This window comes from Somniosus microcephalus, chromosome 17 (assembly GCF_052327205.1).
Source record: "Somniosus microcephalus isolate GS21.2 chromosome 17, FLI_Smic_1.0, whole genome shotgun sequence".
Taxonomy (NCBI): Eukaryota; Metazoa; Chordata; class Chondrichthyes; order Squaliformes; family Somniosidae; genus Somniosus; species Somniosus microcephalus.
The window spans coordinates 40390981-40535159 of NC_141003.1; the positions used below are offsets into that span (position 1 = coordinate 40390981).

The 144179-nt window shown below is 45.0% G+C and overlaps 1 protein-coding gene and 1 long non-coding RNA gene across 2 annotated transcripts; one reads left to right on the forward strand and one right to left on the reverse strand.

Moving 5' to 3' along the window:
• Nucleotides 1-16853: 16853 nt before the first annotated feature.
• Nucleotides 16854-19646, reverse strand: LOC147105674 (uncharacterized). The gene is made up of 4 exons (XR_015081552.1): nucleotides 18813-19646; nucleotides 17518-17586; nucleotides 17264-17304; nucleotides 16854-17150 (listed from the first exon to the last, which is right to left on the reverse strand). It is a non-coding gene; the product is annotated as an uncharacterized LOC147105674 (long non-coding RNA).
• A 136-nt stretch (nucleotides 19647-19782) lies between these two features.
• On the forward strand, nucleotides 19783-81772 carry slc26a4 (solute carrier family 26 member 4). Its single transcript, XM_086010238.1, has 21 exons — nucleotides 19783-19933; nucleotides 20320-20500; nucleotides 26631-26770; nucleotides 39475-39585; nucleotides 40328-40509; nucleotides 40618-40782; nucleotides 46264-46416; nucleotides 51661-51743; nucleotides 51909-52056; nucleotides 53830-53943; nucleotides 55545-55622; nucleotides 59471-59566; nucleotides 60146-60252; nucleotides 60353-60422; nucleotides 60517-60609; nucleotides 60706-60801; nucleotides 62502-62732; nucleotides 69236-69290; nucleotides 71877-72022; nucleotides 73944-74027; nucleotides 77741-81772. Exons 1-21 carry the CDS (start codon nucleotides 19921-19923, stop codon nucleotides 77762-77764), a joined length of 2370 nt encoding a protein of 789 aa, XP_085866364.1. The 5' UTR covers nucleotides 19783-19920; the 3' UTR covers nucleotides 77765-81772.
• The last annotated feature ends 62407 nt before the right edge of the window (nucleotides 81773-144179 follow it).

The following is a 144179-nucleotide window of genomic DNA, read 5'->3' on the forward strand; positions in this document are numbered from 1 at the left end:
TTAATTCCTACCCCTCCATTCCACCGTTGGTGTTATAACCTTCAAAAAATCCATCTCTTTACCAAGCTTTTCACCCCATTTCCTAACCTTTCAATCTTTCTATCTTCCACCCTCCAATTCCCAATCACTATCTGTGACGTGCCTTGGGATCTTGTATATGTTAAAGTTTCTATGTAATTTTTCTGTTCATTCTTTTCTTCTGTCTTTTTTACTTTGAGATAATCTAACAGAAGCTTCCAAAGTTATTGAGGATAAAATTGATAATTACACCAATGAAAAGTTCAAAATCAAGGAGACATAATTAAGAGTAAATAGGGAATTCAGGTGCATTTAGAATGTTAACAGGAAGGGGCAATGAAGCAATTAGTATTAATTGGTTTAGGAGACAGCAGTTGGACTCTTGAGTATATTTAAGCTGTTTGACTAGTTCATGGGTAGCTCGCCCAACTTGGACACTAGTCCTCAGTGAGGAGAACGTTGATTAGGCTTGGATTACCTGAGTCTTGGCTTGATCAGAGGCCTGGATTATTGCCAGTAGGTCTGTCTGATATTTCTTTGATTGTGTTCTGTAGTGATTGTTTACAACGGAGTGACTTGCTGGACCATTTCAGAGATCATTAAGAGTCAATCACGTATTGTAGGACTGGAGTCACATTTAGACCTGACGTCGTAGTGGTGGCAGCTCCCCTTCCGTGAAGGGCATTAGAGAACCTGTTGCGTTTCTATGACGATCTGGAAGCTTTAATATACTTTTTTCTGGTGCTAGCTCAAATTACAAACTTACTGAATTCAATTATCACAACATGCCATGGTGGGATTTGAACTCACGATCTCTGGGTATCTAGCCCAGCACTATAACCACTACTACAATTACTGGAACCATTCTTAAATTTGCTACTTACATGAAAATATGCAAAGATGAGTAATTCAGACCAAATCAATGGGTTGCAGCCCAGTTTAGACAAGATAGGGGGTAAGGCCCATGTGTGGAAGATGACCTTTTCATGTGGATAATCACAGTGCTATGTTAAAATACAGACCTGGGGGTAAAAGCTGATCACACATTAAAGGTGCATAGTGCGAGGTGGCTGTGGGGAAAGCAAATATAGAGTAATATTCAAGATGGTTCCTGGACAGGCAGCTCCCTTGGGAGCTCCTTGCTGTGCACCTTTGCCATCTGTTGCCAAACCTTGCCCTTTCTCCCCCAATCTCCTCCCTTCCACTGTTTAAGTTTCCCTGGCTCTAATCGTGTAGGGTGACCATATTAGCAAAGTGGCCAGGACGCATTTCAAGAAAACTAGCATGACTACTTTGTTGCTTTTGTTAATGGAATATGCCTAAAGACAATACCATTTTCACTTTACATCGAATTTTGCTTGTGTTCTGGCAGTAGTGCTGTAACATCTATACTCGTTCCCGAATACCCTAAATTTTAATTTCTCAATTATAAATCTGTTCCCAACAGATTGAGATTTTCCAGAGAAGGAGTGAAACACGCTCTGTCTCAGAAGGTTTGAAAAATCTCTTCCCAGTGAGAATTTAGAGATTGCCTTATTTTAAAAACACGATGCACCATACTGATCTCTGAGGTAAAGTAAATCCACTCACCCACCAGCGCTCAATGCGCCCTCTGCTTCTCCCATGCATTTTAAACGTTCCGCCCTCCGGCTAGTCACTATTGGCCGAAACACAGGGTCAGGTGACTCAATCGCCCAGAATGCAGTGCAGCTCGAGCTATCAATGGAGCCTTTCCTTTGCCACGCTGCATTGTGGGAAGCCGTCAGCTCCATTCAACCTGGAATCCATTCCTGAGTTTAATCGGGGCGCGAACGGGACATGAAGCTTCCCCCGGGTTTTCTGTACGTTTGTGTTTAAAAACACAAAGATTGAACTTTTCTAGTTTCTCCAAAAATAAAGTTAAAATCCAACTCCTGCCGACCAGCAGACCAATGAATAAGGCTCTATTCGGGGACGAGTTTCCTGAGCAGTACCTAATCTGGGGACTGTCCCCAGAAAACGGGGATGTATGGTCAGCCTATAATAGTGGGTGCATTTTAGCCCTCCCTACAAGTTAACTGCTAGTTTAAAGTGCCCACTGCCCATCCCCCGACTGTGCCTGCTCTTTGTTTTCTTCCGTGAGCACTGGATCTTTTCTCAAATTTGATTTCCAAATTGCTGGACTTCTCTGGACATCAAGACTACGTTTCTACACTGTAAAACTCAGCTGCTGTATCTCTGATCTGCTGCTCAGTTGTTTAAATTTTAAAGTAACTTTGTCTAGCCTACAGCCCATCCCCCACCGTGGCTGTTACCTACTGAGCCTGTGACTGTCCTACTATTTTCAGCCTCGGCTACAGTCTGTTCCGGGCCAGAATTTCATTCTCCTGGGCTGAAGTCCATTTCTTTGCTGCCTCTGCAGCTTGGGTGACCTCCAACTTCGCCACCGTCTTTCTGCCCCGTGATCGATCCTGCATACCACCTGGCTCTTCATTCCCATGTAAATATCTCCAGCAGTGTGTCCTCTGATACTCTCCCCTTCAAATAGCTTCTGCATCACTCACTCTCCACACCTGTCTCCGATCCTGGACATCCATTCGTCGATGCTCCAAGCTGACTCCACCCTACCTATGTCAACTTTATCCCACCACAGTACCTCTGACTTTAACTCTGGACTCCTTCCGATTGTCTACCTGCTATTCCCCATTTTCTACCAAGATATATGTATCCTAATCTTGCTACGTAACCAGGCCTATGTAACTTATGTTTTCCCTGTGCCCATTCACATGCGCTTAGGCTCAGGTCTGGAGCAGCAGCTAATCACTTCTATTTCCACTTTTTTTCTTTTCTATTTACCCCTCCTAGACCCCTCTCTCCTGTTGTCATGCCTCCTTTCATTTCTCCCGCCTCGGCTACACTGCCTTCCCAAATCCACTGCCTACCCCCAACCCTTCAGCACTCCTGAACCTTCCTACTCTACTGCCGCCATCCCAGGCTTGACTCCCTCTTAGATAAGCCTATAGCTTCCCTCTGTGCCTCTCTTGGCATCCTCCGAAGGGCCCATCAAGGCACTAGTCATTGCCTCCTTGCGAGCAGCAACCTCAATTGCCCCATCCTACTCTCCTGCCGACCTTCCTGCCCAGTGCGCCTGCTGGGGGCTAATCTTTCCTACCTCTTTCCTGTTCCACTTATCCCTCTCAATGCTGACCCTCACCTCATTTAAAATCCTCTTCTTTCCTGCCCACCCTAATACCATGCCAATCTTCTCACTGCTTTCCTCCCTCAACCTCTGCACCGCGCGACTTATCATCCTCAATGATTTCAACTTCCAACTCAACTCATCATGCTCTCTTCTGAGTTCACTGCCCTCCTCTCCTCCCTTAATCTCTCCCTCCATCTAGACTCCCCAACCTTTATTCACGGCCACCCCCTTGACCTTGCCATCTCACATGGCCTTTCTAATCCCATCGTGTCAATCCCAGATAAGTCCATCTCTGATTATTTCCTTTTATTGCTGTCCACCCACATCCCCCTTCCCCCTCCCAACCCTACTTCCTTCTGTGTCCACCCCTGGGAAAAAGTCTCCCAATTCACTTACAACTGCACTTATGAAATCCCAACTGTCTAGCCTTTGGTCCATTCACCATGACATTTCTGCAGCTACCGATCTGCTCAAGCACACCCTCACCGCCACCTTTGATGCCCTAGTCCCCATTAAAACAATTACTCTCACCCTGGTCGTTCCCCCATATACAACCCTCATCTCCGCTCCCTTAAGTCCAAGGGACGCAGACTTGAACGTATATGGTGGACAACTTGTTTAGCCATTCATCGTCAGATCTGGCTGGACCACATAAAGTACTATCGGATCCTGCTATCCTCTGCCAAAACAATTCACTAATCCAGGGTCATTCTGGAATCTAAAGATAACCCCCAGCTTCTTTACTACAACCCCACTTCATAAACCCCTATCTCCTCCACCCTCGCCTCTTTATCTACCCTGCTAGTTACATCCTCAAAAAACTCTAATAAATTTGTCAAACACGATTTCCCTTTCATTAAAACCATGTTGACTCTGCCTAATCATGTTATGATTTTCTAAGTGCCCTGTTACCACTTCCTTAACAATGGATTGTCGCATTCTCCTGACGACTGATGTCAGGCTAACTGGCCTGTAGTTCCCTGTTTTCTCTCTCCCTCCTTTCTTGAATAGCGGTGTTACATTTGCGACCTTCCAATCCGCTGGGACGGTGCTAGAATCTAGGGAATTTTGGAAAACCAAAACCAATGCATCCACTATCTCTTCAGCCACCTCTTTTAGAACCGTAGGGTGTAGGCCATCAGGTCCAGGGGATTTGTCGGCTTTTAGTCCCATTAGTTTCTCTAGTACTTTTTCTCTACTTGTATTAATTACGTTAAGTGCCTCCCCCTCAGTAGATCCTTGGTTCCCCACCATTTTTGGTATGCTTTTTGTGTCTTCTACTGTGAAGACAGATACAAAATATTTGTTTAACATTTCTGCCATTTCCTTATTCCCCATAATCATTTCTCCTGTCTCAGCTTCTAAGGGACCAACGTTTACTTTTGCTACTCTCTTCCTTTTTATATACTTGTAGAAGCTCTTACAATCTGCTTTTATATTTCTTGCTAGTTTTTTCTCATTCTATTTTTCCCCTTTTTATCAATTTTTTGGTCATCCTTTGCTGGTTCCTGAAACTCTCCCAATCCTTAGGCTTACTATTATTTTTTGCGACATTATAAGCTTCTTTCAATCTAATGCTATCCTTAACTTCTTTAGTTAGCCATGGTTGGATCACGGTTGGAGTTTTTGTTTCTCAATGGAATGAATTTTTGTTGAGTATTTCTTTAAATGCTAGCCACTGCTTATCTACTGCCAAGCCTTTTAATCTATTTTTCCAATCTACCTTAGCCAACTCGCCCCTCATTCCTACGTAATTGGCTTTATTTAAGTTTAAGACTCTAGTTTCGGACTTAGAATTTCACATTAAGTTTGAGAGTGACTTGTCTATCATATTATGATCACTCTGCCCCAGAGGATCATTTACTATGAGATTGTTAATTAACCCTGTCTCATTACACAATACAAGATCTGAAATACTCTGTTCCCTGGTTGGTTCCATGATGTATTGTTCTAGGAAACTGTCCCAAATGCATTCCATGAACTCATCCTCCAGACTACCTTTTGCCAATTTGATTTGTCCAGTCTGTATGAAGATTAAAGTCCCCCACAATTATTCCATTACCTTTGTTACAAGCTCCTACTATTTCTTGATTTATATTCTGTCCAATGTTAGGGAGCCTATATACTGCCCCTTGTTATTCCTTATCTCTACCCATACTGATTCTACTTCCTGATCTTCCAAGCTGAGATCCTTTCTCTCTACTGTCTTATGACATCCTTTATTATCAGGACTACTCCCCCTCCTTTTCCATTCTGCCTGTCTTTTCGAAATATCAAGTACCCCAGAACACTTAGTTCCCAACCTTGGCCACCTTGCAACCACGTCTCTGTAATGGTTATTAGATCAAACCCATTTATCTCTATTTGTGCCGCTAGTTTGTCTATCTTGTTACGAATGCTTCGTGCATTCAGATAAAGAGCCTTTATATGAAATTTTTTACCATTATTCCCTGCTTTGACCTTATTCTCTGCTGCACTGCTACCGTTAAACTCTCTGGGGGAAAAATTGGCTCGCACCCCCTTGGGTGCTAACTTCACTGGGGCGCTACTCTTAGCACCCCGTGCCAGAAATTCAATGGTAGCGCCCCAAACAGGAGGTGGGGCGCTACTGGAAGCGCCATGAGCGTGGCACGTAGCACCGCAGTACTGCAGGCCTCCCTCCCCTGATTAAAGGGGAGGAGCTTAGCGCAACACACACCGGGGCCCTGCTGGACCACCGGGGAGCGGGGTGCCAGCAAAAGAGCCCGGCACTCGAGGAGTGCCGGGCTGACCGATCGCGGCCGGCACCCCGCAGGAGGAGGCGAGAGCAGGCTGGTGCTAGCAGGCGGCCCAAAAAAAATGGCTGCCCGGCACCTGCCCTTTAATTTGCGCCAACCTGGCCATAAAAATGCCACTCTGACCCTGTCAGACATATCGTCCAGTGGTTGGCCAGGGGGCGTAAGCCAAGTTTGCGAGCGGGGCGCTGCGCATGACAATGACATCATCGCCGGAGGCACAGTGACGCGGGGCGCTACCGCCGCCACTAACCTCCCGCTGAATTTCGCGGGAGGCGTTAGCGGCACCGCGCATGAGCGCTAGGTGCTTTGCACCTACATCCGCAACTCTTCCGACGCCCTCTGCCACTTTAACAGTTTCCTGGCCCCAACCGTCTCCTTTTCACTATGGACGTCCAATCCTTCTACACCTCCATCCCCCACCAGGATGGCCTGAGGGTGCTCCGCTTCTTCCTTGTACATAGGCCCAACCAGTCCCCTTCCACCACCACCCCCCTCCTTCGCCTGGTGGAAATTGTTCTCACATTGAACAACTTCTCCTTTGACTCCACTCACTTCCTCCAAATTAAAGGTGTTGCTATGGGAACCTGCATGGGCCCTAGCTATGCCTGCCTTTTCGTGGGATATGTGGAACATTTTTTGTTCCAGACCTACTCAGGTCCCCCTCCCTCACCTCTTTTTCCGGTACATTGATGACTGTATTGGTGCCGTTTCCTGCTCTCGCCCTGAACTAGAACATTTCATTCACTTTGCTTCCAATTTCCACCCTTCCCTCACCTTCACATGGTCCACCTCCGACTCTTCCGTTCCCTTCCTCGAATTCTCTGTCTCCATCTCTGGGGATAGGCTATTGACAAACATTCACTATAAGCCCACTGACTCCCACAGCTACCTGGACTACACTTCCTCCCACCCCGCTTCCTGTAAGGACTCTATTCCATTCTCCCAGTTTCTCCATCTCCGACGCATCTGCTCTGACGATGCCACCTTCCATACTAGTGCTTCCGACATGTCTTCCTCTTTCCTCAACCGAGGATTCCCCTCTACTGTGGTTGACACGACCCTTGACTGTATCCGTTCTATTTCCCACACTTCTGCTCTCACCCCTTCCCCTCACTCCCAGAACCAGGATAGGGTTCCCCTTGTCCTCACTTTTCACTCCACCAGCCTCCACATTCAACGGATCATCCGCCGCCATTTCCGCCACCTCCAGCGTGATCCCACCACCAAAGACATCTTCCCCTCACCTCCACTTTCAGAATTCCGAAGGGACCGCTCCGTCTGCGACACCCTGGTCCACTCCTCTATCACCCCTTCCCCTTCGCCCGGCACCTTCCCGTGCAAGCACAGGAGATGCAACACATGCCCTTTTACCTCACCCCTTCCCACTGTCCAGGGCCCCAAACACTCCTTCCAGGTGAAACAGCGATTTACTTGCAATTTAGTATACTGTATTCGCTGCTCCCGATGTGGTCTCCTCTACATTGGGGAGACCAAACACAGATTGGGTAACCGCTTTGCGGAACACCTCCGTTCAGTCCGTAAGGGTGACCCTGAGCTTCTGGTCGCCTGTCACTTTAATTCTCCGCTCCACTCCCACTCTGACCTCTCCGTCCTCAGCCTCGTACACTGTTCCAATGAAGCTCAATGTAAGCTCGAGGAACAGCACCTCATCTTTCGATTAGGCACTTTACAGCCTCTGGACTCAACATCGAGTTCAACAATTTCAGACCATAACCTCTGCCCCTATCTTTTTTTTTTCTCTCTCTCACATGGCAGTTGTCGATCATCCTGCCATTGCCACTTACACTTCATCTAGAGTCATCTTTTGTTTCTTAACTTGTCCCATTACCATCTCCTTTTGCCTTGCACTATCATCCCTTTTGTCTCTTAATCTCTCCTGCCTTCCACCCTATCACAGACCTTCCCTTTTGTTCTTTCCTCCCCTCCCCCCTTTCCCTGCCCCTACACTTGCTTAAAAACCTGTTCCATCTCCAACTTTTTCCAGTTCTGACGAAGGGTCATCGACCTGAAACGTTAACTCTGTTTCTCTCTCCACAGATGCTGCCTGACCTGCTGAGCATTTTCTGTTTTTATATTGTATATGAACAGTACTATACTTAGTTATAGAAGGCTGCAGTACATCTATACTGAAGTATTGTGGCCAGTTTTGGTCCCCACGGGTAGTGAAGGATCTCAAGGCTGTGAAGAGGATACAGAAGACCATGATGATGCCAAACCTTAGACTCCTGTTTATGAGAATAGGCTCTAAGAGTTCGGCTATTTACTTTGGAGAAGCTGTTGGAGGGAATATGATTGAGGTTTTCTTTTAAATGTAGGGATTGGACTCATTCTGGTTGGATAGGTTATTTGAGATTAATAGGGATTGTAGGACTACACAGCATGCATATAAAATGCTCAAGACAAGATGTAGGTAAGATGCCAGGAAATATTTATTTTTTAACAGGAGCAGAGCAGAACAGATTGGGGCCATGGAGGGATTTGTAAATGTGCTAAAGATTTTGAATTCAATGGACAGAGAGTTGGTGGAGATTGTCATGGAAGGGCATTGATAGGTGATCAAGACTTCTGATTGATTATCATGTGGGATCCTGAATGTTGGAACTTATGTAGGATGGAACTTGGGAGGCTGGCGAGGTGAGTGTTGAAGTTTAGCCTGGAGGGGAGAAAGGCACAAATATTTCTGCTGGGGTGAGAGTGAGGTAGAGACTGCTATTGGCAATATTTCGTATGCAGTCTTGGTTATGGACTGCATGTGGGGTTTGAAGCTCAGTTCATATTTGAACAGTACACTCAGGTTCAGCCTCAGCGTGCAGCTGGGAAGAGGATGAGATCAAGGACTAAGTTACAAAATTTCTGGTGAGATCCAAAGAGGGCGGCGTGATTCCTTCCACTGTTGAGCTGCAGAAAGTTCTGGCTCAATCATGACTTATCGTTGTCCAAGCAATCAGACAGCACAACGATGTGTGGAATTCAGAGTAATGGTGGAGAGATTACATTGTGTATCATTAGTGTACATATGAAAGCTGGCTCCATGCTTATGGATAACATAACCAAGTGGCAGCATATAGATAAGAAATAGTAGGGGGCAATGATGGAAAGTTAGCACCTATCAAAGGTGACCGTTTGGGCACAAAAGAAAAATAACTGCAGGAGAAGTTCTGGCTACATGGGGGGGCGGGGGTAGGAAATTGAACTATCCGAGGGTAGTGCCACAGGGAGAGGTGGTGGAGAATGATGATGTGGTTAACTATCAAAAGGAGGGTAAAGTATTGAGATCATAGTTACAAGTAATACTAGAGTGGTCTCCATGATGTGGGTGGGATGGAAATTTGAAAAATAATCAGCTCTAAGAGAATCATCCATCAGGAAATGTTTGTTAGGAATTAAGGATAGCAGCCGATCAGTTGGAGAGCTGCCTTAGACATGAAAGAAAGAAACAACTTGCATTTATGTAGCATCTTTTACAACCTCGGGACATTCCAAAGCGTTTCACAGCCAATGAAGTATCAGTCATTGTTGCAATGTAGGCAAAGGCAGCAGCCATTTTGTGCACAGCAAGATCCTATAAATGGCAATGAGATAAATGACCAGTTGATTTGTTTTTGCTGACCTTGATTGAGGAATATTTGTTTGTCAGAACACCAGGAGAAACCCCCTGCTCCACTTTGAGTAGTGCCATGGGATTTTTTACATCAACCTCAGTTTAATATTTCATCCGGAAGGCAGCACTCCCTTAATATTGAACTAGTGCCAACCTACATTATGTGCATTTGGAGTGGGGTTTGAACCCACAACCTTCTAACTCAAAGACAAGAATGCTACCACTGAGCCAAGGCTGACCATTCAAACAAGTCTTGCTGCAGGAAACGTTGGACCACTAAGGAACACAGTGTTGTTCATGTTACCAATCTGTATTTGGCTATGTCAAGTATTGCATCTGTATATACTTAACTTGATCCTTCCATACAAATTAATCCAGACACATATTGCTGTGATTCACAGAAATAATTCAGGGATACTGGTGCATCCATTAGCCATTGAACACCCAACCCAAGTTCTTCTCTAACTGGTGTTACTGTGTTAGGGGATTCACCAGCAACATGGTTCTCTGCTAGTGTATGCCACTGCGAAGTACAAGAGTTACCTGGGATGTTGTGAAAATTAGACACACATGATATGCAGGACTTTTATTTTCAAATTTGCTATTTAAATTTCCTGTATTTATGCCAGTCACTTTGAAAAGCCTCAAGCATAGGCCCAGAAATTCGATAGCCCTCGAAAACGGCGACAGGGATCACAATGCGATAGGAACCCCCGCCCGTTCGGAGGACTGCAGACAGCACGTAAAATTTTTACTTTGCATGATTTTAGCTGCCAGGATACTGGGCATTCACCATCATGATGTACTGAGCATGGTCACACATCAGCTGCACATTCAACCTGGTAGCTTTTTAGAGTTATTTAAAGTTAGTGAGGTGGCAGGGAGTGGTGCTGCAAGTGGAGAAGGCTTTGCTTCTCAATTTTAGAGCGGTATCCTTTGCGGTTGCGGTACAACTCAGTATTTATATACGGTGCCCGCAAAGCCACATGCGTGCAGTCGATGGCACCCTGCACCATGGGGAAGTCCGCTATCCTGGCAAAGCCATCCTTCTGCTTTTCTCTGGTCAGAGAGGAGACCATGAACTCCCCTCTCCTGGCATAAAGAGCTTCTGTCACCTCTCTTATACAGCAGTGGACAGCAAACTGGGAGATGTTACAGGTGTTGCCTGCTCTAGCCTGGAAGAATCCCGACACAAAGAAATTCAGGGCCACGGTCACCTTCACAGCCACTGGCAGCGCTGAACTAAGATGGCTGAATGGCCTTCCTCATCCATAATTATCTTCTGACCTTGTGTCAAATCAGTTGAAATTTTAACAGATTTTGTTTCGGAACTGAATTAGTAAACAATGTATCAGACTGCTTTCCGCTTTCTCATTGACCTAAGGTGATAAATAGAAATAATTAATTGATTACCAAGCCATTGAGAAACATGGATTCTCTTGAAAGACATTTATCTATTGTGACAGGAAGCCTGAATTCTAACACCCTGATCACCTGAAGTCATTCAGCAATGCACAAGTTGGCATATTAAACACTACTTAATTTGCATCCAATTTTATTGAAGAAGATATTGGCCTCAAAACAATGGGCGGGGTGCAAATTGGCTGCATTGTAAACAAAAAGGAGGGAGTAAATTTTCAAAATGTCCTGGGGCACCCTAGAGCCTACAAACTCTTGCAAAACGGTTTAGGAAATCTGCATTCCAAGCCAACAGTTCAGCCTGTTGTGTCTTCCACAATTTACTGTGAAAACACTTCTCCCGATACACAAGAATGTTTCAGTCGTGTCTCCCTCTCTTTTAACCTCTCATATAATATCACCAATGGGGAAAATTCCTGTATGTCCTGGAGTGGTCTGTAGGAAACAGTTGGGGTGGGGGGAGGAAGACCTCAAACTAGCAGGAACTACCCACTGTGATTTGTTACCCTGCAGTGTGTTTCCCATGGTTGGCTGGCTCTGAGGCAGCTTCACTGCAGTTTGTCAACAACCTTCCACCCCCCAGGCTATTTACTATGGAACGATGCTGGATTGCTCCTTGACCACCAGAATAAGCTATCAGGGAGGGAGACCTGGCTTGGGAGATGTCTACTGGTAAGAAAATGATCTAAAGGCTAATATTTTCTTTGATTAAAAAAGGCAGAGTACTTTTGGGGGGAAAAAATGCTAGACTTTTCTTCCCATTTAAGTATGTGGAAACTGAAAAACTAGCCTGCTTTAACTGGACTTTAGAAACAGCCTTTGGAAACTTGTGAGCTTTGTCCCTAAAGAATGAGCATGTCAAACCAGCACAGTCATCATATCTATATTTTATTCTAATTTCTGGTACTCAGAAACTCAAACTTCTTATTCATCAAGTTAGCAAGAGTAATCTATTGAACAAATTTATTAACTGTGGTGATGTCCAAATTAGCCTTTTAATAAGCAAGCTCAAGCTCCTTTTATCTACCTGTACATTTAGATGAAAGGCAAAAGGAGGTTCTCATATTGGTAGAAGGGTTAATGGCTCAAAGGGGTTCAAGCCAAAGAATGTTGCTGAACTAGTTTAGGATACAGCCACTCAACTAGTTTAGGATACAGCGACTGCACTAGTGGCATTCTTAAAAATAGATCCACCCCTTCCTGAAAAAAACCAAAATCCTATTTTTTTTTACTTTTTAAAAAGGTGTAGAGTTAAGAGCTCCTTATTATTCTGATTTAGCTTGCTGAAGTAAAGAGTTGGAGTCAATGAGCAGCCCCAGGCACATATGGCTTATTTGTATCGATAAGCCCCTGGACAACTGAACTCAGTAGGTCTAAACACACGAGTTTCAGGTACGACGCTCTATATTTTTGTAGCTGTTCCCTCCCTTCTACTTTCATGGTTGACTGAAGAGCATCATTAAACATTAAAACTGAAATTTGAGGACAGTATATATGTTTAGAGATCACACAGTTATGTGTTGCTGTACAGGACTCTTGTTGCATTGCTGATTTGCAGTGATGTAGGATGCTCAGAGAGGAAACGACCCGTGCGTTGCAAATAAATAAACTATTTGTTTCTGCTAAATCTTATTCCATCCATCATTTAATTTCAGAGCAAATAGGTACTACTCTGCAAGTTATATGGACCAGACAGTCACTACATTACATTACGGTGACTCTACAGACAGTCAAGGTACAGTCCTGTTATTTATATGGTTTGACAAGAGAGATTGCGCATATATTGTTACTTAATCTGTCGTGTAAACAACTAAAATAAAACAGATCACTAATCTTGTAATATCTAAATATTGTGCTAAAAATTAATATAATGTAAATGAGAGAAATTGATGGATAATTCTGAAATTACGTTGTTGATATCCTGTAAAAACACATTAGGGAGATAGTGAACGCATACAGGCATGTGTGCTTCAATTGTTTGATACTTTACGGTATATTTTCAGATATTTGGTGCTGTGAATTAAGAATGTGTTTATTAAGCATTTTTTATATTGAAAGAAAAAAAATTGTGTTAAGGCAATACAGCATGTGTCTATCTGTAGAAAACAATGGGGTTTTTAAAAACTTTTGCTTTCCAAACTTTTTTCCTTCTACTGAGGTGCTGGTTCTTGCTAGATTACAATTGTAAAGGCATAGGTAGCCCCCAATACCTCACACATGTGGCCATGGCCATTTGTGCTTCGACAATGAATTTGACAGGCTAGTTCACTGCTGAGCCTGATATCCACACTATCCAGTAAAGGTTACTGGATTGCCATCAGGAGTGGGCACTCGCTGGCTATTTTTCTCTTCCCCAGTCTATTGTCACTGAGACTAATTGTATCACCTCAACTGCTGTCCCTGCTAAGATCATTAAACACTGCACATGGCAAGGAGTCAGGCGGTGACCTTCTCATCTAAATGGTCTAATGCTACATGTGGAAATGTTCAAGGGCTGATTAATGCACTGGACTATGGGCCCACGAACAAATATACAATTTTGTTTCACTTCAGCGTAGTATATTGTGATATGCTTTGCTTCATTATTAATGCAGTGTGTAAACATTCTACGGGCCAATTTCTTCATGCATTTTACTACATATTTGTGTTTTAGTGAGTTGCGGGAGAGGGCTGTGCGGGGGCATGTGGAAGGGCCCCAAATGTTCTTGGTGCTCAGGACTCCAAAAATTCTTAATCTGGCTCTGAAAATGCTCTTACCTACTAGACAATGTGGGAGCTTGTTTTATTTTGACTTCTGTCTATTCATGGTAATCATTTTGTGACCTACCTGGGTCAAAATTATTGGCATTGTAAAATCTATTGTTTGGATTTTTAAAAAACCCACAATCATACAACAGCAGTGTACATTTATATCGCACTTCATTTGTGCAGAAGTTGTCTGAGTGCTTTACAATAAGGCAGAATAGGATATGATGGGCACTGAGCTTGGAGAAAAGGGGAGAAAAACAGAGAGGCTAGGAATGGGCACAAAAGGTACAGTCAAGGAGGAGAGTTTTGAGGAAGTTCTTTAAAGTAGGGCGAGAGGTGATAAGGCAGACAGGTCGGGGTAGAAAATCCCAGCTGGCATGAGCATAGTAGCTGAACAAATTTCAGTCCCAGATCTTTACTTTGGTGTCTCATTTATTGTGATAAATTATGATTTAATATGATGAGCTATTATTAAATTATAAAATTTAGCAACACTCCAGTTTTGCAATAAAATATTTTAGTAGGCAGGGATATACATATTTTAAAAAGCAGAGTGGTCCAAAGGTTGAACATAACTGGGACTACCCCATGCAGCTTTCTATAATTTCACAGTTTGCTTTTGTGTTTCTTCTCCAATCGACAGGTTAACAAGGTGTGCTGCCCACCTGCCATGTCAGTTGCTGGTGTCGGGGTTTAAACTTCTCCCTCTCCCTCTTGTCCAGCCAAAAAAGCAAGGGAAGCAATTAGGAGGAGTGAAAGGGTTCTGTTAAAGCTATGATATCTTTGTACTTAATAAAACCTTATCCTCCTGCTGTGGATGTGCGGGTTAGGTTGATTGGCCATGATAAAAAAAAATTGGCCCTTAGTGTTAGGGGGGATTAAATACGTGGGGTTACGGGGATAGGGCTTGGGTGGGATGGCTGTCGGTGTAGGGACCGGGTGCTAGGGTTTGGATGATCAGCCATGATCTCGTTGAATGGCGGAGCAGGCTCGAAGGGCCGAATGGCCTACTCCTGCTCCTACCTTCTATGTTTCTATGTAACACTGCCTCTTAATAGCATTCTTTTGTTTTCTCTGAAGAACAAGAGGGGGGAACAGTGTTGATTCCTGGTAATTGACAATGGCAACTTTAATCTGGTCATTTACTTCAACTGTCCTAGTCAATTAGTGTTTTCCTATTAAAAAAATGGGAAAAAGTAAATATTGCACATATCCACAAAAGGAAATCTCAGTCAAATTCTAATATCTATCGGCCAATCCAGACACCAATACCTATAAGGATATCAGTATTTCCAAGCATGTTAAAACTTATGATACATTAGTGAATGAGAAATGGTTGCAATATCTCAGTCATAGCAACTTGATTGTCAATTTGGTTTCAGGCTAAATCACTCAATTTGTGACACTTTCAATCTGGAGGTCCACTTGTGAAGTAATTGTTTTGATGCCCAGCATAAACTGGATAACAAAAGCTTACATTTATATCGCACCTTTAACAGAAAATTGTCCCACGGTGTAATCAGTCAAAAATGTACACCGAGCCAGAGAAGGATAACTAAAGGGAAAGAACAAACATGCTTTTGTACAGCCCCTTTCATATCCTCTGGATGTCCCAAAATGTTTTACAACCAATTAATTACTTTGAAGTGTAGTCGTTGTTGGTTTGCAGGCAAACACTGCAACCAATTTTTGCAGCAAAGTACCACAAGCAGCAAATAAGTTACTGACTAGATCATTTGTTTTGGTGGTGTTGGCCAGGACACCAGCATAACTTCCCACTCTTCTTTGAATAGTGTCACGAGTTCGTTTACGTCCACCTAAGCAGGCTCACGGGGCCTCCATGTAACATCTCATCCAAAAGGTGGCACTTCCAACAATGCAGTATTTCCTCAGTGCTGCACTGAAGTTTTAACCTAGATTATTTCCTCATGTCCTGGCTGGGGTGGGGGAGTAAAAGTATTAGAAATGATAAGAGGGCAGTAGAAAGGTTGACTGCAAATAATGCTCTTCCTCCTCCCTACAACCTAACTGTGTTGCTATCAAAGCTTATTGCACTGTGCTTCATACCCTTCCCTCTATTTTTCTTAGGGTTTCAAAACCTTTGTTTGGGAGAAACATAATCATTACTTTTTCCCTTTACCTTGTCGTCCCTCCTAGTCTTTTCAGCCACAGTGATGCCCTGCACTTTGGGCTTTTGTCTTGGTCTCTCAATAAAAGAAAAAAACAATAGGAATCCAAAAATGATTTTTAGCTATAGCTAGTGTGATAGACCAGGTAGATTTTTAAGGAAATACGTTGGGAAGAGAGACAACTGAGGATCAAAAATGTGTCAGATGTGTTAAATATATATTTTTACACATCAGCCATCTGTATTAAATTTCTAGATGCAGTCATATTGCCTCAAAAATCCCTTATCAAGAGTACACCAATAAAATATTTGTTATGAGGAAATTGATAAATAAAATGCCTACAAGTCATGAAAAGATATAATTTAAAATCTACAAAAAAACAGGGAGGAAAGATGTGGACCTCTGGCAAATAGTTTTGGGAGCACCATAAACACTCGAGCTATACTAGAGGACTGGAGGATAGTCAATGTTATCCTGATATTCAAGAAAAAAGTGATATATAAAAATACTTGAAAGCGTTATATGGCATGACGTGCGCAGAGACCATAAGGAGTACAAAAGCAAAATGCTGCGGATGCTGGAAATCGGGACTAAAAACAGAAAATGTTTGAAGGTCGTTGACTTGAAACGTTAACTCTCTCTCTCTCTCTCCGCAGGTGCTGCCTGACCTGCTGAGTATTTCCAGCATTTTCTGTTTTTAGGCTGTAAGGAGTAGTCTGCTTGAATTTAGAAGGATAGGTAATTCCTCACAAACTTATAAAGGTGATGACGACTATCCAGTGAATATAATTTACTTGGGTTTTCGGATGCCATTGATAAAATCCCATATGTAACACTTTTTAGAATGGGTAAAACTCCTAAATTAATTGCAAATTAGCTAGTTAAATTGAAAACTGGCTTGGCAATAAAAAATGGAAAAAGCTCTGTCTCACTGACGAGTGGACTTCCTCAGGAGTTTGGTTGTGCTAATTACAACAGTGTTGGGGGAAGAGTACTTCTAATAATGCCAAGCTATGTAAGTGGGTGACAAATATAAAGGAATTAAACAGCAACAAAATGATCTTGTACTTCAGAATTTATTTTAAGCACAATGTATGAGTCTAATCTTGAGCTATTAGGGACTGAATTTATTGAGGATTATTAAAAATGGCAAAGTGTTTTATTATAATGGAGTTCTGCAGCTTCCATTCCTGAAGTCCCCTCTCTCGACACAGCCAGATCCACTTCGTTATTTTTACTCAGGTTTGTATGGAGCACTGGTGAGAGAAAACAAGTTTATTAATGCAAAGCAACAGATAAAACAACACAATATATAGGCTGCAGTATCAGGCAGTGCTTACTAAAATACATCAACTAAAGACATTTTTACCGTAGCTGTGGACTGCATGATTCTCCGACTGTTGATGGCACCTAAAAACATAAAGCAAATAATCTCTGAAGTTCCAACAGTACGAGACATATGTTTTTAGGGGTCTTGTGATCTGTCTTTGGATTAAGTGCTTCTGTTCTTCCCATGAAATGCATAGAGCCTATTTTGGGCACTTGCGAGCATGCAGCATAGTGTCATGACACAAGCACACATACAGACAGAACCAGCTACTCATCAATTCAAGAGCCACCTACCTTCCAATCAGGATGGCATAGTTCACAAGTGCTTTAGGGAACCAAGTCTCAATTCCACGAATCAGCTTCCTACAGGGAGAGAGCAGCATCAGAGGAAGACTGGTCATAATATAAATTGGTGCAGTGAAGCAAGGAGAGTCATTTGATTGTTGCTCCCCAGGGACCTGATCGACAAGGTAAAAAGATCCTAAAATATACATAGTATTGTTCAATCACATTACAAGCAAATACATATCATCAGGGAAGTCACAGAATTTTCAAATCCCAGTGACAACTGCTGACAAGGCCCTTTTTGAGCTGTACCCACTGTGTTTATGTAATATCCTGCAGTTCTTTGCATACAAACTGTATTTTTCAAAACTGTAGTCAAATTTCTTAATTCAAGAAACAAAAAGTGCTGGCAAACTTTTGCTACAAACTGAACCTAAACAGATTACAAAGAGCTAAAACAGAATATGAAATCATTTCATTGTCGTTCTATGAAAGAATTCGCTACCTTGTCATCATATGAACTTTTATTTATGTAGGCTTCTCAGCCTTGTTTCTAAAATGTGGCCCTCTAGTTTGTACAGGAGAGAAATGCAACCCTGTGCAGGTTAAAAGTCAGTGCAGTCTCTTCACAGGAATGTAAAATAAATAACAGCTTTCATCTCTTCTACTGGACGAACGAAGGTGCAGAAAATTGCTTTTTGAGCAGATTTTTGGGGTGGAATAACTTGAGAATAAAATATCAGCAAGGGTTTGTCGTTGGAGCAGTTGCTCTTGAACAGAAGAATGAAAGTTCATTAACCATTGTTGGTTGAGAGGTGCCCCTGGAATTTAGGACTGCATGGTTTAGGCCCCTAAGACTACCGTCGTACATCATGAAGGCTACTCTCTGCATCCAAGGACAGTGAATCCTTGCAACAGCAGAGACTTGAAGGTACCACCCTCGTGGCCAATGCAGATTCAGTGAAGACATCTCCTCCAATGTCCGAATCAAATTGGGCAAAGGCATCTCTACAGGTGCAGATTCTACCTGCAATACAATCAGTGTTTATTTGGAATGACAATGACCCCAACGTATTGTGGAACCACTTCAAGTGGACATAAATCCAATATATAAATTAGGTATTAATGACTGTCAATACCCCAAACGGAGCTCTGGTAATTTATTATAACCCTCTGCAATGTCCCATTACTACCTATTTATAATGGCTAACAGTTTCATCAGATCATACTGACAATGCTCTATCTGGAAAATCCAATTGCCCATTTAACCCTGTTATATCTATATAATTTATTAAGAACCTTACCTCTGTGTGCACTCAGTGTCCACTTTTCCCATTGTAAGTTCCTATCTCTACATTTGCCCATGTAAACTTCTCAAACTGTAAATACTGGGTTTGTTGCCACTGAGTGGACATAGTTCCAGATTTTAAGTTAAAAAAAAAGGAACAAACTGCAAATGCTGAAAATACACAGCAGGTGGGTCAGCATCCGAGAAAAGACAGGCGAGTGTTTTGGGTGTGTCCTCTTCAGATTTTTAGCAACATAATGATTCTAAATGGATAGCAACTGTTCATGTGTTTCACTTCAGTCAGTAATTTGACTCAATATCTGTTAATACTGTGACCATCTGCGTTTATTTGCGAGTGGGCAGTTATGCTGGACCTGAGACAATCTCTCCCGATCCGGAGTAGGCTGCTCTGTGTGTGTAATATCAATACAGCCCAGAATATAATGAGCATATATAAACCAGCAGGCGACTCAGCCCTCTCAATGAAAGCACGCAACACCCAGGGAGGTTCAAGATCGCAGCGGTAAAGTTTTAGTTTAAAGTTTTGAACATTACATTCGGCTGTTTACCATAGACAGATAACGTTTTGACGAGTTTATAATTTTAAGAGATTTTACTTCACACAGTGTATTTCGAAAACTGTGGCGGATGTTCCTCGACTTTACGTGTGTTTTTGATCAGTAACTGCCTTTAGTTGTACAGCCTCGGAGTGAATTGGGTCGATAATCTGTGTCGAAATTATGCTTTTAAAAAAAAAGTCTTCAAATGTAGAAAAAAATGTCACCTGTCCCGGGGGGAAAAAAAAGTGCTCTGAACTGAAAAGACGCGAACTCATTTAAAAGTGGGTGTTTTTTTCTCACTATGAGGTGGTTGGGGGTCACGGGAAATGCCATCCACGTGTTCTGTTTATTGGAAGGTAGAGTTTTTTTTTAAAAAAAGAACCCGTCTGTTGTGTCTGATTTTTATGGGATTCACTCACAAGAACATTGGATGGGAGTTTTTATAAATGAGCTCGGGGACATGCGGTGCAGGAGCGGGTTGTTCTGGCATTAAGTCTCTCTGGGCTTGACTGGTCTGTTGATGTGCGTCGAGTTGTGGAAAGTCCAGACAAACCTCCCGCTATTATGCGGTCCCGGGGTATTGCAGAATTTCAGATTTTTCTCTTTTTGTGTGTGTGTGTTACTTGAGCTGGGAGCTGTTTATCCGGAAGTGCTACTGTCTGTAAACTACAGGAGAGATGGTCGCCGTTCAATGATCCCACTTTGAGAGTTTAAAATATCCGCCCCTTCTCCCTCGCCGCTAAAAAAAAGGCATTGCCTTGGTGAATGAAGTCCGGCGGTACATGAATGGATTACAATCCACCAAGTCGGAGTAACTTTTTTTGTAAACGGAAAAATCAACCCCGAAAGAAGGATCCGAGTTGAAAATCCCTTGAATCGCTGCAGTAGAGGGGAGTGCATTCAATGGGACCTGCCTGGGATGTCCATGTTAATGGTTTGTAACCAAAGATCATTCTCTTTCAGTGTCCAGCCACCTGTTCGGCGAGCAAGACAGCGTTGGAGGCACCGAGATGCCGACTGCAGAAAATCACAACTATTTTGTGGCCCGTTCAGTTTATTCTGAAAATAGTTTCCTGGAGGAAAATGAAAGAAAGGAAAAGGTCCCCAAAACTGTACGTGACCGACTGGCCAAGAGGTGCGGCAGGTGAGTGAAGGTTTTCCGGGTCTCAAGGCATCCAGTACGTCGCTCCTTTCCAGATCGCCTCTCGCTACTACAATACATTTAACCCGTAGCAGCCTCACTTCCCCTCAAATTAGCACCAGCACTGAGACGTCATCAACATTTGCCAGCCATGAGGTGAAACCATGTTTCTTTTTAAATGTCAATTGAAAAGAATATCCGAAGAAAGAAAACTTTTCATCTTGGGGAGGGCACGTTTCAAATCATGCAAAATTGCAAAGCAGTGATTGTAAACCCTTAAGGCAACAGACTTTGGTTAACATAAATATGTCATTTTGGTCTCCCATTATAAGTAAGAACTGCTGATTAGAGTTAAGGGACAGCTACCATTTCTGCTACTGCCAATCTCGGGTAGGAGTCAAAGCAAGAGCACCCAGCCCATCTAGTCATCGGGTTTAGTTCAACCTAACAGCTATTGTGCAAATACCCATTTTTGTATTTTTCAGCAACAGCATGCATTTATATAGAACAAAAACAGAAAATGCTGGAGATACTCAGCAGGTCAGGCAGCATCTGTGAAGAGAGAAACAGAGTTAACGTTTCAGGTCGATGACCTTTCGTCAGAACTGGAAAAAAGCAGGAAATGGGACAGATTTTTAAGCAAGTGAAGAGACTGGGAAAGGGGGGAGGGGATGAAAGAACAAAAGGGAAGGTCTGTGATAGGATAGAAGGCAGGAGAGGTTAAGAGACATTAAGGGATATTCAAGGCAAAAGGAGATGGTAATGGGACAGGTTAAGAAACAAAGGATGGCTCTAGATGAAGTGTAAATTGCGCTGGCAGAATGAAAGACAGCTGCCCTGTGGGAGAGAAGAACAAACACAAACAAAAGGTGTGGATAAAAAATATATAAATGATGGGGCCGAGGTTATGATCTGAAATTGTTGAACTCTATGTTGAGTCCAGAAGGCTGTAAAGTGCCTAATCGAAAGATGAGGTGCTGTTCCTCGAGCTTACGCTGAGCTTCAGTGGAACAATGCAAGAGGCCAAGGACGATGAGGTCTGAGTGGGAATGGAGCGGTGAATTAACGTGACAGGCGACCGGAAGCTCGGGGTCCCCCTTACGGACTGAACGGAGGTTTTCTGCAATGTGGTTGCCCAATCTGCGTTTGGTCTCTCCAATGTCGAGGAGACCACATCGTGAGCAGCGAATACAGTATACTAAATTGCAAGAAGTACAAGTAAATTGCTGTTTCACCTGGAAGGGGTGTTTGGGGCCCTGGACAGTGGGAAGGGGGGAGGTATAAGGGCATGTGTTGCATCTCCTGCGCTTGAAGGGGAAGGGCTGTTTGGGGTGATGGAGGAGTGGACTAGGGTGTCGCGGAGGGAACGGTCCCTTCGGAATGCTGAAAGGGGAGGTGAGGGGAAGATGTGTTTGGTGGTGGGATCACGCTGGAGGTGGCGGAAATGGCAGAGGATGATCCGTTGAATGTGGAGGTTGGTGGGGTGAAAGGTGAGGACAAGGGGAACTCTATCGTGGTTCCGGGAGGGAGGGGCAGGGGCGAGGGCAGAAGTGCGGGAGATAGAACAGACACGGTCGAGGGCCGTGTCAACCACAGTAGAGGGGAATCCTCGGTTGAGGAAAGAGGAAGACATGTCGGAGGCACTAGTATGGAAGGTGGCATCGTCAGAGCAGATGCAGCGGAGACAGAGAAACTGGGAGAATGGAATAGAGTCCTTACAGGAAGCGAGGTGGGAGGAAGTGTAGTCCAGGTAGCTGTGGGAGTCAGTGGGCTTGTAATGAATGTTTGTCAATAACCTATCCCCAGAGGTGGAGATGGAGAAGTCGAGGAAGGGAGAAGTCACCTGTCACTTAAATTCTCCGCTCCATTCCCACTCAGACCTCACCGTCCTTGGCCTCTTGCATTGTTCCACTGAAGCTCAGCGTAAGCTCGAGGAACAGCACCTCATCTTTCGATTAGGCACTTTACAGCCTTCTGGACTCAACATAAAGTTCAACAATTTCAGATCATAACCTCGGCCCCTATCATATATATATTTTTTATCCACACCTTTTGTTTGTGTCTGTTCTTCTCTCCCACATGGCAGCTGTCTTTCATTCTGCTAGCGCAATTTACACTTCATCTAGAGCCATCCTTTGTTTCTTAACCTGTCCCATTACCATCTCCTTTTGCTTTGTATATCTCTTAATGTCTCTTAACCTCTCCTGCCTTCTATCCTATCACAGACCTTCCCTTTTGTTCCTTCATCCCCTCCCCCCCCTTTCCCAGCCACTACACTTGCTTAAAAATCTGTTCCATTTCCTGCTTTTTTCCAGTTCTGATGAAAGGTCATCGACCTGAAACGTTAACTCTGTTTCTCTCTTCACAGATGCTGCCTGACCTGTTGAGTATCTCCAGCATTTTCTGTTTTTATTTCAGATTTCCAGCACCTGCAGTATTTGCTTTATGCATTTATATAGCGCCGCTAATGTGGAAAAAACATCCCATAGCACTTCATAGAGGTATAAAAAACGGATATCAAACCAAAGGAAAGATTAGGAAAGGTGCCCAAAAGCTTAGTGACAGAAATGGGTTTTAAGGAGGAGAGGAAGGTGGTGTGGTTTAGGGAGGGAATTCCACAGCAGAGGTCTTGGGCAGCTGAAGGCACAGCTACAATTGGTGGAGTAGGGTAGTACCAAGAGGCCAGTCAGAGGAATGCAAGTACAAATACAGAGCATGGAAATGAATACAACAGTTATGGGTGTAGAGTGTTCAGGGTAGAGCGTAGATAGAAAAGGACACAGGCAACAACAGACCCACTGGTCTTGCTTCCATTCCATGTGATTTACTGTGATATTGGCAGCATTCTCTTAGTGAAGACCGATGCAAAGTACTTATTTTGTACCTCAGCCATGCTCTTTGCCTCCACAAGAAGATCTCTTTTGGTCCCTAATTGGCCCCACCCTTCCTTTGTCTACCCTTTTATTATTTATATTTATAAAAGTCTTTTGTTACCCACTAATCTAGTCTCATACATTCCCTTTGTCCCTCTTGTTTCCTTTTTCAGTTCTCCTCTGTACTTCTGTATTCAGTCATTTCTCGACTGACATTTATTATAAGCCTCTTTATTTCTGTTTATTTTAATCTATATCTTGAGTCATGCAGAGAGCTCTAGCTTTGGATGTCCTTCCGTTCCCCCTCGTGGGAATGTGTCTAGTCTGTATTGCGGTGAATGCCCTCAAATACGGTGTAATGGTCTTGCACAGCTCGAGAGGATCTTGAAGGTATTGATTGGAAAATATAAGGGGCATCTGTCCCAACTGTTGATTTCATATCTGGTACCTATGGATCCTGGTGGATACCAACTTCTATCTGGATATAGTTCTCTGGGACTGTGCTGAGAAGGGCCAAAGTTCACTTTGGTCTCCCTTGTCTTGCTTCAATGACAGCAAAATCCCAATGCAGCTTAAGCTTGTTGTAAATAACACATTTATTTAAACCATTTTTCTTCATGGTTTAGAACTCCTAGACATGCAAAGATGGGCTCCCTTCGGTCCTTGTGCAAAATCAGTACCAGACTGTGAGGTGGATTTGTGGTGAAACAAATACACAGTTACTGGGAGAGAGCTCCAGCCGATACTGATATTGTCTCTCAGCTCTTCACGAGGACCTGGATTAAGGAGTTGATGTGCAGGCCTGGTACAGGAAACTTTGTGCAAACACTGTTGCTTAGCAACAGCTTCTAAACAGTCGGCCCGTAACTTGGAAGCGTCTCTGTAGCTTAGCAACAGCTTCAGAGAGACTTTCCAGAGCCTGACTGTTGGAAAAAAAAAAGCCACGAGAAGAAAAAAAACCTAACAAAACGGCTCCTGATTTTTGCCGGTGGCTCGAGCTTGCCGGACACTTAGCCTCCGGATAACACAAAGTTTCCTGTACATGACATTGGGCTTGGACATAAAGGACATCAGGGTGGCTGGCACAGTGAAGATTCTTCTACCATACTGAAAACAGATACCTGTTGAGGTGACTCCAAAGTGACATGCCTGGAGAAGGTAGCTCATAAACAAGTCAATCCTCTGTAGCAGACTCAATAACTCGATACCTGAACCAGGCAGATCTGCAGTGCTTCAAGGCACTGTTAATGACAGACTAGCTAATGTGGCTCACTAATGGAATATGGAGGGGTACAGCTGTCAGTGGGACAGGAATTCTTCTGACTTGGCTCCAGATAATCCTGCAAACCAATACCCCAACAGGTAGAGTGGTCCTAGCTGGACAAGCAGCTCTGGTAAATTGTGCAGCTTCGACTGGTAAACTCCAGCAGTACCCTGTGCACTGGACGGGGGGTGGTGGTGTCTCTTAACTCTTTGCTCTCTCAAGCTGTGCCTTCGCTCTCTGTAGTTGAGTAAGTGGGATACGCCCCTATGGGGAGAGTCTGCCTGTACTCCACGTGGGATAGTACAGGTGGGTGTAAATTTCTTAATAGCTTGAAATGGAGATTCTTAAATGAGTGGCTGGCCAAATAAAGCTGCCTACTTCTGTATCTAGGTTCAGAATGTTATGGGGAAAAAAAAGCCTGAAAATTTTTCCAAGAAAGCATAAGGAAATAAGACTATAAGTAAGAAGCTTTTTGCAATTTATTAAATACAGACAGAAATAGAACATTGGAAAACAGCTAAACATTTGTGCTCTGCACACATTACAACAAGAAAACTGTCTGCGTTTTCAGATGATAACATAAGAAATAGGAGCAGGAGTAGGCCATTCGACCCTTTTGATCCTGCTCCACCATTCAATAGGATCATGACTCATCTACTTCAACTACACTTTCCCGCCCTATCACCATATCCCTTGATTCTCTTACTATCCAAAAATCTATCGACCTCTGTCTTGGATATATTCAATGACTTGAGCATCCACAGCCCTCGGGTAGAGAATTCCAAAGATTCACAAGACATTTCTCCTCATCTCAGTCTTAAATGGTCGACCCCTTATTTTGAGACTGCAACCCCTAGTTCTAGACCCCCCGCACCCCCCCAGCCAGGGGAAACATCCTCCCAGCATCTACCCTGTCAAGCCCTGTAAGAATTTTGTATATTTTAATGAGATCATCTCTCATTCTTCTAAACTCTAGAGAATATAGGCCTAGCCTACTCAATCTCTCCCCATAGGACAATCCCCTCATCCCAGGAATCAGTCTAGTGAACCTTCGTTGCACTCCCTCTAAGGCAAGTCTTGCCTTCCTTGGGTAAGGAGACCAAAACTGTACACCGTACTCCAGGTGTGGTCTCACCAAGGCCCTATATATAATTGTAGTAAGACTTCTTTACTGTTATACTCCAATCCCTTTTATAATAAAGGCTAACATACCATTTGCTTTCCTAATTGCATGCTGTACCTGTAACTTTCTGTGAGTTGTGTACAAGGACACCCAGGTCCCTCTGAATACCAACCTTTCCCAGTCTCTGAGCTTTTATTAAAAAAAAAATCAGATTTTCTATTTTCTATTTTCCCTATGAAAGTGGATAACTGCACATTTCTCCACATTATATTCCATCTGCCACCTTCTTGCTCACTCACCTAATTTCAGACTTAACTCACTCACTCAAACTCTAGAAGTTGGTTGGGAAAGCAGAATGTTCTGAAGAAAAATATAAAATTCAAAGGCATCTATGAAGACACCTGATCAAATAAATCACAAATGAAAAGACTTATGTTAGCCAAACATGTAAACTGTCATCTGTGTGTGGTAACAGTTGGAAGGGAAAATATTATCTGACTGTAAAAAAATAAATCTGTCGAATAAGGATATAATTCTGAAATGCTATAGGACATTAAGGAAATCATGCATAGACAATTGGATCTAATTGTGGTCATTAAACTTTTGGAAAGGTATAGAGGATGTGCAAAGGATCCAGAATTTAGAACATTAAGCTATGGAAAGAAGTTAAAATTATTCTCATTGGATGAAAGAAGGTTTTTGGTGGCAAAATGCAAGTTATTTAAATAATTAAGAAATCAAGGAATCAATTATGTGGATGTCGGAGGCATTTGATAGTTGAGATTGCCCCATATTATTTGAACTGCAGCGATTCTGATTTGTCTGCACGTATTATAGCAGGTTATAGATTTTGTAATTTTTTTTCCTCCCCAGTTGCTCAACTAAAAAGGTTCTGGGTGTGATTAAAGGCTTTTTCCCCATATTGGATTGGATGCCCAAGTACAGATTGAAACAATGGCTGCCTGGTGACATTATTTCTGGTCTGAGCACTGGCCTGGTAGCAACATTACAAGGTAAGTTTCTTTGCAGAATAACACATTTTCTATTTAACTTTACATCCTTCTGATTAGAATCCAAAGGAATTAGTAGCTCTCCTGGTCTACACTGTTGTAGTTTCTGCTGTCGCTGGTTGTTCTTCATTTGACTAAGAGACAAAGAATTTTGCCCCACTTCACTGAGCAAGAATCATTAGTAATTTCAAACTTGTGCACTAAGACCAAATTCCTTTGCAGTTCTTTCTATAATTGAACCTTTAGTTATTGTCCCATTCTATATGTGGTACTGTTAAATACATTTAGTAGTGTAATAATATGACCCTTCCCCACAATTTGTCAGTTAAAAAGAAAAAAAAATATTCTTCCCCCTTAACAATGATGTAGCAAGTCTACAATTTTCTACTGAAGAGGGGAATCCACATTAATGTGTTGCATTAATCATTACCAAAGGCATTTTATAATTTTTTTTGCCTAGGCTGACAGCACGCCAAGGACCATTTTTTTTGAGCCAATGGAACTAAGCTGGTCTTATTTTTAAACTACCGTGCTCACAAAAAAGTAGCAGAAGGACCATTCTCACCAGTTAGGTAATAGTGGATGACTTAAGCTAATTAAGGAGAGCCAACACAGGTTTGTAAAAGGCAGATTGTGTTTGACTAATCTAATTGAATTTTTTGATGAAGTAACGGAGGATTGATGAAGGGAATGCAATGGATGTTGTCTACATGGATTTTAAGAAGGCATTTGACAAAGTACCACATAGAAGGCTGATAACAAAATTGAGGCTCATGGAATAGGTGTGTCAGTGGCAGCTTGGATAAGGAATTGACTTAAGGATAGAAAACAGCGAGTTGTGGTGAATGGCTGTTTTTCAGACTGGAGGATGGTAGACAGTGGTGTTCCCCAAGGGTCAGTGCTAGGGCCACTGCTTTTTTGATATATATAAATGACCTGGATATTGGAATACAGTAGAATTTCTAAATTTGCCGATGATACCAAACTTGGAGGTGTGGCAAACAGTGAGGATGATGCCAATCGACTGCAACAGGACATAAAAAGGCTAGCAGAATGGGCAGACAAGTGGCAGATGGAATTTAATACAGAGAAGTGTGAGGTGATGCATTTTGGCAGAAGGAACAGGGAGAGGCAATATACGCTTAATGGCACAGTTTTAAAGAGTGTGCAGGGACAGAGGGTCCTGGGAGTTAATGTGTATAGGTCCCTGAAGGTGGCAGGATATATTGAGAGAGTGGTTAACAAAGCATATTGTTGTATCCGTGTGTTAATGGAGACACGGAATGCAGGAGTTGGTTTAACAGGTGTTTACTGAACAAAGTCTGGAGGTGAACTAAAAGATACAAGACACTATACAGGCTTATATAGCCCAAGTGGCCACTACCGGCATTACAGTACACAGGGGCTCTTAAAGGCACATACACCACAATTCCCCCCCTTCTAGACAACCAGTACATAACATTTTTAAGTAATCATTAATTGACATGTTTACAAGAACAATAATCTACACATTTGCGGCAGTTAATCAATTATAAGTTAGCCTCTCTGGAGGCTTCCTGACTCGGTCCGGATAACGCCTCGGTGGTGTAGTAGTTTTCGGTGGTGTAGTAGGTTCTTTTGGCAAGGTCGATTCGGCTTGATTGCCAGTGTCGGGTTCATCTGGTTCCAGTATCACCGGATCGGAGGTAGATACTATGGGTATCTCTGCTTCATCATTAGGCGTATAGAGTTGTGGTGTAGGTTGTCCCTTTTCGGATGATTCTATGATCTGGTCAGCATGGCGCCTTATTATGCTTTCTCCAATGTCCACGGTATACATCAGCGGTCCTAGTCGTGTGCAAATAGTTCCAGGCTGCCATTTCTCGGTACGGTAGTCCCGGGCCAAAACTTGTTGACCTATCTGGAAGGTTCTAGTTGGCCTTTCATTCGTGCCTTGAAATTGCCGGTTCTCCACGTCCCTTCTGATGTTTGGCTTGATCAAATCCAGCCGGCATCTTAGTCTTCTATTGAAAAACATCATGGTGGGAGTTTGGTTTGTAACCACATGTGTTGCATTCCTGCATGCAAGCAAGAAGTTATCTACCTTATGCTGTATTTTTATGTCTTCATTACCCCTGGCCTTTATGGCCTTCTTGAAGGTCTGGACAAACCTTTCAGCCAATCCATTGGTGGCGGGATGGTATGGGGCGGACGTGTAGTGCTTAACCCCATTGTTTTTTAAGAACTTCCTGAATCCTTCGGACACAAATTGCGGTCCATTATCAGAACAGATCTGTTCAAGCTGCCCATTCCTGGCAAATATGGTCCTTAATACTGTGATGGTTTTTTCCGTGGTGGTGGAGGACATCTTTATTACCTCCGGCCACTTGGAGTGTGCATCAACCGCGATTAAGAACATTGAGTCCATAAATGGACCAGCAAAGTCGATGTGTACCCTTTGCCATGGAGATGAGGGCCACTCCCATGGATGTAGAGGGGCTTGTGGTGGGGCGTTTTGGACCTTCTGGCATCCTAGACAGCCCTTGGTCATTTCTTCGATGTCTCCATCGATACCTGGCCACCACACAAACGCTCTGGCTAGGTTCTTCATTTTCACTCCACCCAGATGCCCCTCGTGAAGCTCCTTTAGCACTTTATCCTGGAGTTTGGGTGGAATCACCACTCTGGATCCACACATCAAGGTTCCTCGGCACACTGACAGCTGTTCTCTTCTTTGCGAGAATGCTGGCAACAGTGGTTCGCCATGTGCTGGCCATCCCTTCACCGTTAAATCGTAGACTCGTGAGAGAGTCGGGTCATTTCTCGTTTCCTTTTCAATGGTAGAATTTGTTACTGGTAGACATTCCACTATGGTTGAGTGGAACATGTCCACTGTAGGTGCCTCTTCTACCGTTGGCAACGGTAGGCGCGATAAACCGTCAGCATTTCCATGCTGTTTTGATCCTTTGTATTCTATGTCATATTGGTGTGCCCCTAGGAAAAGGGACCACCTCTGTAGTCTTTGTGCTGTCATAATGGGAACGCCCTTTTTAGGGTTGAATATGGAGACGAGGGGTTGATGGTCAGTCAACAAGGTAAATTTTTGTCCGTGTAGGTAATGGTTGAATTTCTTCACTCCCCATATCAGGCTGAGTGCTTCCCTGTTGATCTGGGCATAGTTACGCTCAACTGAGTTCAATGAGTGTGACGCAAAAGCTATCGGCCGCTCCGAGCCATCAGGGAATCTATGCGATAATACCGCTCCTACGCCGTAAGGGGATGCATCGCACGCCAGTCTGATTGGCAGTGATGGGTTGTAATGAGCCAAAACTTCCTTGGACGTGATCAAGCCTTTGCATTTATGGAAGGCACGTTTACAGTCTTCGCTCCATTTCCAAATTACTCTCGTTTGTAGCAGTTCGTTAAGAGGGTGCAGAACAGTTGACAAGTTCGGTAAAAATTTATGATAGTAATTTATCAATCCCAGGAACGACCTTAATTGTGAGACATTTTCAGGTGCTGGGGCTTTTATGACCGCTTCAATTTTTTCAGGTGACTTATGCAACCCTTCTTCGTTAATTATGTGGCCACAATATGATATTTGTTTCTGGAAAAATTCGCACTTGGGGCGATTTGCTCGTAGGCCCTGTTCTCTCAACCTAGTGAGCACCTGCTCCAAATTGGCAAGGTGCTCGTTGTCGTTTTCTCCTGTTAGAAGGATGTCGTCTAGGTAGCATTGAGTCCCCGGAATCCCTTGCAGGACTTGCTCCATAGCTCTTTGCCAGATAGCTGGAGCTGATGCTACTCCGAAAACCAGTCGATTGTACTGGTACAGGCCTTTATGTGTGTTTATCGTGAGATACTTTTTAGAGGCCTCCTCAACCTCCATCTGTAGATATGCCTGTGCCAAGTCAATTTTGGTGAAACGTTTCCCTCCGGATAGTGAGGCGAAAATATCTTCTATCCTCGGAAGAGGATACTGTACCGTGTGAAGGACCGGGTTTACAGTCACCTTGAAGTCCCCACAGATGCGAATTTTTCTCTGTTCTTCAGATTTATCTTTATTCAACGTTTTCTTCATGACCGGGACGATGGGTGTTGCCCACTCGCTCCAATCTATCTTGGATAACACGCCTGCCTTTTCCAAATTCTCCAGCTCTGCCTCGACTGCTGGATGAATTGCGTATGGCACCGGCCTTGCCTTAAAAAACTTGGGAATTGCCGCATCTTCCAATTTTATTGAGGCGGTGACGCCTTTCAAGGTTCCTAGTTCCTGTTGAAACACTTCTTTGGCATTGGCCAAGATGTCTTTTAATCGTTCAGGCATGACGTCGTCGTCATTTTTTTTCTTACTGGTCACCGCCAGTGCCTGAATGGAGTGCCAGTCTAAACGTATCTTCCTGATCCATTCGCGTCCCAACAGCGGTGGACCACCATCTTGCAGAACGTATAAATACAACTTCTGTATTTCCTTGCCGTTGTATACAACAGGCACCCTTATTCTCCCTCTGGGGTATACTTTCTGCCCCGTATATGTTTTCAAGATAATGGATGTGTCTTTCAAAGGTATATGCGGAAATAGCCGCTCGTAATCCCGTCGACTTATGACGGTCAGAGCTGATCCTGTATCTAGCTCCATTTTAACTGGGGACCCCGCTATCGTGAGGGTAACCCAAATGGTCTGGTAATCTTCTTTGGCAATTACATTATGTAATTTGAGACAGCTTAGTCTCTTGTTTCCGGAGTCGCTATCGCTCCTCTGGTCTTCGGAGCTACTGTCCGTCATCATTTGTACCTTTCTGTACTTTTCCTTATTGATTTTTTTTCTGTCAGTGGATTTTTTGTTTCCAGATCGGCATACACGTGCAATGTGTCCCATCTTTCCGCATTGCCTGCATGCTTTGTCCTTGAACCAGCAGTCCCTCTGGTCATGGGTGGATCTGCCGCAGCGATAACATCTCTCGAAACCCTGTGTCATTTCATGGGTGCCGAAGTCCTGTGGCTTTTGCTGTATCTCTGCAGCTCCTCTTGCTGCTGCTTCGTATGATACAGCTACACTGAAAGCCTTGTCCAGTGTTAAATCTTTCTCAGAAAGTAGCCTTTTCTGTGTTCCTTCACTTAGGAGACCGCAGACGAATTTGTCTCGAAGAGAATCTGCCAGTCCTGCCCCGAATTGGCAGTGCTTTGACAGCTTCCTTAATTCGGTGAGGTAATCAGCGTTACTTTCATTCTTGTGCTAATTCCTCCTGAAGAATTTGAATCATTCCGCTATCAGCAGCGGTGTTGGGTTTAAGTGCTCCTGTAGGGTATCAACAATCTCCTTAAAATTCTTGTCCATCGGTTTGGCTGGAGTGATTAAGTTTCGTAACAGCCCGTATGACCTTGCGCCCATTAGATTTAGAAGTACCGATGCCTTTTTATCATCCTCTATTTCATTCGCTGTGCAATATACCTCCACTCTTTCCACATATGTGGTCCAATCCTCTACATCACTATCGAAAGCAGTAATATTGCCAGTCTTAGGCATCCTGAAAAAAAAATGGCGCCTCCCGCACTTTCCTTTCTTCCCTGCCGAGAAAAAAAATGGCGCCTCCCGCGCTATCCCGCCGCTGCCGCTGCTGACAACGCTGTTCTCCGCGGTTTTTATTTATACAGATATTTTTAATAGTTGGAGACTCGTTCCCGTCGGACTCTCTGGGACTTTTCCCTCCCTCTGCTTGGTCCAAACGCCGACCTGCTTTGCAGCGCTGGCCGTCTCCCGAGTGCTCCACCCTCCGTCTCTGTTTGCCTCCGCCTTCGCTGCTCGGCCCCGCTGCAGAGCCAGCCGATCGAGCCCCAGCCCACCGCCCAGGAAGGATTATTGCAGTACCTGCCACCAGCCCGGCTAGCTGGTGAAACCACAGTTTTTTTTCCTTTTTTTTTCTTCTTCGACTTTTGTCTGAGGAATCGATCTCCTTGAGGTGCTGCCGAATTGCAGGTAAGTCTGTTTCCAATTCGTCGCCACTGTTGTATCCGTGTGTTAATGGAGACACGGAATGCAGGAGTTGGTTTAACAGGTGTTTACTGAACAAAGTCTGGAGGTGAACTAAAAGATACAAGACGCTATACAGGCTTATATAGCCCGAGTGGCCACTACCGGCATTACAGTACACGGGCTCTTAAAGGCACATACACCACACATATGGGATCTTGGGCTTCATAAATAGAGGTATTGAGTACAAAAGTAGAGAAGTTATGCTGAACCTTTTATAAAGAGCTGGTTAGGCCACAACTGGAGTATTGCGTTCAATTCTGGTCGCCACATTTTAGGAAGGATGTGAAAGCCCTCGAGAGGGTGCAGAGTAGATTTACCAGAATGGTTCCGGGGATGGAGGATCTTAGCTACAAGGATAGGTTGGAGAAGCTGGATTTGTTTTCATTAGCGCAAAGGAGGTTGAGGGGTGATTTGATAGAGGTGTACAAGATTATGACAGGTTTGGATAGGCTAGATGGGGAAAGGCTGTTCTCACTAGTTGATGGTACAAGGACTAGGGAACACAGATTTAATGTTTTGGGCAAGAGATACAGGGGGGATGTGAGGAAAAACATTCTTATGAAGTGGTGATGACCTGGAACTCGCTGCCGATGGAAGTGGTGGAAGCGGAGAAACTCAATGTTTTCAAGGGTAGACTGGATAGGCACTTGAGGGAAATAAACTTGCAGGGCTACGGGGACAGAGCGGGGGAATGGGACTGACTGGATTGCTCTACAGAGAGCCGGCACGGACTTGATGGACCGAATGGCCTCCTTCTGTGCCTCTATGACACTTCTGACTCCTTGTAGTATTTTATGCACTTTTTACTTCTTAAAATGGTGGCATGAAGTGTGGCAGAGGAAATATGTTTAACAGACCTCTTGAGTTTAAAAAACTTAGAGAACTAGTTGACTTTATGGTCTGAATCACAGGCCCAAGTCTTCCTCGTTAACAAAAGGATCTGAATAAAGTGGGTTCAAATTTGAGGACCTATTTTGGTGTTTGAATAGCTTATATACTGCATTAAGATCAAACCAGTCTTTCTCCATGAAGTATCTGGTCCAAAAAAGGTATGCAACTCGAAGGTAATGCAGCTTCTAGTAGCATCACAGGAGATACTGAATGGAGGCAACCTGCTTCCCCATGTTGAGGATAGAGGATTAGAGATTACTTACCATAGGTTGCTCCTGAGCAGCTGTTGGTTGCAGGGCTGCATTTGCAGAAACTGGAATCCGGTCTTCTGTGAGAATTCTCAGATGGAGAATGATGTTTGCAGTCATAAAATAAAAGGAAGAGAAAGTAAACCAGTAATATTTGAGCAACGCCTCTCCAGATGCTTCTTCCCCTTCACTTTCCTCTGGCCACATCCCTCCTTCCAATCTCACCCTTTGCCATGTTTTCACTATCCCCTCTAACATTCCCCCCTCTGATGCCCAATGATCCGTCCTCAGCAAAGACCTCTACTTCGTTCCCTGGTCCACTCTTCAATCTCCCCCAACACCCCCTCCCCCTCCCACGGCACCTTCCCGTGCAAGCGCAGCACATGCAATGCCTGCCCTTTCATCTCCTCCATTCATAGAAACATCGAAGGTAGGAGCAGGAGTAGGCCATTCGGCCCCTCGAGCCTGCTCCGCCATTCAGTGAGATCATGGCTGATCATCCAAATTCAGTACCCTGTCCCTGCTTTCTCCCCATAATCCCTTGATCCCTTTAGCCTTAAGAAATATATCTAACTCCTTCTTGAATATATTTAATGAATTGGCCTCTACTGCCTTCTGTGGTAGAGAATTCCACAGGTTCACCACTCTCTGGGTGAAGAAATTCCTCCTCATCTCTGTCCTAAATGGCTTACCCCTTATCCTTAGACTGTGACCCCTGGTTCTGGACTCCCCGGCCATCGGGAACATCCTTCCTGCATCTAGTCTGTCTAATCCTGTTTAGAATTTTATAAGTTTCAATGAGATCCCCTCATTCTTCTAAACTCCAGCGAGTATAAGCCCAATCGACCCAATCTCTCCTCATACGTCATTCCTGCCATCCCAGGTATCAGCCTGGTGAATCTTCGCTGCACCCCGCTGCACTCCCTCCATGGTAAGAACATCCTTCCTAAGATAAGGCGACCAAAACTGCACACAATATTCAAGGTGTGGTCTCGCCAAGGCCCTGTACAACTGCAGCAAGGACATCCTTGTTCCTGTACTCGAACCCTCTCGCTACAAAGGCCAACATGCCATTTGCCTTCTTAACTGCCTGCTGCACCTGGCTGCTTACCTTCAGCGACTGGTGCACAAGGTCACCCAGGTCTCGTTGTACTTCCCCTTCTCCCAATCTATTGCCATTCAGATAATAATCTGCCCTCCTGTTTTTGACACCAAAGTGGATAACCTCGCATTTATCCACGTTATATTGCATCTGCCATGCTTCTGCCCAATCACCCAACCTGTCCAAATCATACTGGAGTTTCTCGGCATCCTCCTCACAGCACACACGCCCACACAGCTTTGTGTCATCTGCAAACTTGGAGATATTACATCTAGTTCCCTCGTCTAGATCATTAATATATATTGTGAATAGCTGGGGTCCTAGGACCGATCCCTGCGGTATCCCACTAGTCACTGCCTGCCACTCGGAAAAAGAGCCGTTTATTCCAACTCTTTGCTTTCTCTCTGCCAACCAGTTCTCTATCCAAGTCAATACCTTGCCCCCAATCCCATGTGCCTTAACTTTACACGCTAATCTCTTATGCGGGACCTTATCGAAAGCCTTCTGAAAGTCCAAATGCACCACAACCACTGGTTCTCCCTTATCTATTTTACCAGTTACATCCTCAAAAACCTCCAGTAGATTAGTCAAGCACGATTTACCTTTTGTAAATCCATGTTGACTTTGTCCGATCCTGTCACTGTTTTCCAAGTGCTCTGCTATTACATCTTTTATAATGGACTCTAGCATTTTCCCCACTACCGATGTCAGGCTTACTGGTCTATAATTCCCCGTTTTCTCTCTACCACCTTTTTTGAATAGTGGGGTAACATTAGCTACCCTCCAATCCATGGGTACTGTTCCAGAGTCTATAGAATTTTGGAAGATGACCAGCAATGCATCTACTATTTCTAGGACCACTTCCTTAAGTACCCTAGGATGTAGATTATCAGGCCTTGGGGATTTATCGGCCTTCAATCCCATCAATTTCCCCAACGCCATTTCCCTACAAATACTGATTTTCTTTCAGTTCCTCCCTCTCATTAGACCCTATGTTCCCCGACATCTCTGGGAGGTTATTTGTGTCCTCCTTTGTGAAGACAGAACCAAAGTATGTATTTAATTGGTCTGCCATTTCTTTGTTCCCCATTATAAATTCCCCTGATTCTGACTGCAAGGGACCTACGCTTGACTTCACCAATCTTTTTCTCTTCGCATATCTATAAAAGCTTTTAAAGTCAGTTTTTATGTTCCCTGAAAGCTTACTCTCATATTCTATTTTCCCCTTCTTAATTAATCCCTTTGTCCTCCTTTGTTGAATCCTAAACTGCTCCCAATCCTCAGGTTTACTGCTTTTTCTGGCCAATTTATATGTCCCCTCCTTGGATCTTATGCTATTCCTAATTTCCCTTGTTAGCCACGGTTGAGTTACCTTTTTTTGTTTTATTTTTACACCAAACTGGGATTCCCACTGTCCAGGGCCCCAAATATTCCTTCTAGGTGAAACAGCAATTTACTTGTTGTACTTTCAATTTAGTATACTGTATTTGCTGCCCACAATGCGATCTCCTACATTGGGGAGACCAAACGCAGATTGGGTGATCGATTTGCTAAACACCTTTCAGTCATGGGGAGACCAAAAGCAGATTGGGTGATCGCTTTGCTGAATACCTCCGTTCAGTCCGCAAGCGTGATCCTGACCTTCCGGTCGCTTGCCATTTTAATTCTTCGTCCTACTTCGACTCCGTCCTCGGCTCCTACACTGTTCCAATGAAGCTCAATGGAAGCTTGAGGAACAGCACCTCCTCTTTCCATGAGGCACTTTTTACAGCCTTCCGGACTTAAAGTTGAGTTCAACAGTTTCAGATCATAACCACTGCTCCCATTTTTTTGTAGGAAGTCACACAACACCAGGTTATAGTCCAACAGCTTTATTTGAAATCACAAGCTTTCGGAGCGCTGCTCCTTCGTCAGGTGAAGTGAAGAGAAGCATACAGGCACAGCATATATAGTCAGAGAAAACTGCCAGATGATTACAGGTAATCTTTCTAACTGCCCTTTATCACACCTCGGCAGAGAGATAATCACAGCAATCAAATGTGTGAATGGTGTCCAAACAGGTCAGTCAGGAAAACATTACATCAAAGAATAATGAGGTGGGGTCACAAGGGGTCAAATGTTGCAGATGCTGGGGTCTGTATGAAAAACAAAAAAAAACTTTGCTGGAAATCACAGCAGGTCCGGCCACATCAGTGCAGAGAGAACAAGCCAACGACGACTCGAGTCTGGATGACTCTACGTCAGGTGGGGTTACATGTAGCGTGGGGTTACATGTAGCGTGACATGAACCCAAGATCCCGGTTGAGGCCGTCCTCATGAGTGCGGAACTTGGCTATCAGTTTCTGCTCGACGATTTTGCGTTGTCATGTGTCTCGAAGGCCGCCTTAGAGAATGCTTACCCGAAGATCGGAGGCTGAACTTGTCGATCGACGGTTCCAACAGGCCACAGCGAAAAATTGCATAGACCTCCTCGGAAGACAAACACGGGACACAACCAACAGACTACCCTTCGTCGTCCAGTACTTCCCCGGAGCGGAGAAACTACGCCATGTTCTCCGCAGCCTTCAACATGTCATCGACGACAACGAACACCTCGCTAAGGCCATCCCCACGCCTCCACTACTCGCCCTCAAACAGACCATCGTTCGCAGCAAATTACCCAGCTTTCAGGAGAACAGCGACCACGCCACCACACAACCCTGCCACGGCAACCTCTGCAAGACATGCCAGATCATCATCATAGATACCATCATCACACATGAGGACACCACCCACCAGGTACATGGTACATACTCATGTGACTCGGCTAACGTTGTCTACCTCATACGTTGCAGGAAAGGATGCACCGGAGCATGGTACATCAGCGAGACCATGCAGACACTGCGACAACGGATGAACGGACACCACACAACAATCGCCAGGCAGGAGTGTTCCCTCCCAGTCGGGGAACACTTAAGGACATTCAGCCTCCGATCTTCGGGTAAGCATTCTCCAAGGCGGCCTTTGAGACACACGACAACGCAAAATCGTCGAGCAGAAACTGATAGCCAAGTTCCGCACTCATGAGGACGGCCTCAACTGGGATCTTGGGTTCATGTCACGCTACATGTAACCCCACCTGACGTAGAGTCATCCAGACTCGAGTCGTCGTTAGCTTGTTCTCTCTGCACAGATGCAGCCGGACCTGCTGTGATTTCCAGCAAAGTTTTTTTTTCTGTTTTTCATACAGACCCCAGCATCTGCAACATTTGACCCCTTGTGACCCCACCTCATTATTCTTTGATGTAATGTTTTCCTGACTGACCTGTTTGGACACCATTCACACCTTTGATTGCTGTGATTATCTCTCTGCCGAGGTGTGATAAAGGGCAGTTAAAGATTACCTGTAATCATCTGGCAGTTTTCTCTGACTATATATGCTGTGCCTGTATGCTTCTCTTCACTTCACCTGACGAAGGAGCAGCGCTCCGAAAGCTTGTGATTTCAAATAAAGCTGTTGGACTATAACCTGGTGTTGTGTGACTTCCTACATTTGTCCATCCCAGTCCAACACCGGCATCTCCACATCATGCCCATTTTTTTGGACAGCAGGTCCTGGTAATGGTTCTGCTGTTGCCACTTACAGTTCGTCTAGACCCATCTTTTGTCTCTTTAATTGTCCCATTACCACCCTGTTTTACCTTGCACCATCATCCCTTTTGTCATTGAATCTCTCCTGCTTTCCACCCTATTTTTTTGTTCTTTCCTTTCCCTGCTCTATACTTGCTTAAAACCTGTTGCATCTCTAACTTTGGCCAGTTCTGATGAAAGGTAATTGACTTGAAACGTTAACTCTGTTTCTCTCTTTACAGATGCTGCCTGACCTGCTGAGTATTTCCAGCACTTTCTGTTTTTATTATAATAGTGGCAATTGGAAAAACTAGGCTAGAAATTCATCATTTTTACTTCTGGAGAGAATGTTGGTTCCAAGCTGCGTCAGACCTGTAAACATGGTATCTGGTGGATTCACTGATGTGGCAGCTTGGCAACAACAAATTATTAATTTGGGAAGAAAATTGTCTTCTGCCATGCTCCATGGTCACATGTTACATGTTTTTTTTCATTGGTTATACCAAGAACTAAAATTTTCTAATTAAAGGAGAGAATAGTAAAACAGATGTTAACCTTTTGCTGTGAAATAGTCATAAAGAAATAAACTAAATATGAGGTGTATGTATTTCTCTGGACTTTTACCCGTCCAGGAGTCACATCTTATTACAAGATGTTACTACAACTCGCCATAACAAACTTTTTCACTGATCCAGTCAGAAATGTCATTAAGCAGGAGCGGACCTCAAACCTCAGCTCTCAAAGAGACGAGTTCTTGATCAGAACTATTTTGTCGCTTTCTGTGAGATTGCTATGATAAAAGCTAGTATTATAGCAAATATCTCATGTATTTTTTTAACTTTAGGTCTGGCATTTGCTCTGTTGGCTGAAGTCCCTGTTGGCTTTGGTCTCTACTCGGCTTTTTTCCCCATTCTGCCCTATTTCTTCTTGGGAACTTCAAGACATTTAGCTGTGGGTGAGTACACTTTGAGTCTTTGAACTCTTTTTATTGTTGTTCATGCCTCTAGTATGGGTGTGTTGCAAATAAAGATGTAAATGTTTCCTATGTTTGCTGATGTATTTGGGAAGTTATTAATGAGAATGTTTGATCTAAAGCTGCTGCTTTATAGGTATAACCTATGCCTTCTGCTTTAAAGATACTCTAAGCAGTACTACAACTGAACTTTTATTGGATTAGCAGAAGTATTTTGAATTTTACCCAGTCTCAGTAGGTCAGTTTTATACCCAATCAGAATTAGTCCACACCTAATACAAGCCAACTTTTAGAGTTAGATTAATTACATGAGTGTTTGTGCACTTCCAAAAAATATTGTCAATCAAATCAATACACATACCCGGTAATAACATTTTCTGCACAAGAATAGAAACTGAAATGCGAACATTGGGATGAGGATAGGATGGCGCTCAATTGTGAGGCCCCCATGCGTATTCTCGCCATCTAGATAGGTTCATGTATGAAGAATGGCAACGTGGATAAGGTACCGGAGGGCACGTGGCATGTGTGGAACCTTACTCCAGCATGAACTAGCACCTCCAAGAGGGAAGGAGTGAAAATTTATATGGGTAAAAGGGAACTGGTTTGCATATTCTAGGAATGTTCCTATTCGAAAGCTCCCGTTGTATCATATCCCGTTGTATCTGTAATTGTTGTGTTCTGATCCTGACATGGATACATTTATTTGCTTGACTTTACATAGGACCTTTTCCAATTACCAGTTTGATGATCGGGGCTGTGATTCTATCAATGGCACCTGATGAAAATTTCCTGATTTCAAGCAACATGACAGAACTCAATATTACAGTTGTGGATACTATTGCCAGAGATAACCAGAGAGTCATAATTGCATCCTCAATCACTGTTCTTGCTGGCATAATTCAGGTAAAACACTTTACATTGTGTTGCTATTTCTACTTCCTCAATAATTACAACATATAATAATGACTTAAATTGTTCATGGTGGTAACAGCTGTTTTCTTCAAATTTTAGCTTGTGCTTGGGATTCTTCAAGTTGGCTTCATTGTTCGGTACCTCTCCGTCCCATTAGTGGGAGGATTTACAACAGCTGCTGCATTTCATGTCTTTGTCTCCCAATTGAAAATAGTTTTAAGTGTCCCGACACACAGTTACATTGGAATCCTTTCCGTCATATATGTGAGTACTTTCTTGTGCTTGTTAAGAACAAAGTCCTGTTTTATGTAAAGCAGTTTTGAATATTAAGACTACAATATCAATTTAAATTGTGACTGTAAAAAGTTGTTGTTATTTGAGAGGTATGGTTACTGCAGTCTGCTTTTCTCTAAGTAAATTAGTTATGATATAGGAGTCAGAAGATAATCTCCTTTTCAAACTATTCAAATTGCAACCATCACCCTTTTTTATAACAACATTTTGATTACAAGCATATTTAAGGTAATTGGAACTAATTAGCAGTCTGATGTTCCATTCCTCATTTCATAAAAGACATGCGTAAAACCAAACAAAATTGCCATAACGAGACTACTAAGTGGTGACTGTGAGAAATATAAATTCATAAGCCACAACAACAACAAAAATAGCAGTCAATCGTGCCTTGTGCAAAAAAGAAGCTGCCAAGCAACCATGTGACTCCCTATGAGTTTCAAAAAGAATCTAGCTGTTGCTTATGGACAAATGTTTGAAAACTGGTCCAAAGCACCAGATTGAAGCCATTTTCAGTGCGGCGACTGGACAGTGCTGGTGAATGTGGTCAGAGAGAGAGAGACAGGTGCACAGTTTTTGTTGGAAAGGGCAATCCTCCGACATGCAGAAAATGTGCCAAAAATGTCAATATGTCACTGACCGTATAAACACTGTTACCACATGTTCAATTTGCTCTCTTCATAGATCAGGCCATCACCAGCAACACCTAAGTAGCACCACATAACTGAGCACAAACTGTCATCACCTCCAGTTGAAACAGGCACCAGCACAAATGCACACACTGTGGCAGGTGGGGGTCAGCTGGTACAGGGCGAAGACCCAGCACACAGATACAGGCCTTAGTGGGCATGCTTTCAAATGGAGGTTGTAACAGTAGCAGGATGGTATTGAGGAGGCACTTACCTCCTTGCACAGGAAAGGTAGTTTGGGTAGTTCAGCACAATTCAACAACTAGATATGCATTACCATGTTCTACGTGAGTGATGTCTTGGAAAAACAGTTGTTGACATTGCAGTAAGCTATTGAGTGTATGGCAACACCAGAGTAGCTGCAATCAGGACCTTCGTTATGAGGCTATTGGTACAGTAGGAGGCTCACACTACTACTATGGCATCATCGGGATCAAAACTCCAAAATCTAGTTATGATTGAGGGATTTCAGAGTCACAGATGACCACAATTCTTTGCTTACACAGATCAGTGTGCATCATGAGAATATATCTTCCAGTAATGGCAAGCATTGGAGTAGCTCAGTTTGAGCCATTTTGTATTTGTGTCCTGAGAAGTTCTGAGCCATCGTGTGGCCCTGTGCACATGACTGTGGACATTGACTCAGAACTGAGCACCATGCAAGCACTGATACCACAGCAAGTACAGCACCCGAGACCCCTGGTATTGCTTGATATCCTTCATAACTATAGGTAGTAGGTGTTTTGCATTTCTTACAGCTCCACACTGGCTATTCACCTATCCACCAGCACTAGTCTGTCAATTAGGGGAGTACTCCGTTTTAATAGGGCACATGCACAACTAAGATAATATTCACAACTCACAAAGCATCAACATGACAGCAAAACGCATTAAACAGGTACACTACTAATACTGCACATTTTAATAATATAAATTCACTGTTCCATTTATAGGCTGTCAATTTTCATTGTGCAAAAAAGAATGCATCAGTTATCCAAAAGCCAAACAAAATAAATGCATTAAATAGGGATTGCAAATTTGGCCAGAGGAAAAGAATAGAAAAAAAGTCCGGTATCAGAGCTCACTGAAAGAAATGTAAAATGAGACCCCCATGCACCTGTCTCCCAGCCTACAGTGACTGGTCTGCTGATTCTTGCTAATGTCGATGTAGTGGAGTATGTGGCAATACAGAGCTCAGTTACTTCCTTAATAGAATGGCAAAGTGGCTGACTTTATAAATGTCCCATCTGGATTTGGGATTCTCAATCCTGACTGCAAAGGATACTATCTATCCCCCCTAATGGTCAAATCTCCTACAACTACGACATTACGCTTTCTCTCCTGCTCCACGGTGCTGTGGTTAGCATTCTGGCTAACCTCCCTGCAGCCTTCATCCTCATCCTCACAGGTAGCAGGTACCTTGTACCTGTTGGTAGAACCACTGCCTACAGGACCTCACTCTCTACCTCCCGAAGGTTCCTCATACCCTGCTGACTGACAGTCACACACTCCCCTTCCTGCACCTGTGCTTTTATCTGGGGTGTGACTGTTCTCTGGAGTAAACTATCCAGCAATTCCTTCCCTTCCCTTCCCTTCTGTGTTAGAGTGTCTAACTTGAACTCCAGCTCAGTGACTCTTGAGTCTCAAGGCAGATACATTTCCTACAGGAATAGTCATCCGGGACTTTCTCGGTGTCCACAAACTCCCACTTACTGCTGTGCCAACGCATTGCCTCTGCTGCCATTTCTAACATTTATTTATTTATTGTTGGCAGTAATTTATTTCTAGAGCTAATTAGTTGATGAGTTAGTTTGATTTCAAATTAATTAGTAATTAATTACTCTGATTAATTATTATTTATTTATTAAATATTTATGCATACTCAATAGTTAGGTCTATTTGTTTACCTAAGAACATAAGAAATAGGAGCAGGAGTAGGCCATTCGGCCCTTCGAGCCTGCTCCGCCATTCAATGAGATCATGGCTGATCTTCTGCCTCAACTCCATTCACCGGCCCTATTGCCATATCCCTTGATGCCTTTACTAGGCATAAATCTATCGACTTCTTCTGTTTTGAATATACCCAATGACTGAGCCTCCACAGCCCTCTGAGGTAGAGAATTCCAAAGATTCACCACCCTCTGTGTGAAGAAATTTCTTCTCGTCTCAGTCCTGAGTGGCCTACCCTTTATCCTGAGGCTGTGGCCCCTGGTTCTAGACTCCCCAGCCAAGGGAAACGTTCTCCCAGAATCCACCCTATCAAGCCCTCTAATAATTTTATATGCTTCAATGAGATCCCCTCTCCATTCTTCTGAATTCAAGAGAATACAGGCCTAGTTTACTCAATCTCTTCTCATACGACAGTCCTGCCATCCCAGGAATCAATCTCGTGAACCTTTGTTGCACTCCCTCTATGGCAAGTATGTCCTTCCTTAGGTAAGGAGACCAAAATTGTACACAATACTCCCAGTGTGGTCTCACCAAGGCCCTATATAATTGGAGTAAGACTTCTTTACCCCTGTACTCAAATCCTCTTGTAATGAAGGCCAGCATTCCATTTGCCTTCCTAATGGCTTGCTGCACCTGCACATTCACTTTCAGTGACTCATGTACAAGGACACCCAGGTCCCTTTGAGCATCTGCATTCCCCAATTTTTCACCATTTAGGAAATACTCTGCCTTTCTGTTTTTTCTACCAAAGTGGATAACTTCACATTTACCCACATTATATTCCATCTGCCATGTTCTCGCCCACTCACTGAGCCTGCCGAGATCCCCTTGAAGCCTCTTCACAACTGACACTGCCACCTAGCTTTGTATCATCAGCAAATTTGGAAATGTTACATTTAGTCCCCTCATCCAAATCATTGATATAGATTGTGAATAGCTGGGGCCCAAGCACCGATCCACTAGTCACAGCCTGCCATCCTGAAAAAGACCCGTTTATCCCTACTCTTTGTTTTCTGTCTGTTAACCAATTCTCAATCCATGCTAGTATATTACCCCCAATTCCATGTGCCCTAATTTTGTTCACCAACCTCTTGTGTGGGACCTTATCGAAGGCCTTCTGAAAATCCAGATACACCACATCTACCGGTTCCCCTTTGCCTACTCCACCAGTTACATCCTCAAAGAACTCCAATAGGTTTGTCAAACAGGATTTCCCTTTCATAAATCCATGTTGACTCTGCCCAATCTTACTATTCGTTTCTAAGTGCCCAGTTATTGCATCCTTTATAATAAATTCCAGCATTTTCTCAACTACTGATGTGAGGCTAACAGGTCTGTAGTTCCCCGTTTTCTCTCTTCCCTCCTTAAATAGCGGGGTTACATTCGCTATCCTCCAATCTGCAGGAATCGTTCCAGAATCTATAGAAATTTGGAAGATGACAACCAATGCGTCCACTATCCCAATGGCCACCTCTTTCTAAGGGGTATCATCCTCTTAATATAAATAATAAATTAAGCACTTGGCTCTAATTGGGCTCTGCCACTCCTCGGTTTTTGCTGACTAACGTCACTTTTTGAGTTTTACTCTCTTTGTCTAGTAATTGCCTCTCTCTGCCGCCGCTCCTTTTAAACTATCGCCATTGGGGGTTGCCATGCTTTTTAACTGCTGCCTCGCTCTTGTATAAGGCTCATCATCAAGGTCATTCTTAAGGTGTCAGCCTTTTGAAGCTGTTGGGCCAGTTTTTGCTAGTTTTTTAGGTTGTCATGTATGAGAGATACTTGTCACTGAACCCTGCCACAGCCACACACAAGCAAAAGACCTTGTGGGGAACGAGGTGGATTTGCCATAGGAAGGCCTGTCTGGCACCGTTGTGGCCTCTTCAGTTCAGCATAAGCTTGAAACAGTTGACGCACTGTTTGCTTGTGCAGTCTGCATGTCTAAATTTCATTCACAATGCAAGCGATCCACACTTGCGTGCACAAATTGGGGCAGTTCAGGTCTCTCAGAAAAGGGAGATGAACAGGTTTGGGAAGAATAATAAAAACACATCTGTGACAGCATTCATTTTTTCTCTTTGATTTTCCTCCTCAAATTTTCATTCCTTCCTTCCACTCCTGTAAGGTATTGATCGGTCATTACGATACAGTTCCGTGGCTAGCAGTAGCCCACCAATGCCATGCCCAACTTGCCACTATTCACGCATTAACATTGACAATGACTGCTGGTAGGCTATCTGACTCCCTCTCCCGGGAGATTACATGGCTGCTGGGGGGGTGGGTGGGGTGTGTGTGCGGAGAGTGTTTGCGGGGGAGGGGGGGGGGGCGGGGGGAGTGTCGGAAGAGTGTTGGGGAAGGGAAGGAGTGTTCAGCCATCATGGTGTGGGGTAGGCTTGATGGACTATCCGCTCTTTTCCTGCCCGTCATGTTTGTATCTATTTTTGTTCATGTTGGTTAAGAGACAAAGATTGGCCAGGACATCAGAAGACCTCCCTGCTCTTCTTCAAAAAAACACCATGGAATATTGTATGGCCAGCTGAATGGGCAAATAGGGTCTAGGTTTAACATCTGAAAGACAACACTTTCAACAATGCAGGACATCCTCAGTATTGCACTAAATATATATTTAAGACCATAGGGGGTTAGAATCCATAACTTTCTGACTTGAGCAAGAATGCTACCAACTGAGATGAGCTAGCATAGTACGAAAGCTTTGTCAATATCCCCTTCCCTAACCTAGGTGTAGGGTCCAAACTGCTACCTTGGCTGAGAGGCAACATTTGTTATAACTTCTGTTTTTTTTAAATTTATTTTGTAGACTCTTGTTGACATATTCCGTAACATTCGACTAACCAATATTGCAGACTTGGTTGCTGGCTTGATCACCTTTGTCGTGTGTGTAGTTGTGAAAGAAATCAACAATCGTTTCAAAGATAAGATTAAAGTGCCTATACCTATCGAAGTGATTGTGGTAAGTAAATTGTGTGGTGAAACCTAAGAAGTAGTTTAAGGCAACCCCGTAGGTGAGGGCGGAGCATCAGCCCTTTTTTTCTTTCCAGTTTTTGGTCTTCTCTCCTGAGGGTGCTGATATTTGGTTTCACTGCCACAGGCAGCTATATGGTACTCCAGCCACATGCCTCTTATTCATAGAGCCAAAATTGAATGTCAGCAGGGTTCTGACGAAGGGTCATCGACCTGAAACGTTAACTCTGTTTCTCTCTCCACTGATGCTGCCTGACCTGCTGAGTATTTCCAGCATTTCTGTTTTATTTTTGAATGTCAGCAGACTATTCAACTATAGAAGGGTTAATTGGGTAACCTAATTATTGTGTCAATCGAAGATAAGGCCATCTCTGACAACTTCCTCGTATCGCTCTCCACCCACATCCCCCTTCCACCCACCCCCAACCCTACTTCCTTCTGTGTCTGCCCCTGGAAAGAAAACTCTCCTAACTCTCATACAACTGCACTTATGAAATCCCAACTGTCCAGCCTTTGGCCCTCCATTCACCATGACATTTCTGCAGTTACCAATCTGCTCAACCACACCCTCACCACCACCTTTGATGCCCTAGACCCTATTAAAACCAATACTCTCTCACCCTGGCCATTCCCCCTGGTACGGCTCTCATCTTCGCTCCTTTAAGTCCAAGGGACACAGACTTGAACGGATATGGCGGACAACTGGTTTAGCCATTCACCGCCAGATCTGTCTGGACCACACAAAGCATTATCGGGTCCTGCTCTCGTCTGCCAAAATTGTTCACTATTCCAGAATCATTCTGGAATGCAAAAATAAACCCCGGCTCCTATTCTCCACTGCTAACCGTCTTCTTAAACCCCTCTCCCCTGTCTCCACTACCCTCATCTCTGACAACAGGTGTGAGGAGCTCATGGACTTCTTTGTCTCTAAGATTGAGACCATCCATTCAGTTGTCTTTGCCACTTCCCTTCCTTCCCCTAGCCCACCGGGCCAAATTTCCTCTGCCTAGCCCTGAACTCACATCTTTCACCAGTTTCTCTCCGATCTCCCCTCATGGCCTCATCTTGTCCATGAGACCCACTTCCTGCTCCCTCGACCCTATTCCCACCAAACTGCTGACCACCCAAATTCCTTTCCTGGCTCCCATGTTAGCTGACATTGTTAACAGTTCTCTCTCCTCAGTTACTGTCTCCTCTCCCACAAATCTGCCGTCATCACCCCTCTCAAAAAAAAAAAAAAAAAAAAAAAAAAAAAAACAACCCTTGACTCCTCCGTCCTTGCAAACTACCGCCCCCATCTCCAATCTCCCTTTCCTCTCAAGTCCTTGAACATGTTGTCACCTCCCAAAGCCATGCCTATCTTTCCCGCAATTCCATGTTTGAATCCCTCCAATCAGGTTTCTGCCCTTGCCACAGTACCGAAACGGCTCTCATCAAAGTCACAAATTACATCCTTTGTGACCGTGACAAAGGTAACCTATCCCTCCTCACCCTTCTTGACTTGTCCGCAGCCTTTGACATGGTTGACCACCCCATCCTTCTCCAATGCCTAACCACCGTCGCCCAGCTGGGTGGGACTGCACTCGCCTGGTTCCATTCTTATCTATCTAATCATAACCAGAGAATCACCTGCAACGGCTTCTCTTCCTGCACCCACATTGTTACCTCTGGTGTCCCCCAAGTTCTATCCTTGGCCCCCTCCTGTTTCTCATCTACATGTTGCCCCTTGGCGACATCATCCGAAAACGCAGCGTCAGTTTCCACATGTACGCTGACGACACCCAGCTCTACCTCACCACCACTTCTCTCAACCCCTCCATGGTCTCTAAATTCTTAGACTGCTTGTCCGACATCCAGCACTGGATGAGCAGGAATTTTCTGCATTTAAATATTGGGAAGACCGAAGCCATTGTTTTCGATCCCCGTCACAAACTCCGTTCCCTAGCCACTGACTCCATTGCTCTCCCTAACCTCCGTCTGAGGCTGAACCACCCTGTTCGCAACCTTGGTGTCATATTTGACCCTGAAATGAGCTTCTGACCACATTATCCGCAGCATAACTAAGACTGCTTATTTCCACCTCTGTAACATCGCCCATCTCCGCCCTTGCCTCAGCTCATCCGCTGTTGAAACCCTCATCCATGCCTTTGTTATCTCTAGACTTGACTATTCCAACACGCTCCTGGCTTGCCTCCCACATTCTACCCTACGTAAACTTGAGATGATCCAGAACTCGGCTGCCAGTGTCCTAATTCGCACCAAGTCCTGTTCACTCATCACCTCTGTGCTTGCTGACCTACATTGGCTCCCAGTTAAGCAATGCCTTGATTTCAAAAATCTCATCCTTGTTTTCAAAACCCTCCCTATCCCTGTAATCTCCTTCAGCCCCACAAACCCTGAGATATCTGCGCTCCTCTAATTCTGCCCTCTTGAGCGTGCCTGATTATAATCACTCAACCATTGGCGGCCATGCCTTCTGTTGCCTAGGCCCTAAGCTCTGGAATTCCCTGCCTAAACCTCTCCCCCTCTCTACCTCTCTTTCCTCCTTTAAGACACTCCTTAAAACCTACCTCTTTGACCAAGCTTTGGTCACCTGCCCTAATTTCCCCCTATGTGGCTCTGTGTCAAATATTTTTGTCGTAAAATCTCCTATGAAGTGCCTTGGGACATTTTCCTACATTTTCTAAACCAGTTCTTTCAAGATTGAATTCAGTGTGTCACTCACTGACTTGCTGCTACTGAGGGCAATGTGGTGTTGTGATGATCCACCTTGTTTATTTGCAAGACAGTTTCCACCACATAGACAAATAGATAAAACGCTGACTGTTCATAAGTGTTGTTTAAAAGTTGCAATTCGTGCTTTTACTTTTTGGCTGGAAGATTTTTTCCATTATTTGTGCAAGGCCCATAAGGACAGAATTTACTTGCCTATATGACGGTTAAGCCTTCTGCCTATCTGGAAAAATAAGAACTTACATTTATATCACACCTTTCCCAATGCGCTTTACAGACAATGAAATACTTTTGCAGTGTAGTCAATAAGCATGCAGGTGCAGCAGGCGGTTAAGAAGGCAAATGGTATGTTGGCCTTCGTAACAAGAGGGTTTGAGTACAGGAACAAGGATGTCTTGCTGCAGTTGTACAGGGCCTTGGTGAGACCGCACCTTGAGTATTGTATGCAGTTTTTGTCGTCTTATCTGAGGAAGGATGTTCTTGCCGTGGAAGGAGGGCAGCGAAGATTCACCAGGCTGATACCTGGGATGGCAGGAATGACGTATGAGGAGAGATTGTGTCGATTGGGCTTATACTCACTGGAGTTTAGAAGATTGAGAGGGGATCTCATCGAAACCTATAAAATTCTGTCAGGCCTGGACAGACTAGATGCAGGAAGGATGTTTCCGATGGCCGGGGAGTCCAGAACCAGTGGTCATGATCTAAGGATAAGGGGTAAGCCATTTAGGACTGAGCTGAGGAGGAATTTCTTCACCCAGAGAGTGGTGAACCTGTGGAATTCTCTGCCACAGAGGGCGGTGGAGGCCAGTTCATTAAATATATTCAAGAAGGAGTTGGATATATTTCTTGAGGCTAAAGGGATCAAGGGATATGGGGAGAAGGCAGGGACAGGGTACTGAGTTTCGATGATCAGCTATGATCTCATTGAATGGCAGAGCAGGCTCGAGGGGCCGAATGGCCTACTCCTGCTCCTATCTTCTATGTTTCTATATTGTTATGTAGGAATTGCAGCAGCCCATTTGTGAACAGCAATGAGATAATGACCAGATAATCTGTTTATTTGTTTTAAGTGATGTTGGTTGAGGGATAAATGTTGGCCAGGATACTGGGGAGAACTACTTCGCTCTTCAAATAGTGCCATGGGATCTTTTACATCCACCCGAGAGGGCCAATGGGGCCTCTGTTTAACATCTCATCCGAAAGATGGCACCTTCGACAGCGCAGTACTCCCTCAGTACTGCACTAGCGTGCCAGCCTAGTTTATATGTTCGAGTCTCTGGAGTTGGACTTGAACCCACAACCTTCTGAGCCGAGGTGAGTGTGCGACCACTGAGCCAAGGCTGACTCCTTCATAGTGGCTACCTTCACCAGAGACATCACCTCTTGGTGTCCACACAATTCCAAAAACATTAATGCACTTAATTTGCCTTAAAGTGTTGTCATTATAGTTGGAGCTGCCACCAGAAGCAGCTGAATATGGTCCACATACACTGACATTTCCCACTGGGATGCTAGAATAGGGCATTCTACTATAGTCTCAAGGGAGCAATGAAGGACAAGCTGCTCTAGTTATTGCTGTCCACTGCTTCATCAACTACAGAGCAGGATTCTTAGCAGTCATGAAGAACTAGGTGGCTTGGAACCTTCAGTTGTCTTGACTGCTGATTATCAGATGTAAGCAGATTCTTATGGCAAAGAACAGAAAAAAGCTTGGCAAAATGGAGTGTCCAAATTTTCTTTTGCTGGATTCCTGCCATAACTCCAGGAAGAAGCCAGTGGAATGGCTTGGAAAATGAGCTGGATATGCTGGGTCCTAATTTAAGGAGTGAAACCCCTTACTAAACCAGCCATATCAGAAGGGGCATGGCCTCCCAACACTGGCGATCCTGCTTCCCTCTCCATAGGGGACATGGTGTAACACTGGAGGCTAATACGCGGGGTCAGTTAAGATGTGAAGGGTGGAAGTGAATCCCATTGGGGGGGGAAGGCTCTAAGATTGGGAAGTAGATTGGACCCCCAAAGCTGGGTAAACTTTTTAAAATTTCTGTATCACCTCCATTAACAGGGAGGCAGGTAGCCACCTTCAGTGTGCCCATAGTGGTACGGACACTCACTGCCTCAGTCAAATCAAGTGCCCTTCCACTGACCACGTAAATTCTGCTGGGGGCTGGTGAACAGAATCTAGGCATAACCATCAGGATCCAGGTTTTTAAGCCCCACATATCTTTATTAAGAAACTATCATGAAGGGCCAAGGCCCATAAGAAAACAGTAAAATAGATTAGGTAAATCATCAAGTTGTGGTTATGTGATGTCAGGCATGATTTTTAAGTCTGAAGGTGTAGGAGGAAGGAAAGACTGAGGGGCATTAGGAGTTCCACAGTTTTGAGATCCTGGTATAGAATGAGTTACATTTAGAATATGATTAGTGAAGATGCAGGGCGGAGTAACAATATGTAAATGTGGTTGATTTTTTAAATGCAAATGTTTGCTTGTTTCAGACTATTATAGCTACAGGGATCTCCTATGGTGCTAATTTGGAACAGAAATATAATGCTGGAATTATTAAAACCATTCCAACAGGGTAAGAGGATAAAATTAAAAGATTGCTGCATCCTTTTAAAGTCACAATTCTTGTCTTCAATTTTAAGTATGCTGCTTGTGTTCTTCTTTGTTACAGACACTAGAATTTTTATCAGATTGAGTTCAGAAACACTTGAGTGATTTCTTTTTACATTCATGTACACAGATTTATAGCACCAGTGCCACCAGATGTGAACTTGTTTGCTCAAGTGGGAGCATCGGCATTTTCTGTTGCAATAGTGGGATATGCTGTGGCTGTTTCAGTTGCTAAAGTATTTGGCACCAAACACGACTATCCCATTGATGGAAACCAGGTAAGAGAAGGTTTGAATATACCATTGGTTAATATTTGGTGTCTGAGTTACATTAGAAGTTCAAATGGCTATAGTTTGCATCGCCAGCTCGTAAGCATTTATCTACACTTGGGTTGACTAAACAATGCCAACATTAGTCAGCAAGATCTTACTGTTGTGTTTCTATAGTTGAAAGTTTTTTTGTTAAAGTTGAAAACTTGTATTTGTTCATCTTGTCTACCTTTTTACCAAGTCAGACATGAAAGATTCAAATTTTGATTTTTATCATTGTCATTCATTTTTACATTATTGCACTTTCTAAGAATGTGATTATTTTGGATTGTCAATCCTAGTGAACCAATGTTCTGCATGATGGAAAGAAAATTCAGAAATCAAATGGTTCCTGTAACAGCAGTTTGTGATGTGACCTGACAGCAATATTAAGATTGTGAAGTTAAATTGGGTGAAACTTAACGTTGGCAGGGGCGTAAAACGGGCAACAATGGATCAGCCACCTGTTCTACACCCTTCCTGATTTTTCCTTTCCGTTTACAGGTCGGCTGTATAACGGGCGGCAAATCCACTACAGCCCGTTTTACGTCCCCAGTTCAAAGTTCCGCCCATAATATTTTCATCTTGGAAAAATAAGAATAGGGGTTTGAGTGACCAACATAAATTTTAATTAGGAAGATAAGAACTGTCAGTTCCGGGCTGAAATTCTACTGTTTCCGTTGCCATAACTCCAGCAGTAAACCAGTGAAAACCTCACACTTTTTAGCCCCATCACATTTAAATCCACTAGGAAACTGAATCTATTAATATAATCAACACATTTTAGGGAAACATTACTTTTTTAAATTCCTTTAGATTGTTCATATTAACGTGAAACTGTGGGGTCAATTTTACTTTGGGGGGCGGGGTGGGGGAGGGTGCCATGGTGCTGTGTCTGCTACCACACTACGACATTCAGATTTCCTGGCCTGGGTCATTTGCATGACCTGGGTGCTCCCTGGCAGGGCCTTGCGCTGGGATCAGGAGAAGGGTGGAAACTGGAGCAGAGCTGCAGGCCTGAGAAGCCTGTGTCTACCCTGCTGGCTGCCGGCATCCGGGCCTTGTGGTTGCCACTGGAGAGCAGTTGCCAGAAGGCCCCAAGGCCTAAACATCATGCTGGGGTGGGGGCGACAAGTTACACTGTGCCTCCATTCATCTTTGGGCTGTTCCTTGACGCCTGTCGACCCTCCGGTCCATGGAAGATCCTAGCACAGACTCCACCAGCAGCATTCTTTGGGTACATCTCCACTTTGGCACCTTTATTGGTGGAGTGTCCAGAAAGTGAGGCAGGAGGCAAGAACACCCCTCCCGTCTTATTTACGCAGTTACATTTGCCTGTGTCTGCTGGGGGCCCAGGTCCAGTTATCCGAGTTAAGCTTGGATTCCATGCAGTGTCGTAGAACTTGAGGCTTGATGCAAAGGGTCTCAGTTTCCAGGTGCAATGAAGAGGAAGTGGGACAAAGTATTCCCCAAGTGCAACAAAGAGTAGAATCTATCCACGCATCTCTTGCTGCAGATTTGGGAATAATTTAAGAATATTCTGAACAGAATGCAATAACTGAACAGTCATTTACTGTATGCATTAATAAAACATATTCTTTGGAAAAGGAGAAAAATCTGCTTAAAACATTCAAAATGTCAGAGTTGTTTCCAAGGGGGAAGGGTATCTGATTGTTGGTGATAGTTCTGTTGCTGCTGTGTTATCACTCGCATGTGTATTTATATAATTGTGGAATCTTCCAGGAATTTATTGCTCTAGGAATTTCCAACATTTTTTGTGGCTGTTTCTCAAGCTTTTTGGCAGGCACTGCTCTGTCCCGTACAGCTGTACAGGAAAGCACGGGCGGCAAAACTCAGGTAATAAATAAACGTGGATGTATGTGTGTTTATACTATGTCAATGAATCTTATGGCCACATTGCTCTTGCAACAACTGAGTGACTTGCTGGGCCAGTTCAGAGGGCATTGAATTAACCACATGATAGAGTGAATGAAGAACTAACATAGCAAGTGAAGTAATTTGGTTGTTGTGTACAGGGACTTTCAATAGGCGTTTATAAAGTACCACATAATAGACTTGTTAGCAAAATTGAAGCACGAGGGATTAAAGGGGCTGTGGCAGTATGGATACGAAATTGGCTAAAAGACAGAAAGTAGTGGTGAACGTTTTGTTTTTTAGACTGGAGGGAGGTATAGAATGGTGAACCAACCCCCCCCCCCCCCCCCCCCCCCCCCCACCCCAGTGGTTGCTATTAGGGCCACTGCTCTTTCATATATATTAATGACCTGGACTTTGGTATACAGGGTATAATTTCAAAGTTTGCAGATTACACGAAGCTCGGAAATGTAGTAAACAGAAGAGGATAGTAACAGACTTCAGGAGGACATAGATGAACTGGTGAAATTGGCAGATGCAATTTAACACCGAGAATTCTGAAAAATGGTAGGATGAATGAGGAGAGGCAATATAAACTAAATGGTACAATTTTAAAGGTGGTGCAGAAACAGAGAGACCTGGGGGTCTATGTACACAAATCTTTTGAAGGTGGCAGAACAAATTGAAATGGCTGTTAAAAATGCATACGGGATCCTTGGCTTTATAAACAGACGCATAGAATACTAAAAGCAAGGAAGTTATGCCAAACCTTTTATAAATCACTGGTTAGGCCCCAGCTGGAGCATTGTGTCCAATTCTGGGCACCACACTTTAGGAAGGATGTCAAGGCCTTAGAGAGGGTGCAGAAGAGATTTACTAGAATGGTACCAGAGATGTGGGACTTCAGTTACATGGAGAGACTAGAGAAGCAGGGGTTGTTCTCCTTAAAGCAGAGAAGCTTTAAGAGGAGATTTGATGGAGCTGTTCAAAATCATGAAGGGTTTTGATAGAGTAAATAAGGAGAAACAGTTTCCTGTGGCAGACGGGTCGGTAACCAGCGGACACAGGTTTCAGGTAATTAGCAAAGGAAACTGAGGAGAGGAGAAATATTTTTATGCAGCGAGTTCTTATGATCTGGAATGCCCTGGCTGGAAGGGTGGTGGAAGCAGATGAAATAATAACTTTCAAAAGGGAATTGGATAAATACTTGAAGAGGAAAATTTTGCAGGGCTATATTGAAACGGCCAGGGAATGGGACTAGTTGGATGGCTCTGTCAAAGAGCTGGTACAGGCAGGATGGGCCGAATGGCCTCTGTATCATTCTATGATTCGATGAAAGGACTTGAAAAGAATGTCTGTCAGTGACAGTGAAGCAAATGTTTGTGATTTTTGATTGGCTGTGCTTTGTGCCTTATGGACTCATCGGAAAAATTCTCATATCTTGTACACATTTTTGCCCTGTCAATGCTCTGTACCATCACAAGGCTTTTTTTTATACACATGTTTTTATATATTACACTGCAACAGAAGTTCTACCTGCTAACATCAATAACACTAAAGACTCGCATATACATTTATTGCAGATTGCTGGGATTTTAAGTGCAGTAATTGTGATGATTGCCATTCTGATAGTTGGACAGCTACTTCAACCTCTGCAGAAGGTAACCTTTTATTCTTTCATGGCATGCTATGTACAGAAACTATGGGCCTGATTCAGCAATGGTCTGCTATGAAAGGGCACCATTGCATTTCGGGGGTGCATCTCACTGAATCAAGCAGGCTGGCCAGCTTGCCTGATTTGTGAAGCTCTGAATTCAGCAATGTTAACATTTTCTGTGCTTTCTGAAGCTGCCTTGCCAGAGTGCGAGAGCATCATCATTATTAATGCCCCCCCCCACCCTGCCCCAAAATTGAAACTATCTCATTCAAATTGGTCCCACAGTGCAGTCTGTGATTGTTTTGCTCCTGTTCACGCCATTAGTATTGCACACCCGCAGGTACTTGAATATCTAGCCTTTGGCATTTGGCTTCTTCGAGGTTAGTTGCCCAAGCTCCAGACAACTTCACCACTAGCATAGCTCTGCCTGTGGTTGTGAAGGTGATCACACTATTAAATTGCTATGTCACCAGATCCTTCCATCCCACTGCTGCATCAAACAATTGACAGAAGCTTTGTTTGCCTGGGAAGCAGTTTTATTATTTATTCCACGAACTGGAGGAAGCAGCATCAGAGATCACAGCACTGATCGATCTGAGTATTTTCTGAATGGTGTGAAGCGAGGAACTGTGGATGAGCAGAGAGATTTAGGGTCCAAGTACAGAAATCACTAAAAGCTAGTGGACAGGTACAAAAAAATAATTGAAAAGGTTAATGGCATGTTAGCCTTTAGGGTTGGAATACAAACTGTTATGTTACAGCTGTACGGAGCTCTGGTTAGACCCCATCTGGAGTACTGTGTTCAGTTCTGGGCACCGCACTGTGGGAAGGATGTATTGGCCTTGGAGTGGGTGCTGTGCTGCTTAGATTCACCAGAATGACATGGGGGCTAAAAGAGTTGCAATATGAGGACAGGCCCCATAGACTAGGCTTGCACAGCCTTGACTATGGAAGATTAAGGGGCGATCTAATTGAGGTGTTTAAGATGATTTAAAAGATTTGATTGGGTAGATAGAGAGAAACTATTTCCTCTGGTGGAAGGGTCCAGAACAAGGGGGCATAGCCTTAAAGTTAGAGCTAGGCCGTTCAGGGGTGATGTCCAAAAGCATTTCTTCATACAAAGCATAGTGGAAATCTGGAACTCTCTTCTCCCAAAAACCTGTTGAGGCTCGGTCAAATGAAAACGTCAAAACTGAGTTTTGATCGAGTTTTGTTAGACAAGGGTATTAAGGGTGACAGAACCATGGCGGGTAGATAGAGTTAAGATACAGATCAGTCACGATCTAATTGAATGGCAGACAGGCTCGAGGGGTTGAATGGCCTACTCCTGTTCCTATCTTCCTAGGTGACTGATTTCCCTAAAATGCTGAGCCTCATAGATGGCACAACCCTGTTGCATAGATGAAGAGAGAAGGGTTCTTTTCCATTAATGTCCAGGTGATCTTTGACCACAAGAACTGAATCATGCAAGTGAATGTCTGCTGGCAGTCACAGTGCCTTTATTTGCCCCTAGTCCATCATGCCACCATTATTTGATGGAGCAGGCAGACTAGACAGGTGGCTGCTAGGGGATGAGGATATTCACTGCAGCCCTGGCTAATGACCCCATTGAGAAACCAGAGAACAGGTGCAGAATGCAGATACACTGAAGCTTGTGCCTTTACCTGAATTCTGGTGGAGTATACCATTGACCTGCTCAAGCAGATATTCCACTGTTTGGACAGATCAGAGGCTTCATGTGCTGCAACCATGGCAACATCTCCAAAATCATGAGACACCTGGTGCATGATGCAGAAACTTGCCATCCAGAGAGGTGTGATCAAGAGGCGTAGGATCGGGTGGCAGTAGTAGAGGAGGAGGAAGAGGAAATGGGTGAAGGCATTTTGCAGCCAAGAAGACTTGGCCGTCCACCTAGAATTCTAATCCATCTGCTGCATGAACAGTCCTAACATGTTGAGCATAATACAGTTGCATGTCAACAACATGCCTTCTATTACAATCAACCCTAAATCAACTACTATGCATGCCTATAGACCAAATATGCCCTTCTCAAAGAACTCTCAGGATTACATTGAAATAAAGTGCATGCAATTTATTTCCCTACTTGTGCTCTGTGTATCTGCTATTACTGTGTGTTTTCCTGGCAGTTTCTATTAGTAATTGTATACAGGTGTACTTTTTACTACCTAATTTACTGCTTCTTCTGAGTGCTATTTTAGTGGGAGGTGGTAGCCTCCTCCTCCTTTAATGGGGCCCTTGTGTGATGGCTGTGGCTCTGATCCAGCATTGCCTAGCTGCTCCAGCCCACTACCTAGCACTTCCTGAGTCCTTTTGAGGGGGTTGTCTGGGTGTGGTGTTGCCTTAAGAGGTAAATGCTTGCTCTATCCTTCCTTTTTCTCCCTGCCAACTCTTCCCATGTTCTAGCAGGCAGTCCTTCAGGATGAGCAGGGAGCTGCATAGGAATAGAAAGCTGGTCGCCACTGAGGAATGTGAAGCCCTCCATCAGGTTTCCCTCAAAATGATTCCCTAGCCTGTCAAATTCAGAATGGACAGCCCTGTAAGTTGGAGCCCCAGATCTCAAAAGTCGCAACCACAGCTTTGGACCTCTGTCCTTCGATGCACCCCTGCGGAGGCCTGTAAAATCATCACCCACTCCATGGTGGACTGTAGCTTTCTAAATCCTTCATGTATTTATGCACGTCTGCAGATTCTCTTGACGTACCATGCAGAACATTCTCGAAAGATGCACAAACTGCTTGTGCCCTTTAATGGGCTCCTTTCTGTAGGCAGCCCCCGTCCGTTATAAAATCCTGGCCCTTGCAGCGGGGGATGGGGGATGACTGGGGGGGATTCCATTCAGCAGGTTTTAGCTCCTCTGCTGCCACCTGCACTTGCTCCTCCTTTTATGCTCTGTGTTTCGTCAGGTGATTCCTCCTGACCTCGTAACCTGAATCTCCCGAGGTGAACTGGTAGCTGCATCCTCAGTAATATGTGATGGGTGCTGATGAGGTGGGCCAACTTCACAATTGTCTCTCTTTTTAAAAGGAAGACCCCTATAAAAGAGAAAAGGAACTGCGCAGTTGCTCTCGAGATATCCTGCCCCCTGAAAATCATACTGCCCTTTGCAGTTGTGACAAATGCACCGGGGACTGATTCAAATTATATTCTTAAACTAATCTTGCAGATTCCGGTGAGGTCAGCTGGCTACTTGTGTTGTGCAGGACTCGCAAAGTGATCCCAGCACCAATTTAGTCAAGATCACTAAAATTGGCATTTATATTTGCTCTCGGATTGCAATTGGATTGATTGTAATTGGATTGCTGAGAATGAATGAACATAACAATAAATTAGATTTTCATATTGGTACAGTACAGGAAACTTTCGATTATCCGGCCCCTAAATAACCGGAAATGTCGGTTAACCGGCAAAATTCAGGAGGTGGTTCAGGTAACTTTTTTTTTACTCCATTTGTTGCTGTGCAAGGGTGTGGCTGCAGCCGTTGCTAAGCTACAGAGACGCTTGCAACTTGTGCCGATTGTTCTGAAGCTGGGTTTGTTGCTTTATACGGAGCTCTGAGCTCCGTATCTTTTACTATAGCATTCGGTTATCCAGAATTGTTGATGAACCGGCACGACGTCTGTCCCGTCCGTGCCAGATAACAGAAAGTTTCCTTTTAATTAGTTATTTCCATTGATTTGATATAAAACGTCATGTATACCCCTACCCTAGTTTCACCTTGCCCTACTGGCAAGGTGTTGCTAAAAACGGACAATGACCATCATTCAGCTTGATGGCTTTGTGTTTTGAAATGTACAATCGTAATATATGCCGTTTTCTTAACTAATTTCTCAGGCCGTACTGGGAGCAATTGTCATTGCCAATTTGAAAGGAATGTTCTGGCAAACCTTTGATGTTCCAGGGCTGTGGAGACAAAACAAAGTTGATTGTGTAAGTATTTAACTAACGATACTGTTCTTGTAAAATACTGCTTGTTCGAAAATGCACAACCTTCATGATCAGTTTAAGAATGTGATAATGCTGTTCTGTAGGACATATTTTACTTATTATTTTATGGGAGCTGACATTTTGTGCAGAAGTTCCTCTTGTTGTGATATCCTGAATACGAAATACTGCACACTCACCTCGATTTGTGATGTCCCTGCAATAGAGTTTCAGGATATCACATGAAAAGGACTTGCACACGATATTTTCCACACCCAGGCTGCATCTAACCAGCAGAAAACATGCCACTGAGAGGAACTAGTGAATGTACACTATTTGCAATAGTATTTAGAAATTATGGAGCAATTCAACTGGATATATTTTTTCTTTAAGCAAGCATTGTGCTGTAGAGTGAAGCAGTAATGATGTATTTGTGCGTTATTTCTGTAGTGTATGAGTTACTGCAGCGGTAAAATGACTACAAGATTTGCAGCTCACTATTGACCAATTAAGCAGTGTTTCAAAAGCCAAGCCTGTAGTTAATTAAAAGAATGTACTTTAACTCACTGTCTTGCTTTTCTGTAGCTGATCTGGCTTGTGACATGGATTGCAGCCATCCTTCTGGGACTAGATTTGGGGCTTTTAGCTGGTGTGTGCTTTGAACTTCTCACTGTTGTGCTTAGAGCCCAGTTGTAAGTATTTGACTAGCATCTTATTAGAAATGATACATTATTTTATTTATCACTTACTACATGGAACCTTCATCTGTTTAATTCAATGTTCATTTTCTAGCCCTGTTTCTGCTGCTCTAGGGAATGTACCAAACACTGACATTTACAAGAACTTAAAGAAATACAAACATGTAAGAACATTTAAGTCTGGTTTTTAATGATCTAAAATAAAATTCACACTTTCCTCATAGTCTAATGGAAAATAACTCTCTGGGTATTCCTCAGCTTGTTGAACCATCTGGAGTGAAGATCTTCAAATTTTCTTCTCCCATATTTTTTGGAAGTGTTGATGTTTTTAAAGAGAAACTGAATGGTGCCGTGAGTAAATTCTGCAATTGTGTAATACAAAACTGCTTGAATATTCACTTATTTTTATTTGTGTTGATTACTGTTGTATGAATGGAATTGTTTCAGGTTGGATTTAATCCAGTTCGAGTGTTTAATAAGCGAGCCAAAGCATTAAAGAAGATTCAGATGCTTATAAGGAAGGGTCAGTTAAAAGCAACAAAGGTGAAGTCATGTACTTTTAAGTGTTGTATTTACACAGTTATTAACCTTATCCAAAATAAGGGTCCAGTGTAACTGGCTTTCGATCTCTCTTCATTCTCCTCAATTTTGCTGCCGCTTTTGATGCTGTTGGCCATTCCATCCTTCTCTACTGCCTCTCCTCTGCAGTCTACCTCTGACATTATTTTCATCTAGTTTTGCTCATACTGTCATAATGTAGGCACTACATTGTTAATTGTATATCAGTTGGGTGTTAATTGTATTCAGGTGGTGGGTATTAATTGGATGCTCTTGTATTTGTATATATCATAATATATATGGTGCAAGCTTTTATTGGGGGTGCAGAGTATGTAATGTGTGTCTCTGCAAATAAAGGCTTGTAAGCAACTAAAGCTTAGGCTCTAGTATTCTATCCTTCACCCTCTGGCTATCTGACTTTTACATACATTGCCTCCAATAGATTCTCGTCATCTTCAGCCACCCTCCCATATATATGCTAATGACACCCAGCTTTTACTCCTCAATCAATGACTTTTGCTACTCTCTCTGGATGAGACCAAATTCCCTCAATATTATAAAAGCCCAAAGCCATCCTGATTGGCTCCCACCAGCACGTATGTGTCTCTGTCTCTGATCTTGACTTGGTCAATCTCCAGAAGTATGGAACCTGAGTGTACTGCTTAACCCCAAGTTCAGATTCCTCTTTCACATCTACTCCATTACCACGATCACATCCTTCCACCTCTACAACATTGCCTACTTCTGGCCAATGTTCCCTCTAATGGCGGCCGCGCGGTAATGGGATAGGTCCCGCGCACTGGCTTTTCCAATGTAAGTACCGCGCATGCGCAGAAATTTAAAGGGATTGCGCAGTAAAAGAAACGGGCTGCGCAGAACAAAATGCAGCTTACAGGGAACATTGCTTCTGGTCCCACATCCCCCCGCCTTCCCCACTTCCAAAGCCTTTGTCCATGTCTCCATCATCTCAACTCCTCTAGCACTCCCCTTGCTGATCTACCAATCCGAATCCTCTATAAGCTTTAACTCATTCAAACAGCTGCAACCTGTTTTCTCAACTGCACAAAGTTTTGCACAGCCAACCTCCACTGGCTTCCCAGCGTTGACTTAAAAATTATCTTCATTGCTTGCAGATCTTTCCGTAGCCTCACACTGCCCTATCTTAATGATCACCTCCTGCTTTATATACCACATGCACCCTCTGCTCCTCAAACATTGGGCTTCTCCATGTCCTCTGTTCCGACATAGGTGAACACTCCTTTAGCCACTACACTCCTGCCCTCTTATCTCTGCCTTGCCAGCTCCCTCCCTGCTTTTATCAACTTCCTTAAAACTCCTATCCAAACGTGCCTTTGATTCACCCCCTCTCTTTTTCCCTGCCTCGTTGGCATCCACTGCTTTTTGCTCTTGATCTTGAGCACCTTTTTAGATGTCCTCTTGCATGTGAAGAATGCAAGTTATTGCTGAATTCAAAAAATATACCTGTATTTTTTATAGGTTATACAAAAACGTTGCTTAACTTATTTAATCCATATTGAGTATATGCTAAAAATAAAAGTTCATGACCTAGCAGTTTAAGGAAGACAATTTGCCCATGGTTTTTATGTGCTTGATAAATTTCACAATGATCTAGGTTGTTAGTTGTCCGGATGATATATTTTAAAAAATTGCTCATCTATCTTTAGGATGGCATTGTAACTGATGGAAGCGTTTCTAATGAGGCATTTGAAGATGACCAGGAAACTCAAGAAGAACATGAAGAGGAAGTTCCAACAAAGGAAGTGGAAATTAAAGTTGACTGGAATTCAGATCTCCCTATCAAAGTCCTGGTTCCCAAAGTTATCATTCACAGCCTTATTTTTGATTTTAGTGGAGTGTCATTCATTGATCTTGTAGGAGTCAGAATCCTTAAAATGGTGTGTAAATGTTTGTTATAACTAGTGTTGATACAGAAGTAAAAACTGGAAATGCATCACAGGTCAGTCAGCATCTAGAAGAGGAAAGCTTAATGTTTTGTGTAGGATCCATCATCTTATGAAGAGTACATCCGAAAAACATTTAAACTTTTCTCTCTCAGACGCTGGTGTGTATTTCCAAAGTAGGAGTAATTTTTGTTTTTAATTCAGATTTTTAACCATATTATAGTTTTGTTTTAGCAATAGTTCAATGGATCGAATAGACATTATTGATACATCACTGTATTTTCAAATTAGAATGACTCATTGCCTCATGACCTCCTTCCCCTCTTCAAATATGGGTAGTTTAATGAAAAGTATTTGAGAGAATTTTTTGACGACTTCTAATCTGCAGTCTCGGGCACCCCAGTACGTGCTCTCTCAAGTTTTCAATATGTGTTACCAGTAGGTGAGGCTCGCCACTGGAAGTGAGAAGTCATTTTTATATTTATTCAGCAATCCAATGTTCACATTCCTGAGCCGTTCTGGAAAGGAGCATGGGTCAGAGTTGGGGCTACAGCACTGAACCCCAATCCTCCGACCCACATCTCTTCATGTACAGCTCAACACTGAGATTTATCCCATACATCCTATTTCAGCATCTGGGTACAACTATATTTGTACTAATGGTAATCATTATCATGGAATACTCCTACTTTTGAAAAATATTCTAATAGGAATAATAGGAATAGACCACTTGGCTTATTGAGTCTGCTCTGCTATCTTGCTAGCCATAGCAGCTCTTAAATAATCTCAATTCCGTCATCCTTTCTCCATATCCCTTATTAACCTTGCTTCCCAGGTAAGTATTAATCTCCCTTTTAAAGATTATAAACTGATGCTATGTATTTTCTTCCTGGGGTAGTGCACTCCACATTCTCTCCAAAGCTAGGGGCCATAAATATAAGATAGTCACTAACAAAGCCAATAGGGAATTCAGGTGAAACGTCTTTACCCAGAGAGTGGTTAGAATGTGGAACTTGCTACCGCATGGAGTAGTTGAGGTAAATAGCATACACATTTAGGGGACAGCTAGATAAATACATGAGGGAGAAAGGAATAGAAGGATATGCTGATGGAGTTAGATGCCACCGAGTGGCTGCAGAACATTCTGAGGCGGGAAGGTGACCAGCCAGAGGTCGTGGTCCATATCGGTACCAATGACATAGATAGAACGAGGGATGAGGTCCTGCAGGCAGATTTTAGGGAGCTAGGAAAGAGATTAAAAAGCAAGACCTCAAAGATAGTAATCTCCAGATTACTCCCGGTGCCATGCGCTAGTGAGTATAAAAATAGGAGGATAGCACAGATGAATGCGTGGCTGTAGAGATGGTGCAGGAGGGAGGGTTTCATATTCCTGGGACATTGGAACCAGTTCTGGGGGAGGTGGGACCTGTGCAGGCTGGATGGGTTGCACCTCAACAGGGCCGGAACCAATATCCTCACGGGGAGGTTTGCTAGTGCTGTTGGGGAGGGTTTAAACTAATTTGGCGGGGCGGGGGGCACCAGGATGTAACATTAAAAAGGGGAAATAAAGTGCTCAAAGGATTGGGAGAGGCAGAAAGCACTAAAGTAAGAAATAGTAAGATATTGGGGGGGTCAAGCTAAGAGAGAATACAGGATGGTCTAAGATGGGTTTACAGTGTATGTATGTGAACGCACGAAGCGTAGTGAACAAGGTAAGTGAGCTGCAGGCATAAATAGCCACATGGGAATATGATATTGTGGCAATAACTAAGACCTGGCTCAAAAAAGGACAGGATTGGGTATTAAATATTCCTGGTTATAAAGTGTTCAGGAAAGATAGGGAGGGAAGGAAAGATAGGAGGTGGTGTGGCAGTATTGGTCAAGGAGAATGTTACAGTACTGGAGAGGGGTGATAACCTGGAGGGGTCAAGGACAGAATCTATATGGCTAGAGTTAAGAAATAATAGAGGTGCCATTACACTACTAGGTGTATTCTACAGACCACCAAATAGTGGGAAAGATATGGAGGAGCAAATTTACAGAGAATTAGAGGTACAAGAACTATAGAGTAGTGATAATGGGGAACTTCAACTATTCTAATATAGTCTGGGATTGTAATAGTGTTAAGGGCAGAGTAGGGGAAGAATTTCTGAAGTGTGTTCAAGAGAACTTTCTTGATCAGTATGTTTCCGGCCCGACGAGGGAGGAGGCATTGCTGGATGTAGTTCTGGGGAATAAGATAGGTCAAGTGGAGCAAGTGTCAGTAGGTGAACATTTAGGGAACAGCGATCATAGTATCATGAGGTTTAGATTAGCTATGGAAAAGGACAGGGAGCAATCTAGAGTAAAAATATTTAACTGGAAAAGGCCAATTTCAGTGGGATGAGAACAGATCTGGCCTGGGTAAACTGGAATCAAAGATTGGCGGGCAAAACTGAATGGGCTACCTTTAAAGAGGAAATAGTTCAGGTACAGTCGAGGTACATTCCCACTAGGGGGTAAGGCAGGGCAACTAAAGTCGACTCCCTGGATGACAAAAGAGATACAGAATATGATGAAGCAGAAAAAGAGCGCGTATGACAGACGTGAGGTTGCAAATACATCTGAGAATCAGGCTCTATATAGAAAGGTCAGAGGAGAAGTGGAAAACAAATACGAGGGTCAAAGAGAGGAGAATAGAATGGCAGCCCACATAAAAGGTAATCCAAAAGTCTTCTATAGGCATATACATAGTAAGAGGGGGGGTGGGGCCGATTAGGGACCAAAAAGGAGACCTATACATGGAGGCAGAGGGTATGGTTGAGGTACTAAACAAGTGCTTTGCATCTGTCTTTACCAAGGAAGAGGATGCTGCCATAAACATAGTAAAGGAGGAGGTAGTGGAGATACTTGATATGATAAAGAGGAGGTATTAGAAAGGCTGGCTGTACTTGGAGTAGATAAGTCACCAGGAGCGGATGGGATGCATCCTAGGATGCTGAGGGAATTGAGGGAGGAAATCGCGGAGGTACTGGCCATAATATTCCAATCCTCCTTAGATATGGGGGTTGTGCCAGAGGACTGGAGAATTGCAAATGTTACACCCTTGTTCAAAAAAGGGTGTAACGATAAACCCAGCAACTGGAGGCCAGTCAGTTTGACCTCGGTAGTGGGGAAGCTTTTAGCAATAATAATCGGGGACAAAATTAACAGTCACTTAGACAAGTGTGGTTTAATTCAGGAAAGCCAGTATGGATTTATTAAAGGCAAATTGTGTTTAACTAACTTGATTGAGTTCTTTGATGAGGTAACAGAGCGGGTTGATGAGAGCAATGTGGTTGATGTAGTGTACATGGATTTCCAAAAGGCGTTTGACAAAGTGCCACATAATAGGCTTGCCAGCAAAGTTGAAGCCCATGGAATAAAAGGGACAGTGGCAGCATGGATACAGAATTGGCTAAGTGATAGGAAACAGAGTAGTGGTGAACAGTTGTTTTTTGGACTGGAGGAAGGTATACAATGGTGTTCCCCAGGGGTTGGTACTAGGACCACTGCTTTTCTTGATATATGTTAATGACTTGGATGTGGGTGTACAGGGCACAATTTCAAAATTTGCAGCTGATACAAAACTTGGAAATATAGTGAACAGTGAGGAGGAGAGTGATAGACTTCAGGAAGACATAGGCAGCCTAGTGAAATGGGCAGACACGTGGCAGATGAAATTTAATGCAGTAAAGTGTGAAGTGATACATTTTGGTAGAAAGAATGAGGAGAGGACATATAAACTAAATGGTACAATCCTGTAGGGGGTGCACGAACAGAGATGTGTGCACAAATCGTTGAAGGTGGCAGGGCAGGTTGAGCAAGCAGTTAAAAAGGCTTATGGGATCCTGGGCTTCATGAATAGAGGTATAGTGTACAAAAGTGTGGAAATTATGATGAACCTGTATACAGGAAACTTTGGTTTATCCGGAGGTTGTATGTCCGGAATACTCGATCTAACGGCAAAAATCAGGAGCCGTTTTCTGTAAGTTTTTTTAGATCTCGTTCTTTTTTTTACCCCAGTCAGCCACTGCAAGGTCTGTAGCTATAGCAACAGCTTCAGCTACAGACGCTTGCAGCTGCAGCCGACTCTTTAGAAGCTGTTGCTAAGCAACAGTGTTTGTTGTCAGATACGGAGATGAAAACCTCCGTATGCTTCAACATTAACTTTGTATGTCCGGCAGTTTTGATAGATCGGCAACACGCCGGTCCCGTCAGTGCCGGATATCACAAAGTTTCCTGTAAAACACTGGTTCAGCCCCAACTGGAGTCCAATTCTGGGCACCGTACTTTAGAAAGGATGTGAAGGCCTTGGAGAGGGTGCAGAAAAGATTTACGAGAATGATTCCAGGATTGAGGGACTTCGTGAGGTTGATAGACTGGGGAAGCTGGGGTTGTTCTCCTTGGAGCAGAGAAGATTGAGATGATTTGATAGAGTTGCTCAAAATCATGAGGGGTCTGGACAGAGTCGATGGGGAGAAACTGTTCCCATTGACAGAAGGGTCGAGAAGCAGAAAACACAGATTTAAGGTGATTGGCAAAAGAACCAAAGGCAGCGTAAGAAAAAACGCTTTTACGCAGCGAATGGTTAAGATTTGGAATGTACTGCCTGAAAGGGTGATGGAGGCAGAGTCAATCATGGCTTTCAAAAGGGAGTTGGATAAGTATCTGAAGGAAAGAAATTTGCAGGGCTACGGGGAAAGGGTGGGGGAGTGGGATTAGCTGAAGTGCTCTTGCAGAGAGCCGGCACGGGTTTGATGGCCGAATGGTCACCTTCCGTGATGTAGGGTGGGATGATAAACACAGGCAAAGACTGGTTGGGCCGAATAGCCAGTTTCTGCACTGTAAATTCCACGTAATGTAATTTTGTGTGTGAAGAATTTTTACTGGATTTGCTTTTAATGGGCTTAGTTTTAAATTATACGATTGTTTCCTCAAACAAAGGAACATAATCATTCCATATCTACCATTTAAATTTCCTTCATTGTTTGCACACCTCCATCAGATCACCCGTTCACTTCCTCATCTGCATGGATTATAACACAAATTTACCGAGTGTCATAACAGCTCGGTCCTTTCAGTCCCAGGTATAACCCCCCAAAAATTCATTGCTGTACTTTTTTCATGGCCTTTATATACTTCCTGAACAACATACTTCCTGAACAACATAATCCAAATGAAGTGTGCCTAGCATTGTGTGTAATTCCAATAGTACTTCCTTTCATTTATATTCTATAACCCTTGTGATGAAGCTCAGCAACCCATTAACCTTTTTAGTTAACTTTTAATGCCTTATATACCCAGTACTTCCCCATTTAGACTGTATTCCCATATTCCACTCTTGCATCCAAAGTGTGTTATCTCTCTCGTTTTGCTATGTTAAACTGCATCTGCTATCTTTCTTCCGACTTGCTTAATCAAGGTCGAGTTTATTTCCAACAGCAGATTTCTGATTGGTCCCCTTGGAGGACACCCAGCAGTTTATCTGGAATGTGTAAATTAGATCCTGACTGCCTAAGTAATCAAGTACTTTGCAAAGTGTAATTTGAGCCATTCTGACTCCCAGGCTCCAGACGGAACAGAGCTCACATAGAACAGACAGGGCTCACCCTCGCGGGTTAAGACCTTCTCCACCCCCCAGACAAGCTCCTACCCCCCCCAACAAGTTCCTAACCTTCCTCCCACCTCCCAAGTTTCTGACCTTTTTCCCTCGCAACAAGTTTCTGACCTCCTCCCCCTACCCAAGTTTCTGACTGCCCCCTTCCATCCCCCCACCAAGATTCTGACCTGCCCTCCCAAGTTCCTGACCTTTCCCGCCCAGGTTCCTGACCTCCTCTCCTCTTCCCTCCGATCCTCTCTCTTCCCCCCTTTGACTCTCTCCTCCCTCTCCTTCCCCCCTCTATCTATGTCTGTCTCTCTCCTCTCCTCTCCCCTCCCCTCTCTGTCCATCCTCACCCTCGCTCTCGCGCTCCCTCTTCTCCCCCACCACCAACGATCCTGTGACCTTACGGAGCCGAGGAAAGCGTGGCCCACAGTGGAGACCGCAACTGTTGGGTGCTGCGCAAGCGCGGCTTTGGTAAACAATGTGCGGAAGGGGGGTCAGCTGTGCATGCGCGGCTCCGGGATGCCATGCACAGAAGGCCGCAAAGATGTTCGTGCAGATAATCACTCCCCTTAATCTATCCTTTTTTGCAATTTTCTGCTCACTTTTGCACAATTCAGTACACCTCCTACATTAGTATAATAACTGGGCTAAGTGTAAATTCCTGCAGTTATATCTCGCCGATACATAAATGTAGATTATTACTAACTGCTTTTGTATACTGGTCTATTAAAGAACCAGTCTATAAATTCAGCTGTTTTGTACAATTTTGTTTCTCTGGTGACTACATGAATTTTTCCCCAGCAATATTTAAGATGTATGGTGTTTGCAGGTTGGCCCCTGCTGACATGTTGCTGATTATTATTTATTGCAGGTTATCAGACAGTTTGAACGAATAGGCATTAAGGTGTATGTGACAGCATATGAAGGTAACTGGTTTTCATAACTCTATTTTCACTTAATATTTACACACTATAAAGAGTAACATGGAAAAAAATGATTTGATGGAAGAAAGCTTGTGATGGCCAAAAAATAACTTTTTAACAAATCAGTGGCCTGGAATTTGCGGTCAGTGGCGAAGCAAAGGCATTCACCGCTGGCCCCGAAGGAAGCTGCCCAGAGAGATCTCGCGATCTCTGTGGCGAGAAGTTTGCCAATTTCAACGCGCAAGTGATTTCAGTGCAGTGTGGTGGGGATTCCCTAATGCGATGCTGCTGTGACGCTACAAGATGTCTAAGCAGCCAATCGTATTGTAGAATTCTCACAGACAGGGAGCCAGGAAATGAAGAAGCTCCTTTTATTTGGACTTTTTAAAAATGTTAGAGAGCAAAACAAAGATTGGGGCTCTTGTGTGGGGATAAGGTAGAACTTGAAGTATCCTGAACAAACTCTTTTTCAAAAAAAAAATGATCTTTTTTTTAAAGTTTCTTAAAAATTGTAATTTTTATCATAATGGAGAAATTTGACACTCCACAAAATTAAAATTAGTTTTTCAGGGCTGTTAAAACCCCAGTTACACCTAATCCAACAAGGCCTAACATTTAATGGGGTATTTAACAGACATATTACCGCGGAAAAGCCCAAGTTTTCGTCTTTCACTGATTACCGGCAATGGGGAGGTGGGGTCCACAGCACAGCCAGTGTCGGAGCAGTGAATGATTGACCGCAACTTCAAGATTTGCATGTTTAGATGCACATGCGCTACATTCTGAAGTTGCTGTCAGTTTCAAAGGGGTAATAACAGCGAACGCCGTTAGTTCGCTGTCATTACCCACCGCAAATTCTGGCACATTACCTCCTGGTGCTTACCATAGAATTAGTCGTCTTTATTCTGTCCAAACTGGTAGCCACATGAAAGGGGAAAAAAAGGATGGTGCTGTGCTCAATCCTGAACCTGTACTGCATCGACTGATTGCAGTCAGAACAAAGTGAGTGCTACAAGTGACCTCTGTACCACTGGCACAAATAAGGGAAATACTAGTTGAGAATTCCCACTCGGAATCACTTTGCAGTGACTGCTATGGAAAGTGCATGTGCGGATGCTGAGTGAGGACAGTACTGGGCTCAGCTGTGGTTCTCCGTAATTGGAGCCTGCTGACGCTCAGTCGAGGATAACACATGAATAATGGCTGCTTGCGTGAGGGGTCAGAGGGCAATCGCCACCCATGAAGCCATGGCTCAGTAGGAGAGTCACTTCCTTCAGGAGCAGAGGGGAAGAAAATGGAGAGAAGATTTTTTTTTTTAAAAAGAGAAAAACCTAGTATTTTCTGATTTGAGCCTATATCTGCATGTGGAATTTTGGCCAAGATTCCCTTCAGAGAGCTTAGTCAACCAACAGTACTTAAGTTATCCAAAATCTGAATTGGAGGGGTGGAATATCATTGACACATGCTGTGTTACAATCTTCCTCCTCTCTGGAGAATGTGCATTATATCCTGGAACTCAAAACTGCTGTTGAAGTATAAATGTGTGCAACATGTAACTGCTGTCCCTTGCTCAGATCAGTTAGAGCAGATTAGTCTTGACCGGGTCACCGGTCATCTAGAGATGACACTACTACTAGAGGGATAAACAAACCCCCTCAAAATACTGCAAGACCCTGAGATCCATCTGTACTGCCTCCTCACCAGGCTCACCCTGAGATCCATCTGTACTGCCTCCTCACCAGGCTCACCCTGAGATCCATCTGTACTGCCTCCTCACCAGGCTCACCCTGAGATCCATCTGTACTGCCTCCTCACCAGGCTCACCCTGAGATCCATCTGTACTGCCTCCTCACCAGGCTCACCAGTGTTCTCCGATCCGAGGGTCACCCCCGCCCCCAATGCTGATGTCAGTGTTTCTGGTAAAACTACTTGGAATAACAATCCCAATCTTAAAAAAACCACCTCCAACTCAACGTGAGCAGTGCCACAGATGGTCTGCCAGCACACATCTGTCCACTTCACAGTTTAACGCATCATACTTTGTTAGAGATGGAAAACATCTTTTGTTTAAAAAAAGAGCAAAAGAAAGTCTGTCATTCATCTGGAGCCTGAAATTTACAAGCAGTTACATGCACTCTGACCTCCGCAGTTTACAGCAGTCACAATTACCTGGATCTGCATGATCGGTCAGATTACCAGGTAAGGATAATACTGTGCTCCAGACCAGTGATCAGTGCCACAGAAGATTTGCTGGTAATTATTAATTTTAATACTCACAATTCATGCAGAGCGTCCAAGCACTAATATTACCAATCTGTAGGCTACCTTCTGATATACCTATCAATTCATTCCATGAAAAGCGACCTTCTAAGAATTTTTGATTAGCTGAGTCAGAAAAAGGTGAATGTTATTTCTAGGATGCTTCTGGGATTTTTCCCAATTTGTGCAGAAAGGATGTTGATATTCAAACTGTTACCAGTATGTTTACAGGCATGACATACTCTGTAAAAACAAAATAAGCACTGATTATTATGGTTAAAATCATGGGGCTGGGAGTGATTTTAATATTTTTATCATTCTAAATTTCAGACCACGTTGTGAAGAAAATGGAGAGCTGTGGCTTTTTTGATGACCATGTTAAAAAGGACATCTTGTACCTCACCATCCATGATGCTGTCGTTTACATACACACTCAGACAATGTATAGAGATATACAAGATCCTATTTTTGAGAAGGTGGGAAAAAATTGTATTCTGTTAACCGATGGAATTCTGGCTCTGTCAGTAGGAAAACTTGCAGCAAATCCAGAGTAGGTGTTGTAGATCACCTGAGCTGTTTACTTCCAAAACATAGTGCATGCAAATCCTGATCAGATTCTTCCTGTAGATCACACCGTTTTCCTCAGCCTCTCCTGCAGTGTGAGAACAGTCAATCTTGACTATTTTCACCTCACAGGAGGGGTTGCAGTAATATTCCTTTTCTGTTCCTGTGGTAGCACATCCAGCGGATATTTAGGGAGACGGAGGCAAAGAAGAGTTGGGTTGGGAGAGGGACAGGAAAGCATGTGGGACTGGAATTCTGCAGGGTCTGTGTTCATTATCCTTTTTGCGTTGTGCATTTTGGACCAAATCTTGCAAAATACAGACATCCCTGTAGGGATAGGAACACTGTAGACTGTAGAGAAAGGAAAAGATGAAACACAATGCAGAATATCCATTAGAACCGGCCAATAGTGGAATTCCTCCTGTGTCCCTGGTACCTGTGGAACCGTAACAAATGGAACCCTAGTAAATCAGCACCTTTTTAGTAAAGAAGAGAAAACTGAAAAAAGCAAGAGGCTACTCTATGTACTGGAGCTTAATGTGCAGAGATCAAACTCTTGGGCTAAAATGCAAGAGCTTATGATTCAGTATGTGTCTAAACATGGGCATGTCAGACACGGAGGCAATTACATTAACGTTACCTGAAGAGTAGCCAGTAGTTTTGTTGCAATTTCCCAGTATCATTCATAATTCATAACTCATGGCACTTCTGATTAATCAGGAGCCCTTATCCAGTCCTCCGAAGCTTTCTCAGCAAGTGGAGAGGTACTGTCCACCTAAAAGGATTCTGTCCACATCCTGCCACTTCTTACATTGTCTGAGACTATAAGAATTTTTTAATGACATTGGGAGGTATTTATCATGATGAGATTGCCTTTCCCCTTCTGTTGTCACAGAAATGCTTGGTTGATACCTTAGACCACACTTGGAGTACTGCGTACAGTTCTGGTCGCCATATTATAAAAAGGATATAGAGGCACTGGAGAGGGTGCAGAGAAGATTTACAAAGATGATACCAGAAATGCGAGGGTATACATATCAGGAAAGGATGAACAGGCTGGGTCTCTTTTTTTTCCTCTGGAAAAAAGAAGGCTGAGGGGTGACCTAATAGAGGTCTTTAAAATTATTAAATAATTTGATAGAGTGGATACAGAGAGAGTGTTTCCACTTGTGGGAAAGAGCATAACTAGAGGCCATCAATACAAGATAGTCACCAAGAAATCCAATAGGGAATTCAGAAGAAACTTCTTTACCCAATGAGTGGTGAGAATGTGGAACTCGCTGCCACAGGGAGTGGTTGAAGCAAATAGTATGGATGCATTTAAGGGGAGGCAAGACAAGTATATGAGGGAAAGGGGAATAGAGAGTTATGCTGATAGATTTAGATGAGGAAAGACGGGAAGAGACTCGTGTACAGCATAAACGCTGGCATGGACTGGTTGGGTCGAATGGCCTATTTCTGTGCCGTTAATCCTATGTAATCCTTGCAGTCCTAAAGTATGGCAGAAAGTCTCATGATAGTACTGTAGGTACAGAGGTATCTGAGTGCTGTCATTAATTATAGTGTATATGACAGTTATTTTCTGGAACATAAATTTAGATTACCTGTTGTGCTCACAAGGAAAAATATTCTTGCTATGCTGAGTATGAGTTTAGTAAAAAGACACAATGTACTAAATATATTGTGCAGTGTTAGAAATAGTCTCATCATTTCTGTCAGATGTAATAACCCTCCTTTGTTGTGGCATAGATATCTAGATTTAGTACCCTTCTTTGCTATTCCATAATTATACAATTATGTTTTACTAATTTGTTAAATTATTTTCCTATTTAGATATCACTCATGCAAGAATCAAAAGAACCAATTCCATTGTCAGAGCTGGAGGATGATGTGGAAGAATTAGAAGATCAGAATCAGGTAAATGCTTGGTTTTAACATGTTTTGTTTATGGTAGCTATCATATGGTAGCACATCAGTCTAATGTGGCATGCTGGAAACAATTTTGCAATTATGGTAGCCAACCTGTGTCTCATGAGCTGCATTTGTCTCTCTCATAAATGGAGTGCGCCATTTATTGAACTGTGGCTGTTTTTGACTTTGTGCCACCCCGTCAGTGGTCAGGGCCTGCAGTACACATTTGACTTCTAAGCAAGCTGACCACAGAGCAAATGAGGTGCAGTATTAATACTACCATGAGCACAGGCATGTACTTGTCATAATGAGTTCAATTGAAATTTTCAAAACTGAGATCAATAGATTTTTGTGAGATAAGGGTATCGAGAGATAAAGGCTGGTAGATGGAGTTGAGGTACAGATCCGCCATGGTCTAACAGCAAAACCGGCTCGAGGGCCTAAATGGCCTCCTGTTCCTAAACAGCAATACTGGTCTTCGCAGTGGAAAATGAGCCAGATGCTGTTACCTAGATTATAGATGCTACATGGTAATTATATCAGAATGAATGAGAGAGTCAGGAAACTGGGAGAAAGAGACCAGGTAATAAGAGGAACAATGGGAGATGGAAGGAAATGAGAGACAATGATTTGAGAGGCAGAGGGGAAATTGAGAGAGACCGATTTTAGAAGGTTGGGGGCGGGGGGAGAAAGAGGTGAATGAGAGAGGGATGGGAGAATGAGAGGCGGGAAAGTGAAGGAATGAGCAAGGAAGGGACTGAGGTACGTAAGGCACAAATTGAGGCAGGAAATGAGCGAGGGAGGGAAAGGGAGAGAAAGAAAGAAAAGCATGACAGAGTAAAAATACAATTTCAAGAAAACAATTGGGGAAAAAAAGCATGCCAAAAGTCATATTGTTATGCTAAGTTTCACAACTTCTTGCATGGCATATTTTTACTGATTGTAGTTACAATGTCTGTGAGAATACTGACTGCACTATATTTAAAACTTGTCAGGATAAATAGTGGTCATTTTCCAATGTTGTGCTCTTGCCAGAAAGTGGATATTGGAAATTAGGCGTGGATGGCACATTTTCTGGCAATTTTATCAGAAGTTTGTATGCAGTACATGACTGAATTTCCAGCATTTTTTCTTGGCTGGCAGTGCTTCCCGTCGGGAGCACAAGTCGGAAAATTGTGCCTGATATCTTTCTCTGTCTCTTGAACTTTGAAAGATTGGCCCAAGCTGAGATATGAATCGGGCCGATTTCAGCAGGCTTCACTCTACGTATTTAAGCAAGGCAATTTGAATCCAATAAGCACTTCGTTTCACAAGAATCCAATATTACAGTAGCCAATTTTCTGATTGGCATTCGTCCAGGGTTCATGGGTGGTTGAAAGCTGGAGCAGTATCTCTGTTATCTCTTGGATGAAGTAGAAGAAACCAACTATGCTTCATTAATTTATCAGTTCTTAACCCAGATGGCGTTCCACTGCACTGCCAATCAGGAATGCTTCTCTCAGGGTAGTTTTTCCTGTATGCTATGCTTCCAAACCCCATTGTGAGTGCAGAAGAACCCATTAGCTCTTTCAGACATCTTGTGCTGAGTTCTGAATTTCCCCAATGGCACGGTTTATAAAGGCGACATGCAACAGCCACACAGACAGAGGTCCCTGATTAGATTCCTGATCTGTGATCGAGTTAGCCGATCCCTGCCAAGGTGGTAGTAGGTCCTACAATTAGCCTGAGCACCCTGGGCTAGGGAGAGGAAAATCATCCAGGATTCCTGTTGTTATTATGACTCTGATAAGTGTATGTATTTGGACATTGGGTGAAGACAGGACCAGGTGGTATTCCCTAGAATTAGAAGGTGAAGGAGTGATTTGATCGAAGTTTTCAAGATATTAAGGGGAACAGATAGGGTAGATAGAGAGGAACTATTTCTGCTGGTTGGGGAGTCTAGGACTAGGGGGTATAGTCTAAAAATTGGTGCCAGACCTTTCAGGAGTGAAATTAGGAAACACTTCTACAAATAAAGGGTGGTAGAAGTTTGGAACTCTCTTCCGCAAACAGCAAATGATGCTAGATCAATTGTTAATTTTAAATCTGCGATTGATGTGTTAAGGGATATGGGGCAAAGGTGGGTATATAGAGTTAGGTCACAGATCAGCCATGAATCTCACTGAATGGCGAAACAGGTTCGAGGGGCTAAATGGCCTACTCCTGTTCCTATGTTCGACTGTGATGCCCTCAGTTGAACTCCATAGTTTTGCACATGACGAGTGGCCTACTCAGTCAGGTACAGATGGTATCTATGGAATCATACCTCCGTGTGACTCGACTAGAAAAATGTCAAAAGAATCTTTACCAAATGTGCAGGATCTGCTGATTTAACTGATATTATCCTGGGCAGGACTTTGGGTGCCTCAACGCCCCTAGGTAGGAAATTGCAGCAGCTATTACTGGACAACAAACTGAATCAAGGGTTTCTGCTTCAGTTGTTTATCCAGTGCTACCTGCAGGAAAGTGCGAGCATTGGATTCAAGTTAGTGTGATGCCCTCTACAGTAGAATAGCCTGTCAACACACACTATTTAGGCTCACATTTGAAGGACAACCACCTGAGCGAGTTATCAGATTATCTTTGAAAGAAAAAAAAAGTGAAGTGGCCCATTAAACTCATAAGATATTTTCCAGTTAATGCACTAATGATCTTTAGTAAAATCTAAAATAGTTTATTGGATTAGCAATCTTTCTATGACGGTGTTGTCCATTAGAAATTGCTGACTAGCCACAGGTGTGGCTACAGCGACAATGTTTTAGTCACATGCACTAATTTTAACAGAAAACACTACACACAATACAAGTAAATGTACTTCATGAGGTTCACGTAAGTTTACTTAACAAATATCTACCACCATTATTTCAAAGCAGTCTTTCTCACCAAAGTTTGGAATTCTGGCATGAATTTAACCGACGCAACATATTTTAATGCAGCTTCTAAGTTTTTGTCCAGCAGTTGCAAGTGCTGCTTTGACTTTAGCAGAGTGTGATTACTGTGAACGTTGACTTGTACAGCAAGACGCGTCCTACCTGCCCCTGTTCTCCACCTAGAATGCGATTGGATGCTGCTTGCCTCATGCCATGACCTGCCCTGTTCGAGCTGCTTCTTGTTGGTTGGGCTTTCTTTCTTTGCTGGCCTGGAGCGGTAATTCCCATTGGTCAAGCTGACCACGACGACAGCTCCCCTTCTCCATACAATGTTGCTGGTGTTTCAATGGTGCTGGAGTCCAGTGTTTTCACTCCTGTTGCACACTAGCAGATAACCAAAAAGCAGCAACCAAGGAAGTAAAGTGCACACAACGATCAAAAAACACTTGTACGTGATTTTTGTCTTGCCATTTTACCAACAAATGCACAGAAAGGTTAAAATACATGTGCATTCACCGTGTGAATATGACTTGCGATCACACGCCCAATGATGTTGTCTGTTACTTTTTTTTTTACTAATCAAAAGATGCAGTTAGCCACACCTGGACTCCCAAGTAGCTACATGTGGTTAACCTATTGGATGAGACTGTTCTAGGAAAGCAGTTAGAAGACATTAACACCTTAAACCATCGCTGCTCTGAATGTCCCATCTCTTCAAATTTTAAAGTTTGCCTCTTTTTGCAATTGCAGTTCAAATTACTGCTCTGAAATAAGACTTGTAATGCTTTATTTCAAATTATTTCTCCACAGGGCCACAGTGGATTCAGCTATTAAACCACATCCATCCAGATGATTCGGAACAATGAGAATTCCCTGGGCATATATACATGGCGGTTATTCAGCATGCTGTTGTTACGAATTACAATTTCAATGCTGTTTTCCATACCATGCAGTTATTGAGCTATTATACAGTTAGAACATGAATGATCTTTCATAAATTCTCAATCTATTTTTATATATAAAAAAATGTATGGAGATCTTACTTTATTATTCCTGCAATGGTGACTATGAATTTTGTCTGGGAATTAAAGTTATTCATTGTTTCATGGTATATTGGGCACCATTTTGCACTGATACTAACAAGCTGGAGTAATGCTGCACCATAGGACAGCCTGAAATACCCTGCAGTCATGTCTTACACTTCGGTTAGACCTGAAACATAGAATCATAGAATGGTTACAGCACGGAAGGTGGTCATTCGGCCCGTTGAGCCCATGCAGACCATTCACACTTTACCAGTGTCCAGTTTGCATTGTTCATTTTCGGCCCACAGCATAGTAACTGCTTTATTTTTTCTTTTAACATTCTGAACATCAAATAATATTGTATTTTTATTATTTTGTGATAATCTAACACTGTTCCACATTTCCTCCAATATCACGGGATGATGGGGGTTCCCCATCTTTATTACAGTACTTGTAGTAGCAGGTCCTTCTAGGCCTCACTAACAAGGGGCCAAAGTTAACCTTGCAGTGCCAGTGAACCAACATTAAACCTTAGAGTGACATTTAACCAACCATATCTCACCAGACTGTCAGGTGATGGTTAGTTTTCCTTTCTGATGGAAAGCATCAATGTTGCAATTGGTTAAAGAGGAACTGTATTGTGTTTTTTTATTTCAAGTTTACCCACTCAATAGAATGCCAGGGAGCATCATGATCAGACCCAATCCTTATTCTTAGCCAAATTCTGTGAGAAGTTTTATAGCGGCGTTCTGGAGCATAAGCCATCTAATTGGTTGCCATCTTTTCAAGAGGGCATTGTATAAAGGAAAATATGTTTTCTTAGTGGTATAAAAGAGTAATGTTCCAAGACAGCTGCAAAGAACTATATTTCTTGTGGACAACTTGGAACTTTTAGTAAAAGAGGAGACAGTAATGCAATCCAAACTAAATATTACAACCAATATACACCTGCAGCAAGTTATGCGCAGTTTATAGCTGAAAAACAGATCATGCGCTCCTAAGCCTGAAAAATTAAAAAGACAAGAATGTGGCTTTTCAATCTTGATGTGAAGGACCCAATCAATCAAGTGTTAGCAAAAGGTACATTGATAACATCACAGGGCATTTAATTATAAAACAAACATGTTTCAACCCTGTGTAACGATTTACAACTTTATATGCAATTCTGGGCACACATACTTCCAAAGGACATTGTAGAGACTTCAAAGAACAGCATTTAGGCTTACTTTAGGACCTAAAGCCTTAAAGTATAAAGAGAAATTCAGAGAGCTGAACTTGCTTTCATTAGAGAGAAGAAATTTGAGAGGGCGCATGACCTGGCATCTTGAAATGATGATAGGCGTGGAATGTAGATGGAAGCAGGTTATTTAACTTGGGCTGTGATTGCAGAATTGAAAGATAGGAGTACAGCATTAACCAGTCTTGGCCAGAACTAGAGATTAGAAAGTTTTTTGTTGTTGCATAGCATAGCAGATAGTTTGACAACTGCAGTAAAAGCAATTAGTGCTCGGTTTATTAACTTCTTTAAGACGATCAAGTATACTGTGGAAAATGATGGGTAATGTGCTGTCAGGACCAGGCACGGGTCACCTTTGGAGGAGTTGTGAGTGTGGGCTTTAAGATTGGATTAATATTCCGCACTTTTGTTTGATTTCCCCTTGGGGCTTGGGAGAAATATAAGAGTATTATCCTCTTGGAGGTTTCGCCATTGTTGATTGGTTGGTTGGCTGGGCAGGGCCCATGATGGAGTAAATTGTATATGGTGGGCTTGACCGTCGAAAATCATTTCCTTCTGTGTTAAGAATTTGAGGAAGTGGTTGCTATGACTTAGCTACTTTCTTTGTAACTGAAATAAGGGGAAAAGCTGGATAAGTTCATTCCTTGCAGCAACCTTTGGTTTTCATTTCTGTTATAAGTTCTCTGATTTGTGTGGCGGAACAATTGCATTTACTGTCAAACACCCTTACTTTTAAAATGTTCTTATTAAAGAAGAGATTTTCTGATTCAGGATATTAATTTAATATCTTAATTTAATCATTTTGCAAGCAAATTAAATAAAATAAATATTCAATTTATGAAACTTAAATTTTTCTGATTTTAAACATTTTAGGGGACAAAAAATCTTGGGTTTGATTAAATTTAACATAATTAGTGGTATATTATTACTCATTTTAAGATCCAGATCAGGTTTCATCAAATGTGCTGTTAGTGAGAATTTTCAGCATGAGGATCAAGCGATACCAAATAATCATTTTCATGCTCAGTAGAGTACATGAATTGATATTACCTAGAAATGCTGGTAATGTTTGTTGATGAATGCTTATTATAAATCTGTCCACTTTCTTAGTGAAAGTGTTAATCTGTTTAACACCAATATTAAAATAGTGAACAGAGGAATGTCATTGTATGTGTTGAGCATTGTTCTGTAATATTACCAATTGTAATTTCTAGGCATATATGAATTTTGTGCTCTGCAAGACTAGCTTTCAATTACCTCACATTGCTAAGCTCACAATGTTGCATAAACCTTTTTATTTATCCAACTTGGCAAAGATCTGTTCAAAATTTCTGCATAGTCGTTCAGTAGGTAAGGGCCACAAAACTACCATTATTTTAACATTTGTACCAACTTGGTTCATAAAATAACACCTTTTACCTTTTAGTTGTAGTAAAATATTAGTCTACTGCTGATAATTCAAAGTTTATTTTTATTGTAAAAGTTTGAATTCTCCAATAATTTGAATGAAGAATCGTAAATAATAGCAATGTGGGACTTCAGTGCTAAAGTTGAATCATCAGGTGATATGATTTAAGAGCAGAAGACTGTAATTGTATTGGTTGTGGCCCTTCCAGGAATAATTTGAAGTAATACTTTCATTGGACACAATGGGGTACTATACATTAAAATAATGTATATTAAAGTTTGCCAAATGTTTGATGTAAATAAACCTATTTCAATATGTTTTAATCACATATGGCATGAATGGGACATCTCGTATCTCTCAGTAAGATATAATAAATATTTCATTTTTGAGGTCTATAGCTAACAATCATTTCTGAATGATTTGCTGTGTCACTTATGGAGACTTGTGTTGCCTATCCCTGCTGGTGATGACATGCCCACTATGTCATTGGTATGAATCCAAGTACACAGTGTGATGCTTCTTGTTAATAATGCTACAGGATCCTGTTAACAACCTACAATCAATCTTTTGATAAGTACAAATGGACTGTCTTTTATAATAAAAACTGTTCAAAAGGTAAAGGATAATTTACAGAATCTGGTCAATGTAAAAAGAATTGCTACCCTTGATCTAGAATGATCAAAACTGTCTCCAAATCACAATGTCCCATTCATGCCATATATATCGGAATAAAGTTACATTTATTTACATTAAACATTTGGCAAACTTTAATATGTATTATTTTATGTATAGAGCCCATTGTGACCAATGACAGTATTACAACATAAATTATACCTGGAAGGGCCACACCCAACATAATTACAGTTCTAATGGACACCAGTACAATAACAGTTCTACTGGACACCCTCGGGCAGAGCTTATTTCCTGTTTCTATTCCTGTCATAAAAATCTGTGTAACAAGATACTAAATCTAGGAACGTTCAAGAGCAGGTGCCTTACTACAGAACTAAGTGTAATCATTTCTATATTTAAGATGCCCTGAACTCCTTGATTAAGTATCTTCCATCTTAACAATGTTTTGAACAAATGATAAATCCTTGTGCTGTTATAACAAATTTATTAGATGTATTTTTGTATAATCATGAATAAATCAGTTACACAAGAGTTGAAAACATTGACTTATTCGTGTTTATTGAAAGTTTTGTATTGGATTAATTGCAAAAGTATTAATTCAGATGTAAATGTAGATGAACCTTTTTTGTCTAGTTCCTGTCACTACTATGATCTCTTAATTATTCCATTTCTTTGATGCTGACTTGTAACTGATTCTGTCCTTTTAGTGGTTTCTCATCTTTTTCAGAATTTCACACCCTGATCTGAAACACTTTCACCTTTCACCTATCAAATTTTATTTTCTAGTTTGTCCGTCATTTGGTTAGGATTCAGCATAGTTGAGAGCAGCTGATTCATCAGCACACTGACACTTTTTTACATACGAACAATGGACAGGTAAAGACCCCTCTGGTCCATTGAGCCTGTCCCCCACAATTGCGATACCTTGTGTATCACAATATATACACTCCACCCCAACCGAAACCATGTGATCTCCTAGGAGAGGCAAAAAACTCAGGCCAATTGGGGGAAAAAATCTGGGAAATTCCTCTCCAACCCATCTAGGCGATCAAAACTAGTCCAGGAGATCACTCTGGCCCTGAATTTCCTGCAGTACCTAACTTCTGTAAGAGGTGATCTCCACCCCAGCCAGAAACAGGTCCAGCTCTCGCTTGAAGGAATTCAGCGATTCAGCATCCACCGCATGAGATGGCAGCCTGTTCCAGAGGTTCACTATTCTCTGGGAAAAGAACCACCTCCTGACATCTAACCTAGATCTGGCCTTATACAACTTAAATTTGTGACCCCTGGTCCTCCCTAACCTATTTAATTGAAACAAACTGGCAACTGGAACACGATCTATTCCCTTCATTATCTTATAAACTTCAATCAGATCACCTCTTAGTCTACGCTTCTCTAAAGTGTAGAGTCCCAACTCTTTTAGCCTATCTTAATAACTACAATGCTTTATATTGGGAATTAGTTTAGAGGCCCTCCTCTGCACCCTTTCCAAAGCCTCAATATCACCCACCATGTGAGGAGACCAAAACTGGACACAGTATTCCAAGTGCAGCCTGACTAAGGTCTCATCTTGGACAAGGACAAAATAATATGCCTTGTCTTAGGCAATTGTCCTATGGATATACCCCAATGGATTAGGGCACACATTTTTAAAAAGAACCATTTTTGGGGATAGCTAAAGGCAATTGACTAATTCTTATTTTAAATGTTTCTTTCATCTCACTAATGTTGATCTGATAAGAATTAAGAACTACAAAATCAACAGAACTAACTTTTTATTACTCCTCCTCACCCATGTATGATTCCGAATGTGATAGTTCTCCATAGTCTTGGCTGACAAAATGACAAACAAGATAACATTACACACATTAGGGCAGATTTTCCTGAGTTTGGCTTGCTAGTGGGGAGACTGCATGCTTCGCTCGCCAGACACATGCTGGCAAATTGCAGGCACACTGCCTATGATCTTTCATCTGTATTGGACGCTATACTGAGTGCAGCATTCCCACATTTCCTGGCCTATGCAGCCAGCATTTTGTAGATGAGCTCTCGATAAGGAGTTTTCTCGTGGTCATTGAGAAGGTGGCAGAGCCATTTATCATTTTAAAGAATATAGGTGATTCATTGCTGCCATATCCGCTCTCCTGATGTTATTTAAAACACACACTAGATATATATTGTAATTACTATGGATCTTCTGTGACGTTGCTCACAGGTAGTCTGGTGTCTTCACTGTAGATTTGATGTTTAGTGTGATCCCCTTTTGAGCCGGGGAGCTGAACACAGTGGGGCAAGAGATGGGTGAGAGCAGCACAATGGGAGGATGGAGTCTGGAGTGCAGAAGGTTAAAGGGACATAGACATATTAAAACCACTGGCTCTCATGTGAAGTAAGGGTAGTCTTTTTAATAATGTTGGGGGGTGCAGTGAACTGGGCTGATCTGAGGACGTTTTTTATGTGGATCTAATTTACAATTAGTAGGCTAACTCTGGGAGAGACTTTTGCCTTGTCTTAATTGCCTAAGACAAGGTATAATCAGAAAATCCAGGCGTGTCATTAGAGCACCTGTGCTAGTCAGTCTGATCTGTTTTAATTCATTCTTGGGATGTGGGTGTTGCTGGCAAGGCTGACATTTACTGCCCATCACTAAGGCTACCAGAGGGCAGTTAAGAGTCAACCACATTGGACTGAAGTCACATATACAGGTTAAGGACGGCAGGTTTCCTTCCCTAAAGGACATTCGTGAACCAGTTGGATTTTATGACAATTTGACCGCTTCATGCTCACTTTTACTGATACCAGCTTTTTATTTCCAGATTTTTTAAAAACTGAGTTTAAATTCTCAAACTGCTGGTGATTTGAACTCGCATTCTCTAGATTACTGGTAACATAACCACTACACTATGCTAATTCAGAAAGGGTGCCATCATTTTCTGTTTGTAAGCCCCTCCTTGCTGCCCTGTGTTCAGTGCAGTAAATGGTAGCCGCTTTAAACTGCATTCTGGAGTTGCATTTATCCGTGTGACATGCACAGTAATGCTAGTGCATTCTGGGAGTCAGCAACTTGGTCAAGTCTCTTCATTTAAGCAAGGCCCAGTTACTTAATGCAAACAAGAGATAAGGCAGAACCCAAGAGGGCTGTGAGAGAGGGAAGGACCAATATTGGGGAAGATTCTATAAGGTATTTCTAAGATACAATGACTGACTTTATGGATAAATCTAGTGATTTAAAAAAATGATGTTTGTTTTATATTATACATTCATATGGCTATATAGCTTGGTTAGAAATTCAATGGTAAGTAAAACCACTTGGGAGGGAAAAAAATCTTTTGAACAAATTGATTGTTTTTTTTGGTGCTTGTCAGTTGACGATTGGTTACTGTATTCTAGCTATATTTACAATTGTAAGTGATGACTGATTAGTCTCATACTGCTTACTGGTTGGAGCTTTTCTCTCCTTACTGCTTGCTGATTAATAGCTATCCCCTGTGTTCATTGATATTTGAGACCATCATAATCATTCCGTTAATAGTTGTTTTTAATCAATATGTTTGAGTGAATCAGGTGCAAGAGCAAGAGAAACTTTGCATGTGTGGCATTGTGCAATATTTTCAAACATGGTGTGCATTTTTTCTGCATACCACAAGAGCAGTGCACAAGATGTTTATATATTATACGATTGTATATATGGTATGCAGAAATATATATATATATACGCTTTTTTTTCTCTCTTTTGATATTTGAGGAAGGATGTTCTTGCCATGGAGGGAGTGCAGCGAAGATTCACCAGACTGATACCTGGGATGGCAGGAATGACGTATGAGGAGAGATTGGGTCGATTAGGCTTATACTCGCTGGAGTTTAGAAGAATGAGAGGGGATCTCATTGAAACTTATAAAAGTCTAACAGGACTAGACAAACTAGATGCAGGAAGGATGTTCCCGATGGTCGGGGGAGTCCAGAACCAGGGGTCACAGTCTAAGGATAAGGGGTAAGCCATTTAGGACAGAGATGAGGAGGAATTTCTTCACCCAGAGAGTGGTGAACCTGTGGAATTCTCTACCACAGAAGGCAGTTGAGGCCAATTCATTAAATATATTCAAGAAGGAGTTGGATATATGTCTTAAGGCTAAAGGGATATGGGGAGAAAGCAGGGACAGGGTACTGAATTTGGGTGATCAGCCATGATCTCATTAAATGATGGAACAGGCTCGAGGGGCCGAATGGCCTACTCCTGCTCCTATCTTCTATGTTTCTATGATATCTGAATTGGACTGATAACTGGTAAATCAAACAAAAACCTCTATCACCGCAAGAACAGCATTTCAACAAAGATAGTTAAAAGAACCAGGAAATACTTTGCTTGAGCATGGATATTATGAAAATCGGGTTTTAATTTCTCAAAACACTGGGTAAAATTATTGACACTAAATTGAAAATACTGCTAGTGTTGTTGCAAAAGAATTCTGGAGCAGCTGCTGTGATAAAACTCTGGTACTTAACAAAGAAATGAGTGGGCTTGTGCAGGAATAAACCGTGTAACCGATTCAGAAAAATACACCATCTTATGAAAGAATTCTGGCCTTATTGAAACAGGACAAACTGAGTTTGGAAATTTACAAACCGAACGATGAAAGAGCTGTGAAAGAATTCTGGCTATTGAGACAAGACAGTTGTTGACCCTGAATAACCTTATTGGAACAGAAGGTGCATGGCTCCAACAGGCTGACCTTTGGGAACAAAAACAATGGTTCACCCTGGATAAGGTGTTCTAATTTAAACTTCGTAAAGATGGCACATAAGATAAGGAACATCTGCCCTGGTAAAGATGACATAAAATAAGGAACACCTGCCCTTCACACCATTCTATATGGTGACCCTAGAACACCTGGAGATGAGACAAGATTCTAGCTGATGTAGCAGTAAGAATTGCAGAGGTCGGCAGAAAGATGAATAGGGATAATTGACTTGCATCAGCAGAAACTTTAAAGGAAATACCACTGGAAAAGGGTATAAATATTGAACTCTCAAATGGGATATCAGACTCGCTTTAAGGCAATTCTCAACTACAGAGGCAGCTCTGTAGTCTATAACTCTTTGTACCTTGGGGATCAAAGGTATTTGATATTGATGGATATCCTGTATAGAAACCTTTAAGAACTGTAATACTGTAGTGAAGTTAAGATTTAAAAGCAAGATTCTCTGTTAAGATAGTATTTTTTTCTTTTTAGAACTGTTAATGTTGCAATTGACTGATTCACCAACTGTAAATTGCATGTCGGTTCTTTTAATAAATCTCTATATTTTTAGAATTGTCTCACATAAGTCTTCTGTATCAAAAACTCGCAAACTCAATCTCTGTAAACTCTGGTGAAGAGTTACAGAATTCTGAGGGAGTTTTCCGGACCCTCATAATATCCGGGATGTTACGGTCTAGCTAAACTTATTAAAAGTGCTATCTGGAGGACGGTAACATTTTCAGGTTGATCCTTTCCTTTAGGGAGAGATAGCCCGGACCTTTAGATCCACTTAAGCGTCTTTAGGATTCGGCTACCTCAAACTTTAGTTGAAAGTGAACGTCTGAGAAATACGCCTGCTCCAGGTAGCCCTAAAGGGTCTAGGACGAGTAAATATCCCTTCAGGCTCTTCCAGTATGACAATAGTTAAGGCCAATACTCACTGCCAAGGCTCACACATAAATGATGTCCATTTGGATAAAGTCATGGAAGGCAATCAGATCCTAAACAACCATACCCCAGCAAAGAGCCAATACCTTTAAAAGAGGAGTGAAAGAAGGAAATTTGGTAAGGAAAACTTTTGAATAATACTTCCAAGTTAAATTTTTTACAAACTCATCTGCTGGACGTCCCAGAATTACACATTATTCCCTGATGAGTTGGCGCGTGATTGCCCTCTTCCCAAACTTCTGGCTATGCCACACATCAGCTGCTTGCTAGGAGATCAGGTCTGTTTTTCGCTCCGTCTCTGTCAGCGAAGTATCTCACTCCATACAGGGCTATAGTGTGGGGCATCACAGGTGCAAATCTACGTCCTACCACATTGGTATAGTGTTGTATAAACATACTCTGTGCTATTGGATTGTCAAGCAGTTCATCTATTTTATAAAAAGGAAAAATCTGCAAATGCTGGAAATCTGAAATAAAAAGAAAAGATTGTTGGAAATACAAAGCAGGTCAGGCAGCATCGGTAAAGATGGGAAGTTAAAGTTTTGGGCATGTTTCCTTCATCAGACTTGGTCTACTTTTTTCTTTTGTTCATCATTTTTACTAAGATCTTTCATTTCTTTAACCTCTCCTCCACGTTCAAAGGTATTGGCCCTGAAATTGCGGTCGGAGGCGTACCTCCAGAGTACGCCTCCGACCCCCGAAACATTTCCAAACTTACTGCCAGGTTCCCAGGCTGCGGAGAGTCCGGGTCTCGGGCCACCAGGCATACGCCTGCGTAAAGGCCCACTGATCCCAGGGATGCAGGCAGTTCGGAAGTGCCCCTTGGATGACGTGGGCCAGGTCCTCCAATCACAAAGGAGGATTCCATTGCAGTCATTTCCGAACAGAATCCCCTAATGACATGCAGTGGAATCCCCAAATAATTAAACAATTTACACAATTCTAATAAATATAAATATTCTGATTTTCAAATTTAATTAAAAGTCCCTTCATTACACCAAATATAATAAAAATTTAATTTTTTGAAAAATAATTTTAAACATCTTAATCCGGGCCAATATTTGCATAAACTAATTTTAAGTGTTTGTGCATCATTTTTTATTTTTAAATGTTTAATTTAAGATTTATAATAACCCTTATGCTGATGAAAGCAGGTCCTGCACCTGCCTTTACCAGCTGTAAGAGTTTCTTGGGCAATTGCAGGGCAAATAGCCCAACTCTGTGCCAGCGAAACTGATTTTACTTTTGGTTCGGTAGGTCTGTCAAGGCGTACCTTGACAGATCACAAGTTCCGGGCATTCATGCATGCCCACGCGCATGCGGAAACCCGGAAGATTCTGGGCCTTTCAGAAGGATTACGACAGCGTATGCAGGCACTGTAATCTCGGGGCCATTGACTCCATTGGATACAGGCATTGGACGCTCTCCAGTACCTCATCGGCAAACATAGGGACTAATGAGAGGGAGGAGCTGACAGAAATTAGTATCTCTAGGGATATGGTGTTGGGTAAGTTGAGGGGACTGAAGGCCGACAAATCCCCGGGGCCTGATAAACTACATCCTAGGGTACTTAAGGAGGTGGCCCTGGAGATAGCAGATGCTCTAAGGATCATCTTCCGGAACTCCATTGACTCGGGAACAGTACCCGTGGATTGGAGGGTAGCTAATGTTACCCCAATATTTAAAAAGGGGGGTAGAGAGAAAGCAGGGAATTATAGACCAGTAAGCCTTACATCGGTTGTGGGCAAAATGCTAGAGTCCATTATTAAGGATAAAATAGCGGAGCACTTGACAAATGGGGAAAGGATCGGACAGAGTCAACATGGATTTACAAAGGGTAAATCGTGTTTGACTAATCTGCTGGAATTTTTTGAGGAAGTAACTGGTAAAATAGATGGGGGAGAGCCAGTGGATGTGGTGTACCTTGACTTCCAGAAAGCCTTCGATAAGGTTCCACACAAAAGATTATCATGCAAAATTAAGGCTCATGGGATTGGGGGCAAAGTATTAACGTGGATAGAGAACTGGCTGGCGGATAGAAAACAGAGAGTTGGAATAAACGGCTCGTTTTCGGAGTGGCAGGCAGTGACCAGCGGGGTGCCGCAAGGATCTGTCCTGGGACCCCAGCTGTTCACAATATATATAAATGATCTGGATCAGGGAATTGGATGCAATATTTCCAAATTCGCTGACGACACTAAACTAGGAGGAGGGGTGGGCTCTGATGAGGATGTCAGGAGGCTACAGTGCGATTTGGACAGGTTGGGGGAATGGGCGGATACGTGGCAGATGCACTATAATGTGGATAAATGCGAGGTTATCCACTTTGGGGGTAAAAACAGGAGGGTAGATTATTATCTAAATGGCAATAGATTGGGAGATGGGGAAGTGCAGAGGGACCTGGGTGTTCTTGTGCACCAGTCACTGAAGGAGAGCATGCAGGTGCAACAGGCGATTAAGAAGGCAAATGGTATGTTGGCCTTCATATCAAGGGGGTTCGAGTATAGGAATAGGGATACCTTACTACAGCTGTACAAGGTGCTGGTGAGACCGCATCTGGAGTATTGTGTACAGTTTTGGTCGCCCCATCTGCGGAAGGATGTTCTTGCCATGGAAAGAGTGCAACGGCGATTCACCAGGCTGATACCTGGAATGGCGGGAATGACCTACGAAGAGAGATTAAATAGTTTGGGCTTGTACTCACTGGAGTTTAGAAGATTGAGAGGGGATCTCATCGAAACATATAAAATTATGGCAGGCCTGGACAGGCTGAATTCAGAGAGAATGTTTCCAATGGCCGGGGAGCACAGAACCAGGGGCCACAGTCTAAAAATAGCGGGCAAATCATTTAAAACAGAGATGAGGAAGAATTTCTTCACTCAAAGAGTGGTGAGCCTGTGGAATTCCCTGCCACAGAGGGCTGTGAAGGCTAATTCAATAAATATTTTCAAGAGAGAATTGGATATATTTCTGAAGGCTAAGGGGATTAAGGGTTACGGAGAAAAGGCGGGGACGGGGTACTGAACTGGTAAGATCAGCTATGATTTCAGACGAAGATCAGCCATGATCTCATTGAATGGCGGAGCAGGCTCGAAGGGCCGAATGGCCTACTCCTGTTCCTATCTCTATGTTTCTATGTTTCTAAATGTTCATATATAAACCTTGACAGCGAGTGTTGACGGGTTGTTGGACTGTGGAGGACACCATAACTAAACCTGATCCTGCCCTCACTAAACACATGCACACACATGCCCGTACACACCCTGGAGTTGCTGCATAGCAGACAAGGACAGGAATACTAACTACATCCAGAGGTGCTGCTGACAATTGTGGCACCCTTACAGCTGCCCCCATTTGAGATCAGTGAATTCAACTCTGTGGCCCTAAAGAAACCCCAATTATTGGTTATTACTGATACAGGTCCAATGCTATTGGTATTAAGAGAATTAGTGATGAGTCATGCTGTTAGTCTTGTATTGAGGGGGTGTAGCTAAAGTTCTGTAAACCATTACTATTCATAGAACCATAGAATGGTTACAGCACAGAAGGAGTCCATTCAGCCCGTCGAGCCCATTATGGCTCTCTGCAAGAGCATTTCAGCTAGTCCCACTCCCCCGCCCTTTCTCCGTAGCCCTGCAAATGTTTTCCTTCAGGTACTTATCCAATTCCCTTTTGAAAGCCATGATTGAGTTTGCCTCCACCACTCTTTCAGGCAGTGCATTCCAGATCCTAACCACTCGATGCATAAAAGCGTTTTTCCTCATGTCGCCTTTGGTTCTTTTGCCAATCACCTTAAATCTGTGCCCTCTGGTTCTCGACCATTCTGCCAATGGGAACAGTTTCTCTCTATCTACTCTGTTTAGACACCTCATAATTTTGAACACCTCTATCAAAGTTCCCTTCAACTTTCTCTGCTCTAAGGAGAACAACCCCAGTTTCTCTAGTCTATCCACATAACTGAAGTCTCTCATCCCTGGAATCATTCTCGTAAATCTTTTCTCTAAGGCCTTCACATCCTTCCTAAAGTGCGGTGCCCAGAATTGGACACAATACTCCAGTTGCGGCCAAACCAGTGTTGTATAAAGGTTCATCATAACTTCCTTGCTTTTGTACTCTGTGCCTCTATTTATGAAGCCCAGGATCCCGTATGCTTTTTTAACCTCTTTCTCAACCTGCCCCGCCACTTTCATTGATTTGTGCACATATACCCCCAGGTCTCTCTGTTCATGCACCCCTTTTAGAATTGTACTCTTTAGTTTATATTGCCTTTCCTTGTTCCTCCTACCAAAATGTATCACTTTGCACTTTTCTGCGTTAAATTTCATCTGCCACGTGTCCACCCATTGCATCAGCCTGTCTATGTCTTCTTGAAGTCTATCATTGTCCTCCTCACTGTTCACTACATTTCCAAGTCTTGTGTCTTGTGCAAATTTTGAAATTGTGCCCTGTACACCCAAGTCCAAGTCATTAATATATATCAGGAAAAGCAGTGGTCCTAGTACTGACCCCTGGGGAACATCACTGTGTACTTTCCTCCAGTCTGAAAAACAACCGTTCACCATTACTCTCTGTTTCCTGTCACTTAGCCAATTTTGTATCCATGCTGCCACTGTCCCTTTTATTCCATGGGCTTCAACTTTGCTGGCAAGCCTATTATGTGGCACTTTATCAAACGCCTTTTGGAAGTCCATGTACACCACGTCAGCCGCATTGCCCTCATCAACCCTCTCTGTTACCTCATCAAAAAACTCGATTAAGTTAGTTTAACATTATTTGCCTTTAACAAACCCGTGCTGGCTTTCCTTAATTAATCCACATTTGTCCAAGTGACTGTTAATTTTGTCGCTGATTATCATTTTCAAAAGCTTCCCCACTACCGAGGTTAAACTGACTGGCCTGTAGTTGCTGGGTTTATCTTTACACCCTTATTTGAACAAGGGTGTGGTTCTCCAGTCCTTTGGCACCACCCCTGTATCTAAGGAGGATTGGAAGATTATGGCCAGTACTGCCGCGATTTCCTCCTTAACCTCTCTCAGCATCCTAGGCTGCATCCCATCCGGTCCTGGTGACTTATCAACTTTAAGTTCAGACAGCCTTTCTAGTATCTCCTCTTTATCAATTTTTATCTCATCCAGCATCTCCACTACCTCCCCTTTTGCTATGACTTTGGCAGCATCTTCTTCCTTGGTGAAGATAGATGCAAAGTACTCATTTAGTACCTCAGCCATGCCCTCTGCCTCCAAGCGTAAGTCTCTTTTTTGGTTCCTAATTGGCCCACCCCTCCTCTTACTACCCGTTTATTATTTATATGCCTATAGAAGTGCCCTTTTTCTGCTTCATCTTATTCTCTATCTCGTTCGTCATCCAGGGAGCTCTGGTTTTAGTTGCCCTACCTTTCCCCCTCGTGGGAATGTACCTCGACTGTTACCCGAACCATCTCCTCTTTCAAGGCAGCCCATTGCTCAATTACAGTTTTGCCTGCCAATCTTTGATTCCAATTTATCCGGGCCAGATCTGTTCGCAACCCACTGAAATTGGCCTTCCTCCAATTAAGTATTTTTACTCTAGATTGCTCCCTGTCCTTTTCCATAGCTAACCTAAACCTTATGTTACTATGATTACTATTCCCTAAATGTTCCCCTACTGACACTTGCTCCACTTGACCCACCTCATTCCCCAGAACCAGATCCAGCAATGCCTCCTTCCTCATTGGGCCAGAAACATACTGATCAAGAAAGTTCTCCTGAACACACTTCAGAAATTCTTCCCCATCTCTCCCAGTCCATATCAGGATAATTGAAGTCCCCCATTATTACTCCTCTATAGTTCTTTCACCTCTCTGTAATTTCCCTGCAAATTTGCTCCTCCATATCTGTTATTTGTTATTTGCTATTTGCTATTGTTTATCTGTTATTTCTAATAAACCTTAGTTTAGAACATGAGTGTTTATTCTACCACTTTACAAAATCTAGGAGGTCACAAGAGGGCTTGTTTCAAATCAGTAAGTTTCATACAGTGACACTGGTTTCTGTTTGATTCCCAGACAACATTACAATACCAGGTATTTGCCACATCTCAGTATGTAGGGAGCGAGCATTTGCTTTGTGGATTGGTTCTTAATGTTGAGAAAAAGAGTCATAGCTCAGTAAAACCCCAAAATGTAACAAACCTGTGATCTTACTGGTCTGCATACATCTAACCGTGCTATACCTGACTTGGGAGCGCTTGATATCATCACTGGGTGCCTGAACTAGGAAATTGTACCATTTCCCAAAATTAACATCCCTCACTTTGATGAGCAAAAAACGTCTCTGCTCTGTTACAATGCTCCAATAACAATATCTGTCTGAAGCAGGTCTATATAGTACCAACTTACATGTTATAAGTAAGATGACGTAACAACAGATCCAGCTGGACAATTTTAGCTAAGACAACAACTTGCATTTACATAGCGCCTTTAACATAGTAAAAATATCCCAAGGTGACAGGTCTCACAAAACTGACCCTGGTGTTTGCTGAGAGTGGAAACACTTGGAGCCATTATAGCAAAGGACAATGGTACATCTCTGGTTTCCCATGGATCTTTTTACCTCTAAACCTGACTATTCCAATGCACTCCTGGCTGGCCTCCCACGTTCTACCATCCGTAAACTTGAGGTCATCCAAAACCCTGCTGCCCGTGTCCTAACTCACACCAAGTCCCGTTCACCCACCTACCTCTTTGACCAAGCTTTTGGTCATCTGCCCTAATATCTCCTTATGTGGCTCGGTGTCAAATTTTGTTTTATAACACTTGTGTAAAGTGCCTTGGGACGTTTTACTACGTTAAAGGTGCTATATAAATATATAAGTTGTTGTTGGATCCAGCAAGTCAAAAACAAAATGATGGTTAACTTGGCATTTGAACTTCTATGTACTAAGGGCAGAGTTCCAGGTGATTGCACTGTCTGGAAGAATTTGTCAGGCAGGGGAAGGTGTGAGTGTAGTTTGGTTGCCGATGTTCTGTGCAGACATTTCAGCTTTATGTGGATGTTGAAGTATAGCTGTAGTAGCTCCTCCAGCAATCCCGGAATAAATGTGAAGCTCTGGATAATATAATCACTGGTAGCTCCTGTGGCACTGCTCCAACCATAGGACTGATAGCTGTAGACGTTACTCTCTAGCATTGAGTAAGCGATCTGCTTCCATTCCATTAGTCTGCATTGTTTTTCGGCTATAATAAGTCCAGGAGAAAGAATTGGTTATTCCACCACAGCCTGCAAAATATGGGTGCCCCACGCAACACTCCATTACTATGATTAAGTATTTGAAGGATTTCAAATCACTTATCAGCACAGAGGCATTCTACAAACCTACCTTGTCCACAGAGTTGTGACTTGATTGATGCTTTTCAAAAAGAGCGTTAATATAGTTTGGCTCAATGATGGAAGTAGATTTGACAATTTCCCATCAGTCCATGGAGCCCATCCGAGAATCACACATTTCTGAACATATCTGAGACTTGCACTACACGTGGTCCCTTGTTAGGATCTTTTCATATTGAAACTTAGAATGGAGATACGCTTTAGGGTTCCTAATCTTCTCCATCTACCAAAGCACGTCTGGCCTTGTCTAATGCCACAGAACCAGAGCTATATCTGAATGACAGTCTTTTACTGTTTTACTGGGTAGGGCAACACTAAATATAATATTGTTGGTATGAAGTGAGACTGGTTTTTCACTAGTAGTGAGATTCCAAGCCAAGTTAGTACCTTCCTGCTTGACATTGTTTAAATCTCCCCAGTCAATCCAGCAAAAACAGGTGACCTTTCATGAAAGGAAAGATAAACACTAAGTGCAGACTAAGTGTTGGTCAGACATACCAACTGATGCTTTGTTTAGTGCTTTCAATTGTTACGGGGAGCTGATTAATTAGAATCTGTAAAGTAATTGTACTGAATGATATTGTACAAAGCTGTGAGTCTACGTGTGAATAATTAGTCTAGTCCTAGGAAATAGTTATAAACAGAACTGGGATATTGTGAGGACACAGTTGGGGCGATTCTGAACTGCTGCCTGCTCAGTTCTTGCATGGACCGAGCGGGCAGCAGGGGGAGAATCGCATTGGACACCCAAGGCCTGTAACTGGGCACACAGCATGCCCAGCGGAAACAGGCAGGAGGCTGCTTACAGATTCATTACAATATAATTGACCGGGTGGGAGATGCGGAGCATCCTTCAATGTTTTTGGTGCCCAGGGCTCCAATAATTCTTCATCTGACTTACTCTATAGTAAACTGAATTTTTATAATAAATGTTAAATATCATATTTCTGTTACAATTTTATTTACCATTATGAGATAGCTTGGGTGTGAGGTTGAGGTGATGTGACATTCAATCTGTAGGTATTGATGGAGCTTTCTCCCTGTCTATGCAATACCAAGCAGGGTAGTTTGCAAAATATTTATTAATATTATTGCTTACTTGTATCTGTATAATATCTATATATTTTTCAACAAAGATACTGCAATATTTTAACACATGGCACAGTTTAACACATGACACAATAGTGATATAATGAGCTTCTGCTTCTGGTGAGTAAATGACTCAAATGAAAGGCTCAGGACTCATTCTGTATGTCCTCCCTGCATCTACCCTGTCAAGCCCTGTAAGAATTTTGTATGTTTCAGTGAGATCACCTCTCATTCTTCTAAACTCTAGAGAATATAGGCCTAGTCTACTCAATCTCTCCTCATAGGACAATCCTCCTATCCAAGGAATCAGTTTGGTGAACCTTCTTTGCACTCCCTCTATGGCAAGCATATCCTTCCTTAGGTAAGGAGACCAAAATTGTACACAATACGCCAGGTGTGGTCTCACCAGGGCCTGATATAATTGCAGTAAGACGTCTTTACTCCTATACTCAAATCTTCTTGTAATTAAGGCCAACATACCATTTGCTTTCCTAATTGCTTGCTGTACCTGCATGTTAACTTTCAGTGATTCGTGTACAAGAACACCCAGGTCCCTCTGAACACCAACATTCCCCAATCTCTCACCATTTAAAAAATACTCTGCTTTTCTATTTTTCTGACCAAAGTGGATAACTTCACATTTTTCCACATTATATTCCATTTGCCATGTTCTTACCCACTCACTTAGTGATGCGCCTCAATAACTTCAAGACTCGAAGTTAGCAGAATAAAACAAGGCTTTTATTAGCAAAGAAAAGATGCCGGTGTCTGCACCTAGCTTCACCTAGCGTGTTGCTGTTCTACTGCAAGACAAGCCTGGACTTGTCTTAAGTAGGGCCAGGTTTGGGTGGAGCTGACACACAAAGGGGGCGGTGCCCTATACACAATACAAGGTACAAACACCGGAGCAGGTAATACAATATATACAGTTAACTACAGAGTCTGATGAATGGCATATTTCATCATATTCACCCCTTCTACAGATTTAATCTGTCCGGGGGTGCGATAGTCCTCTGTGACCGACGTAACGGTTGCGGTGCCGCGGGTGCCGGCTGGGTGTCCCGGGTGGTCTCCTGGGTCTCTGCCGGCGGCGCCACCGGGGTTGTTGAAGGAGTAGGTGGTGGGGGGGTAGGTGGTGGGGGTACCGTTGGCTGGTGTTCTTCCGGGGGTGATGAAAGAATAGTGGGTGGAGCGGGTGGGTAATAGTTGTTGTGGTTGTTGTTGTTGTTGTTGTAGTCGTTGTCGTTGTTGCTGTTGTTACCGGCTGGGGCGAGGCCTTTTATGGACACAGTGTCCTCCCGTCCGTCGGCGTGCCGGACATATGCATATTGTGGGTTGGCGTGGAGCAGGTGCACTGGCTCCACGAGAGGGTCCGTCTTGTGACCCCTCACATGCTTTTGCAGAAGTACCGGACCTGGGGTGGAGAGCCATGACGGTATGGATACGCCCGAGGTGGATTTCCGGGGAAACACAAACATTAGCTCATGAGGCGTGGCATTAGTGGCGGTACACAATAGTGACCGTATTGAGTGCAGCACATCTGGGAGGACTTCCTGCCAGCGGGAGATAGGGAGGCCCTTGGTCCTTAGAGTTAGGGTGACTGCCCTCCATACTGTCCCGTTCTCTCGCTCCACCTGACCGTTACCCCGGGGGTTGTAGCTGGTGGTACGGCTCGTGGCAATCCCCTTGGACAGCATGTACTGGCGTAGCTCTTCACTCATGAAGGCCGCCCCCCTATCCGTGTGGATATAGCTTGGCATACCGAACAGGCAGAACAGGCTGTTGAGGCATTTAATGACCGTGGTGCTGGTCATGTCTGGGCAGGGGAAGGCGAATGGGAAACGGGAGTATTCGTCCACAATGTTCAGGAAGTAAACATTGCGGTCGACTGACGGGAGGGGGCCCTTGAAATCTAAGCTGAGCCGCTCAAAGGGCCGTGTAGCTTTGATTAGGTGGGCTCTATCAGGGCGGTAGAACCGAGGCTTGCACTCAGCGCAAGTGCGGCAGTTCTTGGTCAGTGACCGAACTTCCTCAATCGAGTAGGGTAAGTTGCGGGACTTTATAAAGTGGAACAGCCGTGTGACCCCTGGGTGGCAGAGGTCGTTGTGGAGGGTCTGTAGCCGATCCCCGGTGGCGTTGGCACACATCCCTCGTGAGAGGGCGTCGGGGGATTCGTTAAGGGCCCCCGGCCGGTATATGATGTCGTACTCGAAGGTGGAGAGCTCGATCCGCCACCTAAGAATCTTATCATTTTTAATCTTCCCCCTCCGTTTATTATTAAACATAAACGCTACCGACCGCTGGTCGGTAAGTAGGGTGAAGCGTTTGCCGGCTAGGTAGTGGCGCCAGTGGCGCACTGCCTCCACGATGGCTTGGGCTTCCTTTTCCACGGAGGAGTGTCTGATCTCGGGCCCCTGGAGGGTCCTCGAGAAGAAAGCTACAGGCCGCCCTGCCTGGTTGAGGGTGGCCGCCAAGGCAAAGTGAGATGCATCACTTTCCACTTGAAAGGGAGTGTTCTCGTCCACTGCCTGTAGCGTGGCCCGCTCAATATCCTGCTTAATGCTTTTGAAGGCAGCATGGGCCTCAGCAGAGAGCGGGAAAGAGGATGCTTTCAAGAGGGGGCGGGCTTTATCGGAGTAGTTAGGGACCCATTGGGCATAATACGAGAATAACCCCAGGCACCTTTTCAGGGCTTTGGGAGTGTTGGGCAGGGGCAGCTCCCGTAGGGGGCGCAATCGGTCGGGGTCTGGTCCGATTTCCCCATTCTCCACCACGCTGCCTAGTATGCAGAGGCGCGTGGTGTTGAAAACGCACTTGTCCTCGTTGTAGGTGAGGTTGAGTTTTTGTGCGGTTTTCAGAAACCTTGCGAGGTTTGAGTCGTGGTCCTGTTGGTTGTGGCCGCAGATGGTGACGTCGTCGAGATAGGGGAAGGTTGCCTGCGGTCCATCTCCCTCTGAAAGACCGAGACCCCATTCGTCACCCCAAAGGGGACTCTGAGGAACTGGTAGAGGCGTCCGTTTGCCTCGAAGGCGGTGTACGAACGGTCCTCTGGTCTGATAGGGAGCTGGTGGTACGCTGACTTGAGGTCGGTGGTGGAGAACACCCGGTATTGGGCGATTTGGTTCAGCATCTCGGATATGCGGGGTAGCGGGTAGGCGTCTAGTTGGGTATAGATGTTGACTGTTTGACTATAGTCGATCACCATCCGCTTCTTCTCGCTACCCCTCACCACCACCACTTGGGCGCGCCACGGGCTGTTGCTGCGTTCAATAATGCGCTCCTTCAGGAGCCTGTCTACCTCGGTCGTGATAAACCGCCTGTCCTCCCAGCTGTACCTCCTGCTTTTGGTCGCTATTGGCCGGCAGTTAGGGGTAAGGTTCGCGAATAGCGAAGGCGGCTTTACCTTCAGGGTAGCCAGACCACACACTGTGAGGGGCGGCTGGGTCCCACCGAAATTGAGCGTGATGCTTTGGTGGTGGCACTGAAAGTCCAGGCCCAAGATCACGCTCACACATAAATCCTTCATAATTAACAGTTTAAAATTATTATATACAGTGGCCTAGAAATTGAGTTTTGGCGCAGCCAGGGCTTTAGCGCCGGAAGTTAGTGCCGGAGCTAAGTCGCGCTGGTCGGGCCCAAAATTCAATAGTTCTGCGCCCAAACGGCTGCCGGCGCTGCTGAGAGCTGTTTGCGCCTGAAAACTGGCGCTACGCGCTGAATATCGGCGCTATTCCGGCGCTGCGGCGCCCGCTGCGGTGCGGCAGGTTCGGGAAGTGCAGGCCTCCTCCTTCCCTTAAGGAGGAGCTGCCTGCACCCGGCCGCGGCCCGCGAAAATCTTTTTAAAAATGAGCCCGGCACCTCGGACAAGTGCCGGGCTTGCTTCTGTTCCGGGGGGGGGGGGGGGGGGGGGGAAGTCCGGGGAGGGAGCTGCGGCCAGGCAGCCGGCGGGAAAGCGGCCGGCCGCCGCGGGGCCTTTAATACGCCGGCGCAAAGTCATGTAAGACTCTGTTGCCAGAGTCTTAGTTGCGGCTGCCACGGGCGAGGCGGCCGCAACTGAATTTCGGCGCTGGGGCCCGTCGGCATGGCAACCGGGACGCTGCGCACACCGATGACGTAATCGGTGCCGGCGCAGCGCTACCGGTCTACCGCGGCGGAAGGGCCCCAGGCAATTTCGGCGCCGGCGCCAATTGCAGCGCTAGGCCCTCTAGCGCCACAAAATCGGCGCTAAGGGCACTGAATTTCTAGGCCAGTGTCTTTAACGGACAATTGTACCGCGCAGTAACCCGCAATCGTCGATATCTGGGTTTTGTCGGCCATAGAGATCCTGCCCTGAGTAGGGACTATAGTTAGAGAGTCGTTGTACCAGATCAGGGTGAATGAAGCTCTCTGTGCTCCCGCTGTCAATTAAACATTTAACCTTGCACCCGTTTACCTCAATGTCCACCATCGATTTGGATAGTGGGTGCGGTCTGGACTGGTCCACTGTGATCGACGCCACTGTAGGGCCCTGATCGGGACAAGATGGTGGGCCACACGAGGCCGGGTAAGATGGCGTCCACGCTGTCTGCTCGCGAGATGGCGGACCCCACGAGGTCGGACAAGATGGCGTCCAAGATGGCCGCTCCCACGGCGTGCACGCGGCGGTGGCGGTTTTGCCTGCGGGATTCCCTCTGCACACCTTCCCAAAGTGCCCCTTCTTACCGCACTTAAAGCAGGTGGTGCCTTTCGTCGGGCACAGGTTCCTGTTGTGCTTCGGCTGCCCGCAGAAGTAGCATTTGGGGCCCCGATGCGTCGCGGCGGTCGTAGGGCTTCTGGGGGGAGAGCAGGGCCCCGACGGTGTTGGGCTACCAGGCTGGGAAACAGAGGCGGCGTGGGCCACGCGGCCTGCCGAGTAGGAGTCAGAGTTCTTCTGAGCCACATCCAACGATCGCGCTGTGTCCACAGCCTGTGTCAGATCTAGGCCCGTTTTCTCTAGCAGTCTCTGCCGGATGTAATTAGAGCTAAGGCCTGCGATAAAGGCATCCCGAATCAGCTCGTCTGTGTATACCGTGGCTTTCACGTTTTTGCATTTGCAGTCTTTGCCAAGCACTTTTAGGGTGACTAGAAAGTCCTCTAGCGACTCTCCGGGTCGCTGTGTGCAGGTAGCAAGCAGGTGCCTGGCGTACACCTCGTTGGTAGGCCGCTGATAGTGGGCCTTTAGAATGTTGCAGGCATCCAGGTAGGTGGCGGCGTCTTGTATGAGTGGAAAAACCCGGTGGCTTACCCGATTCTGCAGGATCCCGAGTTTCACATCTCCGGTGGCTTTAGAGGCTGTGACGGCTTCGGAGTTGGCCATAAAGAATTCCAAGCACTGGAACCAGTGTCCAAACCGTGCCGATGCATCCGAAGCATGCGGGTCCAAATCCAAGCGTTCCGGTTTCAAAAGTTGATCCATTGTTAAAAGTTTGCTAATAAAATTGATGCGCCTCAATAACTTCAAGACTCGAAGTTAGCAGAATAAAACAAGGCTTTTATTAGCAAAGAAAAGATGCCGGTGTCTGCACCTAGCTTCACCTAGCGTGTTGCTGTTCTACTGCAAGACAAGCCTGGACTTGTCTTAAGTAGGGCCAGGTATGGGTGGAGCCGACACACAAAGGGGGCGGTGCCCTATACACAATACAAGGTACAAACACCGGAGCAGGCAATACAATATATACAGTTAACTACAGAGTTTGATGAATGGCATATTTCATCACACTTAGCTTGTTTATATCCCCTTGAAGCCTCTTTGTATTCTCCTTACAACTTACATTCCCACCCAGCTTTGTATCATTAGCAAACTTGGATATATTACATTTGGGCCCCTCATCCAAATCATTGATATAGATTGTGAATAGCTGAGGCCCAAGCATTGATCCTTGTGATACCCCACTAGTTACAGCCTGCCAACCCGAAAATGACCCGTTTATTCCTACTCTCTATTTTCTGTCCATTAACCAATTTTCAATCTATGCTAGTATATTACCCCCAATCCCATGAGCCCTAATTTTGTTTAATAACCTCTTGTGTGGCACCTTATTGAATGCCTTTTGAAAATCCAAATACACCACATCCACTGGTTCCCCCTTATCTATTCGGAGATTAAACTCGGGACGTTTCTATAACAGACAATCCACAACACCACTTTTATGTCTGGGTGGCAAATTGAAAATCTTTCCCGATGCATTTTTGAACCCAGAAATTAAGTACAGTGAACACCAGCAATTGGCACTCTATAGATTAGATATATTGGCTTAATGGCAAAGTTTGTGTGTGCCGATTATTTCTCAACATATTACAATAAAGGCCAAAGGAAGATGGTTGTGGTAATTGAAGGTCAATCATCTCAGCTCCAGGACATCACTGCAGGAGTTCCTCAGGGCAGTGTCCTAGGCCCAACCATCTTCAGCTGCTTCATCAATGACCTTCCTGTGATGAAATATGCCATTCATCAGGCACGCTGTATTCCCTGTGTTTGATTGTGCCTGTGACTGTGACAAGCAGGGGAGTGTAGTTTCAGTTTCATTTCCTTACCTGTATTGTATTGTGTGTAGGGCTCCGCCCATACCTGGCCCCTACTTAAGCAGGCCCCAGCGTGTCTCACAGGCAGTACAGCAGATCTCTGGATGAGAGACACTTCTCCACTGTGTATTACTTTCTGAGTTAATAAAAGCCTTGCTTTGCTCTGTTAACGTTGAGTCTCGGATTCATTGAGGCACATCAATTTTATTAACTCAATTTTCAACGCAATGGATCAACTCTTGAAACCCGAACGTTTGGATTTGGACCCGCATGCTTCGGACGCATCGGCACGATTCGGACACTGGTTTAAGTGTATGGAATTCTTCCTGGACAATTCCGCAGCCATCACAGACGCTACGGACGCTGAAAGTATGAAACTCGGAATCCTGCGGAATTGGGTAAGCCACCGGGTTTACCCCCTCATCCAAGACGCCGACACGTACCCGGCCGCCTGCGACATCCTAAAGGCGCATTACCAGCAGCCTACGAACGAGGTGTACGCTAGGCATCTGCTCGCTACTCGCACACAGCGACCTGGGGAATCGCTGGATGAGTTCCTAGTCACCCTGAAAACACTTGGCAAAGACTGCAAGTGCCAAGATGTAAAAGCCGCAGTATACACTGACGAGCTTGTTCGTGATGCCTTTATCACAGGCCTCAGCTCCACTTACATCCGGCAGAGACTACTGGAAAAAACGGGATTGGACCTGAAACAGGCTGTGGACACAGCGCGATCCCTGGATGTGGCCCAGAGAAACTCGGACGCCTACTCTTCAGCCCGCGCCGCCCATGCCGCCACGTGTGCACCAAGGGCGCCGCCATCTTGGAAGGCATCTTCCCCGCCCGGCAGCCCGACACCGTCGGGGCCCCGCTCTCCCCCCAGAAGCCCTACGACAGCCGCGACGCGTCGGGGCCCCAACTGCTACTTCTGCGGGCAGCTGAAGCACACCAGAAACCTGTGCCCGGCGAAAGGCACCACCTGCTTTAAGTGCGGTAAGAAGGGGCACTTCGGGAAGGTGTGCAGAGGGAACCCCGCTGGAAAACCCGCCACCGCCGCGTGTGCGCCATGGGAGCGGCCATCTTGGACGCCATCTTGCCCGACCTCGTGGGGTCCGCCATCTTGTGAGCAGACAGCGTGGATGCCATCTTGTCTCGATCAGGGCCCTACAGTGGCATCGGTCACAGTGGACCAGACCAGACCGCACCCGCTATCCAAATCAATGGTGGACATCGAGGTAAACGGGTGCGGGGTTAAATGTTTAATTGACAGTGGAAGCACGGAGAGTTTTATTCACCCTGGACTAGTACAACAACTCTCTCTAACGGTGGTCCCTGCTCGGGGCACCATCTCTATGGCTGATAAAACCCAGACATCGACCATTATGGGTTACTGCGCGGTACAATTGTCCGTTAATGGAACTGTATACGATAATTTTAAATTACTAATCATGAAGAGTCTATGTGCGAGCGTGATCTTGGGCCTGGACTTCCAGTGCCACCACCAAAGCATCACGCTCAATTACGGTGGGTCCCAGCCGCCCCTCACAGTGTGCGGTCTGGCTACCCTGAAGGTAAAGCCGCCTTCGCTATTCGCGAACCTTACTCCCAACTGCCGGCCAATAGCGACCAAAAGCAGGAGGTACAGCTGGGAGGACAGGCGGTTTATCGCGACCGAGGTAGACAGGCTCCTGAAGGAGCGCATTATTGAACGCAGCAACAGCCCGTGGCGCGCCCAAGTGGTGGTGGTGAGGGGTAGCGAGAAGAAACGGATGGTGATCGACTATAGCCAAACAATCAACATGTACACCCAACTAGACGCCTACCCGCTACCCCGCATATCAGAAATGGTGAACCAAATCGCCCAATACCGGGTGTTCTCCACCATCGACCTCAAGTCAGCGTACCACCAGCTCCCTATCAGACCAGAGGACCGCCCGTACACCGCCTTCGAGGCGAACGGACGCCTCTACCAATTCCTCAGAGTCCCCTTTGGGGTGACGAATGGGGTCTCGGTCTTCCAGAGGGAGATGGACCGCATGGTCGATGACCACCACTTGCAGGCAACCTTCCCCTACCTCGATAACGTCACCATCTGCGGTCACAACCAGGAGGATCACGACTCGAACCTTGAGAGGTTCCTGAAAACCGCACAAAAACTCAACCTCACTTACAACGAGGACAAGTGCGTTTTCAACACCACGCGCCTCTGCATACTAGACAGCTTGGTGGAGAATGGGGAAATCGGACCAGACCCCGACCGATTGTGCCCCCTACGGGAGCTGCCCCTGCCCAACACTCCCAAAGCCCTGAAAAGGTGCCTGGGGTTATTTTCTTATTATGCCCAATGGGTCCCCAACTACTCCGACAAAGCCCGCCCCCTCTTGAAAGCATCCTCTTTTCCGTTCTCTGCTGAGGCCCACGCCGCCTTCAAAAGCATTAAGCAGGATATTGAGCAGGCCACGCTACAGGCAGTGGACGAGAACACTCCCTTTCAAGTGGAAAGTGATGCGTCTGACTTTGCCTTGGCGGCCACCCTCAACCAGGCGGGGCGGCCCGTAGCTTTCTTCTCGAGGACCCTCCAAGGGCCCGAGATCAGACGCTCCTCCGTGGAAAAGGAGGCCCAAGCCATCATGGAGGCAGTGCGCCACTGGCGCCACTACCTAGCCGGCAAACGCTTCACCCTACTTACCGACCAGCGGTCGGTAGCGTTTATGTTTAATAATAAACAGAAGGGGAAGATTAAAAATGATAAGATTCTCAGGTGGCGGATCGAGCTCTCCACCTTCGAGTATGACATCATTTACCGGCCAGGGGCCCTTAACGAATCCCCCGACGCCCTCTCACGAGGGATGTGTGCCAGCGCCACCGGGGATCAGCTACAGACCCTCCACAACGACCTCTGCCACCCAGGGGGTCACACGGCTGTTCCACTTCATAAAGTCCCGCAACTTACCCTACTCGATTGAGGAAGTTTGGTCTCTGACCAGGAACTGCCGCACTTGCACTGAGTGCAAGCCTCGGTTCTACCGCCCAGATAGAGCCCACTTAATCAAAGCTACACGGCCCTTTGAGCGGCTCAGCTTAGATTTCAAGGGCCCCCTCCCGTCAGTCGACCGCAATGTTTACTTCCTGAACATTGTGGACGAATACTCCCGTTTCCCATTCGCCTTCCCCTGCCCAGACATGACCAGCGCCACGGTCATTAAATGCCTCAACAGCCTGTTCTGCCTGTTCGGTATGCCGAGCTACATCCATACGGATAGGGGGGCGTCCTTCATGAGTGAAGAGCTACGCCAGTACATGCTGTCCAGGGAGATCGCCACGAGCCGTACCACCAGCTACAACCCCCAGGGTAACGGTCAGGTGGAGCGAGAGAACGGGACAGTATGGAAAGCAGTCACTCTAGCTCTAAGGACCAAGGGCCTCCCTACCTCCCGCTGGCAGGAAGTCCTCCCAAATGTGCTCCATTCGATACGGCCGCTATTGTGTACTGCCACTAATGCCACGCCTCATGAACGAATGTTTGTCTTTCCCCGGAAATCCACCTCAGGCGTATCCATGCCATCATGGCTCTCCACCCCAGGTCCGGTATTTGTACGAATGCATGTGAGGGGCCACAAGATGGACCCTCTCGTGGAGTCAGTGCACCTTCTCCACGCCAACCCCCAATACGCGTATGTCCGGCACGCCGACGGAAGGGAGGACACCGTGTCCATAAAAGACGTTGCCCCAGCCGGTAACGACAACAACCACGACAACAACAGCAACAACGATCACAGCAACTCTTACCCACTCACTATTCTTTCATCACCCCCGGAAGAACATAGACCAACGGTGCCCCCACCAACTACCCCTTCAACAACCCTGGTGGCGCCCCCGGCAGAGACCCAGGAGGCCACCGGGGACACCCAGCCGACACCCGCGGCACCACAACAGCTACGTCGGTCACAGAGGACTACCAAACCCCCGAACAGACTAAATCTGTAGAAGGGGTGAATGTGATGAAATATGCCATTCATCAGGCACGCTGTATTCCCTGTGTTTGATTGTGCCTGTGACTGTGAAAAGCAGGGGAGTGTAGTTTCAGTTTCATTTCCTTACCTGTATTGTATTGTGTGTAGGGCTCCGCCCATACCTGGCCCCTACTTAAGCAGGCCCCAGCGTGTCTCACAGGCAGTACAGCAGATCTCTGGATGAGAGACACTTCTCCACTGTGTATTACTTTCTGAGTTAATAAAAGCCTTGCTTTGCTCCGTTAACGTTGAGTCTCGGATTCATTGAGACACATCACTTCCCTCCATCATAAGGTCAGAAATGGGATGTTCGCTGATGACTGCACAGTGTTCAGTGCCATTCACAACTCCTCAGATAATGAAGTAGCCCATGAACGCATGCAACAAGACCTGGACGACGTTCAGGCTTGGGCTGATAAGTGGCAGGTAACATTCGTGGCACAGAAGTGCCAGGCAATGACTATCTCCAACAAGCAAGAGTCTAACCACCTCCCCTTGACATTCAACGGCATTACTATCGCCGAATCCCCCACCATCAACATCCTGGGAGTCACCATTAACCAGAAACTTAACTGGACCAGCCACATAAATACTGTGGCAACAAGAGCAGATCAGAGGCTAGGTGTTCTGCGGCGAGTGTCTCACCTCCTGACTCCCCAATGCCTTTCCACCATCTACAAGGCACAAGTAAGGAGTGTGATGGAATACTCTCCACTTGCCTGGATGAGTGCAGCTCCAACAACACTCAAGAAGCTCGATACCATTCAGGACAAAGCAGCCTGCTTGATTGGCACCCCATCCACCACATTAAAAAACATTCACTCCCTGCACCACCGGCATACCGTGGCAGCAGTGTGTACCATCTATAAGATGCACTGCAGCAACTCACCAAGGCTTCTTCGGCAGCACCTCCCAAACCCGCGACCTCTTCCACCTAGATGGACAAGGGCAGCAGGCGCATGGGAACACCACCACCTCCAAGTTCCCCTCCAAGTCACACACCATCCTGACTTTGAAGTATATCACCGATCCTTTATCGTCGCTGGGTCAAAATCCTGGAACTCCCTCCCTAACAGCACTGTGGGAGTACCTTCACCACACGGACTGCAGCGGTTCAAGAAGGTGGCTCACCACCACCTTCTCAAGGACAATTAGGGATGGGCAATAAATGCTGGCCTTGCCAGCGATGCCCACGCCCCATAAAAAAAAGAATAAAAATAAATAAATAAAAAACCTACTGATTTATTAGAAAAGATTTTGTACTGGGGTTTGTTACTTTATGGGTACAATTCAAATAATGGAGCATCTAATCTAATACTGAATAGGTAAGAACTGTATATCTAACAAATGCAGTATTCTTATTTACACATAGTTATGAAAGATGTTTGATCAAATGTATATCTGCTTTAACTAAAATATATATACCTACCTTTTTCAATCCCTTCAACCAACATTTCCAATTAAAAGGGGCTATTAAACGTTAAGTAGATTGTAAATATATGCCAGTAGAAGACTTCTGTCTTCTATTGACATATCTGTTTTAGCAATCTCCTCTGTTTCCTGATTGGCTAAGAGTCAGGAAGTGAAAAGAGCACTGCTCCACATGACCCCAGGTGCGTGTACGCACAATGGTGCATCACTGGGATCCATGGGCCACGACGATGCGCACAATTCAGCAGCGTTTGAAAGCAACTTTTGGAAGGGGGGTTTGCACGAAGCAAGTGCGGATTTCGTTCGAACGTCGGTGGCGTACTCCTTAGCTACACCACCGACCACGGGGCCACTAAGTTTGAGAGTGGAACCTGACTGGGCTCAAAATGGTTGCTAGTTGCTGAGGGACATCAAATTGGAACAATTGGAAAAATCACACATGCCAGACCTTACACGTGTTGGTGAGCCTATGGCAGGGATGTACAGGTATTATATTGGAATTTAGTGTGGAGAGGTCCTTTTGGCTCCCTAAATTTTTCCATCTGCAAAGCACATCTGGATTTTGCTTAACACTGCAGCATATCCTCTTGTTAAACCAGAGCTGACTGCCAGTCTTTTGTTGTTTCAATAGGCTGCGCAACACTAAATATGATCTGTAGAGAGAGAAACAGAGTTAATTTTTCAGGTCAATAACCCTTGGTCAGAACAGTTCTGACCAAGAGTCAGCGACCTGAAACATTAACTCTGTTTCTCTCTCCACAGATGCTGCCTGACCTGCTGAGTATTTCCAGCATTTTTCTGTTTTTATTTCAGATTTCCAGCATCCGCAGTAATTTTCTTTTGTGCTAAATATGATCTGCTTGGTATGAAGCGTGACAACTTTTTAATTGGGAGCTGAGATTCCAATCCAAAATAGTACCTTCCTGCTTAATACTTTTTCATTTGCCATAGTCATATAACAAAGCCAATGCTTTGCTTTTTGTATTTGGTGTTTCTTTCATGATACCAATGAAAAGCTGATTGACGATTACTTGGTCTGCATTCATTCATGCGACTGGTGCTTCGTTTCGTGGTTTCAAGTTCTTTGGGAAGCTGGTTAATTGGAATATATAGGCTAACTATATTAAACATCATTCATAGTTAGTGGCTTCTGCAGATAATGTAGGTAGTACTAGAAAATGATGACAGATGGAATTGGGAGATTTTGAGCATACATTGGTAATGGAAGATGGAACAGGATAGAATTAGGAATAGTTTGAAATGGAATTAACAACACCAAGATTATTACTGTCAGTAGTGCTCAGTGACTGGCTGTCCTTTTAAATTGGGGTGTTACCTGACAGGTATTAACTTCCTCCTGAGATGGGGTTGGGGGGAAGGGAAGGGTTTCTGTTACCATGTAACTCTCTTCCGAGGGGTCTAGATAAGAAATGCAAAACTAAGTGATGGCGGGTGAGTTAGAGAATCAGCTGAGATTGTGATTGAACCTTTCACTTCCCAATGTGGTAACACTGGGGTAGATTTTCACACGTGGAAGTCCTTTATTGGCATGTGCATTTGAACTTAACGGAAATGAAAATCTTGCGGTTTCTATAATGGGCGGCCCCAACACCACTTTTACACCTGGGTGACAAGTTGAGAATGTACCCCTACTATATCACTACCATATGCAGTACTTTCCACTGCTGAAACTGCTTATCAATTCTGAAACTAACATTAAACAGAAATTATATAATAAATATAATGGCCCAGAAATTCGGGTCCCCACGGGTGAGTACGCGCTGGGTACTCACGCGTAGGCCCAACGAAAGTGTCGGTTTCGTGCATGCACTGCGCATGCGCGGGAAAACGGAACTTCCGTTCCCTTGAAAGAAGGGGTTGACAGGTGGAACGCGTGCACGGGAGAGGCAGCACGTGCGCATCGAACTTACGTTTTTTTTGCAGGTTTCTCCGGGAGGGTAAGTCTCCAGCAGTTACACTTTTAAAAAGCAGGCGCAAGGCCTGCTTTTAACAAGGTAAGTGGTGAATTAATTAAAATTAAAACATTTTTTCCACAGGTTTATTATTTTTAAATATTTAAAGAAAGGTAAGTTTATTTTTAGCCCCGTTAGAAAATGTAATTCATTTTTTCAAAAATTTAAATTATTGTTTAAAATTGTTATTTCATATAATTTATAGTTATTTTAAAAATGTGATTTAAAAATAAATTATTTGAAGTTTTAGTAATGTTTTGGGGTTTATAGTATTTATAGGTTTGACAGCTCTTCCTGTCAAATTTATGAATGAAGCATTCCCTGCTACCATTGGCTCTCCATGGCCCACGTGATCCCAGGGGACGCTTCGAACTAATTGTGCCCCTGGGATACGCAGGCACTGCGCGCCGGCAGTTGGAGGAGGCCCAGGATCAGAATACCACGCGGGCCCACAGCACAACGGCCGGTGCGCAAGGTAAGTGCAGGTCGGAGGCTTGCACCCGCGGGAAGCCTCCGACCCGAATTTCTGGACCACTATATTATATATCCATTAAAATTTATATTCTGACTATTAAAGATTCTTACCATTATGGCTACTTTCAGTGACCAGCTTGAATTTTCACTGACTCCACTATATACCCCGAAAAATAAAATTAATGACATAACAAATGCATGAAAAGTAAAGAATTCTGAAGTAAAAGTCGCAGAACTGACCAATGTATATCAGAAATTCTAGTGCGTGCTATGTGCGATATAAAATGGCTGGAAAATTGTGTACAACGTGGGCTGGAATTTGCGATACATATTCTCAGCAGGTGGAGTTCTCAAAAGGGAATGCTAAATTGGAAAATTACCCGGCTGTACTCCCACAGCGACATATCTTGCTTAAGGGGATTTAGTCACAGATTTCCCATTGTTCAAAAGTCTTGGCTCCGCAAATGATGTTCTGCATTTGAGTTTCTGCAAACAAAGGGCAGAGCTCTTGGTGATTACAGCTGTCTGAGTCAGAGTTGGTCAGACAGGGCATCTGTGAGTGAACCTTTATTACTAGAATTCTGCAATCTTTTCAACTCAATACACAACCTTGAGGGGGAATGTAGTAGCTGCTCCTTTTGCATTATTGGCATAAATGTGCAGCTCTGATATAAACACTGGCAACTCCTAGTCACCATAGTCACTTAAAGCAGTGGTTCTCAAACTTTTTTGAAAGACCCCTTTTCAAATGGATTAGTAATCACAGACCCCCTATGTAAATTATAATACTATATAATAGTCATAATATAAAGGTATTATGGCATAACACATGAAGAATGGCATGCCGATGGTCACCTGTGGTGCTTGATAAATGATGTAGCTCTTCTGATTCGATTCTGCTGTTGATAATTAACCCTGTGGTACATGTTAACTGTTTCTAGCACTTGGGTTTGTTGGGTAATTGTTTTTTTTCCAAAAGCATACTGTTAGTAATCAATATTATTGGCTTGTTTGGCTTTTTTCCGATATACTTCACACAGATCTAAAAGAATAGAAAGCAAATTCCAGCATGCTGTTGCAGCAGCCTTTTTGAGGGTTGTATCGGTCGGTTCCTCTCCCTGTGCTTTTCCGCCTCCGATGCCTGTTGCTGGCATTGCGGCCGCTCCTGGCCCGCAGTCTTTTTCCCTCCCCCCCTCCTCCTCTTCTTCCTGCAGTGGATAGCCGCTGCTGCCGCTATGGTACCCATTCGCCGCCCCGTTCAGCAGCACCTGGCCACTCCGCACCGACTCGCTCGCCATCGCGATTGTTTTTCTTTGCGGACCCCCTGGAATGTCTCTACAGACCCCCAGGGGTTCGTGGACCCCCACTTTGAGAACCACCGATTTCAAGGACTGATAATGGGTTACATCTCTAATGGTGTAGTGGATAGTCGCAGGCACAGATTAGGCCATTGGCATTCAGTCCGCTGGTCTACATGGCTTTGGACTGCCCAGAGTCTAAGACAAAGAAGTATATTTCTGCCGCAACCAGGTAAACATTACTGTGACTAACCTTCTGAAGGATTTCAGGAAAACATGGGCCCAAAAATTGCTCTCCCTCGTGCCTGGGAAGTACTCCTTTCCCAAGTGCCATAAAGAAGAAAATGGGGTGGAGACCCATTACGTCAGGTCTCACCACCTTTACGTGCCTTGGATTTCCTGTACTTCCCCACCTAGGTGGCCCTGGGTCTGTACCTAGAACAGACGCAAAGGCACAGCAGCCATTGTATTGAGGCAGCAGAAGGTGTCCCTGTTCCTCCTACCTCTATTTTCAGAGTCTGCACCTGAGGGGTGCTCATTTCCAGTAGAAACCCAAGAAGCTGGTGGTGGGTCTTTGCACTAGGGATCCCCTCAGATTGGAAAGTCTGAGAGGTCAAGCAGCAAGGCAAGGATGGCAGCAAAGGTAAATGTACCACCTTACTTTTGCAGTCTATCATTAAATCTTTGGTCCTGGAGGCCTGGTGGCTACTGTTCTCCAATAGTAGTCAGGAGTCCCAAGGCAAGTAGCTAGTCCTGCAACAGCAGGCCTCTTAGACTTGCACCTCCAGTTCTGTTCCGGCCCTCGTTTCCCAACGCAAGGCCTTGGTGGGAGCAAGTCAGTGCTAGGGGCATGGCGGGAGCATAGTAATGACCCAGTCCACCAAATTCAGGCACTCTGAGGCCTGGGCAGGTAGAGTTCACTTAGACTATGTTCCCCTGTGCCAGGACAAGGAGGGAAGGAATACTGGGGCCACGGTGGTTCAGCAGTTCTGTCACTTCCATAGGGAAGTGGCATATGTCTGTAATCTTATCAAAAGTTTGGATATTGGGTGTTGGGCTCAATGATGGAAATAGATTTAATAATCTTGCATTAGTTCTCAGAGTCAACAGGGAATCTCACAATTTAGAGTTGACACCTAGGGTAAGTCCTTGTCAAAGTCTTTTCGTATTGGCATTCAGCATGGAGGTATCCTTCTGGTAACCTCATTTTCTCCACTGATAAAGCACATTTGGCTTTTGCCCAATGTTGTAGAACTTCCTCTATAACTGACTGCTTTAGTGGGTTACACAACGTTAAATACAATCTCTTTCACATGAGAATAGGCACATTTTTCACTGGTATTTGATTCTAATCCAAGCCAGCAACTCCCTGCTTGAGATTGTTTCAATTGCTCCAGTCATATCAATTAACTTGTGCTTGCCATTCCTTTTTTTAATTCATTTTTTTATGGGATGTGGGCGTCGCTGGCAAGGCCAGCATTTATTGCCCATCCCTAATTGCCCTTGAGAAGGTGGTGGTGAGCTGCCTTGAACCGCTGCAGTCTCTGTGGTGAAGGTACTCCCACAGTGCTGTTAGGGAGGGAGTTCCAGGATTTTGATCCAGCAACGATGAAGGAACAGTGATATATTTCCAAGTCAGGATGGTGTGTAACTTGGAGGGGAACTTGGAGGAGGTGGTGGTGTTCCCATGCACCTGCTGCCCTTGTCCTTCTAGGTGGAGGAGGTCGCGGGTTTGGGAGGTGCTGCTGAAGAAGACTTGGCAAGTTGCTGCAGTGCATCTTGGAGATGGTACACACTGTAGCCACGGTACGCCGGTGGTGGAGGGAGTGAATGTTTAAGGTGTTGGATGGGGTGCAAATCAAGCGGGCTGCTTTGTCCTGGATGGTGTCGAGCTTCTTGAGTGTTGTTGGAGCTGTACTCATCCAGGCAAGTGGAGAGTATTCCATCACACTCCTTACCTGTGCCTTGTAGATGGTGGAAAGGCTTTGGGGAATCAGGAGGTGAGACACTCGCCGCAGAATACCCAGCCTCTGACCTGCTCTTGTTGCCACAGTATTTATGTGGCTGGTCCAGTTAAGTTTCTGGTCAATGGTGACCCCAGAATGTTGATATAACAACAGAAAATGCTGGAAAAACTCAGCAGGCCAGGCAATATCCGTGGAGAGAGAAACAGAGTTAACGTTCCAGGTTGAAGACCCTTCGTCAGAACTGGAAAAAAGCAGGACTGTTGATGGTCGGGGATTCGGCGATGGTAATGCCGTTGAATGTCAAGGGGCGGTGGTTAGACTCTCGCTTGTTGGAGATAGTCATTGCCTGGCACTTCTGTGACGTGAATGTTACCTGCCACTTATCAGCCCAAGCCTGAATGTCATCCAGGTCTTGTTGCATGCGGGCATGAACTGCTTCAATGTCTGAGGAGTTGTGAATGGCGCTGAACACTGTGCAGTCATCATCAAATATCCCCATTTCTGACCTTATGTTGGAGGGAAGGTCATTGATGAAGCAGCTGAATATGGTTGGGCCTAGGACACTGCCCTGAGGAACTCCCGCAGCGATGTCCTGGGGCCGTGATGATTGACCTTCAATCACCACAACCATCCTCCTTTGTGCTAGGTATGACTCCAGCCAGTGGAGAGTTTTCCCCCGATTCCCATTGACTTCAGTTTTACTAGGGCTCCTTGATGCCACACTCAGTCAAATGCTGCCTTGATGTCAAGGGCAGTCACTCTCAGCTCACCTCTGGAATTCAGCTCCTTTGTCCATGTTTGGACCAAGGCTGTAATGAGGTCGGGAGCCGAGTGGTCTTGGCAGAACCCAAACTGGGCATCAGTGAGCAGGTTATTGGTGAGTAAGTGCCGCTTGATAGCACTGTCGATGACACCTTCTGTCACTTTGCTGATGATTGAGAGTAGACTGATGGGGCGGTAATTAGCTGGATTAGATTTATCCTGCTTTTTGTGGACAGGACATACCTGGGCAGTTTTCCACATTGTCGGATAGATGCCAGTGTTGTAGCTGTACTGGAACAGCTTGGCTAGAGACGCGGCTAGTTCGGGAGTTTCAAGATGCTAATGAAAGGTGACTTGAATGCAGACTATACATTGCTCAAACATGTCATGTGATGCTTTATTGAGTGTTTCTATGTGATGTGGGGAGCTGACTAATTTCAATATATTTTAATAATACTGAATGATATTCTGAAGTGTTGGTGATCTTGGTAAGTACAAATGAAAAATGGGAATCATAAAATGAATACAAATGGGGAAGGTCATGCGTCTCATGTTACCTCATCCTTCCAAAAAAATAAAACCCTATCCCCATCATGCCATATAATAAACTATTATTCATCTCGACGTTGGCATTTATTTGCCCGATGCCCTGGATATACGAATTCTATACAGTATAACAACTTATACAATTCTGTAAGTTTTCCCTGCAGTCATCTTATTTTAAGGCAAACAGCCCCAGTTTCTCTGATCCTGCTTCTTTTCAGTCAGTTTAAAAAAAATCAATTTCCAGGGTTTATCTGGAATTCCCACTTTTCAGCTTTGCAGTATTCTTTCATGAGAAACTTTGTCAAAGGCTTTTTAGAAGTCTAAATACACCACACTGGGACATTGTAAAGACAAGAGCAGTAAGGTCACAGAACGCCATCATTTGCAAGTTCCTCTCTAAGTCATTCACCATCCTGTCTTGGACATTTACCATCATTTCTTCATTGATGCTGTGTTAAAATCTGATAATTCCCTACCTAACATCATTCTGGGAGCACCATCAGTCACAAGCAAGGGGTGTAGCGGTTCAGAGAGAAGGCCCACCATCAGCTTCTCAGGGCACCTTGAGATGGGGAATAAAAATAAAGTTTTGTCAGTGTCAACCACATCCTCAGAACAAATATAATACAAAATAAACATACAGTAGTGGTGATGGAAGATGGAAGTAGACAGAGTTGAGAATAGTTGGGCAGGACCTTTAACTTCAGGGGGGTGTAAAACGGCCGCTATCAGGTCAGCCGCACACTATACCCCCTGCCTGAGTTTTGTTTCCATCAAAGGACAATCAGGCAGCTTGTATAACAGGTAGCTGATCTGATATTGCCCGTTTTACACCTCTGCTGAAGCTGAAAGTTCTGGTGAGTGTCTTCTCTATGGCTCTTGTCAACACTCAGTGATTGGCTATGCTTTTTAATTGAGACTGTTCTTGTCACTTTCTTGTTCTTTTCCTGAGATTGCTGAGATGGGGGTTAGGGTAGTGGGGTTGGGGTGGGTTTGTTGTCATGTAGCCCTCCATCTTGGGGTCCAGGTCAGAAATACAAAACGATGTGATGTTAGTGAGTTAGAATATCAGCTGCGATTGTGAGAGCAACTTTATACTACTAAAACCTTTAGCAAAAACGAATTTTTAAAAATTGACATTGCCTTGAACATGGAAGCTGTGCGGATAGAGAAGCAAATATGTTTCAACAGCAGCCTGCAGTAAATAAGATGAGAACAGAATTCCCAAAATAATCCAGAATAGTGTAGGAACTGGGGTTCCTAGCCGAAGAATTGAGATCGACTCAGAAAATCAAAAACAATAAAATTTAATGAACAAACAAAGCTGTACAGGAAACTGTAGGATACAATGCAAATAGGTCTGGTCTGCTTGAAAGCCTCTCTGGAAACTGCTAGAAGGTTCCGAGCTCAACTGCCAGCAGGTTCCGAGCTCAACTGCTAGCAGGTTCCGAACTCAACTGCTAGCAGGTCCCGAGCTCTACTGCTAGAAGGTTCCGAGCTCTGACGTCATGACGCCATCACGTTCTTCCCGCCGTTGAGAGATCACGTGACGGACAGCATGACGTCATCACGCGGAGTACAGGAAAGAAGCCCTAGTACAGTTAACAGATACATTAAAGATGCAGTCCCCAGCTGTACTACATTGCTGTAAAAGGAATTATATACAATTGTCCGTAATCCTCTGGTGGTTCCGCCACATGCGCCCCCCCCAGAATTGCATTTAACCGAGAAGGTAAGGCGAGAAGGGGGTCTGACGAATCTGTCCGACCGACTGCGATACCCCGGCAGCTGGAACGGAGCGCTAGAAGACGAACTGGCCGTTGGCTGTGGTTGGGATGACGCCGCAGGCGGAGGAGAAGACGAGGCCGGCTGTGGTCGACCCGGTGAGGCGGGCACTGGCGACTCGGCGGATGACTGTGGCTGTACTGGACCGGCAGTCGGTGGTGGACGACCACGACGAGGCGGCTGAGCGGTGACAACTGGTTCGCTCAGATCCAGATGCGCCGGTTTCAACCGGTCGATGGAGATGTGGTCAGGCTTACCGCCGACATCGACTGTAAAGGACTTGTCGCCTGACGAGATGACGCGGAACGGACATGTGTAAGGCGGTTTGAACGGGTTTTTGCGAGCATCCTGCCGAATGAACACGTATTCTGCGCTCTTAAGATCCACCGGGACATGGGAGCGCTGCAGGTCATGATGCGACGTAGGCACTGGGATGAAATTCCTAGCCGCTTCCTGGTGGCTGACGAGCTGCTGAGCTGGGGACCAGGGTTCCATGTGAGGAGGAAGAAAATCGCCAGGCACTCTGAGTGGTTGGCCGTAAACCAGCTCTGCTGAAGAAGAATGCAGGTCGTCCTTAGGCGCCGTGCGAAGACCTAGCAGCACCCAAGGGAGCCTGTCCACCCAACTAGGCCCACGGAGACTAGCACGCAGTGCGGCTTTAAGGGACCCGTGGAATCTTTCACACAGACCGTTCGCCTGTGGATGGTAGGCGGTGGTACGATGAAGCTTGGTGCCCAAACCTTGAGCTACGGCGTTCCAAAGCTCAGAGGTAAATTAAGGCCCCTGGTCGGAGGAGATGTCAGCCGGTACCTCGAATCGAGCTACCCACGACGAGATGAAGGCTCTGGAGACGTCTGCCGCTGTGGTGGCAACCAAAGGAATTGCCTCTGGCCACCTGGTGGTGCGGTCTACCACGGTAAGGAGGTGAGTGTACCCGCGAGAGGAAGGGAGAGGACCAACCAGGTCCATGTGCACATGGTCGAATCGACGTTCCGGAACCGGAAAAGTGGCGACTGGGGCCTTAACATGGCGTTGTATCTTGGACTTCTGGCAACTCACGCAGGTATTGGTCCAGTCACGGACGTCGAGATGCATGCCCTTCCAGACGAATTTCTTTGCCATGAGTCGTTGTGACGCTCTCATGCCAGGGTGTGACAAACCGTGGATAGTGTCGAAAATTCTCCTGCGCCATTCGACTGGAACGATTGGACGTGGGACGCCCATCGAGATGTCACACAGGAGTGTGGTCCCTGCGGCCTGGAAACTGACATCAGCCACTTGTAAGCTGGAAGGTGCGGTCCGGTATGCCTGCACTTCAGGGTCTGCCTTCTGTTCTTTTGCCAAACCAACATAGTCGACTCCCAGGTGTACTGCGTGGAGCTGGGCGCGGGAGAGACAATCCGCCACCAGGTTGTCTTTGCCCGAGACATGTTGTATGTCGGTTGTAAATTCAGATATGTACGTAAGATGATGTTGTTGCTGTGCCGACCATGGTTCCGCTGTCTTGGCCATCGCAAAAGTTAAGTGGCTTGTGGTCTACAAAAGCCGTGAATGGGCGTCCTTCCAGTAGGAAGCAAAAATGGCGGATGGCCAGAAACAATGCCAACAACTCCCTATCAAAAGTACTATACTTGCGTTCGTTCTTCCGCAATTGGCGGCTGAAGAAAGCCAGTGGTTGCCATGTACCGTCGACCCACTGCTCCTGTACTGCCCCGATGGCATAATCAGATGCGTCGGTGGTAAGGGCAATGGTTGCGCCCGGAAGGGGATGTGCCAACATGGTCGCAGCAGCCAAAGCGTTGTTAGTGTTGAGGAAAGCCTGGTCCATCTGGGATGTCCAATCGATCGGGTCTTTGCCCGATTTACCTCTGAGGGCCTCGTACAAAGGTTGCATCAACAATGCCGCCTTGGGGACGAACCGATGATAAAAATTGACCATTCCCAGAAATTCCTGGAGGGCCCTGACGGTCTGAGGAAGAGGGAACGAGGTGACTGCTTCCACCTTCGTGGCCAGCGGGACGGCGCCTTCTGAGGTGATTCTGTGTCCCAGGAAATCAATGCTGTACAACCCAAACTGGCACTTGGCCGGGTTGATAATAAGGCCATGTTGGCTGAGACGAGAAAAAAGGGTACGCAAGTGCGTAATGTGTTCTTTCGTGCTGTTACTGGCAACAAGGATGTCGTCTAGGTAGACGAAGATGAACGGCAGATCGCGCAACACGGAATCCATGAGACGTTGGAAGGCTTGTGCTGCATTCTTCAGCCCAAACGGCATACGAAGGAACTCAAAGAGCCCAAAAGGTGTGATGACGGCGGTTTTGGGGACGTCCTGAGGATGCACGGGCACTTGATGATAGCCTCGGACGAGGTCTACTTTGGAAAAGATGGAATTCCCTGCCAGATGGGCCGAAAAATCCTGAATGTGAGGAATTGGGTACCGATCCGGTGTGGTAGCCTCATTCAGGCGCCTGTAGTCGTCGCATGGTCGCCATCTGCCGCCCGGCTTAGGAACAATGTGTAATGGCGAGGACCAAGGACTATTCGAACGTCGAATAATACCCAGGTGTTCCATTGTATGGAACTCCGCCTTGGCGGCCGCGAGTTTACCAGATTCCTGCCTTCGAGCTCTCACATAAACGGGGGATCCTGTCGTGGTAATGTGGTGCGCCACACCGTGCCTCACGACTGAAGAAGAAAATGTGGGCCTGGTGAGCTCAGGGAACTCACTGAGAAGACGAGAGAACTCATTTGGAGATGGGACTGCACAGGCAACTGACCAAGACATCGCGGTGCTTCGGTGGCAGGGGACCGAGTGAAAAGTGGAGGCACTGATTAGCCGGCAGTGTCGGACGTCGACGAGAAACCAGTTTGCGCAGGAGAAATCTGCCCCCAGGATGGCCTGTGAGACTTTCGCCGTGATGAACTCCCAAACAAAAAGTTGGCCGCCAAAACTCAACTGGACCCTACGCTTTCCGAACGTGCGAATGGCCGCACCATTGGCTGCCTCGAGGGGGGGACCTTGACCGCCGGATTGAAGATCTAGCTTCAACGCTGGTAGGATACTGCACTGGGAGCCAGTATCACAGAGAAAACGTCGCCCTGACAGGGAGTCTGTAATGTATAGGAGTTTCCCTGCGGATCCGACGGCCATCGCAACTCCAGCGCGTCCCTTAGGCCTTATTGATCTTCTCAGAAACCACTGGTTTGAGGTAGGTTTTTTTTTTGGTGAGAAACTGCAGGGCGGACGGCAATTTCTGGCCTTCGCGCTGAAACGAGCGTGGTATTCACACCAGCCTGCAGGAGGAGGAGTCGGATTCACTCTCGTGGGGGATGGGCGCCTTGTGGCTGCACAAGGTTGTTGTGAGACGGTGAATATTTTATCCGCTTCCGCGGCGAGTTCAGCACAATCTGTGATCGCGGAATTGGCCAAGGCCGTCTGTACTGGCTCTGGTAGTTGACAGAGAAACAGCTCGCGGAACAGAAAACATTGCGATTCCGAGCCCAAAAGCGTGAGCATTTGGCTCATGAGCTCTGAGGGTTTTGAGTTCCCGAGGCCGGGCATGGAGATAAGTCTGCGAGCGTGCTCCGACTTGGACAGACCGAAAATCTGCAGTAAACGTGCTTTTAAAGCTTCGTACTTGCCATCGTTCGGTGGACTCTCAAGGAGGCTGACGACCCGCGAGGCCGCGGCGCTGTCGAGGGCGGAGACCACGTAATAATAACGGGTCGAATCCGCTGCTACTCCCCAGATTGCAAATTGGGCTTCCGCCTGGAAAAACCACGCGGCCGGTTGTTGCTCCCAAAATTGCGGCAGTTTGAGGGTGACGGCGTTCGTGTCCATGATGTAACTTCAATGAAAATTGTTCGAAGAAATCGGGGTCACCAATGTAGGAACTGGGGTTCCTAGCCGAAGAATTGAGATCGACTCAGAAAATCAAAAACAATAAAATTTAATGAACAAACAAAGCTGTACAGGAAACTGTAGGATACAATGCAAATAGGTCTGGTCTGCTTGAAAGCCACTCTGGAAACTGCTAGAAGGTTCTGAGCTCAACTGCCAGCAGGTTCCGAGCTCAACTGCTAGCAGGTTCTGAGCTCTACTGCTAGAAGGTTCCGAGCTCTGACGTCATGACGTCATCACGTTCTTCCCGCCGTTGAGAGATCACGTGACGGACGGCATGACTTCATCACGCGGAGTACAGGAAAGAAGCCCTAGTACAGTTAACAGATACATTAAAGGTGCAGCCCCCAGCTGCACTACATTGCTGTAAAAGGAATTATATACAATTGTCCGTAATCCTCTGGTGGTTCCGCCACAATAGCAACTTTTAACTTCAAGTATAAATTTAACAAGTAGCACATAGTAATAAATGAGTGTGCACTTGGAAACAATGAGATATTGTTTCTGCTGAGTAAATAACTCAAATTGAAACTTAAGGATTCATTCTGTAGATCAGAGTCCTACAGTGCCATATGCATTGGGACCGTAGATTGAATTGCAGAGTGGAACCTCATTATACGCAAAATAGTTCTTAACTACTAAAATGTCAAATGTGTGCGTGTGTTTTTCTGCTTCCCCCTTTTCCTTTGTTCTGCTGCTTTTTAGATGCTGTTTATCTGTAATATCTTCCAGTTCTGATGAAGCGTCCACACCTGAAACGTCAGCTTGTCTGTTCCCTCACAGTGTCTGCCTGATGTGGTTTCCAGCATTTCCTTTTTGTGCGTCAAGTAAAATATTGTGGTAACAGCGCCCTCTGTAGGCACGATGTGGTGCTGCGGAGCTCACTGACAGGCAAGCCTCATTATGGAAAATGTAATTCAGCTCCTTTGTCCATGTTTGGACCAAGGCTGTAATGAGGTCGGGAGCCGAGTGGTCTTGGCAGAACCCAAACTCTCGAGTTACCGGCACCTAAATAACCGGAAATCTCTGTTAACCGGCAAAATGCTGGAGTAGGTTCAGGTAAGTTTTACTTCATATTAGTGGCCGTTCCTGGATCTGTGGCCGTGTAACCGGGGGGAAGAACGTGAATAAAATTATTTATTTAATTTTGAACGATAAATAGAAGAAAATTGAGCTGATATAATGGATTGAAAATTGTAAAGGGGCAGATTCCTGAATGATGCTGACCATTGTCATCTGGGGTTCAGGCCAAGACCCTGGGCCATGTAGGTCCAGGGAGGCTAGTATGCCTCTTTTTACCCGATGTACCAGCTGCCTGAAGGACCCCAGGCTGGGCCCGAGGAAACTCCTTGCCTGGGAATCCCCTCTCATGGCCACATGCCACCGGGACAGGGGATCGTGTTTGCAGTGGATAGAAGTATAGAAGTTCTGGTTGAAAAAAGACCTCACGAAAGTTCACAACTCAGTCGGGTCTCCTGCCCAACTTACGGCGGGAATGCCCTGGAAGGCCCGTGGTTTTATGGGTCCAATGTCATTGCCTTTTTTAATGAATGTGAAGGACTGGCATCCAACACCATTCAGGGGCCTGCTGTGGCTCTGGCCGTCCCTGTTGTTACTGCAGTTGGTGGTGTTCTTGTGGATCGTGGTTTTTGATTTCTTTGGCAGAGTGGAGTGGAGTGGAGTGGGTTGAAATGGTGACAGTGTAAGGAGATACTGTGGTGTATGTAACCTGTACCACCTTAAGAGACTACCTTAAGAGATGGACTACTTTCTCTTGGCTACTGTATATTGTAGTACCGGTGGTGACCACACCGGTATATAAACTCTGTGTAGTAATTTGCTAAGCAGTTCAGCCCTGACCTTCGATTAGTAAAGACCTGTTTAAGTTATTCTTGTTGTCTGTGTCCAGTGATTTAGAATAAGCATATCTGGGACACTCAGACTCAACAGTGGCGACGAGTCCGATCTTACCCTGCGGCAGTTTTGCATCCAAGGCAGCTTCGTCCTCAGAACGGGCGTCGAGAAGAGGCATCCGCCCTCATCATCCTGCTGAGCACCGCATCGCACGGGAGGCATCGAGAACCCGGGTTGAAATTACTGACCACGAAGTCCTCCATCAGCGACAGGCAGTGATCATCCTTCTACCACGGTGGTGGGTAAGCCGATCTAGCGACACGGGCAGAAAGTCGGCCGCGTTGTCAGTGGAGAAGGGGAGGGAAACCGGAGGAAAAAGGGCGGAGAACTCGACCGCAGCCGGTGAAAAGGGCCGGGCTGCAATCGGGGCCGAGAGGCGCAGCGACAAGGGCAGCGTTAATGCCACGAGAACCGCGGAGAACTCGACCGCAGCCGGTGTAAAGGGCCGGGCTGCAATCGGGGCTGAGAGGCGCAGCAACGAGGGAAGCGTTAATGCCCACGAGAACCGCAGGGGAGCAAAAGCAGCGTCGGGGAAATTAAGAACCGCTGGGAGGCGAGAACGGCAACAGCGCGGTCATCGCCATTGTAGCGGGGGAAGAAGACAAGTGCGGGAAGCCGCCATTGTAGTCGGCGGGGGAAGAAGACAAGCGCGGGAAAAGCCGCCAAGCACGGGAAGCCGCCATTTTAGTAGGCGGGGGAAGAAGACAAGCGCGGGAAGCCGCCATTTTGGAAAAATAAAATATTTAAAGAAACTCTCAAGGATGTCTAAACACGGTAACATCACTGCTTTTGATAGCGATGTTGAAGATTGGGCCACGTATGTAGAACGCATTGAAGTTTATTGTACAGCAAATGAGGTACCAGATGATAAGAAAGCACTAACCTTATTAAACTCAATGGGTGCGAAGACGTACGGGTTATTGAGGCACCTTGTAACACCAGATAAACCGGCGGATCAGACTTTCGTGAATATTGTTACTATCCTGCAAGAACATTTAAACCCCACGCCGCTGCTGATAGCGGAACGATTTAAATTTTACAGAAGAACGCAGCTGAAAGAGGAAAGCAACGCTGAATTCTTAATTGAACTGCGCAAGCTATCAAAGTACTGTCAGTTTGGTACAGGACTAGCAGATGCTTTGAGAGATAAATTCGTGTGTGGATTATTAAAAGAAGGAACACAAAAGCGACTGCTAGAGGAAAAGGACCTTACGCTTGATAAAGCTGTCACCATTGCAGCATCGCACGAGGCCGCAGCAAGAGGCACCGCGGAAATGCAGCTAAGGTCATCGGAACTCAGCACCAATCAAATGGCATTGGGTGCAGTAAAGTGTTATCGTTGCGGAAGGACAACGCACGATCAGAACCAGTGCTGGTTCAAAAATCAGGAATGCAGAAAATGTGGCAAGCTCGGTCACATAGCTAAAGTATGCCGGTCAGGAAAGAAGACCAGCAACAAAAAGTCACCGCAGGAAAAGTGCAAAAAGGTACACAAGGTGACAGAGAACAGTTCGGATGAACAGAAGACGGATTCAGACTCCAGCAGTAAGGAACTGGGTTGTCTAAGAATACATAATGTGGGTAACACAGCAGACCACCAAACTATCTGGGTCACACTTCAGATAGCAGGAGTCCAAGTGAAGATGGAATTGGACACTGGATCGGCATTGACGGTCATGAATAAGCAAGATTACAAAAGGTTATTTCCACACATTCCCCTAAGGGATATGGAGATTGTATTGAAAACATACACGGGGCAAAGAGTATACCTCATTGGAAAGATAAAGTTAAAGGTGGTCCACAAGGGTAAAGAAAGCCGAGGAATGGACTTATATGTGTTACCTGAGGGAGGTCCACCACTACTGGGACGGGAATGGATCAGGAGAATAAATATGGACTGGCATTCCTTAAAAGCACTAACTGTAGATTCCGGTAAAAAGGACGATGTCAAACCTAAACGACTGTCCAGAATATTGGACGATGCTAAAGAGGTGTTCCAGCAGGGACTGGGAACACTGAAAGGAATTACGGCAAACATCAAGGTTGAAGAACATGCAAACCCGAAATTTTTCAAAGCTAGACCAGTACCTTATGTGATACGACCTGCTGTGGAAGCTGAGCTGGAAGGACTAGAACGTTCCGGAGTACTGTCAAAGGTGGACTGGAGTGAATGGGCCACGCCCATTGTTCCCGTCATGAAGCGTTCATCGAGTAACAAGCCGGGGGAACTGGGGAAGGTTCGCATCTGTGGCGATTTCAAGATCACTGTTAATCCGGTGCTTCACACGGTGCAATATCCGCTTCCACGGATTGAGGATATCTTCGCTTCATTGTCTGGCGGGAAACACTTCACCAAGATAGACCTGGCGCAGGCGTACTTACAGATGGAAGTTGATGAAGCGTCACGCCAGTATCTCACGATCAACACGCATAAGGGCTTATATCGGTATAATAGACTGGTTTTTGGAGTGGCATCGGCTCCAGCGATTTGGCAAAGGGCCATGGAGCAGGTATTACAGGGAATTCCAGGCACACAATGCTACCTGGACGACATTCTGATTACAGGAGATGATGATGAGGAACACCTTGCAAATTTGGAACAGGTGCTCACCAGATTGAAAGAATATGGACTTCGAGTTAATCGCCAGAAATGTGAGTTCTTTCAGAAGCAAATCTCGTACTGTGGTCACGTCATTGACCAGGAGGGGCTTCACAAGTCACCTGACAAGATCGAAGCTGTTGTGAAGGCTCCCGCTCCGGAAAATGTATCCCAGTTGAGGTCGTTCCTAGGGTTGATTAACTATTACCATAAGTTTCTGCCAAATTTATCCACGGTGCTACACCCGCTGAATGCTCTTTTGCAGAAGGGAGTGCCATGGAAGTGGAGCGAGGACTGTAAGCGGGCCTTTCACAAAAGCAAGGCATTGATCACCTCTAAGGAAGTGTTGGCTCACTTTAACCCAACGCTGCCTATTCGTTTAGCTTGTGATGCTTCTCCATATGGTATTGGGGCAGTGCTCTCACATAAGTTGCCAAATGGATTGGAAAGACCAGTCGCATTCGCATCCAGATCATTGACCTCCGCTGAGCGCAACTATGCTCAGATAGATAGGGAGGCTCTCAGCCTTGTGTGGGGAGTTAAAAAATTTAATCATTACCTGCAAGGGCAAAAGTTTACGCTGCTGACAGACCACCAGCCGTTGGTTTCCATTTTTAACCCTAAGAAGGGTGTTTCGGTGATGACAGCGCAGAGGCTCCAGAGATGGTCCCTTTTCCTAGGGGCACATCAATATCAGATCGAATTCAAAGGTACAAAGCAACATGGTAATGCTGATGGGCTGTCGCGCCTGCCACTACCTACAGCGGAAGAGGCACCGACAGTTGACCCTGTTGAGTTATTTCACTCGACCATCATCGAATGTTTACCAGTCACCAATGCAAGTATTGAGAGAGAAACCAGGAACGACCCAACACTGTCTCGGGTCTACGAATTGACAGTGAAGGGATGGCCAGCTCATGGTGAACCACTGTTACCGGCATTCTCAGCCAGACGAGAACAGCTGTCCGTCTGTCAAGGAACATTGATGTATGGAACAAGGGTGATTATTCCTCCTAAATTAAGGGAGAGAGTTCTAAAGGAACTGCATGAAGGTCATCTGGGGGGAGTCAAGATGAAAAGCCTTGCTAGGGCTTATGTGTGGTGGCCAGGTATCGACCAACAAATAGAGGATCTGACTAAAAGCTGCTCAGGGTGCCAAAAAGTTCAAAATGCACCTCCAATTGCACCGCTGCATCCATGGGAATGGCCTTCAACCCCATGGCAATGTGTACATATTGACTTCACAGGTCCATTCATGGACTCCATGTTTTTAATTGCGGTAGACGCACATTCTAAATGGCCAGAAGTGATTAAGATGGCAACCACTACCTCGGAAAAGACGATCGCAGTTCTAAGAACGATATTCGCAAGAAATGGATTGCCAGAACAAATATGTTCAGACAACGGACCGCAGTTCGTGTCAGAAGAATTCCAGAAATTCATGAAGAAGAATGGGGTGAAACATTATACCTCTGCCCCATATCATCCGGCTACAAATGGGTTGGCCGAGAGATTTGTACAAACGTTCAAAAAGGCGATAAAGGCCATGAGCGAAGACCAGATTCCACTACAACACAAGGTGGACAATTTCCTAATGGCATATCGAAACGCCACTCATGCAGTGACAAATCAAAGCCCTGCCATGATGTTCTATAACAGGAGGTTGCGGTCCAGGTTGGGCTTGTTAAAACCAAATGTGCGGAGGGAAGTCGAAAACAAACAGTTCCAGCATATAAATAACAAGACCACTCGGAGTTTCGAAATAGGACAACCAGTGTTAGCCCGGGACTATAAGAATGAGAAATGGCAATCTGGAACAATTCGTGCCAGACAAGGACCCCTGATGTACACGGTAGATATTGGTGAAAACGTAATACGACGTCATGCTGACCAACTTGTAGAATCGAGAACAAGGGTCGAACCCATGCCTACGACAGAGACACCAGTGGAAGAAGTTAGTGAACCTGAAGCATCTACCTCAGACGCCAATGTATCTGATGATGTCCAATCCATAAGAGATCAACTAGATGAGTCACCCCAGCAACGAGAATCAGAGACCCCTGAAAGGCGTTATCCAACTTGGATCAGGAGGCCTCCTCAGAGACTGAATCTTTGAACAGTTTTGCATGAAGTTGTATATATGTTATCCATGTTATGTTTAAATTGGGATGTACACTGTTAAGCTAAAAAGGGAGGAATTGTGGTGTATGTAACCTGTACCACCTTAAGAGACTACCTTAAGAGATGGACTACTTTCTCTTGGCTACTGTATATTGTAGTACCGGTGGTGACCACACCGGTATATAAACTCTGTGTAGTAATTTGCTAAGCAGTTCAGCCCTGACCTTCGATTAGTAAAGACCTGTTTAAGTTATTCTTGTTGTCTGTGTCCAGTGATTTAGAATAAGCATATCTGGGACACTCAGACTCAACAGATACAGTGCTGGCCGTGTCATGGTGATGGCACCGGTAGACATGACGGAGGCATCTGCAGTGGCGAGACAGCAGGCCCAGCAATGAAGGAGCCAGGTCGAGGCCTTAGACTGGAACCTGTTGAAGAAAGTGAGACAGAAGTGGGATTTTCCACAGTGGGTCTGGAAAGATCAGTGGGATTTTCCACAGTAGGTCTGGAAAGATCAGTGGGATTTTCCACAGTGGGTCTGGAAAGATCAGTGGGATTTTCCACAGTGGGTCTGGAAAGATCAGTGGGATTTTTCTGACAGTGGCTTGAAGGCAGCAGCGGATGTCTATCAACGAAGCCTGAAAAGAGAGTTTGGTTGTGGAGGGATGGGAAGTTTAGTTTGTGGTTCCAGGGCAAAGGGTAAAAAATGAAGAAAAAATACTTTAAATTCACAGGACAGGCTGAGACCTGCCATACCAGCTTACGAGGTGGTCAGTGAAAGAAATTTTCATTAAAAAATGTTAAGATCTGTAATATGAGAGTATGAGTCTGTACTAAGGGTGTATGGGGGCAGTGAGAGGCTAGAAGGCTGGATGTGCTCTGAAGCGCCATCTAGTGCTATAGATGATCTGGAGTTGCTGCATGACCCGGAGTCATGAAGCTATAGTGTGAAATCCTATCAAGATGCCACCTAGAGGCAAGACAGGGAATGGTGATGCTCATAAAGGAATGGAAGATCTACGACCGATTTTTAATACATCACTTAGCAATCTCCTGTGGCGTTGCACAACAGGGGAATCAAGACCAAGTGCAATATGCAGGTCAAGCAGGGCAGGGAATAACTGAATTGGACCAGGAAGAGCAGGAGAAAGGATGTGGAGGAAGAGGAGGGGAGAGGCACGGTGGGGAGAGTGGGAGAGGCAGAGGGATGGGGGGAAGGGAGAGGATGGAGGGGAGAGGTAGAGAAGAGTGGGGGAGATGAGGAGAATGGAGAAAGGAAGATTGGGAGGTTGGTTGCAATCAGCTGTGATGCTCAGTGTGAAGGGTGGAAAGATGCTCTCAGGTGAGAGGCTGGATTGCAGTCAGTGTGGGAGGTGATGTTTCTTGGCTGGGCGGAGCTGGGGAGGGGAGTGCATTCAGGTTGGAATGTAATCTCTGGTTAATTGGGGAAGGGGAATCCAATATGAATTGGGGGACGGTGGTGATATTTCTGCTGTGTGGGGGAGGGCTCATTATTGAAAAGGAATCCATGGGGGTTTGGGTACAACATTTATGCTCAGTGCGGAGGAAGTGGAAAGCGGTTTGTGGTCTGGTAATTTCTGCTCAGTGGGAGGGAGAAAGTTGAGGTTTAATGTGGGTCAGTTCAGCGAAGCGGGGGCGTGGTGGAGAGTAAGTTTTTGGTTGGATCACAGTATTTCTGCTTGGTGAGGGGGGTTCCAGCCTGCATTTCTGTTCAGGAGTGGGGTTACAGTACAAAATATGACACCCTGGTCATTGTGGGCTGGATAGATGGCGGATACATGTGGATCTGTGTTCCATTCCTTGTGTTAGTTTCATGGTGGGATGTATGGGATGTATGTGTTTGTACTTCAGTGCTGACAGGTTCACTCTGCGGGAGGGGGACATTATGCCTCATGTCTGCTTGCAGTTACTTTGCTGAATTAGGCTACAGTAGTTCTTTTTTTGGGGACAGTTCATAAACTCGGTGATGGTTCATGGACTATTTGATCTTGCTTGTACTTTCTGGCTGTCAGGGTTCCATAGCTTGACACAGGTACGAGGTTGAATGTGGGTTAGTGTTTCAATCTCGTAATTCCTATTTATTGGGAGAGGTGAGATAGTTCAGGTGGAATCTGGGTTTGCGGTCCTGTTCCAGCAAGTCTGCTCCATGGGGGGAGGGGAGTGAGTTACATGTGAGTTGTCCAGTGTTCATGTCATGGTGTGGTGTGTGGGACTTTGCTGATTTTTACGCTGTGTGTGAAGGCTTCAGATCCGCTGCCATTTAGTTTGCTCACTTGGCCTAACTTTCTCTGGGACGGCTCGTAAGCTCAGCCGCACTTCAACAAGGAATTAGTCTTGTGCGTGCTTTCAAAGTCTCATCGTTCAAGCCAGAGACTGAACACTGTTGTTCTACAGTCTGGTGGTTGGGTGGCTGAGCCACTCACTCTGATAGACCAAAGGGGTTCTGCTGGGCTTCAGATTTAATTCAGCTGGACAACTCGGCAGTGCACACGTTTGGTAGACAAACTGATGCCCCTGAAACTGCGGTCTCCCTGACAGCGTACTCTGAGAGTACGCCGTCGTAATCCATTTGAAAGGCCCTGCAACTTCCGGGTTTGCGCATGCGCGAAATCCGGAACTTGCGATCTGTCAAGGTGCGCCTTGACAGATCATCTGAACCGCACGGAAAATCAGTTTCGCTGCCGCAGAGTTGGACTATTTGTTCAACAACTGCCCAGCAATTGCCCACAAAACGCTTCCAGCTAGTGAAAGCAGGCATAGGGCTTGCTTTCATCAGCGTAAGGGTATATACAAGTCTTAAATTAAACATTTAAAAATCAAAAATGATGCACGTACACTTTAAATTAGTTTATGCAAATATTGGCCCAGATTAAGATGTGTAAAATTATTTATTTTAAAAATTGCATTTTTATTGAAGTTGGTGTAATGAAGGGACTTATGAATAAAATTGAAAGTCGGTACATTTAGATTTATTGGAATTATGTACTGTATAATTATTTGGGGATTCCATTGCATATTATTAGGGGATTCTCTTCGTAAATGACTGCAATGGAATCCTCCTTTGTGTTTGGAGGACTGGGCCCACGTGATCCCAGGGATGCTTCCAAACTGCCTGCGTGCCTGGGATCCATGGGCCTTTCCGCTGCCGTACACCTGGAGGCCCGAGACCGGAACTCTCCGCAGCCTGGACACCTGGAGTTGGTTCGGAAAGGTTTCGTGAATGGGAGGCGTACTCCAGAGGTACTCCAGAGTTACGCCTCCCACTGCAATTTCTAGCCCGATGTTTCCACAAACTCTATTTAGAATGATTTCCTCAGGGAGGTGGGAAGCTTCTCCGTGGCCCATACTGTACGATCGATGGGTTCATAGGTGATTGTTACGTTAGGAGGCTGAGAGAATTTACCAACCGCGTTCTGTGCACAAATTGGCCATTGCATTTCCTACATTACAACAGCGACGACACTTAAAAAAGTACTTCATTGGCTGTACAGCGCTTTGGGACATCATGAGGACGTGAGAGGTGTGATATGAATGCAAGTTCTTTCTTTTGCTTTATGTCTGCCATTCTCCTGGGGAAGCAGTGGTGCAGCGCCAACTGGTGGATGAAGCCAGGAATTGCACTGAGATGTCACAGAACTGGTCTAAGATCAGTTTGTTGACGGTCAAGCAACATTAGGTGAAGTACCAATAGGTCACAAAACGTTAGTTTTACAAACTGCCTACAGGTGCAATCCCATTAGAATGTTGTGCGGAAGCAGGCGGGCGGACCTGCGAGGGAACGAGGCTGAGCGGCGGCGAGTTCAAAAACAGCTCCGAGACCAAGTAAGGCCTCAGAGCAGCGGAGACAGGCAGGCAGACCTGCGAGGGAACAAGGCTGAGCGGCGGCGAGTTCAAAAACAGCTCCGAGACCAGGTAAGACCTCAGAGCAGCGGAGGCAGGCGGGCGGACCTGCGAGGGAACGAGGCTGAGCGGCGGCGAGTTCAAAAACAGCTCCGAGACCAGGTAAGACCACAGAACAGCGGAGGCAGGCGGGCGGACCTGCGAGGGAACGAGGCTGAGCGGCGGCGAGTTCAAAAACAGCTCCGAGACCAGGTAAGACGTACCAATCTCCAATCTCCGAAGTCCGAGGGAAGGAGAGAAGTAAAAAGTAATCCAAGTGTGACGTCACCAGAAAGCGGGTAAGTGATTGGTTGGTAAGTATTTACTATTTCTACTTCTTTACAAAACTTAAATTCTGTGGTTTATAGTTTCTAGGGTCTCTGTGGTGTAGCGGGGACTGCTGGCAGGCAAGCGCCCTTGAGTATATCATTAAATTGGTGGTATTGATTTAATTTAAATTAATTAAAGGGCAAGTCATGTCAGGACAGCCCAGCCCCGTGTTATGCTCCTCTTGCTCTATGTGGGAATTCAGGGACACTGCCGGTGTCCCTGATGACCATGTGTGCCAGAAATGCATCCAGCTGCAGCTACTAGCAGACCGCATTGCGGCGCTGGTGCTGCGGATGGATGGGCTTTGGAGCATTCACGATGCTGAGAGGGTCGTGGATAACACGTTTAGTGAGTTGGTCACACCGCAGGTAAGGGCTGCACAGGCAGAAGGGAAATGGGTGACCATCAGGCAGAGCAGTAGAGGCAGGCAGGTAGTGCAGGGGACCCCTGTGGCCATCCCCCTACCAAACAGGTATACTGATTTGGATACTGTTGAGGGGGATGACTTACCAGAGGAAGGCAGCAGCAGCCAACTTCCTGGCACCAGGGGTGCTTCTGCTGCTCAGGAAGGGAGGAAAAAGAGTGGGAGAGCAATAGTGGTAGGGGATTCCATCGTAAGGGGAACAGATAGGCGTTTCTGTGGCTGTAGACATGACTCCAGGATGGTTTGTTGCCTCCCTGGTGCCAGGGTCAAGGATGTCACTGAACGGCTGCGGGGCATTCTGAAGAGGGAGGGTGAACAGCCAGAGGTCGTGGTTCACATTGGGACCAATGACATGGGTAGGAAGAGGGATGAGGTCCTGCAGCAAGAATTTAGGAAGCTAGGAAGCAGATTAAAGAGCAGGACCTCAAAATTTGTAATCTCTGGATTACTCCCGGTGCCACGTGCTAGTGAGTATAGGAATAGGAGGATAGAGCAGATGAATGCGTAGCTAAAGAGTTGGTGCAGGAGGGAGGGCTTTAGTTTCCTGGATCAGTGGGCCTGCTTCTGGGGAAGGTGGGACTTGTACAAGTCGGACGGGTTGCACCTGAACCAGAACGGGACAAATATCCTTGCGGGGAGGTTTGCTAGCACTGTTCGGGGGGGTTTAAACTAAAATGGCAGGGGGTTGGGAACCTGAGCAGGGAGGCAGAGGAAAGGGAAACAGGGATAAAAGCAAAAGATAGGAAGGAGAAAAACAAAAGTGGCAGTCAGAGAAATCAACAGTTTAAATCAAACATGGCCACAGTAAATAATAATTCTAATAGGTCTAAGAGCATTAAAAAAACAAGCCTGAAGGCTTTGTGTCTTAATGCGAGGAGCATTTGTAATAAGGTGGACGAATTGGCTATGCAAATAGAGGTAAACGAATATGATTTGGTTGGGATTACGGAAACATGGCTCAAGGATGGCCAAGACTGGGAACTCAACATCCAGGGGTATTCGATATTCAGGAAAGATAGGCAAAAAGGAAAGGGAGGTGGGGTAGCATTACTGGTTAAAGAAGGGATTAATACAATTGTAATGAAGGATATTAGCTCTGATGATGTGGAATCTGTATGGGTAGAATTGAGAAATACTAAGGGGAAAAAAAATTAGTGGGAGTGGTATATAGACCTCCCAACAGTAAGGCGGAGGTTGGGGATGGCATTAAAAGGGAAATTGAAGAAGCGTGCAATAAGGGCACACCAGTCATCATGGGTGACTTTAATCTACATATAGATTGGGCCAACCAAATTAGTAACAGTACTGTGGAGGAGGAATTCCTGGAGTGTTTACGGGATGGTTTCCTGGACCAATATGTCGAGGAACCAACCAGAGATCAGGCCATCTTAGACTGGGTATTATGTAACGAGAAAGGATTAATTAGCAATCTTGTTGTACGAGGCCCCTTGGGTCGGAGCGATCATAATATGATCGAATTCTTCATTAAGATGGAGAATGAAGTAGTTGACTCAGAGACTAGGGTCCTCAATTTAAATAAAGGAAACTACGATGGTCTGAGGAGCGAGTTGGGTAGGATTGATTAGGGAATGGCACTCAAAGGGTTGACGGTAGATAGGCAATGGCAAACATTCAAAGACCGAATGGATGAGCTACAGAATTTGTTCATCCCAGTTTGGCATAAAAATAAAACAAAAAAGGTGACTCAACCGTGGCTAACAAGGGAAATTAGGGATAGCATAAGATCGAAGGAGAGGACATATAAATTGGCCAGAAAAAGCAATAATCCTGAGGATTGGGAGCAGTTTAGGATTCAACAAAGGAGGACAAAGGGATTAATTAAGAAAGGGAAAATAGAATATGAGAGTAAGCTTTCAGGGAACATAAAAACTGACTGTAAAAGCTTTTATAGATATGTGAAGAGAAAAAGATTGGTGAAGTCAAGCGTAGGTCCCTTGCAGTCAGAATCAGGGGAATTTATAATGGGAAACAAAGAAATGGCAGACCAACTAAATTCATACTTTGGTTCTGTCTTCACAAAGGAGGACACAAATAACCTCCCAGAGATGCCGGGGAACATAGGGTCTGATGAAAGGGTGGAACTGAAAGAAATCAGTATTTGTAGGGAAATGGTGTTAGGAAAATTGATGGGACTGAAGGCCGATAAATCCCCAGGGCCTGATAATCTACATCCTTGGGTACTTAAGGAAGTGGCCCTAGAAATAGTCGATGCATTGCTGGTCATCTTCCAGAACTCGATAGACTCTGGAACAGTACCCATGGATTGGAGGGTAGCTAATGTTACCCCACTATTCAAAAAAGGTGGTAGAGAAAAAGCGGGGAATTATAGACCGGTAAGCCTGACATCGGTAGTGGGGAAAATGCTAGAGTCTATTATAAAAGATGTAATAGCAGAGCACTTGGAAAGCAGTGACAGGATCGGACAAAGTCAACATGGATTTACAAAAGGTAAATCATGCTTGACTAATCTGCTGGAATTTTTTGAGGTTGTAACTGGTAAAATAGATAAGGGAGAACTAGTGGATGTGGTGTATTTGGACTTTCAGAAGGCTTTCGATAAGGTCCCACATAAGAGATTAGTGTGCAAAATTAAGGCACATGGGATTGGGGGCAAGGTATTGACTTGGATAGAGAACTGGTTGGCGGACAGAAAGCAAAGAGTTGGAATAAACGGGTCGTTTTCCGAGTGGCAGACAGTGACTAGTGGGGTACCGCAAGGATCGGTCCTAGGACCCCAGCTGTTCACAATATATATTAATGATCTGGACGAGGGAACTGGATGTAATATCTCCAAATTTGCAGATGACACAAAGCTGGGTGGGAGGGTAAGCTGTGAGGAGGATGTCGTGAAACTCCAATACGATTTGGACAGGTTGGGTGATTGGGCAGAAACATGGCAAATGCACTATAATGTGGATAAATGTGAGGTCATCCACTTTGATGGCAAAAACAGGAAGGCAGATTATTATTTGAATGGCAATAGATTGGGAGAAGGGGAAATGCAAAGAGACCTGGGTGTTCTTCTGCACCAGTCGCTGAAGGTAAGCATGCAGGTGCAACAGGCGGTTAAGAAGGCAAATGGTATGTTGGCCTTCGTAGCAAGAGGGTTCGAGTACAGGAACAAGGGTGTCTTGCTACAGTTGTACAGGGCCTTGGTGAGACCGCACCTTGAGTATTGTGTGCAGTTTCGGTCGCCTTACCTGAGGAAGGACGTTCTTGCCATGGAAGGAGGGCAGCGAAGATTCACCAGGCTGATACCTGGGATGGCAGGAATGACGTATGAGGAGAGATTGTGTCGATTGGGCTTATACTCACTGGAGTTTAGAAGATTGAGAGGGGATCTCATCGAAACCTATAAAATTCTGTCAGGCCTGGACAGACTAGATGCAGGAAGGATGTATCTGATGGCCGGGGAGTCCAGAACCAGCGGTCATAGTCTAAGGATAAGGGGTAAGCCATTTAGGACTGAAATGAGGAGGAATTTCTTCACCCAGAGAGTGGTGAACCTGTGGAATTCTCTGCCACAGAGGGCGGTGGAGGCCAGTTCATTAAATATATTCAAGAAAGAGTTGGGTATATTTCTTAAGGCTAAAGGGATCAAGGGATATGGGTGTTGTGTCTGTGTATAATAAGACACAGACTGCAGGAGAACGGTACAACAGATGTTTACTCAACGTGGCTCACACTGGAACTGATCTGTACAGATTACTACTCAGTACTATGTACAGGTGTGGTCACTGCCGGAACTGCAGTATACATGAGCTGTAAAAGATAGTTCCCCCCTTAAAGGTATATACGTTACAATTCCTCCCCTTTTAGATTAACAGTACCATAACACTCATTTAACAATTACATATCAAACTAATTACAATTAACACTTTTAACATGCAACATTAGCTGAAAATAGTCTATTTATATATTCAGTCTTTGGGGAGGCTTCCTGATCCTTTCTGGATAGCGCCTTTCCCGAGTGTCTTGCTCTTGGTGCGGAGGCGATTCTGGCCCCCTGTCGTCGGTTGGTTCATCAGCTTCCGATGCTACTGTTTCTGGGGTAGATGCGACCTGTACGTCGGGTTCATCACCAGGTACGTATGGGCGAGGCATGGGGTTGACTTGTTCCTGTGACTCTAGGATCTGGTCAGCATGGCGTCTCACGATGCTCTCCCCAATGTCCACTGTGTACATTAGTGGGCCCTGCCGTGTGCATATCGTTCCTAGCTGCCATTTTTCTGTTCGGTAGTCGCGGGCCAAGACTGGTTGCCCTACATTGAAGCTCCTTGTTGGCTTCTCATGGATGTGCTGGAATTGCTTACTCTCAACATCTCTTCATACGTTTGGTCTGAGCAAATCCAGGCGAGATCTTAACCTTCGGTTAAAGAACATCATGGCTGGGGCCTGGTTGGTGACTGAATGTGTCGCATTCCGGTAGGCGAACAGGAAATTGTCCACCTTGTGCTGCAGCGGAATGTTGTCATTGTACATAGCCTTTATTGCCTTCTTAAAGGTTTGTACGAACCTCTCAGCCAATCCATTTGTGGCTGGATCATACGGGGCGGATGTGTAATGCCTTACCCCATTCTTTTTCAAGAACCTCCGGAACTCTTTGGACACAAACTGTGGTCCGTTGTCGGAGCAAATCTGTTCTGGCAAGCCATTCCTGGCAAAAATGGTCCGTAGGACTGCAATAGTTTTCTCCGTGGTGGTGGAGGACATTTTGATGACCTCAGGCCATTTCGAGTGCGCATCCACGGCTATTAAAAACATTGAGTCCATGAATGGACCAGCAAAATCAATATGCACCTGTTGCCATGGAGATGAGGGCCGCTCCCATGGGTGTAGAGGGGCCTGTGGTGATGCATTTTGGACTTTCTGGCATCCTGAGCAGCTCTTGGTCAGGTCCTCGATTTGTTTATTGATTCCCGGCCACCACACATAAGCCCTGGCTAGGCTTTTCATTTTTACCCCTCCCAGATGACCCTCATGAAGCTCATTGAGCACTCTATCCCTTAACTTGGGTGGAATTACCACTCGGGATCCACACATCAAGGTCCCCCGGCACACTGACAGCTGTTCTCTCCTTGTCAAGAATGCTGGCAACAGTGAGTCGCCATGTGCTGGCCATCCCTTCACCGTCAAATCATATACCCGAGACAGTGTCGGGTCATTTCGGGTTTCCTTTTCGATACAAGCGTTAGTTACCGGTAGGTATTCAACTATAGTCGAATGGAATATTTCGACAGGATCCACTGCTGGTGCTTTCTCCACAGTAGGCAGTGGCAGGCGTGATAGCCCATCAGCATTTCCATGCTGTTTCGTGCCCTTATATTCAATCTCATAGTGGTGCGCCCCTAGAAAAAGTGACCATCTTTGCAGTCGTTGCGCAGTCATCACCGGAACGCCCTTCTTCGGATTAAAAATGGAGACAAGAGGCTGGTGATCAGTCAGCAAGGTGAATTTCTGCCCGTGCAGATAGTGATTGAACTTTTTCACTCCCCACACTAGGCCGAGGGCCTCCCTGTCAATCTGGGCGTAGGTACGCTCGGCTGAGGTTAGTGATCGTGACGCAAAGGCTATTGGCCTCTCTGAGCCGTCCGAGAATTTGTGTGACAGCACCGCTCCAATGCCGTAGGGTGACGCATCACATGCCAACCGAATTGGTAATGCTGGGTTGTAATGGGCCAATACCTCTTTCGATGTGATTAGTGTTTTGCTCTTCTGGAAAGCTCGTCTACATCATGGCACCCCAGTTTGCAGTAGGGTGTTCAGTGGGTGTAGTATTGTAGACAAATTTGGCAAGAACTTATGGTAGTAGTTTACCAGCCTGAGGAACGACCTCAGTTGTGACACATTTTCCGGTGCTGGAGCCTTGACTACTGCCTCAATCTTCTCGGGGTACTTATGTAACCCCTCTTTATCGATAACGTGGCCACAATACGAGATCTGTTTTCTAAAAAACTCGCATTTGGGGCGGTTAGCTCGGAGCCCATATTCCTGCAATCTAGTGAGCACCTGCTCCAGGTTGGCAAGGTGATCACTGTCATTTTCGCCTGTGACCAGGATGTCATCCAAATAACACTGGGTCCCTGGGATCCCTTGCAGGACTTGTTCCATTGCCCTCTGCCAAATAGCCGGAGCTGATGCTACCCCAAATACCAGCCGTTGTATTGGTAGAGACCTTTATGGGTGTTGATTGTGAGGTATTTTTTTTGATGCTTCTTCTACCTCCATTTGCAGATACGCCTGGGCCAGATCAATCTTAGTGAAGCGTTTCCCTCCAGATAGCGAGGCAAAAATATCTTCAATCCGCGGAAGTGGATATTGTATGGTGTGAAGGACTGGGTTCACTGTTACCTTAAAGTCCCCACAGATACGAACCTTCCTTGGTTCCCCAGGCGTGCTGCTCAACGACTTTTTCATCACAGGGACGATGGGTGTAGCCCACTCGCTCCAGTCTACCTTGGACAGTACACCTGAATGTTCCAGACTCTCCAGCTCTGCTTCGACGGCTGGGCGGATTGCATAAGGTACCGGACTGGCCTTAAAACATTTTGGGCTTGTGTTTTCTTCAATTTTAATCGTCACTGTCATGCCTTTTAGTGTTCCGAGTCCTTGCTGGAACACTTCTTTCGCGTCAGTTAGGATCTTTGACAGTCGCCCAGGTGTGACGTCATCATCCTTTTTGTCAGCCACAGTCAGTGCCTGTATGGAATGCCAATCCAGTTGTATTTTCCGGATCCATTCACGTACCAGTAATGGTGGTCCTCCATCTTGCAATACATACAGGTCTAGTTTTGGTGTTTCCTTACCGTTATATATAACGGTCACCCTTATTTTTCCTTTGGGGTAGACTTTTTGCCCCGTGTACGTCTTCAAAATAATTTTTGTGCCTCTCAAGGGTATGTGTGAGAATAGCCGCTCGTAGTCCCGTCAGTTTATGACTGTTAGGGCTGATCCTGTGTCCAATTCCATCTTTACCTGGACTCCTGCTATCTTGAGAGTGACCCAAATGGTTCGATGATCCTCCGTTGTGATCACATTATGTAGTTTCAGACAACTCAGTTCCCTGCTTTCGGAGTCGTTATCACTATTTTGTTCGTCTGAACTATTCTCCGTCATCTTATGTACCTTCTTGTACTTTTCTTTGGTCGGTTTCTTATTGCTGGTTTTCTTTCCCGACCTGCAGACTCGTGCTATGCGTCCTACTTTTCCACACTGCACACTTTGTCTTTGAACCAGCAATCATTCTGGTCGTGTGTTGTTCTGCCGCAGCGATAGCACTTCTCTGTTCTATATGACATTTCGTTTGTGCCATATTCTTGCGGTCTCTGTTGTATCTCTGCAGCGCCCCGTGCTGCTGCTTCATATGATACCGCAATGCTGAAAGCCTTTTCCAGCGTAAGGTCCTTTTCAGATAAAAGCCGTTTCTGGGTTCCTTCACTTTGAAGCCCACACACAAACTTGTCCCTTAAGGTATCTGCCAGTCCCGCTCCAAACTGGCAGTGTTTCGATAGTTTGCGCAGTTCTGTTAAATAATCAGCATTGCTTTCATCCTTATGCTGGTTCCGTTTGTGAAACTTGAACCTTTCTGCTATCAGCAGTGGTGTGGGGTTTAAATGTTCCTGTAGTATCATTAGTATGTCTTCAAAACTCTTTTCCATTGGCTTCGTTGGGGTTACTAGATTTCGTAATAAACCATACGTCTTTGCACCCATTAAATTTAACAATACCGACGCTTTCTTGTCATCTGACACCTCATTTGCCTTGCAGTATACCTCTATTCGTTCGACATATGTAGTCCAATCTTCGACTTCATTGTCAAATGCGGTGATACTGCCACTCTTCGGCATTTTGGGTGTGGTTTAAAATGGCGTCTCCCAATGGCTTAAAATGGCATCTCTCGCGCTTTCCTTCCTCCCCCGCTGCTGCCAACGCCGCTCCCGGCGGTTCTCGTGGCAATGGCGGTGCCCTGTAGGTTTCGCGCGCTTCTCCTGCGCTGCTGCCAACGCCGCTCTCGGCAGTCCTCGTGGCAATGGCGGCGCCTCGCGGGTTTCTGTGCATCTCTCTCTCCCTCTCTTCGACGCTGCTCGGCCCCTGAACACCGGCTGCGCCCTGTGCGCTCTGCCCTCTCTCTCTCTCTCCCCCGTCGACGCTGCTCGGCCCTTTGCTGTGCCGCTCGGTCGGGCTCTAGCCCGCCGCTGTCCAGGAAGGGTCTGCGCACTACCTGTTGCCAGCCCGTTTCGCTGGACCACCTCGACTGGAAAGCCAAGCCTGGCTCTCGACAGCCTCCCCCGCAATTCTCGAGTCTCTGCTGGATGACTGGGCGGTTGCCCGTGGTTGATGCCCGAGTCTCTGGCCTTGACCTCCAATTCACTGATCTCCAGGAACGAATCCCCGGGAGGTGATGCAGAGTTGCAGGTAGGTTCGAACTTGCCTTGTCGCCAATGTTGTGTCTGTGTATAATAAGACACAGACTGCAGGAGAATGGTACAACAGGTGTTTACTCAACGTGGCTCACACTGGAACTGATCTGTACAGATTACTACTCAGTACTATATACAGGTGTGGTCACTGCCGGTACTGCAGTATACATGAGCTGTAAAAGATAGTTCCCCCCCTTACAATGGGGAGAAGGCAGGGACAGGGTACTGAATTTGGATGATCAGCCATGATCTCATTGAATGGCGGAGCAGGCTCGAAGGGCCGAATGGCCTACTCCTGCTCCTATCTTCTATGTTCTATGTTTCTATCATCTTCTTCTTAGGCAGTCCCTCAGAACCGAGGATGACTTGCTTCCACATTAAAAATGAGTTCTCAGGTGACTGATGAGTCCAATGCGGGACATACAGTCTCTGTCACAGGTGGGGCAGACGGTGGTTGAAGGGACCGGTGGGCGGGGTGCTTGGGTTGACGTGTGCTACTTACGCTAGGCTTCCGCTTGCTCCCGGCGACCACACACTGGGCCGATGGCAGCGTCGGAAGCCTTGTAAAAGGCCCCGCAAGTTCTGGGTCTCTGCATGCGCTGCCCATGCGCGAAAACCCAGAACTTGCGACCTGACAGATCATCTGCATGCGCCCCCAAAAACACGTTTGCTGGTGCAAGAGTTGGGCTATTTGCCCAACTACTGCCCAGCAAATGCCCACGAAATGCGTAGGACCTGCTTTTACCAGCATAAGGGTTGAAATAAATGTTAAATTAAAATTTAAAAAATAATGAAAACATACAAAAACATTTAAAATTAGTTTATGTAAATTTTGGCCTTGATTAAAAATTATGTTTCAAAAAATTACATTTTAATTTTAAATGCTTAATTAAAGGGACTTGTGGTGGTTCGTGTAAATCGCCACCAAATAAAAGAGTTTTAACTTCGACGAACGATAAATAAAAGGTTTAATTACCAGAACAGAATAATTACAGCAGGTAAAGTAGCAGGTAATATGGCTGACTGCAGGAACACCATGTTGTAGGTCTTACCAGACAGGATAGTTACAGCAGGTAAGATAGCAGGTAAGATGGCTACCTGCAGGAGCACCATATTGTAGGTGTTGTCCCAGCGGGGACTCCACAGGGACTGCGTCCCAGTCCCGTGGGGAGCGAGTCCTAAGCCTCTTCCCGCTCCACTCTTTATTCCCGGGCTTATTGTGTCACGTGACCGCGTCGTGACGTCAACACGTTCACGTACGCCCAAGCGGTGACGTGACCTGCGCCGTTATGGGTGCATCACCCCAATACGGAAGCAGGCCTTTAAGGCCGAAGCCATTAGGCCGGGCTATGCCAGTACTTACTGCGGGAGCAGAGACTCTCTTCGCTCCCGCCTGCTGGCCAATGCAGCCGAAGTCGCGGTAGGCCGGACTATGCCGGCGGCCGCCTTGAAAGCCCGAATCGGGCCGGCAGCCAATGCGCATGCGTGGTGACGCGTGACGTCAACGCGTCAGGTCGACAACCAACGCGCATGCGTCACGTGATACTTGACGTCAGCGCGTTAAGTCGGCTCTTAAAGGGGCAACGGCCTAACAGATGAATTAAAGCGGTAACAACCATAACTGGTAAGTAATACAATTAAGTAAATTAAGTACATACAGTTAGGTAAGTTATACATGCATAAATAAGTTAGTTAAACTAAAGGAAAGTAAGTTATACATGTATAAGTTAAGTTAAAGAGAATTATGTATCTCTATGTATAGAACAATCCGTGGGACCGCTATACAGGCCCCCCCAGAATTCACTTTAACAAAAGTCCAGGAATGAGATAGTCTGATGAGCTGGTAATCACAGCGGTCATGCTGTCTCGACTTAGTTAACGAGGTATCAAAATACTGCTCGTAAGCGGATCCTTACGCACGTCATGGCGAATAAAACGTATCCGTCAGGCGAAGAACCATAGAAACGTGCGAAACAGCAGGCCTTATCAAAGTGACGGGCAGATTGGGCGGACGCAGGCGATGTCTCCGTTGACTGGTGAGCGAAACCTTCAGGAGGCTGGAACGCACGAAACCGTGCGTGCCATAATGCTATGATATTAACAGAACGGAGGGTGAAGAGTTACTGTGTTGATCTGTGATCAGAGCAACTTTCACGTGTTGATCGCGACCGCAGGATGCCCGTTGAACCCGTCCTTGATGTATACAGCTTCAATAGACATTTGCATTGGTTAAAGTAAAACTGGAGAAAGGGCGGCAACGGTCCAGGTTGTTGTTGCTTTCAGAAGAGATTAATTCTTTTAGAAAAAACAGCCAATAAGGCGGCACACTTTTGTTCACGCCGAATCATATAGCAAGCTAAAAAGCTGGTGCGTCGTCGGCGGGAAAAAAATCATCGGTTTCCACGAGGAAGGGATTCTCAATGGACGAGGTGTGCGTCCTTGTATTTTGCGGGGGTGAGTCCTCGTGGTATCCCCGCTGGGTGCGCTCCGATCTTGTGAGCCCGAACATGCTGTACCCCGCGCTTGGAGAGATGTACACTTGTATAGACGTAGAGGCAAACGATCTGTGAGACGGTAGAATAGTCGAATGCGGGGACCGTATGCACATGCGTGGTCTGTACCGCATCGATGTTCTCAACGAACAGGGTTTCTACCTTCATAAAGCACGAGGGAGAACTGCAGCTCCCTAGATTGCGGTAGCAACAGCAGAACGGCTGATGCTTCCATTGCATGCTTCGTTTGTGAAAAACGTTCACAAACCCACCAATTGTAACGCTGGTGGACAACGACAGTTGCCGTTGGTCGTGCTCTACTTCTATGTAAGTGTTCATGAAAAACAGGCTCACCTCCAAGCTGTGCTTCCATTGCGAAGACGTTTGCAAAGACGGGGTCCCTTTTAGTTGCGGTTGCAATTACTGTTCCGTGTTGTTCATCGGTTGTACATTAGTTTTCTGGAGTGTAGACGAGGTTCAGGCGTGCGCTGCTACCGTGAAAATCGTTCACGGATACGGGTTCACCAATTGTAGCTTTGAAATTGATGAGCTCCAGTACTCATGTTGTAGGATCACCAATGTAGCGTTGGTAGCTTTAGAATTGATGAGCTCCAGTCTCACGTTGTAAAGTCACCAATGTAGCGTTGGAATTGATGTACTCCCGTACTCACGTCGTAGGGTCACCAATGTGGTGGTTCGTGTAAATCGCCACCAAATAAAAGAGTTTTAACTTCGACGAACGATAAATAAAAGGTTTAATTACCAGAACAGAATAATTACAGCAGGTAAGGTAGCAGGTAATATGGCTGACTGCAGGAACACCATGTTGTAGGTCTTACCAGACAGGATAGTTACAGCAGGTAAGATAGCAGGTAAGATGGCTACCTGCAGGAGCACCATATTGTAGGTGTTGTCCCAGCGGGGACTCCACAGGGACTGCGTCCCAGTCCCGTGGGGAGCGAGTCCTAAGCCTCTTCCCGCTCCACTCTTTATTCCCGGGCTTATTGTGTCACGTGACCGCGTCGTGACGTCAACACGTTCACGTACGCCCAAGCGGTGACGTGACCTGCGCCGTTATGGGTGCATCACCCCAATACGGAAGCAGGCCTTTAAGGCCGAAGCCATTAGGCCGGGCTATGCCAGTACTTACTGCGGGAGCAGAGAATCTCTTCGCTCCCGCCTGCTGGCCAATGCAGCCGAAGTCGCGGTAGGCCGGACTATGCCGGCGGCCGCCTTGAAAGCCCGAATCGGGCCGGCAGCCAATGCGCATGCGTGGTGACGCGTGACGCCAATGCGTCAGGTCGACAACCAACGCGCATGCGTCACGTGATACTTGACGTCAGCGCGTTAAGTCGGCTCTTAAAGGGGCAACGGCCTAACAGATGAATTAAAGCGGTAACAACCATAACTGGTAAGTAATACAATTAAGTAAATTAAGTACATACAGTTAGGTAAGTTATACATGCATAAATAAGTTAGTTAAACTAAAGGAAAGTAAGTTATACATGCATAAGTTAAGTTAAAGAGAATTATGTATCTCTATGTATAGAACAATCCGTGGGACCGCTATAGACTTTTAATTAATTTTGAACATGGGGACATTATTTTTATTTTAGATGTGTTAATTATTTATTTATTTGGAGATTCCTCATAAGCTTATGAGGGTTCCCCCTTTCTAATTGGTTGACCTGGCTCACGTGATTCCCAGGGACGCTTCCGAACCGCCTACGTCCCTGGGATTGGTGGGCTTTTACGCTGCCGCACGCCTGGAGGCCCAGGACCCGAAGCCCGGGAGCCAGCAGGTAGGTTTGTATTTTGTTTCGGGTCAGAGGCATACTCCGGAGGTACGACTCTGACCGCAAATTTTGGCCCATTGTTTTTAATATATAATACA

What these genes read in the sequence shown, in the direction of transcription:
- slc26a4 (XM_086010238.1), top strand. An exon ending in GTATGTGACAGCATATGAAG is followed by an intron (nt 69,291 to 71,876) that starts GTAACTGGTTTT and finishes TCTAAATTTCAG; the next exon opens with ACCACGTTGTGAAGAAAATG. An exon ending in AAGATCCTATTTTTGAGAAG is followed by an intron (nt 72,023 to 73,943) that starts GTGGGAAAAAAT and finishes TTTCCTATTTAG; the next exon opens with ATATCACTCATGCAAGAATC.